Source organism: Aotus nancymaae, unplaced genomic scaffold (genome assembly GCF_030222135.1).
Source record: "Aotus nancymaae isolate 86718 unplaced genomic scaffold, 86718_ANA_hifiasm-v0.15.2.pri h1tg000012l, whole genome shotgun sequence".
Classification (NCBI taxonomy): Eukaryota; Metazoa; Chordata; class Mammalia; order Primates; family Aotidae; genus Aotus; species Aotus nancymaae.
The window spans coordinates 39,950,196-40,052,531 of record NW_026988423.1 but is presented as its reverse complement, the minus strand read 5'-3'; the positions used below and the strand labels follow the sequence as shown (position 1 = coordinate 40,052,531).

Here is a 102,336-nt window from a genome sequence, read left to right as displayed (position 1 = left end):
TGGCTTGCTGTAAACTCTAAGAAGGGAGAGTCACCTTGATTCCACCTAAATTCTGCACATAAAAGCTGGTGTCTGCCTTGGATTCACAAGACAGGGCCAGACTTTGGTTTGAAGATGTACAGAAAACTCAGAAGATATTTTCTGCACCATCAGAGATCAACGTAGACATCTTTTTTTTTTTTTTTTTGAGACGGAGTTTCGCTCTTGTTACCCAGGCTGGAGTGCAATGGCGCGATCTCGGCTCACCGCAACCTCCGCCTCCTGGGTTCAGGCAATTCTCCTGCCTCAGCCTCCTGAGGAGCTGGGATTACAGGCACACGCCACCATGCCCAGCTAATTTTTTGTATCTTTAGTAGAGACGGGGTTTCACCATGTTGACCAGGATGGTCTCAATCTCTTGACCTCGTGATCCACCCGCCTCGGCCTCCCAAAGTGCTGGGATTACAGGCTTGAGCCACCGCGCCCGGCCAACGTAGACATCTTAAGCTTTGTTTTTAGAGTGGAGCCCTTTGCGATTTCCAGATCTTGTTTGCAGAGTCCTGCTACAGCTGTGTGAGAAGCTTCTGGTGTCGACAGAATCCTTTGGTAGAATCTGTTAAACAAGCACCTGAGCAGTGGGAGGTTAGGGCCGCAAAATATCCAGAGCCGTAATCACAACTATGCCTCCTCGTCAACTGTGTTACTGGAGTAGAGTATTTGTTCCTTTTCTCTCACCCCAGAGTTAGCTCATCAGGGACAAGGACTATCACATCTGAACCCAGGGTCTACAGTTCACCAGGGCAGTTTCATTTATTATATGTAGTCCACAAAGTCATCCTGAGTCTCCTGCCTGGCTCGCTCTGGGGGGCATCAGCCCAGGATCAGCGAAGACACTCTCACCAGCATTTGTGAGTGTTTGAGACATTTAAGGATGTCCTGTGCAGGCTGGGGACGGGCTTATAACAAAATCTAATTCCGCTCCCATTTCAGAGGAAGAACACTGACTCATCCAGGGTTTCTCTCCTCACAGAAACATTCTTTTTGGTTTGTACTAGGATGGAAGTTGCTCTGGTTCTTTGGCAAAAAATGAATAGATCTGGATGCTCAAACTGGTTAATCAGTAAATTGCTTCCTTTTTTAAAAAATTTATTTTACTTTAGGTGCAGACTGTATCTGGCATTTCTCCCCATGTCATCCCTCCCCACCCCCTGCTGTCTCTCCCCTCCCCCTCCCCTACTGCCTCCATGTGTGGTGCTCCTCTCCCTGAGTCCACATGTTCTTGTTGTTCAACACCCACAAATTGCCTCCCTTTCATGTGGCCATTAGAAAAACAGATGAAGCTGTCATGCCCCAACCATCTAGAAACTTGCAGTCGAGAGCACGTGAATACATGGTTGAATTTGGCATCCTGTGATTAGTACAAGGATGAGAGGTGCACAGGGAACTTACACTTCATTTGGGTCATTTTCCTTTTATTTCCTTTATTGTTACATGAGTTTTATGCTACCTTCTGAAGGGCTATTCATGAAGTTGTTATTCTTTATATTGCTTTTACATAGCAGCATAGAGATCAGAAGCCTAGAGTCCACTCTCTGCCCCAACTCTGCCCAGATTCACCCTATGCTGAGCCTTGTCCCAGCCTGACCCCACACTGGAATCTCTGACAGAACTGCTTAAAGGAGGTCAGAGTTTGGAGTCGCTGCCCCTACTGCCTCTCCAGAGCTGGTGCTCACAATTTTCTGAAACCCAGAAGCAGATAAATGGAAAAAAAACTACATACTTTGGAACTTAAAATCCTTTTTTTTTTTTTAAAATTAAAGCTGGTGTTTCTAGGCATCCCATCCAGCAACCTGTTCTCCATTCCTGCATTTTTAGTAGTTTCTTCACAAGTCTCAATAAAATACAACACAAAAGTTAAAATCCGGCCGGGTGCAGTGGCTCACGCCTGTAATCCCAGCACTTTGGGAGGCCGAGGCGGGTAGATCACGAGGTCAAGAGATCGAGACCATCCTGGTCAACATGGTGAAACCCCGTCTCTACTAAAAATACAAAAAAAAATTAGCTGGGCACGGTGGCGCGTGCCTGTAATCCCAGCTACTCGGGAGGCTGAGGCAGGAGAATTGCCTGAACCCAGGAGGCGGAGGTTGCAGTGAGCCGAGATCGCGCCATTGCACTCCAGCCTGGGTAACAAGAGCGAAACTCCGTCTCAAAAAAAAAAAAAAAAAAAAAAAGTTAAAATCCCTCTGAACTGCACTTAACACTTCCTTTCTATATTTCTACCATCTATTTATATTGAGCTATTATTCTATATACTTTCTTTTTAAAATTAATAATAGGGAAACAGAAGAAGAAATAGAAATGCTGGACCATGTACTTAAATCCTGAATATTATGGAACTCTTAGTACCAATGTCCCAGTGTGTTAAAAAAACAAAAACTTATATGAGGTTCCTAGTGCAGTGCTCTGTGACACACCCCTGAGCAGCGGTGCTCGGCGACACGCCCCTGAGCAGCGGTGCTCGGCGACACGCCCCTGAGCAGCGCTGCTCGGCGACACGCCCCTGAGCAGCGCTGCTCGGCGACACGCCCCTGAGCAGCGCTGCTCGGCGACACGCCCCTGAGCAGCGGTGGTCTGTGACACGCCCCTGAGCAGCGGTGCACGGTGACACGCCCCTGAGCATTGGTGCTCGGTGACACGCCCCTGAGCACATAGTGTATTCTGCATAAACATTGCGTTAATTCATGAGCACATGTTTTCCAAATGCATATTTACTCAGACATTGCCACCATCTCCAGGCTCTGTAATCTTTCAAGGGGTTGCAAAGAATGTTGTGTTTTACAATGGCGATTGGTGGTTCTTTCTTTGGATGCAAAGGATTTGTGTTGTGATAAGGATGTTGGAGAAAGGGACTCTGTGTGCTGTCCCTGTTTTCTCTAGCTGAGTGCTACTATAATGGCTCTAGAAGGAGCAGCATCTGCATTAACAGGTAACTTGTTAAAATAAGCTAATTCATGGACCCTTTCCAAACCTGCAGCATTATGTTACTTACAGTGAGGCCTGAAATACCAAAACATTTATATGCACATTGAAGCTTGAGAGGCATTGCTTAGTTACATGATTCTCTGCCCAGTATTCTAATAGGATTACCTGACCATTTTAAAGAGAAACCATCATCTGTGCTCCTTCCACATATTCTATCTGTTCTTTTGTGTGGAAACATCTCTGTTTTTAAATTAAGTGCCTCATGTGATTCTACAGTGAGACCAGGGTCAAGTATGCAGGCTTCCATATACTTTAATAAAACGTGAGTTCACCTTTTGTTCCAAATGAACGTCACAGGGCCTGCTCTGCTTGGGTTTGGTAAGGGTAAGTTGGTGTGGCCCATATTTCCATTGCAGAAGCAAAAATTGCTGGCATGCCATCCTTTTTTCTCAGTCATATAATGGTTTAGAGAATACTACTGTGTTAAAAATTTTATTAGATAATCCCAGTTATCACATAAGTCAAAACTTGTTTTGTTTTTTTTTTTAGACAGAGTCTTGCTCTGTTGCCCAGGCTGGAGTGCAGTGGCATGATCTTGACTCACTGCAACCTCCACCTCCCGGGTTCAGGCAATTCTTCTGCCTCAGCTTCCTGAGTAGCTGGGATTACAGGCACGTGCCACCATGCCCAGCTAATTTTTGTATTTTTAGTAGAGACAGGGTTTCACCATGTTGGTCAGACTGGTTTCAAACTCCTCACCTCGTGATCCACCTGCCTCAGCCTCCTAAAGTGCTGGGACTACAGATGTGAGCCACCGTGCCCCACAAAAACTAGTTTTTTTTTAAACTCATTTCACCTGTAGTCAAATTGAGAACATGATCACTTGGTAAATATGTGTTTTGTAAGGGACTCTTAACATTCAGATATGTAGCCATAGAATTCTCTGGAGGAGGGGGAATATTTAAACCCCAGTCAGCAAAATTTGTATAGGGATGTGATGTTAGAAAACGGCAGAAACCTGATCTTCCTGGGTGAGGATAACCTTAATAACACCATTCCTAATATTCCTTAGAGTTTTATTTTCTCTTTGTAGAATGTTTCTTGGGAGATTTTGCTTTGCATGAATTAATTTTAGTTTCTTCAAGAATTGCAAGTTTGCTGGTCTAGAAAACAAAATTGTTAAGATGTTTTCTCTTGGCATAACCGTCTTTTCTTGAGCTGGTTTGTGTTTTCACTCTAGATTAGTAGTAATTCTAGGCATTCAGTGGCATAAACTATTACTGCCCATATCTTAATATTCAATTTTCATCACTTACTGATTTTTTGAGATGGAGTCTTGCGCTGTCTCCCAGGCTGGAGTGTATTGGCATGCCCTCGGCTCACCGCAACCTCCGCCTCCTGGGTTCAAGCAATTCTCCAGCTGGCCTTATTTGCTCAGGGCAGTAGAAACCTGTGAACAGGGGGTAGTGTGCTAGTTTGAGGCCTAGGCTGAAAAGATTTTGAATACTTCTGTTTTTCTTCCAGAAGGCTGCTACCTCCATGAAAAAAAGCCCATGTTAGCCAGATGGAAGATAAGATAGTATAGGGAGGAGAAGCAAGTTGCCCCTGTGTCGGCCCCAGGTGCAGAAGCTCACCCCCATAAGCACAGCTCTCGTCAATAAGCAGCTGATGATACAAGTCTGAAGGAACTCAGCTGAGACCAGAAGAATGGTCCCACTGAGCCCAGCCTAAGTGACTAACCATCTCAATTATAATGAATTTTACCTCTTTCTTCTTAGTTTGACTACTAGAAAATTTGGAATTCACACATGGCTCACATTTTATTTCAGAGGGTTGCCTTTTAAAAAAAATCTGAGGCTGCCAGCCAGGCACGATGATGGCTCATTCCTGTAATCCCAACACTTTGGGAAGCCTAGGCGGGTGGATCACCTGAGGTCAGGAGTTTGAGACCAGCTTGGCCAACATGGCAAAACCCTGTCTCTACTAAAAATACAAAAATTAGCCGAGCATGGTGATGGGTATCTGTAATCCCAGCTACTCAGGAGGCTGAAGTAGGAGAATCACTTGAGCCCGAGAGGCAGAGGTTGGGGTAAGCTGAGATTGTGCCACTGCACTTGAGCCTGGGAGACAGTGAGACTCTGTCTCAAAAAAAAAAAAAAAAATTTCAGGCTGCCTGCCCAAAGGACCAGATTCAGTAAGGTTATAAAATCTGGAATTTAAAAAATTATTTTTATATTATTTTCAGGTGTGAATAGCTATATATTATTTATAAATGCATACGACCTTATACACAAGGTTAAATGCAAATACTCTCTGGGGTGTGCCTGGCTCAGCTTAGGGAGGAAACCCTGCCTTAAAAGGCTGCAGCTGGCCGGGCGCGGTGGCTCAAGCCTGTAATCCCAGCACTTTGGGAGGCCGAGGCGGGTGGATCAAGAGGTCGAGAGATCGAGACCATCCTGGTCAACATTGTGAAACCCCGTCTCTATTAATACAAAAAAATTAGCTGGGCACGGTGGCGCGTGCCTGTAATCCCAGCTACTCAGGAGGCTGAGGCAGGAGAATTGCCTGAACCCAGGAGGCGGAGGTTGCGGTGAGCCGAGATCGCGCCATTGCACTCCAGCCTGGGTAACAAGAGCGAGACTCCGTCTCAAAAAAAAAAAAAAAAAAAAAAAAAGGCTGCAGCTTAGGTTTCACTCTATCTTGATTCAGGCCAGCACCTGAGCACATCTGTCACTCAGGGCCTGAGGGGGGTGGGGTGTTAAACGTTATCCAATCAGGGACTCTGGGCTGGGAAAGGTCCAATCAGGCAGCCAGCTGGAGCGGACCAGACGGCTTCCGGGATTGGCGGGGTGTTTGTCTCGCAGCCGCTGGAGCTCGTTGTGTGTCCTCCGTTTTCCGTGTCCTCTGCTCCTCTAGAGGCCCAGCCTCTGTGGGGCTGCGTTACCTCCAAGTATTGGGAGATTCACAGCTAAGATGCCAGGAAGCCTAGCAATGGTGAGAGTGCCTGTCCGACATCCCGAGACGGGGAGGGGCTGCTTGGAACCGGTCGAAAGTGGCTGTGGCTGGACTGGGGCCTCCCCGCAGCTGGCTCCGAAATCCGCGCGGATGTTCTTGGCGCAGCTCGGCCCTCGGTCCCCTTCGGCCGTAGGATGGCGGCCGGGCTGGCGGCCGGGCCCCCGGGCGTGCTGTCTCCTCCCTGCGCGGTGACTGCGCCCTGGCCTGCAGTCCTCGCTGGGCGGCTCTGCACCCGCAGCCATTGGGCAGGGACCACGGGAGGGTTGTTGGGAGAATCCCGACTCGGGGTGCTGGGTTCTGAATGAGAAGAGCTTTCCTCCGCTGGCTTCCCGGTCCCTCTTTTTTCCTATGAAAATTTATGAAAGTTACCACAAAAATATTGAATAATCAAACAGTGATTCAAGAATTGTGGTTTGTAGTTTTTGGTCCATAGAAGGAACTTGAAGGAAACACTTTTATAAGGTATATGATAAAACCAAATTCAGTAATTGTTTATCGAGGAATGTAGTTTCTTAATTTGTACGATCAAGGCGGAAATTTCCTGTTCATTTAATCAGAGGTTAATTGGCAGTTTATAGTTGGTTACGCCTGAATTTTATTTTTCACAGCATAGTAATTTACAAAAGATGCATTCAAGTTAGGTTTTTTTAAACTAGACACCCTGGGAGTGGAGCGAACTCAGTCTAGTTGCCTGCCACTTAATTATTTTCACACTTTATGGGGTACTGATTTTCCCCTGCATTTTTCACGTATGTCTCAATCAGGGTCTCGAGACTACTCCCCATTCCCCATTCCTTATTCCTCCAGCCTAACTCTGGCTTACAGTAAAATACGAAATTTCCAGTTCCTTCTGACATTCCCAAATGCCAACTTGCCCTCCTTAATTCATAGTCAACTATTTGTCCTTTAGTGTACATTTGAAACACTGTATTTTAATTCATTTTTTGATAAAGCAGGGGATGGCATTTTAAAAAACGTTAACTGTTTGTAAATATTTCCCATGAGAAGAAAACAAAGAATTATCCCCTGACACTGTATTGTAAAACATATCTGCACCTCTTTTTTTTTTTTTTTTTTAATCTTCTCTAGGCACAGAGATCTTATCAGAATATTTTTGGTTCAAGGTTTCCCTTTGGAGACATAAGATAATGTGTCCTCGGCCACCTTTCAGTTTTTGTCCTGGTCCCGGGTTTCAGTACTTTCTGGGGATAAATCAAGATATCCACTGTGGCTGTGTATGCTGGAATGTCTAGTGAATGTCAGCTCCTGGCCTGGAATGGAACTCTGGGTATCTGGGAATTGGATACATAGGACAGCCTGAGGCTGGAGGGTAGGCTCTCCAGGGAGCAGGTGGATGCCCTGGGGCTGAGAGGAATCTCCTGGTGTACTCTTCCTTTGGAAAGCTAACCCTTTGAGAACTTAAGATCGTCTCCAAACCAACCTAGCTTCCATTTCTGGAGATATATTGCTGGTCAACCAATCAGATGCTGGTATTGAGAGAACACTGAAATAATTTCTGCCCTCTGGATTCTCTAAGAATTGTGAAAATAGCATCCCAAAAGACAAATCAAACCTGACCCCAGTGAGATGGTTCAAGAACTTGCAAACTGAAATCCACCTGGGGCAGAGAGGGTGGTCACTGAGCACTTAAGTGAACAGGATGGGGTGAGAGAATCTTTCTCTCTCAAGTGATTGGGTGGCCTGACTTGACAAGTGAGTCAGACACATCTTTTTTTTTTTTTTTTTTTTTTTTTTTGAGAATGGAGTCTTGCTCCCTTGCCCAGGCCGGAGTGCAGTGGTGCGATCTCAGCTCACTGCAACCTCCGTCTCCCAGGTTCAAGCGATTCTCCTGCCTCAGCCTCCTGAGTAGCTGGGATTACAGGTGCGTGCCACCATGCCCAGCTAATTTTTGCATTTTTAGTAGATACAGGGTTTTTCCATATTGGCCAGGCTGGTCTCAAACTCCTGACCTCGTGATCTGCCCTCCTCCGCCTCCCAAAGTGCTGGTATTACAGTGCCAGGATGACACATCTGTTTTTTAATCAGCACTGCCACTCCCTGGGATTGTCACCTTGAAAAGAATTATTCACTTACTTTGACTTCAGTTTTTTAACTGTAACTTGCTTATTAGTAGGACTAAAAGGTAAGAGGATAATTATAATGAGCATAAAAGAGGTGGGTTTTGGAAGAAAATTAATATCTGATCATATATGCAATTTGTTAAGTATTCTCATTTACCTCATTCCTTCCCAGACTGAGTTTAGGAGTTTTCTCGGGTGTATTTCTTATGGCTGGGTGATGTCCAACAGCATTCCAAGGCTTAGCTTTCAGAATGCTACCAAGGAAGAGAATAGGGAAAATTCTGTCTTCCATTATGGCTGTAGAAAATGAATACATTTCCAGCCAAGTGCCGTGGCTCATGCCTGTAATCCCAGCACTGTGGGAAGCCAAGGTGGGGGGATCACCTGAGGTCAGGAGTTCTGGACCAGCCTGGCCAAAATGGTGAAACCCCATCTCTACTAAAAATACAAAAATTAGCCAGGCGTGGTGGCAGGCGCCTGTGATCTCAGCTACTCAGGAGGCTGAGGCAGAGAATTATTTGAACCCTGGAGGCGGAGCTTGCCTACATTTTTTGAGATGAAACTGGTATGTCCTGTAAGTGTTTCCATATGACTATTTGTTTACTACATAATTTTTAATGGAAATAACATTTATCATCTTAAAGAAATACATACATACTTTTGTATTTCTCATTGAGCTATGTAATGTAAGTGCTTTAACTTTTCTTTCCCTTATATAAACACTGTGTTTGAGGAATTTTGTGGAATTTTTCAGTTTCAAAAAGCAAGTGAACAACTCTGACATGGAAATTAAAGCTTGTGCCAATGACGCCCAAGCTAAGGCTAATATTGAGCCTGCAAAGGGAAGGGAGGTTACTAAAGGCCCAGTTAGTTACTTACACGAAGCCTTCCCTACGAATGTCCCAGCCTGCTCAGCCCAGCCATGGAAGAAACTTTATACTGAGAAAAGCCACAGAGCCCTGGAAAACTGGGGACAAACAGGTGAATTCAGTAAACGTTAAGATGGAAGAAGATTGGGAGGATCCTACTCAGGATGAAGTTGTTATTGTTTTGAGGCAGTTTCTAGACTTTGTAAAATAAAACAAAATGAGGTTTATGTTATAAAAAAATTCCAAGAGTATTGACACAGAAGGAAATACCAACTGTAAGATCTTTAAGGATTACAAGTTTTAGGCAGACAAAGGCTTTTTTTCTTTTTCTTTTTTTGGGAGAAGCAAAAAAGATTAGAAGGTCAGAGGGGAATGGCAAATGAGGGGTATAAAAATCAGATTTTTATTTTTTATTTTTTTATTTTTTTATTTTTATTTTTATTTTTTGAGACGGAGTCTCGCTCTTGTTACCCAGGCTGGAGTGCAATGGCGCGATCTCGGCTCACCGCAACCTCCGCCTCCTGGGTTCAGGCAATTCTCCTGCCTCAGCCTCCTGAGTAGCTGGGATTACAGGCACGTGCCACCGTGCCCAGCTAATTTTTTTGTATTAATAGAGACGGGGTTTCACAATGTTGACCAGGATGGTCTCGATCTCTCGACCTCGTGATCCACCCGCCTCGGCCTCCCAAAGTGCTGTGATTACAGGCTTGAGCCACCACGCCCGGCCTATTTTTTATTTTTAATTCATTATTTTGAGACCAAGTCTCACTGCCACCACTGCCTCCTGGGGTCAAGTGATTCTCATGCCTCAGCCTCCCAAGAGGGTGTAATTGGAGCCGCCCCCCACCATACCTGGCTAATTTTTGTATTTTTAGTAGAAACAGAGTTTTCTCTAAACTCCTGACTCAGGGGATTTGCCCTCCTCAGCATCCCAAAGTGCTGGGATTGCAGGTGTGAGCCACTGAGCTCAGCCAAAATCAGATTTTAGATTAGAAATGTTTTATCCTGAAGTCAGTCAGTTTTGAGGAGAAATGTAAAACAGGGTTGTGTGTTGGCTCAGACTGAGAGTAGCTCAAAGTTCAGGAGCCTGTGGGAAGGAGATAAACTTAAGTACATTTTGATTAATAAGAATTTTATTTGACCACAGAAGAAGAATTCAGCTAATTTTTTAATTAAAAAAAAGTGTGCAGAGACAGTGTCTGGTTATGTGATAGGTAAGAAAAGAGAGTACCATCTAAGTCATAATAGGAAGGGTGTTTTTTTCTATAAACTGTTTCTGGAGAACACAAAGAATGGAGAATATTATTAATCACGCTGTTTACCAGGATTATCTATGTGCTTCATCTTTTCACACCGCTTTTCTTTGTCCTTTACATTTCTTTTTTTTTTTTGAGACAGTCTTGCTCTGTCACCCAGACTGGAGTGCAGTGGCATGATCTTGGCTCACTACAACTTCCACCTCCTGGGTTCAAGCAATTCTCCCACCTCAGCCTCCTGAGTAGCCGGGATTACAGGCATGCGCCACCATGCCCAGCTAATTTTTATATTTTTAGTAGAGATGGGGTTTTGCCATGTTGGCCAGGCTGGTCTCAAACTCCTGACCTCAGGTGATCCACCTGCCTTGACCTCTGAAAGTGCTGGGTTTACAGGCGTGAGCCACCGTGCCCAGCCTACATTTCTTCCAGTTGAGTTTTTCTGGGTTGTGTCTTTTATAATAAATGGGTAAACATAACTACAATATTTTGCTGAGTTCTGTGATCCATCAAATTACTGAACTTGAGGGAGTTTATGGGAGTCCTGATTGTTTAAACAGTAGCCCCAAAACGTAGATGAGTCCATGGCATTTGTGTCTGCCATCTGCAGTGAGGATGGTGTTATGGGATGAGCCTTGAATTAGGGTCTGTGCTGACTCTGAGCGGGGTCAGAATTTGAATTTTAGACAGTGTGTTTGTTTTGGAGAATTGTTTGGTGTTCAGCAAACTTGACAGATTTGGTGCCAGAAGAAAGACATCTCAGAGGCCTGGCCTGGAATGGAACTCTGGGTGTCTGGGAATGGGAGGCTCTGCTCTGGGGTACACAGGCTGTCACACTGCTCATTGTCCTGGGATTCCAGGTCTCCTCCCACGGTGAGGGAGGACTGGAAACTTAGAGGGAAGGAGCTCTGATAACAGACCCCCTTTTCCCACCGCTGCCACTCAGGATTCCCATGCACTCACAGACGTACCCACTAGACATTGATGTGTCCACACCCCTCCCAGGAATAGGCACCACCCTCAGGAATTTCACCACCGCATTTTTTATTCTAGTGTTTCCTGCCAAAAACCCACACAAGTGTCTACAAGTCTCCTGACATATTCCTATTCCCAGACACCAAGTCTGCAGCAGCAACCTGTTTTCTCCACCAACTGAGGGTTCTGGACCACCTGTTCATAATCTCATCTGCCTGCATGGACACAGAAGTCAGTCAGTGTACAGCCCCACCAGAGCCCCTATCTACAGCACAAATCAGTTTTGTCTCTTACATTGCACTTTCCCCCACCCATGAGGTTATTTCCTTTCAAATTTTTTATTTTGGGGTCGGGGTGCTCATGCAGGTTTGTTAGGCAGGTGAAATTGTGTCACGGGGGTTTGGCCTGCAGATTGTTTTGTTGCTGAGGTACTAAGCATAGCACCAAACAGGTATTTATTTAATCCTTTCTGTCTTTTCACCCTTCACCCTAAACTAGGCCTCAGTGATTCTTGTTCCACTTTTTGTGTCCATGTGTTGTTATTTAGCTTTTTTTTTTTTTTTTAGAGACGGGGTCTTGCTATGTTGCCCAGGCTGGAGTGCAGTGGCTATTCACAGGCGAGATCACACTACTGATAAGCACGTGAGTTTTTTGACCTGCTCTGTTTCTGACCTGGGCCGGTTCGCCCCTCCTTAGGCAACCTGGTGGTCCCCCGCTCCCGGGAGGTCACCATATTGATGCCGAACTTAGTGCAGACACCCGATCGGCATAGCGCACTACAGCCCAGAACTCCTGGGCTCAAGCGATCCTCCAGCCTCAACCTCCTGAATAGCTGGGACTACAGGCATGCGCCACCATGGCCCGGCTTATTTAGCTCTTACTTAGAAATAGTAACACACATTTGGTGTTTCTATTGGTTTTCTACAGGTGAAGGTCTCCAGCTCTATCCATGTTGCAAAGAACACAGTCTTCTTTTTTATGGCCACATAGTATTCCATGATGTTTATAGTACCAATTTTGTTTCTATTAAATCTTCTATTTTATTTATTTTTGGAGAGAGGGTCTCACCCTATTACCCAGGCTGAAGTGTGTTCGTGTGATCTTGGCTCACTGCAGCCTAACGCCCCTGGCTCAAGCAATCCTCCTACCTCATCACCTCCAAGTAGCTGGGACTCCAGGCTTGTACCATTATCCCTGGAAATTTTTTCCTTTGTGTTTTTTTTTGTAGAGATGTGCTTTTTTTGCCACATTGCCCAGGCTGGTTTTGCACTTTTGAACTCAGGCAATCCACATGCTCCATGCTACCAAACTGTTAGAATGACAGGCATGAGCCACTGTGCCCTACCATACCGTATTTTCTTTATTCAGTCTACCATTGATAGATATTTAGTGTTATTCTATGTCTTTGCTATTATAAATAGTGCTGCTAATGCATGTGCATTTTTCTCTATAATAGAATAATTTCTATTTCTTCAGGCATATATTCAATTATGAGGTTGCTGAATCAAATGGTAATTCTGTTTTTAGTTCTGTGAGGAATCACCACACTGCTTTTCACAGCGGTTGAAGTAGTTTACACTCCCACGGGCAGTGTGTAAGCACTGGTTCCCTTTTCTCTGCGACTTTGCCAGCCTCTGTTACTGACTTTTTAGCATAGCCATTGTGACTGGTGTGAGATGGTATCTCATTGTAGTTTTTCTCTGCATTTCTCTAATGATTAGTGAGGGGCCATTTTTTTCATATGCTTGTTAGCCACACGTATGTCTTTTGAAAAGCATCTGTTCATGTTTTTTGCCTACTTTATGATAAGGTTTTTGTTTTCTTCTGATAAATTTGTTTAAGTTTCTTATGGATGTTGGATATTATTAGACTTTTGCCGTAAGCATAGTTTGCAAATATTTTCCTGTAGGTTGTCTACTCTATTGATAATTTTCATTGCTGTGAAATAGCTCTTTGGTTTTATTAGGTCACATTTGTCAATTTATGCTTTCGTTGTAATTGTTTTTGCTATCTTCATCATAGAATCTTTGCCAGTTTTTATGTCTAAAATGGTATTTTCTCAGTTATTTTTCAGGTTGATTTTTTTTTTATAATTTTAAGTTCTACACTTAAGTCTTTAATTTGGAGTTGATTCATATATATCATGTACGGAAGGCAGCCAGTTTTAATCTTACACATAGTGCTAGCTAGCTAGTTACTCCAGCACCATTTATTAAATAGGGAGTTCTTCCCACACTGCTCTCATGAGCGTTGTTGAAGAGCAGATGGTTGCAGGTGTGTGGCATTATTTCTGGGCTCTCTGTTCTGTTGCATTGTTCTAGGAGTGTTTTCCCCCCACTACCAGGCTGCTTTGGTTACTGTAGCCTTGTAGAATAGTTTCAAGTCGGGTAATGTAATGTCCAGCTTTGCTCTTTTTGCTTAGATTTGCCTTGTCTATTTTGGCTCTTTGTTGGTTTCATGTGAATTTTGAAATAGTTTTTTTAGTTCTGTTAAGAATGTTTTTGTTAATTTGGTAAGAATGACATTAGATCTGTAAATTTCTTTGTGCAGTATGAACATTTAAATGATACTGCTCTTTTCTACCCATGAGCATAAAGTAATTTTTAATTTATTTGTGTCACATCTGACTTATTTAAGCAATGTTTTGTAATTCTTGTTGTAGAGATCTTTTACCTCCCTGGTTAGCTGTGTTCCTGGATGTTTTATTCTTTTTGCAGCAATCGTGAATGGGATTGTGTTTCTGATTTGTTTTTCAGCTTGGATGTTGTTGATGTACAGGGCTCCTACTAATTTTTGTACATTTATTATGTATCCTGAAATTTTGCTTCAGTTTTTCAGTTTAAAGAGCTTTTCTGTGGAGACTATAGGGTTTTCTAGATACAAAATCATGTTGTCTGCAAACAAGGATAGTTTGACCTTTTCTCTTTCTATTGAGTGCCTTTTATTTTTGTGTCTTGCCTGATTGCTCTGGTGAGGACTACAGATTCCATGTGGAAAAGGAGTGGTGAGAGAAGGCATCCTTGCCTTGTGTCAGTTTTCATGGAGGAATGCTTCTAGTTTGTGTCCATTCAGTTTGTTGGTTGTGGGTTTGTCACAGATAACATTATTTTGAAGTATGTACCTTCAATGTCTAGGTTGTTGAAGATTTTTAACATAAAAGATGTTAAATTTATTTTTTTGAAAGCTGCTTCATCTATTAAGGTAATCTTGGCCAGGTGTGGTGGCTTATGCCTGTAATTCCAGCACTTTGGGAGGCCAAGGCAGGCCAGTCACCTGAAATTGGGAGCTTGAGACCAGCCTGACCAACATGGAGAAACCTGTTTCTACAAAAAATACAAAATTAGCCGGGCATGGTGGCGTATGACTATAATTTTAGTGACTTGTGAGGCTGAGGCAGGAGCCAAGATTGCTCCACTGTGCTCCAGCCTAGGCGACAAGAGCGAAACTCCATCTCAAAAAAAAAAAAAAGGTAATTTTATGATTTTTTCTTTATTTTTGTTCATGTAATGAATCACATTTATTAATTTGTGTATGTTGAACCAACCTCATATCCCAGAGTAAAAGTCTACTTGATCATAAATGATTAGCTTTTTGATGTGCTGCTGAATTTAATTTGCCAGTATTTTGTTGAAGATTTTTGCATCAATGTACTCAAGGTTATTGGCCTAAAATTTTATTTTTTTGTTATATCTATGTCAGGTTTTGGTGTCTGAATGATGCTGTTCTTACCTAATGAGTTGAAAGAGAGTTTTTTTTTTTTTTTTTTTTTTTTTTTATAAGACGGGGTTTCACCATGTTGGTCAGGCTGGTCTTGAACCTCCGACCTCAGGTGATCCACCCACCTTGGCCTCCAAAGTGCTTGGATTACAGGCGTGAGCCACCACGCCTGGCTGAGAGTGTCTTTTTCTCAATTTTTTGGAATAGTTTTAGAAAGAATGGTAGCAGCTCTGTTTTTTTTTTTTTGTTTTTTTTTTATTCATCTTGTAGAATTCAGCTGTGAATCTCTGTGGTCCTAGTCCTGCTAGGCTATTTACTGCTAATTCAGTTCTGGAGATTGTTATTGGTCTATTCAGAGATTCAATTTCTTTTTGGTTCAGTCCTGGGAGGATGTATTATTTCAGAAATTTACTATTTCTTTTAAATTTTCTGGTTTGTGTGAATAAAAATGTTTATAGTAGACTTCAACAGTTATTTATATTTTTCTGGGGTCAGTGGTGATGTTGCTTTTGTCATTTATAATTGTGTTTATTTGAATATTCTTCATTAATCTAGCTAGTGGTTTACTTAGCTCTTTAATTTTTTTCATAGATTTAACTCCTGCGTCTCTTGATCTGTTGCTTAGTTTTCTTTTTTAAATTGCATTTTAGGTTTTGGGGTACATGTGAGGGACATGCAAGATTGTTGCATAGGTACACATGTGGCACTGTGATTTGCTTCCTTCCTGCCCATCACCTATAACTGGTATTTCTCTCCATGCTATCTCTCTCCAACTCCCCACCCCTCACTGTCCCTCCCCTATTTCCCCCCAACAGACCCCAGTGTATGATGCTCCCCTCCCTGTGTCCATGTGTTCTCCTTGTTTAGCACCCACCTATGAGTGAGAACATGTGGTGTTTGATTTTCTGTTCTTGTGTCGGCTTGCTGAGAATGATGGTTTCCAGGTTCATCCATGTCCCTACAAAGGACACAAACTCATCATTTTTATGGCTGCATAGTATTCCATGGTGTATATGTGCCACATTTTCCCTGTCCAGTCTATCATCGATGGGCATTTGGGTTGGTTCCAGGTCTTTGCTATTATAAACAGTGCTGCAATGAACATTCGTGTGCATGTGTCCTTACAGTAGAACGATTTATAATCCTTTGGATATATACCCAGTAATGGGATTGCTGGGTCAAATGGAATTTCTATTTCTAGGTCTTTGAGGAATCGCCACACTGTCTTCCACAATGGTTGAACTAATTTACACTTCCACCAACAGTGTAAAAGTGTTCCTATTTCTCCACATCCTCTCCAGCATGTGTCTCCAGATTTTTTAATGATCACCATTCTAACTTGTGTGAGATGATATCTTAATGTAATTTTGATTTGCATTTTTCTAATGACCAGTGATGATGAGCATTTTTTCAAATGTTTGCTGGTCTCATGTATATCTTCTTTTGTAAAGTGTCTGTTCATATCTTTCACCCACTTTTGAATGGGCTTGTTTGTTTTTTTTTCTTGTAAATCTGTTTTAGTTCTTTGTAAATTCTGGATATCAGCCCTTCGTCAGATGGGTAGATTCCAAAAATTTTTTCCCATTCTGTTGGTTGCCAGTTCATCTAATGAGTGTTTCTTTTGCTGTGCAGAAGCTGTGGAGTTTGATTAGGTCCCATTTGTCTATTTTGGCTTTTGTTGCCAATGCTTTTGGTGTTTTGGTCATGCAGTCCTTGCCTATGCCTATGTCCTGAATGGTTTTGCCTAGATTTTCTTCTAGGGTTTTTATGGTATTAGGTCTTATGTTTAAGACTTTAATCCATCTGGAGTTAATTTTAGTGTAAGGTGTCAGGAAGGGGTCCAGTTTCTGCTTTCTGCACATGGCTAGCCAGTTTTCCCAACAGCATTTATTAAACAGGGAATCCTTTCCCCATTGCTTGCTTTTGTCAGGTTTGTCAAAGACCAGATGGTTGTAGGTGTGTGGTGTTGCCTCCGAGGCCTCTGTTCTGTTCCATTGGTCTATATCTCTATTTTGGTAGCAGTACCATTCTGTTTTGATTACTGTAGCCTTGTAGCATAGTTTGAAGTCAGGTAGTGTGATGCCTCCAGCTTTGTTCTTTTTGCTTAGAATTGACTTGGCTATGTGGGCTCTCTTTTGGTTCCATGTGAAGCTTAAGGTGGTTTTTTCCAGTTCTGTGAAGAAGGTCATTGACAGCTTGATGGGGATAGCATTGAATTTGTAAATTACTTTGGGCAGTATGGCCATTTTCATGATAATGATTCTTTCTAACCATGAGCATGCAATGTTTCTCCATCTGTTTGTGTCCTGTCTTCTTTCACTGAGTGGTGGTTTGTGGTTCTCCTTGAAAAGGTCCTTTACATTCTTTGTGAGTTGTATTCCTAGGTATTTTATTCTCTTTGTAGCAATTGTGAATGCCAGTTCATTCTTGATTTGGCTCTCTTTAAGTCTGTTATTGGTATATAGGAATGCCTGTGATTTTTGCACATTGATTTTGTATCCTGAGACTTTGCTGAAGTTGCTTATCAGTTTAAGGAGATTTTAGGCTGAGATGATGGGGTCTTGTAAATATACAATCATGTCATCAGCGAATAGAGACAATTTGACTTCCTCCTTTCCTAATTGAATACCCTTTATTTCTATTTCTTGCCTGATTGCTCTGGCTAGAACTTCCAATACTATATTGAATAGGAGTGGTGAGAGAGGGCATCCTTGTCTAGTGCCAGATTTCAAAGGGAATGCTTCCAGTTTTTGCCCATTCAGTATAATATTGGCTGTTGGTTTGTCATAAATAGCTTTTATTATTTTGAGATATGTTCTATCAATACCTAGTTTGTTAAGGGTTTTTAGCATAAAGGGCTGTTGAATTTTGTCAAAGGCCTTCTCTGCATCTATTGAGATAATCGTGGTTTTTATCTTTGATTCTGTTCATGTGGTGAATTACGTTTATAGACTTGTGTATGTTGAACCAGCCTTGCATCCCTGGGATGAAGCCTACTTGATCATGGTGGATAAGCTTTTTGATGTGCTGTTGCATTCGGTTTGCCAGTATTTTATTGAAGATTTTTGCATCTATGTTCATCATGGATATTGGCCTGAAGTTTTCTTTTCTTGTTGAGTTTCTCTCGGGTTTTGGTATCAGGATGATGTTGGTCTCATAAAATGATTTGGGAAGGATTCCCTCTTTTTGAATTGTTTGGAATAGTTTCAGAAGGAATGATACCAGCTCCTCTTTGTATGTCTGGTAGAATTTGACTGTGAACCCCTCTGGACCTGGGCTTTTTTTGGTTGGTAGGCTATTAATTGCTGCCTCAACTTCAGCCCTTGTTATTGGTTTATTCAGGGTTTACTTCTTCCTGGTTTAGGCTTGGGAGGATACAAGTGTCCAGGAATTTATCTGTTTCTTCCAGGTTAACTAGTTTATGTGCATAGAGTTGTTTGTAATAATCTCTGATGATGGTTTGTATTTCTGTTGAATCTGTGGTGATATCCCCTTTATCATTTTTTATTGCATCTATTTGATTATTCTCTCTTTTTTATTAATCTGGCTAGTGGTCTGTTTCGTTGATCTTTTCAAATAAACAGCTCCTGTATTTATTGATTTTTTTAAAGGGTTTTTTTGTATCTCTATCTTTCAATTCTGCTCTGATCTTAGTTATTTATTGTCTTCTGCTAGGTTTTGAGTTTTTTTTTAATCTTGCTCCTCTAGCTCTTTCAATTTTGACGATAGGGTGTCAATTTTAGATCTTTCCTTGCTTCTTATGTGGGCATTTATTGCTATATATTTTCCTCTAGACACTGCTTTAAATGTGTCCCAGAGATTCTGGTACGTTGTGTCTTCGTTCTTGTTGGTTTTGAACAACATCTTTATTTCTGCCTTCATTTCATTGTTTATCCAGTCAACATTCAAGAGCCAGTTGTTCAGTTTCCATGAAGCTGTGCGATTCTGAGTTAGTTTCTGAATTCTGAGTTCTAACTTGATTGCACTGTGGTCTGAGAGACTGTTTGTTATGATTTCCGTTCTTTTGCATTTGCTGAGGAGTGATTTACTTCCAATTATGTGGTCAATTTTAGAGTAGGTGTGATGTGGTGCTGAGAAGAATGTATATTCTGTGGATTTGGGGTGGAGAGTTCTCTAATGTCTATAAGGTTTGCTTGGTCCAGGTCTGAGTTCAAGTCCTGGATATTCTTGTTAATTTTCTGTCTTGATCTGTCTAATATTGACAGTGGTGTATTAAAGTCTCCCACAATTATTGTGTGGGAGTCTAAGTCTCTTTGTAAGTAATTAAGAACTTGCTTTATGTATCTGGATGCTCCTGTATTGGGTGCATATATATTTATGATCGTTAGCTCTTTTTGTTGCATTGATCCTTTTACCATTATGTAATGTCCTTCTTTGTCTCTTTTGATGTTTGTTGTTTTAAAGGCTATTTTATCAGAGATGAGAATTGCAACTCCTGCTTTTTTTTGCTTTCCATTTTCTTGGTAAATCTTTCCATCCCTTTATTTTCAGCCTTTGTGTATCCTTGCATATGAGATAGGTATCCTGGATACAGCACACTGATGGGTTTTGGCTTTTTATCCAATTTGCCAGTCTGTGTCTTTTGATTGGGGTGTTTAGCCCATTTACATTTAGGGTTAATATTGTCATGTGTGAATTTGATCCTGCCATTTTGATGCTAGCTGGCTGTTTTGCCCATTAGTTGATGCAGTTTCTTCATTTTGTCAATGCTGTTTACCATTTGGTATGTTTTTCAAGTGGCAGCTACTGGTTGTTCCTTTTTATGTTTAGTGCTTCTTTCAGGAGCTCTTGTAAAGCAGGCCTGGTGGTGATGAAATCTCTGAGTAATTGTTTGTTCATAAAGGATTTTATTTCTCCTTCACTCATGCAGCTTAGTTTGGCTGGAAATGAAATTCTAGATTGAAAGTCCTTTACTTTAAGGGTGTTGAATATTGGGCCCCACTCTCTTCTGGCTTGTAGGGATTCTGCTGAGAGATCTGTTGTGAGTCTGGTGGGCTTCCCTTTGTGAGTAACCTGACCTTTCTCTCTGGCTGCCCTTAGTATTTTCTCCTTCATTTCAACCCTGCTGAATCTGATGATTATGGTCCTTGGGGTTGCTCTTCTTGAGGAATGTCTTTGTGGTGTTCTCTGTATTTCCTGTACTTGAATATTGGCCTGCCTTGCTAGGTTGGGGAAGTTTTCCTGGATAATATCCTGAAGAGTATTTTCCAGCTTGGATTCATTCTCTCCGTCACATTCAGGTACACCTATCAAACGTAGATTAGGTCTTTTCACCTAATCCCGTATTTCTTGAAGACTTCATTCATTCCTTTTTACTCTTTTTTCTCTAATCTTGCCTTCTTGTTTTATTTCATAGAGTTGATCTTCGACCCTGATATCCTTTCTTCTGCTTGGTCAATTCGGTTGTTGAAACTTGTGTATGCTTCGTGAAGTTCTCGTATTGTGTTTTTCAGCTCCATCAATTCACTTATATTCCTCTCTAAGCTGTTTATTCTTGTTAGCATTTCATCAGACCTTTTTTCAAGGTTCTCAGTTTCTTTGCATTGGGTTAGAACATGTTCTTTTAGCTTAGCGAAGTTTCTTATTACCCACCTTCTGAAGCCTGTTTCTGTCAATTCATCAGATTCATTCTCCATCCAGCCTTGTTCCGTTACTGGTGAGGAGTTGTGATCCCTTGGAGGAGGAGAGGCGTTCTCGTTTTGGGTGTTTTCATACTTTTTGCGCTGGTTTCTTCCCATCTTTGTCGATTTATCTACCTGTCGTCTTTGTAGTTGTTGAGTTTCAGATTGGGTCTCTGAGTGGACATCCAGTTTGTTGATGATGAAGTTATTTCTGTTTCTTAGTTTTCCTTCTAACAGTCAGGCCCCTCTGCTGTAGGACTGCTTGAGGTCCCTTCCAGGCCCTGCTTGCCTGGGGATAACCTGCAGTGGCTGCAGAATGGTAAGGGTTGCTGCCAGTTTCTTCTTCTGCTATCTTTGTCCCAGAAGGATACCTGCCAGATGTCAGTCTGAGCTATCCTTTATGAGGTGGCTCTTTGGATATACAGGGGTCAGGGAGCTGCTTGAGGAGACAGTCTGTTCTTTATAGGAGCTCAGGTGCTGAGCTGTGAGCTCCGTTGTTCCATTCAGAGCTGCTGGGCAGGTACATTTGAGTCTGCTGCAGCAGAACCCATAAAAACCTTTCTTTTTTTTTTTTGCCCAGGTGCTCTGTCCCAGGGAGTTAGGGCTTTATAAGTTTCTGTCATGCTGCTGCCTTTTTTCAGGGCTGCCTTGCCCTGTGAGGAGGCAGCGTAGTCACAGTCTGCCTGCAGAGGCTTTGCTGAGCTGCTGAGGGCTCCACCCAGCTGCCATTTAAACTTCTTTGCAGTCCTGTTTATATGAGTATAGTTAGAACTGCCTTGGCAATGGCAGCCCACCTCTGTAATGGCAGACTCTCTGTGTAATGGTGCACTGCCTCGGCAGTGGCGGGCTGCCTCAGCAATGGTGGACTACCTCCGTAGTGGTGGACTGCCTCGGTAATGGTGGACGCCCCTCACCTGCAGAGCTGGACTGTCCTGGGTTCAGCTGTGCTTGCTGTGAAACTCTTAGTCTAGAGTGTGTCAGATTGCTGTTTTTTGTGGGGATGGGACCGGCCGAGCCTTATCACCTGGCTTCCTGCCTCAGACTCCTTTTTTTTTTTTTTTTTTCCCAGTTGAATGGGCAACTCTGTCTCCCAGGCGTCCCAGTAAGCAGTTGAAACAGCGCCTGGATTTGTATGATTTCTTGTGCGTAGACCCACTGCACCAGCTGAAACAGCTGCTGGAGACTCATGGCACTTTTTTACCAGGGAATCTGTTGGCCTGGCTCCCTGTTTCAGTCCCCTTTTTTTCAGTTGAATGGATGACTCTATCTCTCAGGTGTTCCAGTCAGCTGTTGAAAAGGCGCCCAGATCTGTGTGATTTCCTGAGCGGGCACCCCCTGTGCTGGCTGAAACAGCCGTGCTGGAGATTTGTGGCACTTTTTTGCTCAGAAATCTCCTGGCCTGGCTCCCTGTTTCAGTCCCCTTTTCATCAGTTGAATGGGTGACTCTGTCTCCCAGGAGCTCCAACCACCAGCTAAAATGGCACCCGGACCCATGTATTTTGTGTCAAGACCCACTGTGCTGGCAACCCGTGGGACTCCTCTGCCTGGGAATCTCCTGGTCTGTGGGCAATAAAAATCCATCTGGAAATGCAGCATTCACTCACCCTCTGCACTTTCGCTGGGAGCTGCAATCCTGAGCTGCTCCTAATCCGCCATCTTGGATCCTCCCTTGGTTGCGTAGTTTTTATGTCTGAATCTCCTTCAGTTCAGATCTAATTTGTTACTTCATTTATTTATTTATTTATTGCCTTTTGCTAGCTTAGATGTTTGTTTCCTCTTGCTTCTCTCTTTATTTCATTCATGAATAAGGTTTTTAAATTGATGTCTAACTTTTTGATGTGAGCAGTTAATGCTATAAATTCTTAACACTGCCTTACCTGTTTTGCAGAGATTCTGGTATGTTGTACTTTGTTCTCATTTGTTTCAAAGAACTTTTTTATTTCTGCCTAAATTTTATTATATACCCAAAAGTTATTCAGGTGGAAGTTTAATTTCCATGTATTTGTCTGGTTTCAAGTGGTTTTCCTTGTATTGAATTTATTTTTACCAAGCCGTGGTCTGTGCATGTGGTTGGTGTAATTTTGGAGTTTGCTGAGGATTGTTTTATTTCTGATTGTGTGGTCACTTTTAGAGTATGGGCCACATGGTGCTGAGAAGAATGTATATTATGTTATTTTTAGATGGAGAGTTCTGTAGATGTCTAATAGGACTCTTTGGTCAAGTATTGAGTTAGGTCCCAGTATCTTTGTTAATATGCTGCCTCAATAATGTGCCTAATAGTGTCTGTGGGGTGCTGTAGTCTCCCACTATTATTGTGTCTGACTCTAAGTCTCTTCGTAAACCTCTAAGAATTTGCCTTATTCATGTGCACCTATGAAAACTCATTAAGCCAAACAGAAAAGTTAAGCTGGGAACTGGGTCACACAACCTGCCTTCCTCCTTTGGTTCGATTGATGAAAAGAGTCAAAATCTGTAAAATATTTTAAGAGATTTTTTCTGAGCTAAATATGAGTGACCATGGCCCATGACACAGCCCTCAGGAGGTCCTGAGATCATGTGCCCAAGATGGTCGGGGTACAGCTTGGTTTTATATATTTTAGGGAGGCATGAGAGATCAATCAAATTTAAGAAATACATTGGTTTGGTTCCAAAAGGTGGGACAACTCAAAGCGCAGCTTCCAGGCTATACGTAAATTTATACATTTTCCAGTTGACAATTGGTTGAGTCTCTCTGAAGACCTGGGATCAATAGAAAGAAAATGTTTAGGTTAAGATAAAGGACTGTGGAGACCACGTTTTATTGTGCAGAAGAAGCTCTCAGCAGATTTCAGAGAGAGCAGGTTGTAAAATGTTTATTGGACTTAAGAAAGGTGCCTGGCTCTTAATTGATTATCTCTTGAATCTGGAATGTAAGAAAAAAAAAAAAAGGGGGAAGGGGATTGTCTATGGAAAGTAAATTTTTCCTACAAGAGACTTTGCAGGGCAATTTCAAGATAGGGCAAGAAAATACATTTCAATGTTAAATATTTTGATGTTTTTCTTTCCTTGTCTCATAATGTTATGTCAGAGTCATGATATATATAGGGTCAAATGAAACCCATCTGATGAAAATTTATGGTTTGTAGGGCATGACCCCCTAAACCCCTGTAGTATTGGGATGCGAGGTTAAAATAATTCACCAAGACAAAAGTATGCCAAATTGCAGGGTCTTTATTGCCGGCGACCGCGGAGGACTCACGTCTCTCTAACCCGCGGCCACGAGGGGAGAGTGTCAAGGCTTTTTATACCCGAAAGACCACCTTGGGAGTGGGGTTGAGGAGCGGGGAGGGGGATCAACGGGCCACAGTCATTCCGAGGGCTGGTGGATTCTGTAAATCATCTCCTGGGCAGGGACGGGGGTGGGGGCCTCCGGACATTCCGAGGGCTCCGGGGCTTATTGTCACTTAAATTGCTACATAAATGATTCACAAAAGTCAAGACAAACATTAGTTTGGGTACCGACAAAAGTCAAGACAAACATTAGTTTACATATTGGGTACCGACAAAAGTCAAGATAAACGTTAGTTTACACATGGTTTGGGTACCGGTGGAAATTACAGATCTTAGTTCACAGGGGCCAAGATGAGATTAGCTTGGGCTGCGCATTCCGATAAGCAAAGGCCGGCAATTCTATCAGTTACTGATGAGAAAGGTAAACAACAGCAAAGGCCAGCAATTCTGTCAGTTACTGATGAGAAAAGTAAACAACTTCACCTGGTGGACATTATCCAGAGCAGACTAGCAGTCTTATTTACAGAAACCAAGTCAGCAGTTATTGCAAAGAGAATGGGGCAGTTATTACAACTCATTTTTGGAGATTCATCTTTGTCATATAAAATGGCATTGCTCAGGTTCTGGCTCCAGGCCAGCTATAGCACACCCCTTAGATAGAAATTTGGGCAAGATTAAAAAAAAAAATCAGAGCTTATTCCTCAGTTCCTAAATAACATGGCTACAAGAAGAAAAGCTATATACCTCCCCCATATTTTTCCCAAAAGAAAATTTCTAGTGAGCTGCAAGATCTTACCCTAAGACATTTCTGTTAAAATTGTACCATGGCAACGCAAACTGATAGCTTATCTTTACAGATGCAGTCACCCCCCTTCCTACCAGACATAACTACATATCTGATTGTTCCTCTGCCTCATTTTGTCTATGTTATCTTCTGTTAAAACAAATTTCAAATTCATGCCAGACAATGCCATGAATGACTATTTTTTCCTATCCCCCTCTTAAATAACAATTGTGTACTTCTTAGTATTTCATCCCTTCTGCTTTAAATTTGGAGACCTCAAAATTATCTTGGGAGAAAGACATAGATCTGTCTTCTGGGCACATATCCATATCTTTGGTAAATAAACCTCCTTAAATGATTGAGACATATTTGTCATTTTTCTTGAATGACATACCCATCATTTTTTTTTATAACATCTTTCTTCTGCTTTTTCTTCTATAAACATTCTTTTAAGTGCATACAGTGTGCAAAATTAAGATGTTCAAGAGCTCAAAAACATGTCCAGAGACCTGGCTGTTGTAGGAGAAAATATAAATTAGAAGTAAGAGGCTTTATTCTACTACATGAGAATAAGGGAGGGTATTTTGTTAATTTCTTTTTCCTTAAAGCATTTAAGTTATATGTGGATATTTTTCTTGGTGTTTGAAAAATACGTAAATCTTATTAACAGCTAAATAAACTTTTTGTCATGGTTTTTGTCATTGTTTTTCACTGCTTTGTTTTCAGTTTGGCAGAGGTTTACTTTTTTTTTCATTTAATCTGTGTATTTTAGGGTAGACACAGCTTTGTTTAGATTAAAGCTCCTTTTAAGAACACACAAAAGTTGAGCACAAATATAGGATTAAATTTAGCAATACAGAATGATAAGGACTAAAAGAAACCGAGTAAGCTCCTTTGACAGAAAACAGATTATTGAAGGTAATTATTTAATACTTGCAGGCTAAAGTACTTACATTGCAAAAGCACAGTTCAGCTTATGAACTGAACAGTGGAGTCAGTAGTTGTGCTTTGGTTTCTATTTATTACCTCAGGACAGTTAGCATAGTTGTCTGTAGTGTTTGTAGACAAACTGCATTCATATAAATTGAACAGTATTTTCTACACTAGTGTGAGTATAAGACAGTATTTACTTTGAATGAATTCCTTAGTCATTTGAATATTTTTATATTCATACTTTTGGAATATAAAGTGTTTTAATTGAAGGTTGCAGACAATTTTTAAAAATCCTATGCACATTATAAATAGTACATTAAAATTATGTATACTTAGGTATTTATACCTAATATTAGAAAAATACTACCAAATTAGATATTAGTATGACATGCTTACTGAGTTATCCAATAGAGATAATTATAGGTAAGCATAGCTTCAGTATCTTTCATTTCACTAAATTGCAATGCTGCTATTAAAGGAAAAATGACAAGAAGAATGTGGCCACCCAAAAACCATGGTAGCTCTTCAATTAGCCATGATGCAAGCTCAAATATATTCCACTATATAAATAAAGTCATATTCCAATTCTTCATTAAAATGTTCTGGTCGGGGTAGGCTAAGAGGGTGGATCATTTGCAGTCAGGAGTTCAAGACCAGCCTGGCCAACATGGTGAAACCCTATCTCTACTGAAAATACAAAAATAAGCCAGGTGTGATGGCATATGTCTGTAATCCCAGCCACTTGTTAGGCTGAAGCACAAGAATCACATGAACTCAGGAGGCAGAGGTTTCAGTGAGCCAAGATTATGCCACTGCACTCCAGCCTGGGTGACAGAGTGAGACTGCCTCAAAAAAAAAAAAAATGTTCTGGTGAGAATTGTCAGATGTATTCCAGTGTACATCTCCCATTCAATGGCTAGGAGATGAAAGAGCAACAGAGATAGAAGATAAACCTTACTAAATTCTGCTGAGAATATGCCCCCTTTCTTCATAACGCTCATGTTTCTCATGCTGAGAGTAGTGGTGCACTTTGGCTGTTTAAAAAAACATTCCTTTAGGGGAATATTTTCTAACTGGCTCGATCAATCTTATATCTAATCTGAGTTTTTAAAAGATGCTTTTAACATGTTTTCTCTCAATATTTCTGAGCATGAGAGCTGTTTTTCTCTGGAATGCTTTGGGTGTCTGTTAGAGGCCCCAGGACTATCCCATGGTGTCTGTGAATGAGGTGGGCTGTCACAGTGAGAACGCTTGGAGCTATCTCTATCTGGACTCATGCTGAAAATCCAGCAGTATTTTTTCTTTGTCTCCATTATAAATAGAAACTGAGGCTAAAACAATGCTCCTATTCCCATTATTGTGAAGGTGCAACTCTACCCAGGAGCCTGCAGGCTCTCCCGCAGCTCAGGCCTCACTCTCTGTGTGGCACTGGAGTGCTGCTGTGGCAACTGGGGTTCACGTAAGATGTGGTCTGCCAGCTGTGAGCCCTGTGCTGTGGGCTGTGTCTCAAGGGAAGATGGTAAAAGTCAAGAGAGGACACTAACCGCCGGTCCAGCTGGAATGCTGCAGCCTAGCGCTCAGGGTGTATAGAGCCATTGCTTTAAAATGTAAATAGGCCTACAGATAGCACCCTGTTCAACCATTTCTGTAGGAGAGGGAGAACCTACCTTCAGCAGGCACCTGGCTTCAAGTTGCAAAATTACCTCTTGTCAAGAAGATGTGAAAAGTTTATTTTGTCATTGATTATAACCAATTAGCTTACACGGATGGTCTCCCCAATTACCAGGTGAATTTAGGATGAACTATGTATGACATGGGGCTGTAAATTTTTCTACTTGTGGACTAATTATGGTGACCATCTTTCTGTCTTTGCAATCTCTTAGACTGACTGAGGCATGTCACATACTGGGTTAATTGTGTAATACAGCAGTTTTCTTTCTGTTCTATCATTGTGGAGTTACTCTGGGGCTGGAGAACGTTGTTCTTTTAATTATATTTTCCAATCACCGTCTAGAATTACCACACATAGTACAAATGTATAAGGTGCCAACCCAGCTTTAATCTAGAGGGGCCTTTCCCTTTCAGGCTTCCAGTCAACTCAGGATTGTGCTACAAAGTGCATGCTCTCTTCTAAATATGCAGGCAGAATTGTGTCTCTGCCTGTTTGCTATCTATAGTCCTCTGTAGTCACATTTAGAGAGGCTAGACCTCATTTCTAAATGCTTTACAGAACAGCAATCGACCATTTTACCTTTCAATAAACTCTTGTATCTTTAGACCAGAAACTGATTCAGAGACTTTGGGGCCCAAAAACCCAATCAGAGTAACATGTGCATTGAGTAGACATGCACACATGAGAATGTTCACTTTCCCCTTCCTCCTCTTCTTAAAATGCCCACAAAGGTGCACATGACACCTGCTGCTCCTCTACCCATCCAGGCCGTAAATTTGCAGCCTCAAACTCTGAATCTAGGTATTGAGATTTGGGAGAAAAATGCAGCAGAAAACATTTATTTGAGACTTGCAAATTATTTTAGTTATAAGGCTCAAAGAGACATTAAAATGAGACCACAATTTTGTCTTTCTTCCTTCTTTGAGCTATGTGTTTATTTCTTGAGACTGCTTGCTATTTATACAAGTAGCTAGAAATTAAACTAATAATAGCACTCTGGACACTATAGCCCACACCCTATAGCTTGACAATGTATATCCAATTAGTAATCAATGTTATTTTTTGTAAATAAGAGTTTCTGACAAACAGCCTTGTATCAGCCCACTCTCTATCCTTCTCTTTTTGCCTTTACAAATACATTTGTAATTGCTGCTAATTAAAGTGTAGATTTTAGGCAACTTGAATCTTTGCTCCCAGGTTACAATCCTAAAACTTGCTCCAAATGAACTGTCTACTTATATTCATGTTGCTTCAGCTCTTTCCTTTTAGGTGGACATATTACTGAGAATGTGCTAGAGCAGTCTCTATGAGGGGATGTCTCCTTCTGTTGTACCCCACTTGCTGTAACACTCAAGAATGCAGAGCCAGGTTCATTCAATCTAGAATCTGCACAGAAGGTCTGGCCTCTGCCTGAGATTTACAAAGCAGGACCAGATTTTGGATTGACAATGTACAGAAAACCAACAGGAGGCATTTTCTGCATTGTGAGATGTCAATATAGACATTTTAATATCCCCCCTTTGATAATGTGGCTCTTTGAGCTTTTCATATCTTGTTGAGCGACCTGCTGCAGTAATGTAAGATGCTCCAGGTGGAAATAGACTCTGATGGCAGAATTGGTAAGTGTAAACAAGCATCTTAGGAGTGACAGATCAAGGTCCCAAAGTATCCAGAGCCATGACCACAACTACATCTACCCATATAATATGATGCTGGAATATTCTTTTCCTTCCTCTTACAGAAAGGTGATCCAGGTTCTGGAGCTCCACTAGGACAGTTTGATTTTCTATTTAGAATCAGCCTGAGTCTTTCCTGCTTGGCTTATCCTTAAGCAATCAGCCCAGGGTCACTGGGAACCCTCTCACAATCACCTAGGCATCTCAGAGAGACTTGAGGATGTCTAGGGATGAACTGTGTCAGGCTGACAAGAGTGGTTAATTCTGGTTCTGTCTCAATGTAAGAGAAATGAGTCATCCTGTGTTTGTTTTTCCCCTCATACAAGAGACGTCTTTGGTTGGTATCCAGATGAGAATTTCTTCAGTTTCCTGGTACTTGGGTGAAAAATGAGGAGGAAGTCTGCAGATTCAAAGGATAAACTAATTGCTTCCATTTCATGTGGCCATTAGAAAAAGAGATGAAACAGTCATGGTCCCTACCATTTAGGAGCGATTAGTCTAGACTAGCAACTGAATTATATGGTTCAATTAAGCATCATATAGTTGGCACAATGAATAGCTGTGGACAAAAAGTGTATTTATTTGGACAACTTTATATTTTTGTAACTTCTGAGGTCATCATTTGAATAGACATATATGGACATAACAGTTGTTATTAATGTTTGTATTTTGTATACTTTGCTAAGAATACATATTTATCTTCTAATAAAATTACCCTAGAGATTTGTTTAAAGTGCTGATTAGTGTATTGACAGGGCAGTGGCTAAAGATCAAAATTTCACAAACTGTGGGATTTAGTTTTCTTTTAGGTAAGCTTAGGAAAAACAGAACTGGAAATACCCCAGAGGCATAGAGAGCAGAATTCTACAAAGGGTCTACTCCCTGTCCCAGCCCTGTTCGAATTCACCCTTTTTGGAGGCCATATTTAGGTCTGGCCCCAACCTGGAGTCTTGCCTAACTGATTAGAAGAGATGAGAGTACTGGGTAGTGAATCCTGCAGCCTTTCTAGAGCTGGTGCTCACAATATTCAGAAACCTAAAAGCAGATACATGGAAAAAAATAAAGTATGTATTTTACAGTCTTACTTTTTAATTATTTTATTAGAACCAGTGCTTGCAGAGACATTCCATTTAGCAGCCTGTTTTTCTTTTTTTCTTTTTTTGAGACAGAGTCTCGCTCTATGGCCAGGCTGGAGTGCAGTGGGGCGATCTCAGCTCACTGCAACTTCCGTTTTCTGGTTTTAAGTAATTCTCTTGCCTCAGCCTCCCGAGTAGCTGGGACTACAGGCACTCACCACCACACCCGGCTAATTTTTTGACTTTTAGTAGAGACGGGATTTCACCATGTTGGCCAGGATGGTCTCGATCTCTTGATCTTGTGATCCGCCCGCCTCGGCCTCCCAAAGTGCTGGGATTACAGGTGTGAGCCGCAGCACCTGGCCTAGCAATCTGTTTTCTATACCTGCAGCTGCAGTAGTTGCTCCACAAATCACAAAAGAGTAAATATAAACACAAAAAAGTAAATATAAACACAATAAAAATTTCTCTAAGCGACATTAAAGTTTTTCTTGCTGTATCCCTCTCATCTTTCTTCCTATAGTTAGCTTTTATTCTATACATTTTTTAAAAAAAAATCAATGATAGAGAAACAAAAGAAAAATTCTGGGCCTTTTTTCTAAATTCTGGCAATTATTATTTTTTAATTTTACTTTAAGTTCTGGGGTACATGTGCAGAACATGCAGGTTTGTTACATAGGTATACATGTGCCATGGTGGTTTGCTGCATCCATCACCCCATCATCTACATTACGTATTTATGCTAATGTTATCCCTCCCCAATCCCCCACCCCCTGCTATCCCTACCCTAGCAGACCTACCCTCTGACAGGCTCCTGTGTGTGATGTTCCCCTCCCTGTGTCCTCATTGTTAAACTTCCACTTATGAGTGAGAACATGCAGTGTTTGGTTTTCTGTTCTTGTGTTAGTTTGCTGAGAATGATGGTTTCCAGCTTCATTCATGTCCCTGCAAAGGACATGAACTCATCGTTTTTATGGCTGTGTAGTATTCCATGGTGTATATGTGCCACATTTTCTTTATCCAGTCTATTACTGATGGGCTTTTGGGTTGGTTCCAAGTCTTTGTTATTGTAAGCAGTGCTGCAATAAACATATGTGTGCATGTGTCTTTATAATAGATTTATAATTCTTTGGGTATGTACCCAGTAATGGGATTGCTGGGTCAACTGGTATTTGTAGTTCTAGATCCTTGAGGAATCGCCACACTGTCTTCCACAATGGTTGAACTAATTTAGACTTCCACCAACAGTGTAAAAGTGTTCCTATTTCTCCACATCCTCTCCAGTGTCTTTTGTCTCCAGATTTTTTAATGATCGCCATTCTCACTGGCATGAGATAGTATCTCATTGTGGTTTTGATTTGCATTTCTCTAATAACCTCTCAGTGATGATGAGTTTTTTTCATATGTTTATTGGCTGCATAAATGTCTCCTTTTGAGAAGTGTCTGTTCATATCCTTCACCTACTTTTTGATGAGGTTTTTGTTTTTTTTCCTGTAAATTTGTTTAAGTTCTTTGTAGATTCTGGATATTAGTCCTTGGTCAGATGGGTAATTAAAAGTTTTCTGCCATTCTGTAGGCTTCCTGTTCTCTCTGATGACAGTTTCTTTTGCTGTGCAGAAGCTCTTAAGTTTAATTAGTTCCCATTTGTCTATTTTGGCTTTTGTTGCCATTGCTTATGGTGTTTTAGTCATGAAGTCCTTCCTTACACATGCATATGTCCTGAATGGTATTTCCTAGGTTTTCTTCTAAGGTTTTTATGGTTTTAGATCTTACATTTAAATCTTTAACTCATCTTGAGTTAATTTTTGTATAAGGTGTAAGAAAGGGATCAAGTTTCAGCTTTCTGCATACGGCTGGCCAGTTTTCCCAACACCATTTATTAAATAGGGAATATTTTCCCCATTGCTTTTTGTTTTTGTCAGGTTTGTCAAAGATCTGATGGTTGTAGGTGTGGTGTTATTTCTGATGCTTCTGTTCTGTTCCATTCATCTATATGTCTGTTTTGGTACCAGTACCATGCTGTTTTGGTTACTGTAGCCTTCTAGTATAGTTTGAAGTCAGGTAGTGTGATGCCTTCAGCTTTTTTTTTTTAAGATAGAGTTTCACTCTTGTTACCCAGGCTGGAGTGCAATGGCACGATCTCAGCTCACCGCAACCTCCGCCTCCTGGGTTCAGGCAATTCTCCTGCCTCAGCCTCCTGAGTAGCTGGGATTACAGGCACGCACCACTGTGCCCAGCTAATTTTTTGTATTTTTAGTAGATACAGGGTTTCACCATGTTGACCAGGATGGTCTCGATCTCTTGATCCACCCACCTCGGCCTCCCAAAGTTCTGGGATTACAGGCGTGAGCCACTGCGCCCGGCGCTTTTTTTTTTTTTTTCTTAGAATTGTCTTGGATATGCAGGCTCTTTTTTTATTCCATGTGAAATTTAAGGTGGGTTTTCCAGTTCTGTGAACAAAGTCAATGGTAGCTTGATAGGGATAGCATTGAATCTATAGATTACTTTGGGCAGTATGGCCATTTTCATGATACCGATTTTTCCTAACCATTAGCATAAAATGTTTTTCCATTGGTTTGTGTCCTCTCTTATTTCCTTGAGCAGTGGTGTGTAGTTCTCCTTGAAGAGTTCCTTCATATCCCTTGTAAGTTGTATTTCTATGTATTTCATTCTCTTTGTAGCAATTGTGAATGGGAGTTCACTCATGATTTGGCTCTCTGTTTGTCTTTTATTGGTGTATAGGAATGCTTGTGATTTTTGCACATTGATTGTGAATCCCGAGACTTTGCTGAAGTTGCTTATCAGCTTAAGGAGATTTTGGGCTGAGACGATGGGGTTTCCTAAATATACAGTTATGTCATCTGCAAATAGACAGTTTGACTTCCTCTTTATCTACTTGAATACCCTTTCTTTCTTTCTCTTGCCTGACTGCCCTGGCCAGAACTTCCAATACTATGTTGAATATGAGTGGTGAGAGAGGGCATCCTTGTCTTGTGCCAGTTTTCAAAGGGAATGCTTCCAGTTTTTGCCTATTTAGTATGATACTGGCTGTGGGTTTGTCATGAATAGCTTTTATTATTTTGAGATACGATACCTAGTTTATTGAGAGTATTTTTTAGCATGAAGCGCTGTTGAATTTTGTCAAAGGCCTTCTTTGCATCTATTGAGATAATCATGTGATTTTTGTCGTTGGCTCTTTTTATGTCATGATTTGCACTTATTGATTTACATATGGTGAACCAGTCTTGCATCCCAGGGATGAAGCCGACTTGATCATGATGGATAAGCTTTTTGTGCTGTGCCAATATTTTATTGAGAATTAGTGTTCCTCAGGGACATTGGCCTGAAATTTTCTTTTTTAGTTGTGTCTCTGCCAGGTTTTGGTATCAGAATGATGTTGGCCTTATAAAATGAGTTGTGGAGGATTCCCTGTTTTTCTATTGTTTGGGAGAGTTTCAGAAGGAGTGGTACCAGCTACTCTTTGTATCTCTGGTAGCATTCAGCTGTAAAACTATCTGGTCCTGGACTTTTCTTGGTTGGTAGGCTACTAATTGCTGCTTCAATTTCAGAAGTTGTTATTGGTCTATTCAGGGACTAGACTTCTTCCTGATTTAGTCTTGGGAGGGTGTAAGTGTCCAGGAGTTTATTCATTTCTTTTAGATTTTCTGTTTTATTTGTGTAGAGGTGTTCATGTGTTCTTTGATGGTAGTTTGTATTTCTATGGGATCAGTGGTGATATCACCTTTATCATTTTTTATTGCATCTATTTGATTCTTCTCTCTTTTCTTCTTTATTATTCTGGCTAGAGGTCTATCTGTTTTGTTGATCTTTTTTTAAAAAAAAACAGCTCCTGGATTCATTGATTTTTTTTTTTTTTTTGAAGGGTTTTTTGTGTCTCTCTCTCCTTCAGTTCTGCTCTGATCTTAGTTATTTCTTGTCTTTTGCTGGCTGTTGAATTTGTTTGTTCTTGCTTCTCTAGTTCTTTTAATTGTGATTTTAGGGTATCAATTTTAGATCTTTCCTGCTTTCTCTTTTGGGCATTTGGTGCTATAAATTTCCCTCTACACACTGTTTTAAATGTGTCCCAGAGATTTTGGTACATTGAGTCTTTGTTCTCATTGGTTTCAAAGAACATCTTTATTTCCACCTTGATTTCATTCTTTATCCAGTAGTCATTCAGGAGCAGGTTGTTCAGTTTCCCAGTAGTTGTGTGGTTTTGAGTGAGTTTCTTCTTTTCTTTTCTTTTTTTTTTTTTTTTTTGAGTTGAATCACCAATGGCTGAAGGTTTAATTAATCTTGTTTACACAATGAAAGTTCCATAGAAACTTCTAGAAAGTGGGTTTTGGAGCACTTCTAAATTGGTGAGCACGTCCATGTGCTGGGAGGATGGTGTATTGAGGGAGTTTCTTAATCCTCAGTTCTAATTTGATCACACTGTGGTCTGAGAGACTGTTTGTTATGATTTCTGTTCCTTTGCATTTGCCAAGGAGTGTTTTACTTCCAATTATGTGATTAATTTTAGAGTAAGAGCGATGTGGTGCTGAGAAGAATATATTTTCTGTGGATTTGGGGTGGAGAGTTCTGTAGAAGTCTATTAAGTCTGATTGATCCAGATCTCAGTTCAAGTCCTGGATATCCTTGTTAATTTTCTCTCTTGTTTATCTGTCTAATATTGACAGGGGGGTCTTTAAGTCTCCCATTATTATTGTGTGGGAGACTAAATGTCTTTGTAGGTCTCTAAGAACTTGCTTTATGTACCTGCGTGCTCCTGTATTGGGTGCGTATATATTCAGGATTGTTAGCTCTTCTTGTTGCATTGATCCCTTTACCATTATTTAATGCCCTTCATTGTCTCTTTTCATCTTTGTTGGTTTAAAGTCTGTTCTATCAGAGACTAGGATTGCAACCCCTGCTTTTTTTTTTGCTTTCCATTTGCTTGGTAAATCTTCCTCCATCTTTTTATTTTGAGCCTGTGTGTCTTTATGCATGAGATGGGTCTCTGAATACAGCACACCAGTGGGTCTTGACTCTTTATCCAATTTGCCAGTCTGTGTCTTTTGATTGGGGCATTTAGCCCATTTACATTTAAGGTTAATATTGTTATGTGTGAATTTGATCCTGCCTTTATGATGCTAGCTGGTTATTTTGCCTATTAGTTGATGCAGTTTCTTCATAGCATTGATAGTCTTTAAAATTTGGTATGTTTTTGCATGGAAAGGTTGTTCCTTTCCATGTTTAGTGCTTCCTTCAGGAGGTCTTGTAAGGCAGCCAAAATCTCTCAGCAGTTGCTTGCCCTTAAAGATTTTCTCCTTCGCTTTTGAAGCTTAGTTTGGCTGGATATGCAATTCTGGGTTGAAAATTCTTTTCTTTAAGAATTCTTTAAGAATGTTAAATATTGGCCCCCACTCTCTTCTGGCTTGTAGGTTTCTGCAAGAGATCCGCTGTTAGTCTGATGGGCTTCCCTTTGTGGATCTACCCTTTCTCTCTGGCTGCCGTTAGCATTTTTTTCTTCATTTCAACCTTGGTGAGTCTGACAATTATGTGTCTTGGGGTTGTTCTTCTCAAGGAGTATCATTGTGGTGTTCTCTGTATTTCCTTAATTTGAATGTTGGCTTGCCTTGCTAGGTTGGGGAATTTCTCCTGATTAATATCCTGAAGTGTTTTCCAGCTTGGATTCATTCTCCTCTTCACTCTCAGGTACACTGATCAAACATCTGGTCTTTTCACATAATCCCATATTTCTTGGAGGCTTTGTTCATTTCTTTTACTTTTTTATCTAATCTTGTCTTCTCACTTTATTTCATTGAGTTGATTTTAATCTCTGATGTCTTTTCTTCTGCTTGATTGATTTGGCTATTGAAACTTGTGTATGCTTCATGAAGTTCTCATGCTGTGTTTTTCAGCTCCATCAGTCATTTATGTTCTTCTCTAAACTGGTTAGTCTAGCTAATATTTCAGCTAACTTTTTTCAAGGTTCTTAGCTTCCTTGCATTGGGTTAGAACATGCTCCTTAGCTCAGAGAAGCTTGTTATTACCCACCTTCTGAAGCCTGCTTCTGTCAGTTTGTCAAACTCATTCTCCATCCAGTTTTGTTCTCTCACTGGTGAGGAGTTGCGATCTCTTGGAGGAGAAGAGGTGTTCTGGTTTTTGGAATTTTCAGCCTTTTTGCAGTGGTTTATTTTCATCTTCATAGATTTATCTACTTTTGATCTTTAAGGTTGGTCACCTTTGGATGGAGTTTCTGAGTGGATGTTCTTTTTGTTGGTGTTGAAACTATTTTTCATGTTCATTTTCCTTCTAACCATCAGACCCTCTGCTGCAGGTCTGCTAGAGGTCCACTCTAGACCCTGCTTACCTGGGAATTACCAGTGGAGACTGCAGAACAGCAAAGATTGCTGCCTGTTCCTTCCTCTTGTAGCTTCGTCCCAGAGGGGTTCTCACCAGATACCAGCCAGAGCACTCCTATGTAAGTTGTCTGTCAGCCACTATTGGGAGGTGTCTCCCAGTCAGGATACATGGGGGTCAGGGAGTCACTTGAGGAGGCAGTCTGTCCCTTATCAGAGCTCAAACACTGTGCTGGGAGATCCACTGCTCTTTGCAGAGCTGCCAGATGGGGACGTTTAGGTCTGCTGAAGCTGTACCCACAACTGCCCCTTTCCCAGGTTCTCTGTCCCACGAAGGTAAAGGCTCTATTTATAAGTCCCTAATGGGCTGCCGCCTTTTTTTGGAGATGCCCTGCCTAGCAAGAACATCTAGTGAGACAGTCTGCCTGCAGCTGTTGAGCTGTGTTGGACTCCACCCAGTTTGAACTTCCTGGCAGCTTTGTTTATGCTGAGGTTGAAACCACCTACTCAAGCCTCAGCAATGGCGGATGCCCTTTACCTCACTGAGCTCAAACATCCCAGGTCAAGCTCGGAATGCTGTGCTGGCTGTGAGAATTTCAAGTCCATGGGTCTTAGCTTGCTGGTCTCCATGGGGTGGGACCCACTGAGCCAGACCACTTGGCTCTCTGGCTTTAGCCCCCTTTCCAGGGGAGTGAACAGTTCTGTCTCACTGGCATTCCAGGTGCCACGGGGGTGTGAAAAACTGCTGTGGCTAGCTAGTTTCCACCCAAATGGCTGCTTGGTTTTGTGCAGGGCCCTGGTGTCTGTGTTGGTAACAGATTCAATCTCCTGCTCTGCGGTTGTGAAGACAGTGGGCAAAGCACAGTATCTGGACAGGTGTACAGGGAACCACCCCAATGGCTTCCCTTGGCTAGAAGAGGGAGTTCCTGGCTCCTTGCACTTCACGGGTGATGCAACGCCCCACCGTGCTTCAGCTCACCCTTCTTGGGCTCTACTCACTGTTCAACCACTCCCAATGAGATGAACCAGGTACCTCAGTTGGGAATATGGAAATCACCTGCCTTCTGCATCAGTCTTACTGGGAGCTGCACACCGGAGCTATTCCTGTTCAGCCATAATCCTGGGAATTATTAAACAATACCCACTTCTGCAGTGTTATGAGGATTAAATCACGTGATGTGTTATTCCCAGCAAAGTGCTCTGTAACATTCTTTTCAGCATGTGCTACCTGCCTAGGAAACATGGCATTAGAACATGTGAAAATGTTGTTTTGCTTTTCTTTTTTTTTTGAGACTTGAGTGTCTCTCTTGTTGCCCAGGCTGGAGTGCAATGGCACAATCTTGACTAACTGTAACCTCTGCCTCCTGGGTTGAAGCGATTCTCCTGCCTCAGCCTCCCAAGTAGCTGGAATTACAGGCATCTGCCACCATGCTCAGCTAAGTTTTGTATTTTTATTAGAGACAGGGTTTCGCACATTGGCCAGGCTGGTCCTGAACTCCTGACCTTAGGTGGTCCACCTGCTTTTGCCTCCGAAAGTGCCTGGCCTGTTTTTCAAATGCAGATTTATTCAGACATAGCTGCCTTCTGTTTGTTCTGTAAACTTAAAAGAACCAGCAAAAAATATGAAAATCGGTTGTCTTCATTTGTCCTAGGAGTATTTGTATTGTGACAAGAGTGCTGAGTGTAGGGGACTCTGCTCTGTCTGGTTTCTCTAACTAATGCTAATAATGAGCCCAAGGGGAGCAACTCAGCTTTGACAGGAGACTTGTTTAAAACACCCATTCATGGACCCTTTCCAAACCTGCAGAATCACATTACATAGGGTGGGGCCAAAATCACCAAGTGATTGATAAACTTATTCAAGCTTGAAAGGCAATGCTTAGTTAAGTGGTTATTAGCCCAGGCTTCTAATTAGGATTACATGACCAATTTGCGGTAATCTTTTTACTTGTGCCCTTTCCACATGTTGTGTTTTTTATTCTGGATGGAAGAATCCATGTTGTTTTAATTAAGTTTCTCATGTGATTCTCAGTTGAGGACAGAGTCAAGTATGGTGGATTCAAGATACACTCATGAGAGTTAAATGGTGTTTTTGTTGTTTTTAACTGTTTTCATGCTTTGTTGCCACCGCTGGAATGCAGTGGTATGATCTTGGCTCACTTCAGCCTTCACCTCCTGGGTTCAAGTGATTCTCCTGCCTCAGCCTTTTGAGTGCCTGGGACTACAGGTATTTGCCAACACACCCAGCTAATTTTTTTTTTTTTTTTGTATTTTTCTAGAGATGGGTTTTTGCCATGTTGGCCAGAATGGTTTTGAACTCCTGGCCTCAAGTAGTCCACCAACTTCTGCCTCCCAAAGTGCTGGGATTACAGGCATGAGCCACCGTGCCTGGCCTTAGAGTTAAGCTTTACCTTTTCACTAAGGGTGGGCACAGGGCTGGTTTTATTTGGGTTTGGTAGGGATAGGGCAGTATGGCCCATATTTCCATTACTGCAGCAGAAATTGCTGGTGTCTGTGGCAGGGAAGGACACCTGAGGATAGGAAAGGAGAAATTTATATTTTTATCTCCATAGAACAGCTTATTGTTCCTGAATCTCTTCTGTTATAAAGGACAGAAATGAGTGGACTTTTTCTACAGGTCTTGGTCCTTTGGCCAAGTGTGAGTGTGGTGGTAGCAGGTAGACAGGTGGTGCTGACACTTTTAAAGGCATAATTTCAAGATGCAAGTGTAATTTGCCCAGAAAATCTCATCTGAGAAGAAATCCCAGAGAAGGAGGAGAAAGAGGAACAAGATGGTCTTTTTTTTTTTTAGTTTAACATGTTCCGGCTCCAGAGCCGTGTCCGCTCTGCCTCCTGGAAGGCCATGTGTTTAGTACTTGCGAACCTTCACTTCTCTGATTGTGTTGTTTCTGACCAAGGAGTATGTTTTAACTACTTTTAAAAATTCTTCTGATAGTCAAGCGTCTCTGAAAAAATTGTTTTCTACATACCAGAGCCTTCTCTGCATTCTCTACATCATGGCTTCTTATAGGCCATGCAGAATTCTCACCATGAATTTATAATCTGCAGCTTTAAAAATACTCCATGTGTGGCTGTTGAACATGGGCAGGTGTGAATACTCAAGATTCTAAGAATAATCTTGAAGTTTCATCTGTGTTCTCCATTAGCTGTATGCAGAACAGGATTAATAAAATGCTTTTTTAAACAGAATGGCACACATTACCCAGAAAGTACTAAAAATAATTAGGAGATATTTGCTCTTTGGGGTGCTGAAGAAAAATCACTATTAAAAATTACAGAACATAAGAGTTATCTGTATCTTGAAATTTACATAAAACTGATTTTTTTCTGGCGAAACAGGAACACTTTTACACTGTTGGTGGGAGTGTAAATTAGTTCAACCATTGTGGAAGACAGTGTGGCAATTCCTCAAGGACCTAGAAATAGAAATTCCATTTGACCCAGCAATCCCATTACTGGGTATATATCCAAAGGATTATAAATCATTCTACTGTAAGGACACATGCACACGAATGTTCATTGCAGCAGTGTTTACAATAGCAAAGACCTGGAACCAACTCAAATGCCCATCGATAATAGACTGGACAGGGAAAGTGTGGCACATATACACCATGGAATATTATGCAGCTGTCAAAAACGATGAGTTCATGTCCTTTGTAGGGACATGGATGAACCTGGAAACCATCATTCTCAGCAAACTGACACAAGAACAGAAAATCAAACACCGCATGTTCTCACTCACAGGCAGATGTTGAACAATGAGAACACATGGACACAGGGAGGGGAGCATCACACACTGGGGTCTGTTGGGGGGAACTAGGGGAGGGACAGTGGGGGGTGGGGAGCTGGGGAGAGATAGCATGGGGAGAAATGCCAGATGTAGGTGATGGGGAGGAAGGCAGCAAATCACGCTGCCATGTCTGTACCTATGCAACAATGTTGCATGTTCTCCACATGTACCCCAAAACCTAAAATGCCAAAAAAAAACCTGATTTTTTTAATCATTACAATCAAACTGTAATTTCCTTTTGGGAGCAGTATCACAGCAGTGAAGCTCTGTTTTTTGTGTGCATCAGCACATCATAAAAATTTGTCCTAGTGCATTTGATGTTAATGATATGCTTGGTTGAAGAGCTCTCTGACAGATTTCTTTACTGTAGAGTTACTTATTTTTCTCTTCATTATTAAGCATCTTTATGCTGCTCATGTGCATAAAGCATCAGATTTAATCTGACAGCTGCCTTTCTATCTTACGTTTTGTTTGCATATATCTGCCTTTGGAAAATCAAGGCTCTCATCTTTGTTTACAGGCCAGAACAACTGGGAAAATGGCAGGCTCTTCCACTTAACTGAATGTTTGAAAAAATATTCTTGGGCCAAAAACATTGACATTACTGGTGAGCCTGTTAGAAATTTAGATATCAGACTGTATTCCAGATTGTCTGAAGAAATAATCTGCATTAACAATCTCAAGTTTTTGTACACATTAAAACTAGAGAGGTACCTTTTAACTCAGTATGCCTTTTCCATGTGGAAGATACATACAACTCATTATGCAGGATGCACATGTAACACTCCGGAGTGGACGCATTTGCGTTCATGTGTACTGTATACACACAGATTCTGTGGCTGTTATGCCACTTTCTTTTCTCAGGATAAGAAGTATATTAGAAAATATTTCTGTGTTAAAAATTATTTTGTGAATGATTTCAGTCACTCCTATAAGTCAGAATCAGTTTTCTTTACTGTCTTATTTTACATTGAGTCAAATTTAAAATTTTGCCCATTGCTGCTACTTGGTTAATGTGTGTGTGTGTGTGTGTGTGTGTGTGTGTGTGTGTGTGTGTGTGTGTGTTTCAGGGACCACTGACGTTTAGGGATGTGAAAATAGAATTCTCTCTGGAGGAGTGGCAATGCCTGGACACTGCACAGCGGAATTTATATAGAGATGTGATGTTAGAGAACTACAGAAACCTGGTCTTCCTGGGTGAGGATAACTTCAATACACAATTCCTAATATACCCTAAAGGTTTCATTTCTTTTTTTTTCTTTTTCTTTTTCTGTAGAATGTTTTTTGGTAATTTATGCTTTGCATAAATGAATTTCAGATACTTGTTTTCAAAAAAAATTTGAGATTTGTAGCAAAGAATTTCTTTAAGATGTTTCATCTTGACCTGAATTTTCCACATTTCTGAGCTGATCTGTATCCTTCACTCTAGAGTAGTAGTGATTCCAGAAATTTGTTGGCACAAAATATTGTTGCCCACACCTTAAAATCTAACTTCCCACAGCAGCTTCTTTTTTTTATTCAATAGTACTGGGTAGTGAAATTAAGAACCTACAAATTTCAAATATTTTCTAGATATTTAGAAATTTCTGTTATATATTAGCATTTTGGGATTAATTTACTAGAATATTCCATAACCTCTTTACTGAGCACATTACTGGATTGGTAATTGGAGAATATGAGCAAGAGTCATGCTATTTATTTTTAATAAAACAGGTATTGCTGTTTTTAAGCCAGACCTGATCACCTGGCTGGAGCAAGGAAAAGAGCCCTGGAATATGAAGAGTCATGAGATGGTAGCCAAACCCCCAGGTAGGTGAGTGAATACACAGATGGCACGGGTGAGAGGTCAAAGGCCAAGGAGAAGGCCACTCCCTTAGATGTAATTTGGGAAGCTGTGTTCCAAAGGAAACCATTTCTGGGAAGCCTGAGTTTTTTATTTTGCTCTCGCATAGGATATCTTCTGTCTTATGTTTTTAAATTCTTTAAGGATTCTACTTTCCCTTCAGTGATCCTTTTTTAAGTTCACAGTGAGGGCCAGTGTCCTCTTCATGGCATATTAAAGACTGCACAATCTGACTCTTTTTTTTTTTATTGTTTTTAGGGACATGCAAATATCTGCATAATTTTGAGAAACTGTGTTAAACTATATTTTAAGTTTTCTTTTGGCATCGTATTGAAACGTGTGAGTAGTGGCTTCTGTTCCATTGTGGGTTTTTTGGTTCATTTTTCTGCATATTCCCTTCTGCTTTTATTAGTATAGTTTTGAAATATAGTTTGAAATTATGATGTCCCTCTACTTTGTTCTTTTTCCTCAAGATTGCTTTGGCTATTCAACTATTATAGTTTAATGTAAATCTTAGAATTGTATTTTCTATCACTTTTACAAAAGTGCCACTGGAATTTTGATAAGGAGTTTATTGAATCTATAGATTACTTTGGATAACATGGCACTTTAACAAAACTTATTTTTAAATCCATATAAATATAATATTTTAAAATATATTTGTGTCATGTCTAATTTTTTTCACTGATATCTTACATTGTAAAAATTTTTTATCTCTGGTTAAATTTGTTCTCAGAAGTTTATTATTGTAAAGATTGTTTTCTTTCTCTATCTTATCAGATAGTTTGTTTTAAGTATATGGAACCATAATTTATACTTGTATGTTAATTTTAATGTTTGGTAATTTACTGAGTATATTTATCAGTTTGACAGGTTTTAATATACTGTTTATTTTATTTCATATTTTATTTTTTGAGATGAAATCTCACTCTGTCACCCAGGCTGGAGTGCAGTGGCATGGTCTCGACTCACTGCAACCTCCGCCTCCCAGGTGTAAGCGATTCTCCCGCCTCAGCCTTCTGAGTTGCTGGGATCACAGGAACATGCTACCACACTCGACTAATTTTTGTTTTTTCAGTAGAGATGATGTTTCACTCTGGTGGCCAGGCTGGTCTCAAACTCCTGAACTTGTGATTATATATTTAAAATATCAAAATCATCTATAGTTTAAATGTTTCTTGAAAATTTCTCATTAGAATCTCCTATTTATGGTTATACTGCATTTCCTCTGAAATTCTGCCATACAGTGTATGACAACCATTCAAAACACCTGTCTTCCATGAGTACACATTCAAATATTGCAGTTATCTAGGCAAATTCTTTCTTAATGTTACACCAATATTGCAAACCAGATTTTATGAGTAAACATGTCCTTATTATTGTTTTGTAGTTCTATATTAGTGTAGGTCCCTTAACACTGTTTATTGTAATTTTTTTTTTTTTACTTACATGTTACAATTTAAGACATTTTGTAATTGTTTGTACTTAAAAGTCAATGTGGGGTTTAATTAAGAGATAAATCAGGCAGATGTCTATCAAAATCAGATTATATATGTGTGTTTATTTATAAATATGACCCCTATTTTGGTTACATCTTGCTTATATTCGTTCTTAGCTGATTTTCAATGGTTATTTTAAGTGAGTAATCATGGAAATAGTCTTCTTTTCACCATGTGTTTTATAATGAATATATAGCTCCTTTGTGTGAGAGAAACACTTTTGTGATTTCAGAGTAATTTTTTTTTCTTTCTTGGAGGCAGAGTCTTGCTCTGTTGCCCAGGCTGGAGTACAGTGGTGTGGCCTTGGTTCACTACAACCTCTGCCTTTTGGGCTCAAGCAGTTCTCCTGCCTCAGCCTCCTGAGTGGCTAGGGTTACAGGCATTCACCACCACACCTGCCTATTTTTTTGTATTTTTAGTACAAATGGGGTTTCACTATGTTGCCCAGGGTGGTCTCAAACTCCTGAGCTCAGGCAATCTGTCCACCTCATCTTCCCAAAGTGCTAGGATTACAGGCGTGAGCCACTGCATCTGGCCTAAAGGTGATTTTTGAAAAGATTTGTGATTCTGTATTTTTTTCAGTTTTTAAAAAAATGTTGTGAAAACTCATAAAATTTACCATCTTAAATCTATTCAAGTGTACATTTTAGAGCCAGGCATGGTGGTGGCTTCCATCTGTAATCTCAGGATTTTGGAAGATCAAGACAGGAGGATTCCTTGTATACAAAAGTTTGAGACCAGCCTGGGAAACATAAGGAGATTCCCTCTCTACTTTTTTTTTTTTTTTTAAATAGCCAGGCATGGTCTTGTGCACCGATAGTCTCAGCTTTTTGGGAGATTTAGAGGGGAGAATTACTTGAGCCTAAGAGTTTGAGGCTACACTGAGTGATAATTGTGCCACTGTACTCCAGCTCAGGTGACAGAGTGAGGCCCTATCTCCAAAACTTCATTTCAGGCATGTTAAGTATATTCACATTGTTATGCAAAAGACTTTAAGAAATTTTACATCTTGTGAAACTAAAATTTAAGTAACAACTGCTCATTTTACCTTCTCTTTATCCCTTGACAAACACCCTTCCACTTTGGTTTTTATGAGTGTGACTACTTAAGATAGCTCATAAGTGGAATCATACCATCTCGATTATTTCAGGTGACATACTATTCTCAAAGTTTATCTTAAAATATCACAAGATTTTCTATTTTAAGACTGAATAAATTCTGTTGTGTGTTTGTTACCTTTTTTAATGTGTTTGTAAGTCAAGGGACATCTAAGTTGCTTCAGCCTTCTGGCTTTTGTAAATACTGGTACAGTAAACATGGATGTTCAAATATGTCTTTCACGTCCTAGGTTGTACAATTAGGATATAGATTGATAAATAGGATTGCTGTAGTTAATGATAGTTTTATTTTATTTTTGTGACAGTCTCTTTCTGTCACCCAGGCTGGAGTGCTATGGTACAATACCAGCTCACTGCAACTTCTGCCTCCCTGGTTCAAAGGATTCCAGTGCCTCAGCCTTCTGAGTAACTGGAATTACAGGCTGTCACCATCATAACTGGCTAAGTTTTATATTTTTAGTTGAGGCGAGGTTTCACCATTTTGGCCAGGTTGGTCTCAAAGTCTTGGTCTCAAGTGATCTGCCGACCTTGGCCTCCAAAAGTGTTGGAATTACAGATGTGAGCCACTACACCCAACCCATAATTTTATTTACAATTACTTGAGAAATCTTTATAAAATTTTAAAATAATGGCTGCATTCTTGTTTTCCACCAGCAGGCAACATGGGGATTATTTTTATTGCATAATCAACAGATTAGGTATTTTTAAAAAATTGATAATGGCCATTCTGATTGGTATGAGGTGATTTTTTTACTGTAATTATTATGCATTTCTCTACAAATAGTATGTTAGTGTTCATTTTTAATGAACATTTACTTCAATTATTTGTTCATTTCTAAATCAAGTTATTCAACTTTATTCTTTCTTTCTTTCTTTCCTTAGACAGAATCTCACTCTGTCACCCAGGCTGGAGTGCAGTGGCATGATCTCAGCTCACTGTAACCTCCACCTCCTGGGTTCAAGTGATTCTCATGCCTCAGTCTCCCGAGTAGCTGGGATTACAGGCATGTACCACCATGCCTAGCTAATTTCTGTATTTTTAGTAGAGACAGGGTTTCAACATGTTGACCAGGCTGGTCTCGAACTACTGACCTCATGATCCACCCACCTCGGGGTCCGCCCACCTCGGGGTCCCAAAGTGTTGGGATTACAGGTGTGAGCCACTACGCTGGCCTTTGTTTTTAAGAGTTGTTTATGTATTCTGAATACAACTCTTATCACATGTGATTTGCAAATATTTTCACTCATTTTCTAGGAGACATTGTCACTCTATTGAATGTGATTAATGTGCAGAGATTTTGAAGTATAATACAGTTCAATTTTTCTGTTCTTTGTTGCTCATGCATTTAATGTCACATCTAAGAAAATAATGCCATGACCAATGTCATGTATTTTTCTTATATTCATTTCTAAGAAATTATTTTTATGTCTAAGTATTTTTTAAAAAAAATATTTTTTGTATGTGGTTCAAGAATATTATCCAACTTAATTTGTCGGTGTTGATATCCAGTTTTCAACATTACTTTTGAAGAAATTATCTTTTCTCTATTGTGTGCTCATGGCAACTTTGTGGAAGATCATTTGACCATGTACAGAAGGGTTCATTTCTGGGTTTTCCTGTTCTTTCATCTGTTTGTTTGTGTCAATACCACTTTGTTTTTATTATTGTACCTTTTATTGTGTTTTCAAATCAGAAAATATAATGCATCATTTTTCTTTTTAATGAATGTTTTGCTATAGTTTATAATGAAATTAAAAAATTTTAACAATATTTCTGTAAAAAAATTGTTCCATTAGAATTTGTTTAGAGATGATATTGAATTTGTTTACCACAGTATGTTGTATTGACATCTGAAAATTTAATTTTCTTTTATTTTTTTTTTTTGAGATGGAGTTTTGCTCTTGTGGTCCAGGGTGAAGTGCAATGGCATAATCTTGGCTCACTGCAACCTCCATCTCCTGGGTTCAAGCAATTCTCCTGCCTCAGCCTCCTGAGTAGCTGGAATTACAGGCACGCACCACCATGCCTGGCTAATTTTGTATTTTTAGTACAGACAGCGTTTCTTTATGTTGGTCAGGGTGGTTTTGAACTCCTGACCTCAGGTGATCCACCCACCTCACTCTCCCAAGGTGCTGGGATTACAGGCATGACCCACTGCACTGGTCAAAAATTAAATTTTTTGACCCTTGACCAAGAATATGTTGAAGAGTGTGTTTCATTTTCATATATTTTTAGATTTTCTAGTTCTACTTTTGCTTTTAATTCCTAGATTTATTCAGTTTTGACCAGAAAACACAGTATATGATTTTGATGTTCTTAAATTTATTGTTGTTTGGAGACAGGATCTTACTCTGTCATCCAGGCTGAAGTGCAGTGGCATAATTTTGGCTCACTGCAGTCTCATCCTCCTGGGCCCAAGTGATCCTTCCACTCAGCCTCCTGAGTACCTATGACTACGGACAGGCAGTACCACGTCCTACTAATTTTTTGATTATTTGTAGGTACAGGACCTCACTTTGTTGCCCAGGCTGGTCTCACATTTTGGCCCAGTGATCCTCCCACATTAATCTCCCAAAGTGTTGGGATTAAGGCATGAGCCACTGCACCTAGCTGGTATTCTTAAATTTAATAAGGCTTGGTATGATTGATAACAGAATACACTAGATATAGATAAGAATATTTTGTAGGCTGGGCACAGTGGCTCACATCTGTAATCCTAGCACTTTGGGAGGCCGAGGCTGGTGAATTGCCTGAGCTCAGGAGTTCGTGACCAGTCTGGAGAACATGGTGAAACCCTGTCTCTACTAAAAAAAAAAACAATAAAAAAAAAATAAATTAACTGGGTGTGGTGGTGTGTGCCTATAGTACCAGCTACTCGGGAGGCTGAGGTGGGAGAATTGCTAGAACCTGGGAGGCAGAGATTGCAATGAACCAAGATCATGCCACTGGACTCCAGCCTGGGTGATGGAGTAAGACTCTGTCTCTAAACAAACAAACAAACAAACAAACAAACAAACAAAATTTTGTATTCTCTTGCTTTTGACTGGAAAGTTGTACACATATCTGTTAAGCCTAGTTGGTCTGTAATGTGGTTTGGATGTCCACGTTCTCCAGACCTCATGCTGCGATGTAATCCTGTGTTGGATGTGGGACCTGATAGGGAGGTGTTTGGGTCATGGGGGCAAATTTTTCATGAATGGCTTGGGACCATCCTTCCCTTGGTAATCAAAAAGTTTACACTGAATTCAAATGAAAGCTAGTTCATTGAAAGAACCTAGGTTCTTCACCTCACACTTGCTCTGTCTCTTACCATGTGACATGTGCAGTTACTCTTTGCCTTCCACCATGATTGTAAGCTTCCTGAGGCTCTCACCAGAAGCAGTTGCTGACATACACTTCTTGTACAGTCTACCAAACTGAGCCAAATAAACCTTTCTTCTTTAAAAATTATCCTCTTGGCCGGGCTTGGTGGCTCACTCCTGTAATCCAAGCACTTTGGAGGCCAAGGCGAGTGGATCACTCACCTTCAAGACCAGCCTGACCAACATGGTGAAACCCCATCTTTATTAAAAAAAAAAAGAAAGAAAGAAAAAAAAATTATCACATATTCCTCTATGTGCAAAATCATACTGTCAATAATGTTGTCTAAGTTTTCTGTTTCCTTAATGATTTTTTTATGTGAACTTTCTATTATTGAAAATGAGGTCTTGATTTCTACAATTATTATGTTGCTATGTATTTCTTAACTTTTGTCAATATTTGTTTTACACATTTTGGAGCCCTAATGTACATACATATGCATATAGATAGACAAATATAACAGTTATAGGTTCTTGATAAATTCGCCCAGTTTAGTATTATGTAATATCATTTTTGTGTCATGCTAGTATTTGACTTAAAGCATGTTTAATGTAATTATGACTTTCTCACCCAATTGTGGTTACTATTTGCATAGAATATAGGTATTTTCCATTCTGATACTTTCAGCCTATGTGACTCAATGCTAATATGAGTTTTTTGTTTTGTTTTGTTTTGTTTTTGAGATGCAGTCTTGCTTGCTCTGTCACCGAGGCTGGCTCACTGCAACCTGTATCCTGGGTTCAAGCAATTCTCCTGCCTCAGTTTCCCAAGTAGCTGGGATTACAGGCTTGTACCACTACACCTGGCTAACTTTTGCATTTTAGTTTTTTTAGTAGAGATAGGATTTTACCACTTGGCTGGTCTCAGCCTCCCAAAGTGCTGGGATTTTAAGTGTGAGCCACTGTGCCATCCCTAAAATGAGTCTCTTGAAGGCAGCATATTGTAAGCTGTTTTTCTCAAGCCACTCAGGGATTTTCTTCTTTCATTCATTCATTTAGATAGAGTTATACTGTCAGTCAGGGTGGTTTGCAATGACGTGATCATGGCTCACTGCAGCCTTAAACTCCCAAACTCAGATGATCCTTTTATTTCAACCTCTCAAGTAGCTACAAGTAAGTACCATCATACCCAACTAGTTCTTTTTGTATTTTTTGTAGTGATAAGGTTTTGTCACGTTGCCCAGCCTTGCCTTAAACTTCTGGGATCAAGTCATAAGCCCCACTTGTCCTCCCAAAGTCATACAATTACATTTCTTTCTATTAAGTAGTTTAATTTACATTTAAAATGATTGTTTAAATAAATGAAGTTACTTTTACTAGTTTGTTATTGTTTTATATGCTTCCTGTAGATGATGTTTTCTCATTTTCTGTTTTAATGCCTAAATTTTTATTTAAAAATTTTTTTTATATATTCTGTAAATACTGTCCTTATAATCATCTTGAAAAAAAAGATTACATAAAATATCTTTGTTTAAAACCATATATTTTAATTTCATAATGACTTCAATTAAATACAAAAACTGCATGTTTATACTTTTCAGTTAGTCATATTAAAATACTTTATATTTATTAATATTAAATATATTACATCATTTTTTGTTTGAGACAGAGTTTCACTGTGTTGCCCAGGCTGGAGTGTAATGGTGTGATCATGGTTCACTGTAATTTCTGCCTCCCAGGTTCAAATGATTCTAGGGTTTCAGCCTCCCAAGTAGCTGGGATTAAAGGCACACACCATAATGGCCAGCTAATTTTTGTATTTTTGGTAGAGACAAGGTTTTGCCACATTGGCCAGGCTAGTCTCAAACTTCTGGCCTCAAGCAATTCACCTGCCTCAGCCTCCCAAAGTGCTGGGATTACAGGCATAAGCCACTATGCCTGGCCTAATTTTTTATATTCTATAGAAGAAGTTTAAGGGTTTTAGGCACCATCATTATTATAGTAAAGAATGTGTGTCTATATATTTACATTTAATAAAAAGCTTTATATTTATAAATGTTTAATGATGTCAATTATTTTATTTTTCATAATGGACTCATTTTAGCATTTTTAAAATATGCAGTGTCTTACTGTGTTGCTCAGGCTGATTTTCAACTCCTGCTTTGAAGTGATCTGACTGCCTAGGCCTCCTAAAGCTGTAGAATTACAGGCATGAGCCACTGTGCCTGACCATCATGTAACATTTTTTGTAGAAGTGTTCTAGTGGTGATATACATCTTCACCTTTTATCTTGGAAAGTCTTTATTTTTTTCTTGTTTTTAAAGTTAAATAATTTTGAAACAAGTATTATTGGTTAGAGTGTTTTTTATTACATCAAAATTTGGGAAGTTCTCATTTTTGTCTTCAAGAAAGTTCTGGATTACTTTTCTTTTTTTAAACATTTTTCTAAGGTTTCTTTTATGAATATTTTGATGTACTTGATGGTGTCCAATAAGTTTTACATTTCATGTTTAAATTGTCTAGCTTTGTGTTAGATATTATTTTAGGGTATGCCACCTCACACCAGTCAATTGTATTTTGATGTTTATAATTGTGTATGACAATATTTATCTCTGTACAATTTAAGACAGTCTGGAGTAAAGTCAAATATAAGTCAGCCAAATATCTACTGCCAATATAATTATCTGTTTGCCTCTATGAATATTATCCTTGTATTTTTTATAACTTGTATATTTGTGGTGTTGGTTTGTTGTGAATGGTTTAGTCTTGTCTAGGTGAGAAGTCAAAAAAATTCTCCTAATTTCACCACCTATTTGTGAATCTATATTTTTATTTGAGAGAAAAACTTTTGGATTTGAAGATAATTTAAAAAGTATCATAACTCTTGCTTTTCTAGGTATTATTTTTACCTGTCAAAAACACATAACAAAATTTACAATCAAGCATTTTTAAATATTCAATTTAGTCATCTTAATTATATTGATGTTATGCAACATATTCCTAAGATGTTTTTATCTTGCAAAGCTAAATCTCAGTACACATTAAACAGCTACCATTTTTTTCCATTTCATGGCAGTTTTCAAACACTATTCTGTTTTCTGATTCTAAGAGTGTAACTGCTTTATATATCTTATATAATCTTGTCTGTGGTTGGCTCATTTTATTTTGTACAATGTTATTGAGATTGATCTTTGTTATAATATTTTCTGCTTTTTGAAAACTGAGTGATATTTTAAAATATATTTATTGAATGATATGGTGACAGAAATTTGCATTGCTTTTACCTATTGGCTTTCACTAACAATGCTGCAATAATTATGAGTATAAAAATGACTATATGATCATATATTGGAAAGTTTAAATTACACTATATTCTATTTTATTAGTCTACTTCTGAACATTTGTACTCATACCAAGTAGTTTTAATTCTGTAGCTCTGTAATATGTTTTGAAATCAGGAACTGTTAGGCCTCCAACATTGTTCCTTTTTTTGAAGTTTGTTGGATACTTCATTGTCTCTTGAGATTTTATATACCTTTGGGGTTGCTGTTTCTATTTCTTCAAAAATGCAATGAGAATTTTGGAAAACATTAAATCTGTAGATTAAATTGAGCAGTATGGGTATCTTTATATTGGGGAACAGAAAGAGCTTTGTTGGGTAAATGTCACAGACTTTTCCTTCTCTGTGGCTTTTTGCATTGTGCAAACCTGGGGCACTGCACACACTCAATTATTAATTTTCCACAGATATATTTTGGTCAGTATGTTTTTGTTGTGTTTATATGTCTATGAAGGAATTAGAACCTGTGGTATTTTGCTATGCCATCTTGCTTATGTGGTTTGCATGATTTTATAGTTTAGATTGGTAAGGTATATTCATCTTAGTCTAACACGTAGTATTTCTTTCAGCTATGTGTTCTCATTTCACCCAAAACTGTTGGCTAGAGCAGAACATAAAAGGTTCTTTCCGAAAAGTGACACTGAGCAGATATGGAAAATGTGGACATAAGAATTTACAATTAAGAAAACGCTGTAAAAGTGTGGATGAGTTTAAGTCTCACCAACAAGGTTATAATGGACTTATCCAATGTTTCAAACAAAATATATTCAAACAAAATATTTCTATGTAATAAATATGTAAAAGTCATTCATAAATTTTCAAATTCAAATAGACACAAGATAAGTCATACTGAAAATAAACATTTCAAATGTAAAGAAGGAAAACCATTTTGCATGCTTTCACGCCTAACTAAACATAAAAAAGTTCATACCAGAGAGAATTTCTACAAATGTGAAGAATGTAGAAAAACCTTTAACTGGTCCAAAAACCTCTCTAAACACAAGAAAATTCATACTGGAGAAAAACCCTACAAATGTAAAGAATGTGGAAAAGCCTTTCACAAATCCTCAATCCTTACTAAACATAAGAGAATTCATACTAGGGAAAAACCCTATATATGTGCACGTTGTGGCAAAGCCTTTAAACAATCCTCATACCTTACAAGACATAACATAATTCATACTGAAGAGAAACCCTATAAATGTGAACAATGTGGCAAGGTCTTTAAGCAGTCCTCAACCCTTACTAAACATCAGATAATTTATACTGGAAAGGAACCATACAAATGTGAGGAATGTGGCAAAGCTTTTAACATGTCTTTACAACTTACTGAACGTAAGAAAGCTTATACTGGAGAGAAACCCTACAAATGTAAAGAATGTGGCAAAGCCTTTAACCAGTTTTCAACCCTTACTACACATAAGATAATTCATACTGGAGAGAAACCCTACAAATGTGAAGAATGTGGCAGAGCTTTTAACTTGTCTGCAAAGCTTACTGAACATAAGTTAATTCATACTGGAGAAAAGTCCTACATATGTAAAGAATGTGGAAAAGCCTTTCACTGGTCCTCAATCCTTAGTACACATAAGAAAATTCATACTGGAGAGAAACCCTACACATGTGAAGAATGTGGAAAAGCCTTTAACCAGTCCTTACACCTTAAGAGACATAAGATAACTCATATTAAAGAGAAACCCTACAAATGTGAACAATGTGGCAAGGTCTTTAAGAAGTCTTCAACCCTTACTGCACATAAGATAATTCATACTGGAGAGAAACCTTACAAATGTGAGGAATATTGGCAAGGGTCCTAACCAAGTCTCAAACCTTACTAAACATATGAAGATTCATACTAGAGAGAAACCCAACAAATGTGAAGAATGTGGCAAATCTTCTGACCAGTTCTCACAAGTTGCTATACATAAGATAGTTCATACTTGAATGAAACCCTACAAATGTGAACAATGTGGCAGATCTTTTAACCAGTTCTCACAACTTTACTACACATAAAATTCAAATTGAAGAGAAAACCTACAAATATGAAGAATGGGGCAAAGTTTTAATTAATCTTTTACACTACACATAAGAGAATTCATACTAGAGAGAAAACATACAAATGTAATGCATTTAGCAAAGCTCTTTAAATCCTCAAATCATAATAAATGTAAGAGAATTCATAGTGGAGAGAAAACCTACAAATATAAAGAATGTGGCAAATCTTTTACCAGTTCTCAAACCTTACTACAAATAAGAAAAAAACTGGAAAGAAACCCTATAAATGTAGAGAATGTGGGAAAGCTTTAAACCTATACTCAACCCTTACTACACATAAGAGAAGTCATACTGGAGAGAAAACCTACAAATGTGTCAAAGCTTTTAATAAAGTCTCAACACTTACTATACATAAGAGAATTTATACTGGAGCAAAACCTTGGAAGTTAGAAGAACATGGCAAAAGTTATTATCAATCCTTAAAACCTACACAGAAGAAAATTCATATAGGTGATAAACCCTACAAATGTGAAAAATTTGGTAGATCCTTTAACCAGTCTTCAACCCTGTGTACACGTAATATTCATACTGGAGAAAAACTCCACAAATATGAAGAATGTGGCAATGCTTTTATCCAATTCTCAAACCTTACTAAACATAAGAAAATGCCGTAAACTCTGCAAACCAGAAAGATGTGACAGTGATTTTAACAACACCTTCAAACTTTTATAAACATAAAAGAAATCATGCTGGTGAGAAATTCCAAAAATGTGAAGAATGTGACAAAGCTTTAAATGGTTGTCACACTAGATTGTAGATAAGATAGCCCATACTGGAGGAAACTCACAGAAGTGTGAAAAATATGGCAAAACTTTAATTCTTACACCTTGTTTCATAGGAAGGCATTTATAGTGCAGAAAAGTTGTACAAATAAAAAGAATGTGGAAAAACTATTAATATTTACTTGCATCTTAATATTAGAGAGTACTTAATAAAAGCATTATAAATGCAATTACTGTCAAAATCTCAGTGTAATTTTTAAAAATTGTACTTTAGATTTTGGGGTACATGTGCACATCATGCAAAATTGTTGCATAGGTACATTCTTGGCAAGGTGGTTTGCTGTCACTATCACCCCATCACCTATACCTGACATTTCTCCCCATGTTATCCCTCTCCCACCTTCCCTCCCAATATCCTTCCCATAGCACCCCCAAGGACCCCAGTGTGTAATGCTCCCATCTCTGTGTCCAAGTGTTTTCATTTTTCAACACACACCTATGAGTGAGAACATGCGGTGTTTTTCTGTTCTTGCGTCAGTTTGCCGAGAATGATGGCTTCCAGGTTCATCCATGTCCCTAAAAAGGACAGGAACTCATTGTTTTTTATGGCTGCATAGTATTCCATGGTGTATATGTGCCACATTTTCTTTGTCCAGTCTATCATTGATGGGCATTTGGGTTGTTTCCAGGTCTTTGCCATTGTAAACAGTGCCACAATGAACATATGCATGCTTGTGTCTTTATAATAGAATGATTTATAGTCCTTTGGGTATATACCCAGTAATGGGATTGCTTGGTCCAATGGAATTTCTATTTCTAGATCCTTGAGGAATTGCCACACTGTCTTCCACAATGGTTGAACTAATTTACACTCTCACCAACATTTCCCATTCTGTTGGTTGCTGGTTCGCTCTAATGATTGTTTCTTTTGCTATACAGAAGCTCTGGAGTTTAATTAGATCCCATCTGTCTATTTTGGCTTTTGTTGCCATTGCTTTTGGTGTTTTGGTCATGAAGTCCTTGCCTATGCCTATGTCCTGAATGGTTTTGCTGGTTTTCTTTTAGAGTTTTTATGGTGTTAAGTCTTATGTTTAAGTCCTTAATCCATCTGGAGTTAATTTTAATGTAAGGTGTCAGGAAGGGGTCCAGTTTCTGCTTTCTGCACATTGCTCACCAATTTTCCCAACACTATTTATTAAACAGGGGATCCTTTCCCCATTGCTTGTTTTTGTCAGGCTTGTCAAAGATCAAATGGTTGAAGATGTTTGGTGTTGCTCCAGAGGCCTCTGTTCTGTTCCATTGGTCTATGTCTGTGTTTTGATACCAGTACCATGCTGTATTGATTACTGTTGCCGTGTAGTATAGCCTGAAGTCTGGCAGTGTGATCTTAGAATTTTGACTACCCACCTGAATAGACTTTTAAAATAGGCTTTTATTTGCTTTTTTAAATCTAAGTAAACAAAGATATCATCTGCAAGAATAACTACTTTTGGGTTTTATTCATTACAAATATTAACATTTTTTATCTGGCTTAAGTTATTTCTACTTTATGTACCATTTTGTACATTCACACACACACATATAATGTATCCATTATTCAAATTTTGTTTTTATTAAAAATCAATGTTAAAATAATTTTCTGTTAGAAGGGTTTTTGTGGTACTCAAGCATGTTATCTCTGGAGACAAAGTTGTCTGTGTTTTAATATTTGCTCTGCTTTGTGAGCAAGTGGTTTCTTTCGGTGGTTCTGTTTCTTACACTGTAAAATGAGAATATCTGTCAAGTTACTGTGAGAATTAAATTTATTAATGCATAAATTGTGTTACAGTTAGTGCTCAGTACAAACTAGCTATTATTAATGGAATATATATATGCAGGATTAAATTATACATGCTTTAATACAAAAATAATTTCATGAGTTTTTAAACCAATAGATGAATATATATTTAAATTATTTTTAATACACAATGGAATACTATTCAGTCTTAGAGTATATCCCATCATTTGAAACACTATAGATAAATGTTGAAGACACTATGCTAGTTGGAATATACCTGATGCAGAAAGACAAATACTGCATAATATAACTGATATGAAGAATCTAATAAAGTTTAACTCAAAAAAGTAGAAAGTGGTAAAATAGTTAACAGAGGTTGGGTGCATTAGGAAGGAAATAGGGAGTTTTTTTTTTTTATCAAAGGTGCAAAGTTCCAAATAGGGTAAATAGGTTTTGAGATCTGTTGCACAGCAGGGTGACTATAGTGAACAATCATGCATTGTATGTTTCAAAATAACTAAATTTCAAATATCTCACCACAAAAAAATAGGTAAGCAATAGTTAGTCTATATTCTATACATATACTAAAACATCACATTGTACCCCATAAATATATACAACTCTGATTTGCCAAAAATATACTACTAATACTTATTTTTAAAAGAGAGAAACAGCCAGGTGCGGTTGCTCTCTCACATTGCCTCACTTTGGGAGGCTGAGGCAGGCAAATCACTTGAGGTCAGGAGTTTGAGACCAGCTTGACCAACATGGCAAAGCCCTATCTCTAAAAAATTAGCTGGGTGTGGTGGTATGCCCCTGACATCCCAGCTACTCAGAAGGCTGAAGCACAGGAATCACTTGAACCCAGGAAGTAGAGGCTGCAATAAGCCAAGATTACACCAGTGCACTCCAGCCTGGGTGACAGAATGAGACTCCATCTCAATAAATAAACTTAAGAAAAATTGGGCCAGAGACAAAAGTGTTTATTCATCTTAAAATTTCAGGAAACATATACCTACATATTTTTATTTCAAATGGCTTGCTCCTTTTGTGACATAGGCAAGTAAACTTACTTAATATGAATAGTCTGAATTTAACACTCAGAAATAAAATATCTTGATTTTTAATATCATAATACATTTTAAGAAGCAGACTCTAAGGCAACTGTTTAGGATAAAAGTCTAAATGTCTAATTAAATACTTTCACTTGTTAAACATTATTTGAATGTATATTTTTAAGCTACACTTAAATGCATCAAATGAACATAATTATTTGGCAATAAGAAATTTATTAAACAAGTAGATGAGAAAACAATTTTCCCTTCTCTAATTTTAAAACGGATAAACATTCAACATTTAACTGCTTACTCATCTAGTTAGTGTTACTGGAGTGCTATAAGAGCAGTACTCAATGAGAACTCTTTCCATATTTCTACACACGCAATATGTGACTACGTGGAATTTGCCAAGGATAGTATTAAAAACATTCAACTACTGTAACAGCCCCAGACTAATTAGAATGAACACAGGCAACAAACTACTGCTGGTGGCCACCTTGTTTTCAGGTGTAACAAAGATCATGATCTAACAGAATCAAATAAGATCTAATAAATTTGTGTATACTCGCTATGTGCTGGGCACTCCTGTCACCTTTAGTGGTATTCATTGCTTTAATTTTTTATATTTTAATATTAAAAGCTAGTATAAGCCAATTACTGTATAAAAAATTTGTAGTCTGCATGCATATCATGAGCCGCTGAGTGGTCTACATTTTCTGAAAGTTTCAAAAACACTATTAGAATACTGGAAATATATCTATGTTCATAGAAAGGTCATTTCTAGAAATTAGAAATGTCATGCTCACTCTACTTCCTGCCTTCCTGTTTCACACATAGTGGCACAAGGAAGGCCAGAAGTGCTACAGCTTGATTGCAAACACACCAGTGCACTTCTAGGGAGAATGTGTGTGTGCGCATATTAACTTAAAATGTATGGCATGTTTTGTTGAAGTTCATACTCTCCTGTATGGCAAATAATAAAGACAAATCAGAATACCCTCTGGCCCATTATTTTTTCACCAGAATAGGTTGATGGAATGGTTGCAGCACACTATGTGCTGCACACTATTTCATTATTTTTGGGCTATGACCACATGGCTTTTTTGCTTTTAAGAAAGGTATTTTCCTAATTCAGAAACATGATTTTTACAGCTTCACATTTTCAAAAATGGTTTGTTTAAAATGATTAAACAACTTACCATTTTTCCTCACAAGAATAACAAATTAACTCTATAGTGTAGAGTTAATAAATGAAAAATTAAGGCCGGGTGCGGTGGCTCAAGCCTGTAATCCCAGCACTTTGGGAGGCCGAGGCGGGTGGATCACGAGGTCAAGAGATCGAGACCATCCTGGTCAACATTGTGAAACCTCGTCTCTACTAATACAAAAAAATTAGCTGGGCATGGTGGCGCGTGCCTGTAATCCCAGCTATTCAGGAGGCTGAGGCAGGAGAATTGCCTGAACCCAGGAGGCGGAGGTTGCAGTGAGCCGAGATCGCGCCATTGCACTCCAGCCTGGGTAACGAGAGCGAAACTCTGTCTCAAAAAAATAAAAATAAAAATAAAAAAATAAATGAAAAATTAAAATGTAGTCATTTGTTTTTGCTGCACAGTTGGGGATAAAACACCTCTTGGGTTATAAGCCAAGTTCTTTCAGAGATGTTAACTTATGGAATGTGGGGAGACCTGGTATAAAAATAATCACTTTCACTAGTAGTTTTAACTATTAACCAAGAATTGGAGAAATTTAACATTATACCACAAAACATTTTATTTTTATTTTAGATTCAGAGGGTGTATGTGTAGGTTTGTAATATAAGCAGACTGCAAGATTTTGAGGTTTGGGAATTTAAGCATTCCATTGCCCAAGTAGTGTACATCATACCTGATAAGTAGTTTTTAAACGTTTGTCTCCCTTTTTTCTTCTGTTTAGAATTCCCAGTGTTTTATTTCCATGTTCACCCAATGTTTAGCAACCACATGTGAAAACGTGGTACTGGTTTTTCTATTCTGTTAATTTGCTTACAATACAGGCCTTCTGCTGCATCCATGTTGCTGCAAAGGACATTACTTTTTTCTTTTCTGGCTGCACAGTATTGCATGGTGTGTAAGTACATTATTTATTATGTCCAATCTAAGATTCATGCGTACATGGTTGGTTATTGTGAATAATGCTGCAACGAACATGTGAGTGCAGGTGTCTTTTTGGTAAAATAATTTCCTGTGGGCATATGCCCAGTAATAGGGCTAATGGGTCAAATGGAAATTCTATTTTTAGTTAAACAATCTACAAATTGTGTTCCACAGGGGCTGAATTTGTTTGGATTTCCACCAACAGTGTATAATGATTCCCTTTTCTCCACAACTTCAACATATGTTATTAAACAGTCAATTTAACTGGTTTGAGATGGTATCACAATGTCATTTTGATTTTCCTCTCTTGAGGATCAGGGATGTTGATAAACATTTTTGTATGTTTATTAGCAGCTTTTATGTCTTCCTTTGAGAAGTGTCTATATCATTTGTCTTTTTTGGTACATTATAGATTCTGTATATTAATCTTTTTTGTATGCAGTTTGCACATCTTTTTCCATACTGTAGGTTGTCTGTTTACTTTGCCAATAGTTTCTTTTGCTGTGCAGCTCTTTAGGTGTCAATTTTCATTTCTGTTTACATTCACTTTTCAGGTGTTAGTCCATTTTTTTCCTGAGGCCAGTGTCTAGGAGAGTACTTTCTAGGTGTGCATCTACATTTTTTTATAGCATAAAGTTTCACGGTTAAGTCTTTTCAAAAAAATTTTAAGCTCCAGGATATATGTACAGGACATACAGGTTTGTTACACAGAAAATGGTTTACCGCACCTATCAACCCATCACCTAGGTAATAAGCCCCAAATGCATTAGCTATTTGTCCTGATACTCTCCCTACCCTGAAACAGGTTTTGGTGTGTGTTGTTTCCCGGTTGTCTTTAATCTATCTTGAGGTATGTATAATTTTTCTTCCCAGGTTCAAGTGATTCTCCTGTGTCAGCCTCTCAAGTAGTTGGAACTACAGGTACATGCCTCCACACCTGGCTATTTTTTTTTTTTTTTTTTTAAGTAGAGACGGGTGTGATTTCACCATGTTGGCCAGAAAGGCCTCTATCTCTTGACCTTGTGATCCGCCCACCTTGGCCTCCCAAAGTGCTGGGATTACAGGGGTGAGCCACCGCACCTGGCCAATATATTTTTTATGTGGTGAGAGGAAGGGGTTCGATTTTCATCTTGTGCATATAACTAACCAGTTTTCCCAGTATCTTTATTGAATAGAGTTTATTTCCCTTTTATTTGTTGACTTTGTCAAAAAATAAGTTCATTGTAGAAGTGTAGCTTTATTTGAAGGCTCTCTTTTCTGTTCCATTGGTCTGTGTGTGTATATGTGTACCAGAACCATGTTATATTAGTTACTGTAGGTTGTAGCACAACTTCAAGTCAGGTAATGTGAGCGTTTCCAGGTTATTCTTTTTGTTTAAAGTTGCCTTTGCTACTTTTCCACATAAATCTTAAAATAGTTTTCTCCTATTTACAATTGCATTAATAGTTGATAAAAATAGCATTTATTCTGTAGGTTGCTTTAGGCAGCATGGACATTTTAGATATATGGATTCTCGAAATCCATGAGCATGGAATGCTTTTCCACTTATGTGTTGTTTCTGATTTCCTTCACAGTGCTTTGGAGTTCTTTTTATAAAGAGAGTTTACCTCCTTATTTCTGGAAGTATTTTTGTTTGTGGCTATTTTAAGTAGAAATGTGCTGCAAATTTGTGAATGTTTATTTTGTGTCCTTTGAATTTGCTGAAGTCACTTTTCAGACGTAGGAGTCTTTTAGTGAAATCTTTTGAAAGATATTTTTTTCTTGAAGACTTGTGAAATGTGTTGGTGAAATCTCCCAGGTAGACAATTATATCATTAGTAGAGATAATTTGACTTTCTCTTTTTGCATCTGGATGCCTTTTGTCTTGTTGAATTGCTCTGGCTAGAACTTCCAGAACTATGTTGATTATGAGTGTTTAGAGTGGATTTTGTTTTCTTTGAGATGTAGCTTTGCTCTTGTTGCTCAGGCTGGAATGCAATGGTGCTATCTTGGCTCACTGCAACCTCTGCCTCCCAGGTTCAAGCAATTCTCCTGCCTTGGCTGCCCAAGTAGCCGGGATAACAGGTGTGTGCCACCACAACCAGCTAATTTTTTTGGTATTTTTAGTAGAGACAGGGTTTTGCTATGTTGGTCAGGTTGGTCTCAAACTCCTGGCCTCAAATGATCCACCCATCTTGGCCTCCTAAAGTCCTGGAACTACAGTCCTAGAGTGGATAATCTTGTCTAATTTCTATTCTTGTAAAGAATACATCCAGCTTTTGCCTGTTCAGTATGACATTGGCTAAGGATTTGCCCATAAATGGCTCTTATTATTGTGAGCTATATTTCTTCAATGCCTAGTTTCTTGAGAATATTTTTATGAACATTAAATTTTCTTGAATGCTTTTTCTGCATCTTGTGATAATCATGTGATTTAATGCTTTTAATTATCTTTACATTGTGAATCACACTTAATAAATTCTATATGACATCCTTGTATTTATGAAATAAAGCTCACATAATTGTGCCAAAATAACTTTTTGATTTGCTTATGAACTCAGCTTCCTAGTATTTTGTGGAAGATTTTTGTTTCAATGTCTACCAGGAATACTGGACTGTAGGTATTTTTCTTGTGTCTTAAGTAGTGTATCCAGGAGTTTATTTTCTCTCAACTTTGGTTTGCATGTATAATAGAAAATCACATCTAATCCCACATAAATACAAAATATCATCATAGTAGTCTCTGAGAATGTTTTGTATTAATGTGGGATTAGTTGTAATTTCATAACACTAACATTTAAATAGATGCAAAATTGATGAGGAACAGTGGATCAGGCCTGTAATTCCAGTACTTTTGGAGGCCAACACAGGCTGATCACTTGAGGTCAGGAGTTCGAGACCAGCCTGGAAAACATGGTGAAACCCCATCTCTAAAAAGTACAAAAATTAGCCTGGCTGGTGGCAGATACCTGTAATTCCAGCTACTTTGGATGGTGAGGCAGGAGAATCACTTGAACCCAGGAGGCCGAGGTTGTAGTGAGCTGAGATCACACCACTGCACTCCAGCATAGGCAACAGAGTGACACTCTGTCTCAAAAAAAAGCAGATGCAGAATAAATGTTTGACAAAATTTAACATAACCTCATGATAAATCTCTGAACAAAACAGGTATAGGACAAATGCACTTCAAGCCAATATACACCACATACAGCAAAAAAAGGCATGGCTAACATATTAAGCTAGGAAATACTTTAAGCTTTTACTTAAGTTTGTATTATTAAACATAGTACTAAATATCCATAATATGAAATGAAGATAGAAAATTTAGAGAATAAAACCAAAGGCATCCAGCTTGGAAAAAATGTTAGATTATCCCTGTTTGCAGAAGACATACTCTTAGGTATGGAAAAGCCTAAGATCTCACTAAGACTTCTAGAACTAACAGGTTTATTAAACTTGCAGAATATAAAATCAACACATGAGAATCAGTGGCATTTCGATACAGTAATAATTAACTATCTGAAAATGAAATAAAAAGCAATCCTGGCCAGGCACGGTGGTTCACACCTGTAATCCCAGAACTTTGAAAGCCTGAGGCAGGTGGGTCACAAGGTCAGGAGATGAAGACCAGCCTGGGCAACATGGTGAAACTGTCTCTCTACTAAAAATACAAAAATTAGCTGGGTGTGGTGGCACATGCCTGTAATCCCAGCTACTTGGGAGGCTGAGGCAGGAGAATCACTTGAACCCAGGAGGCAAAGTTGCAGTGAGTCAAGATCATGCCACTGGACTCTAGCCTGGTGACAGACTGAGACTCCGTGTAAAAAAAAAAAAAGAAAAAGAAAAAAGCAATCTCATCTACAATAATAACTATACTTTGCAATAAAGTTAACCAAAAAGTTAAAACACATTACACTATAAAGAACCTTAAATTAAGAAATTAAATATACAAATAAAAAAATTGTACACTCATTCATGAATTGGCATTAATATTGTTAAATATCTGTATTACACAAAATAATCTACAGATATAACACAACCTTTATCAAAATACCAGTGACATACTTAAAATTTTAAAAATATATATCTAAAATGTATATAGTACCCCATAAAAGATCCTGTATGGACAAAGCAGTCAAGCAGTGGGTAAAAAAAAAAGCTGAAGTTATTACCCTACCTGATTTGAAATACACTACAAAGCTACAGTAACCAAAACATTATGATAATTGCATAAAAACAGACACATATGCCAATAGAGTAGTAAAGAGAAAACAGATATCCATGTATTTACAGTTAACTCATTTTAAATATAGGTGATACTTTCTTAGGGAAAGGACAGTATCTTCAGTAAATGGTGTTGAGAAAATTATAGCCACAAGCACAGCAATGAAATGAGAACCTCCTCATTTCACACCGTATCTAAAAATCCACTAGGAATAGTTTCGATACTTAAATGTAAGAGTAGAATCTCTGAAACTACTATTTAAAATATAAAGGCCCCATAACATCAGTCTAGGCAGTAACTTTTGATTTAACCTCAACATCCCAGGGAATCAAAGGAAAACTAAATGTCATATTACTTCAAATTATTAATAAAAACTGCTGCAAAAAATCTGATACAACAGGACAAGAAAACTAAAAAATGGGACAAATTATTTTCAAACCATACATGTGATAAGACGTTCATATAAAGAAAAGAGAAAGAAACTTGGCCAGGAGTGGTGGCTCATGCTGTAATCCCAGCACTTTGGGAGGCCAAGAGTTCAAGACCAGCCTGGCCAACATGGTGAAACCCCTCTACTGAAAATACAAAAATTAGCCGGGCATGGTTGCAATGCCTGTAATTCCAGGTACTTGGGAGGCTGAGGGAGAATTGCTTGAATCCAGGAGGCAGAGGCTGCAGTGAGCCAAGATCACACCACTGCACTCCAGTCTGGACAAGAGAGTGAGACTGTCTCAAAATGTGCATGTGTAACTCAAATGACATTACAATAAAAAAACAACTATTAAAAATGAGTAAAAGGTTTATTTTATTTTTGAGATGGAGTCTTGCTCTGTTACCCAGGCTAGAGTGCAGTGGTGCAATATCAGCTCACTGTAACAGTGAGAAAGCTGTAGCCATAACAGAAAAAAAAGGGCTGTGATTGTTGGAATATATATAAAAAGAGAAACAAAACTGAAAATAATTAGAAAATAAAATAACCAGATTCCTCTTTAAATTCAGCAGGACTGAGCTTTGCCATCTGGAAATAATGTACTCTCCAGATGAAGAATCAATGTTACTGTTTTACCACTGATATATTTCATTTCTGACTTGAAGTTACAAACTAACCTGAGGAAGAACAGTTATGTCTTACAATGGAACATCTGTTACATAGCAAGCACTGTCATGTTTGTCTGCTATGTTTAAATATAAAAGTAACCGCATGACTTATGATGCCTCCCTAGTACTTACCTGACTCAACAAACTGGTGCAATAAATAAATTGAATTATGTCAATTATGAAAAGTGAAATAAACAATAACTTTTAAAAAGTAGGGTTACATAGGGTTCTCCAATTAAAAACACGAGAGAATGTTTTAACCAAATAAAACTTAATACACTAATAGTAAAATTACATCTAAAAATTACTTTTTGTACACTACTAAATTTTATAAAAATCACTGTTATAATCCCTGACCAACTCACATAACACTTCATAAACTGTTTAAAAGAAATTGTAGCCGGGTGCGGTGGCTCACACCTGTAATCCCAGCACTTTGGGAGGCCGAGGCGGGTGGGTCACGAGGTCAAGAGATCAAGACCATCCTGGTCAACATGGTGAAACCCCGTCTCTACTAAAAATACAAAAAAAATTAGCTGGGCATGGTGGCACGTGCCTGTAATCCCAGCTACTCAGGAGGCTGAGGCAGGAGAATTGCCTGAACGCAGGAGGTGGAGGTTGCGTTGAGCCGCGATCGTGCCATTGCACTCCAGCCTGGGTAACAAGAGCGAAACTCTGTTTCAAAAGAATAAATAAATGAAAGAAATTCCAAGAATAAAGAAATACATGGCTATACCAAGAGTACCAGGCAAGTAAAAATGGAATATTTGCATGGGGAGATTCTGAACATAATATTTTACACTAATGAATTCAATACAAAGCAGACAGTATAGATTTGTTTTTAGCATTTGAGGTTTTTTGTTTTCTAGTAAATTAGTCACCTTATTTAAATTTTTTTTTGTTCTAATATTGTTCTTTTCTTCTGAAAATAGGTACAGATACACAAGTACACTTTACAATTTTACTACAGCTAAGGGTTATCTTTCAAGCAATATATATGTATATTTACCTCTCTGTAAATCAAAACTAAAAGTCCTTATATATTTGCAGGCAGAGAGGCCACATGTTAAAAGAAAAATAAATAACAATTGTTTTTAAGTATTCAGGACTCAGAAATGTATTTTATACTTTTATAATTTTTATTATGACCCTAAAGATAATCCTGTAGGCAGTAACAATTTATACATTTAAAAATGACTAAAAGTATAACAGTTCGTAATACAAAGGATAAATGCTAGTAATGGATATTTCATTTACCCTGATGTAATTATTGCATATTATTGCATATTGCCTGTATCAAAACATGCCATATATGGCATAATGTAAAAACACACTATGTACTTATGAAAAATAAGAATATATTTAAACAAAAAAATAAAAAAGGTAAAACCTATGAGAATAATATTCTTTAACTTATTTGCAGTTTAAAGCCACTGGCAGAAAAGATTATTAAAGATGTTAGTCCACTATGTAACCAAATAGTATATTGCTATCATCACCTTTTATCTACACCATTAAGGTGGGATAGGTGAACGTTTGTGGCATAATTCTTCATTGAATGCACAATAGTCTTAAAGTTAAAATATGTTTAAAAATCAAAGTTCATACATAATCTAAAATTCTGCAATGTACTGCATTTATTATAGAAAAGTAAAATTAGCAAAATGATATACTAATTAATTTATAAAAATTAAGAATTTTTTCACTATTAATGCAGAATATTACTCTGAACACCTACCTCATGCATCACTCAATATTATCAGTTAACCACAAGAGTAGATTTCATCATGCGTCTTTCATTTTAATGTTCTTACTCTTCCACAGAAAAGGTAATAAATAATGCCCACCTAAAAAAAAAACTCTCATATCTTTGATATAGCAACAGTTGACCACATTCTTTCACATGTGAATAGAAATGAAAACACAAATTTGAGGGTTGAATTACATCATTATTCACTTTTCAAAAAACCTGTAATTTCTTTGAAATAAAAGTGTACTTTGAATGTAAATACACCTCTGCAAAAAAATTTTTCACTTCTATTAATCTACCAACTTTCATTTTGGATAATTTTCTGTACTCAGCACTCTAACTTTGTGTAATTTCTGAAGTGTCAGTATCTTAGATATCTGTACTGTGAATTCTCCGATATTTACATAAACTGAATTTTGCATCTTTTTTTCATATTTATTGTATTTGCAAAAAAAAAAAAAAATTCATATAATCCCTCTAGTGTTTTCTAAGCTGTAGTTCTTGAAAAAAAAATTTTCAAAATTCATTACAGTCATAGGATTTTTCTCAAATATAAATTTCCTGGTACTGAACAAAGTTTGAACCGCTGCTTTAGGGTGTTTCTCTAGTACACAATGTGTACAATAAGATCTGTGATACAAGTAAAGGTACTACAAACCTCTATTTTTAATGTTTCTCTTCAAAATAAATAGTCTGCTTCACTTTACAGGCTTGTATTTTCTGAAAGATCTTTTATCAGTAATTGCATTGATAATGCTTTTATTAAGTACCAACTCTGATGTTAAGATGTGAGCAATATTAATGACTTTTCCACATTCTTTGTATTTATACAATTTTTCTCAAGTTTAAATACTTTCCTGTGCAATAAGCTAAGAGAATTAAATGTTTGCCACATTCATCACACTTCTAGTAGTCTTCTCCAGTATGAATTATCTTACCTACAATCAAGTGTGACAACCACTTAAAGGCTTTGTCACAGTCTTTACATTTCTAGGATTTCTCAACAGTATGATTTCTTTTATGTCTAGAAAAGTTTGAGGTGTTGTCAAAAGCACTGTCACGTCTTTTAGGTTTGTAGTGTTTCTCTCCAGTATGAATTTTCTTATGACGAGTAAGGTTTGAGGATCTGTTAAAAGCTTTGCCACATTCTTCACATTTGTAGGGTCTTTCTCCAGTATGAATTCTCTTATGTTTAGTAAGAGTTGAGGACCAGTTAAAAGCTGTGCCACAGTCATCACATTTGTAGGGTTTCTCTCCAGTATGTACTCTCTTATGTTCAGTAAGGGTTGAGAATGCCCTAAAGGCACTGCCACATTCTTCACATTTGTAAGGTTTTGCTCCAGTATGAATTATCTTATGTTTAGTAAGGGTTGAGAATACACTAAAGGCTTTGCCACATTCGTCACATTTGTATGGTTTCTCCTGAGTATAAATCCTCTTATGTTTAGTAAGAGTTGTGGACCGTTTAAAGGCTTTACCACATTCTTCACATTTGTATGGTTTCTCTCCAGTATGAACTATCTTATGTCTAGTAAGTGTTGAAGACTGGTTAAAAGCTTTGCCACATTCTTCACATTTGTATGGTTTCTCTCCAGTATGAATTCTTTTATGTTTTGTAAGAGTTGAGGACCAGTTAAAGGCTTTACCACATTCATTGCATTTGTAGGGTTTCTCTCCAGTATGAATAATCTTATGTTTCGTAAGGGTTGAGAACAGACTAAAGTCTTTGCCACATTCATCACATTTGTAGGGTTTCGTTTCTGTATGAATTATCTTATGTTTAGTAAGGACTGAAAATACACTAAAGACTTTATCACATTCTTCACATTTGTAAGGTTTCTCTTCAGTATGAATTTTTTTATGTTTAGTAAGAGTTAAGAACCGGTTAAAAGCTCTGCCACATTCTTCACATTTGTAGGGATTCACTTCAGTATGAATTATCTTATGTTTAATAAGATTTGAGGACTGGTTAAAGGTTTTGTCACTGGTCTTACATTTATAGAAATTCACTCTAGTAGCAATTTTTTTATGCTGAATTAGTTGTGAAGGTATGCGACATGATTTGCCACATTCTTTACAACATTTGAAAGGTTTCTTTCCAGTATGTCTTCTCTTACGTCTACTTGAATTTGGGAATTTATGAAAGAATTTCACGTACTTATCACATTGAAATATTTTGCTCTGGGAAGTTGTCAAACTTTGGTTAAGTCCATTATTACCTCTTTTGTGCACCTTATGCTCATCCACATTTTTGTAGCCTTTTCTTAATTGTAAATTCTCATGTCCACATTTTCCATAACTTCTCAGTATTACTTTTTGTAAGGACTCTTTTATGCTCTGCTTTGGCCAAAGGTCTTGAGAACACACAACTGAAAGAAACAAAAATTACAATTACTCCACTTACTAGACTCAGATGAATAATCTTTACAAATCTAACCTATAAAAATATACAAACTACATGAGCAAGATGGCATAGCAAAATACCACAGTCCCTAATTCCTTCACAGACATATCAATGTAATAAAAACATTGACAAAGATACATTTGTGGAAAATTTATAAGTGAGTTAAGTGTATGTGGTGCTCCAGGTGAACACAATGCAAAAGGCCACATAGAAGGAAAAGAGCTACATAGAAGGGAAAGAAAAGTCTGTGGCATTTACCCAACACAGCACTTCCTGCTCCCCAATATCATATAGTGCCTTTGGAAGTAAACTGCCAACTCTTCTTTTTGAAAAGACAAAAAAAAAAAAAAAAAAAAAATAGTGGCACACACATATTTATTTCTGATTTCTAGGGGCCTTTACAGACACTAGTTTCTGTCTCTCATGACATAAAATGCTAAAAGAAATGGTGATATACTATGGAAAGACAGACAGTTTGAGTCAGCTGATACCAAAGATAACTGTTGCGGCAGCAGAGAAATTGCAGTACCACAGATGGGGAACAGGTGTAGCAAGTGATAACTGACTACTAAGAAGAAACATGAACCAACTCCTTTAACTAAAAAACCCAAAAATTTTCAGAAAAGACACACTTTAAGAACATGTTTGAGACACTAACAAAATCTCTAGCTAAGACAGTTGGTTTCAGACTATGCCAAGACAAAGCTACATCATAAAGACTGTGATGGGTAGCTTGCTTTTAATATCTAAATCTCAATAAAAAATTTTATAATGCAAGGCCAGACATGGTGGCTCATACCTGTAATCCTAGCACTTTGGGAGGCCAAGGTGGGTGGATCACTTGAGGTCAGGAGTTCGAGACCAGCCTGGCCAACATGGTGAAACCCCATCTTTAAAAAAAATAATAATAATGCATACTAAATATTAGGGCAACATGGCCTCATCAAAAAATTTTAAAATTTTCTGAAAGAACTATTAAATAATGAAGCTGTAAAATTGTAAAAATTTAAAATAAATTGAATAATGAGTTAAATAGGAACACAGACAACTATTGAAAATCAGAAAAATGAGGATAACACAAGTATTAAAAATGTCAAAAACAGGAATTGTGAAGGTAAAATTACAAAAAAATAGCTAAAAAGGTTTAAAAGGAAAAAATTATGTAAAATTGAAGATGCTCTACAAGCAAACTAGGATACATACGAAGATATTCATAACACACATACATAAGCACGATTTCAACAGTCACAGACAAGAAGAGAATCTTGGGAGCTGTAAGATGAAAGTGACGTGTCATCTACAAGCATAGTCTTATGAGAAAACCAGTAAATATATGAAGAAAATTTTGCAGGCCAGAAAAAAACTGTGTGATATAGTCAAAGTCCTAAAAATAAATAAAATAAAATAAAATAAAAATATCTGTCAAGTGAGAATAATATCAGCAAAACTTTCCTACCAGATAAAAAGGAAAAGATCTTCCAAAATAACCAAATCCTGAAAAAGTATATTGGCACTGCATATGCCCTACATATCAAAGATGACGAAAGGAGTTATTTCCACTGAAAATTACATGATGCAAGAAAACAACACATAATCATATGAAAATACATAACTTTCTGGGAAAGATAAGCACATACCATAACGGTGCAGTAAACATTTTTAATTATTTTCTAAAATTTGCATGATGAAAGCATAGAAATTATTATAAACAACTATTAATGGATATATAACATAAAAAGATGTAATTAGTACCATCAATAACAATGTTGAGGGCACATGAAATGAGGAAAAAACTTTGTATGTGGCCAGGCACGGTGGCTCACACCTGTAATGCCAGCATTTCGGGAGGCTTAGGCAGGCAGATCACGAGGTCAGCGTTCGAGACCAGCCTGGCCAACATGGTGAAACCCTGGCTCTACCAAAAAACTATAAAAATTAGCTGGGCATGGTGGCACACACCTGTAGTCCCAGCTATTCAGGAGGCTGAGGCAGAAGAATCACCTGAACCCGGGAGGCAGAGTTTGTCCTGAGCCAAGATCACCCCACTGTACTCTAGCCTGGGCTAACAGAGCAAGATTCGGTCTTAAAAAAATAAACTTTATATCCAACTGAAGTTAATTTTCTTAACCAATTTAAACTATATTGTTGCATCTTGTAAAGGTTTTATGTCATCCCTAAGGTATCCCTAAAGTATCCCCAAAAAATATACACAAGAAAGAAAAGCATATTGATACAAAAACCGAAAAGACACAAAGACAATGAGGGACAAAGGTACAAAAATCCAAACAACACTAGTAAGACTTTCTCCTTCAGAAAATTATTTGGGGGAAAAAAAAAAAAAAAAAATATATATATATATATATATATAATTAACTTTCCAATCAGGAGACACATATTCAATAAAGGGATGTATTTTTAAAAACTGAAAAGATCCAACTTGCCTTTCTACAAGAATCAGCAGAGATCTAATAATAAAAAAGGACTGAAAGTGGCAAGATGGAAGTAGACGTTCCAAGCAAATAATAACAGAGCAATAGAGGTCAAAATAATATTACACAAGCCACATCCTAAGTAAAAAACTGTCATATTTTTATAAAATGTTCTTTAAATCAAAACTCCAAAGAGACAAATAAGGACATTAAACAATAATAAGTTCATGGGAACCTATGACAAATTTCTGTGTGTGTGTGTGTGTCACATCAGGGTTCCAAACATATAAAGCAAATATCAACAGAATTGAAGAAACACATAGAGAGTAATATAATTATAGTAGAATATTTTAATGCCCACTTTCTACAAGACTAAAATAAGGCAGAATATTAGTAAGGAAACAGTATAAAACAATATTCCTAACAGAACTAACACAGAACTCTATTTTCTCATACATACCCTATCAACAGCTCATACAACTTTCTTCTTGATAAACCACCAATTAAGTCAAAAAAGTCTTAAAAAGTGTTTTAGAACAGAAATTTTGTGGATTACTTTCCACAAAATGGAATGAGACTATGAAACAATAATACAAAACAAGTTTACAAATATATAGAAATTAAACCACTCTTTAGCATGCTCTTGTTCAAAAGTTGCAATTAATATTGTGAAGATGTCTATACTGCTCAATATCATCTACAAGATTTAATGTAATGTTTTTCCAATTTCTCATTGCATTTCTGAAGACATAAAAACAGCAACCCCTATTATCTCTTGAGATTCCCGACAATACAGTACCTAACAATCTTCAAAAAAAGTATTTGGAAGCATTTAAAATCAAAACACATGTTCTGACTTTAAATGCCTCCAAAATTACAAAGCTAATGAATTAAAACAATTTGCTACAAATATAAAGGTAAAAAAAGTAGACTAATAAAATAGAATGCAGCACATATATATATACTTTGCATATATGGTCATCTGAAGAGTCATTTCATACCCATAATTATTACAGCATTGCAACTGAAAAACAACAGGTAAAACCAATGCAAATTTCTGTCACCAAATCATTCAGTAGATATGATTAAAATATAAAAATACTTGGCCAGGTACTGTGGCTCATGCCTGTAATCCCAGCACTTTGGGAGGCCAAGGAGAGTGGATCACATGAGGTCAGGAGTTCAAGACCAACATGATGAAACCCCGACTCTACTAAAAATACAAAAATTAGCCAAGCATAGTGGCTCTCGCCTATAAACCCAGCAACTCAAAAGGCTGAGGCAGTACAATAACTTGAACTCCGGGGTGCAGAGGTTGCAGTGACCGAGATTATGCCACTATACTCCAACCTGGGTGAAAGACAATCTGTCTCAAAAAAACAAAACAAAAAAACTGGCAACTGGACTGTCACTCAGTTTTCAAAAAGCAGAAAATATTTTAACAACTACAAAGATAAATCATGATGACATTATACAAAATAAAATGAGCCAGCCACAAAAAGACAAGAGATTATATGAGATTTTGAAGCAGTTACACTCCTAGGGAAAAAAAAAAAAAGTGGTGTTTGAAAAGCACCATGAAAGGGGAAAAATGGGTAGCTGTTTAATATGTGTTGAGATTTAGCTTTGCAAGATGAAAACATTCTCGTAAAATGTTGCATAATGTAATTATTATGACTAAACAATATTTATTGCAAATTGTGTGTGTGTGTGTGTGTGTGTGTGTTGTAAATTTTGAGACAGAGTCTTGCTCTTTCACCCAGGCTGGAGTGCAGTGGTACCACCTCAGCTCACTGCAACCTCTGCATCCTGGGCTAAAGCAATTCTCATGTCTCAGCCCCCAGAGAAGCTAGGATCACAGGCATGCACCACTACAACTGGCTAATGTTTTGTATTTTTAGTAGAGACAGAGTTTCACCATGTTGGCCAGGCTGGTCTCCAACTCTGGACCTCATGTGATCCACCTGCCTTGACCTCCCAAAGTCCTGGGATTACAGGCGTGAGCCACCACGCCCGGCCTGTTATTTTTGACAAGTAAAATTAAGCAGTAATACTAAAAGGAAAACAGTTATAAAAGTTTTCAAATTATCTTTAAATCCAAAAGCATTTCTCTCACACAAAAATATAGATTCACCAATAAACAGATGTAGAAATTAGAAAAACTTTATGCCTACTCACTTAGAATTAAAACAAACCTACACAACAAACATACAAGTCATTAAAACATATGGCAATATTTATACAGGAAAACAAACAGAGAGATAATACTGGAAACAGACATATGGCTGATTTATATTTCATTTTTCTCCACACTGTCTTAAATTGCAGAGTTAAATATTTTAATACACAATTATAATATAGACTAAAAAATTACAATACAATTAACTGGTGTGACATGGCATACCCTAAAATATGTAACACAAAAATATAACGTTGCAAAACAAAATTAAAACATGGGAGTAGAAAACTTACTGGATATAATCAAGTACATCAATATATTCATGAAGGGAATCTTAGAAGAAGAATAAATGAAAAAAGTAATACAGAAGTTATGTGAAGATAAAAAAGGCTGCTAGTTTCTCAAATTTTGATGTAATAAAAAATATTCTGGTCTGGCGTGGTGGCTCACACCTGTAATCCCAGCACTTTGGGACACCAAGGTGGGCAGATCACTTGAGGTCAGGAGTTCAAAACCAGCCTGGCCAACATGGTGAAACCCTGTCTCTACTAAAAATACAAAAATTAGCCAGGCATGGTGGTGCATACCTGTAAGGAGGCTGAGGCAGAAGAATCGCTTAAACTCAGGAGGTGGAGGTCTCAGTGAGTGGAGATCATGCCAGTGTACTCCCATCTGGGTGACAGAGCAAGACTCTATCTCAAAAAAACTATATATATATATATATATTCCTAACCAATTATATTTGATTTGAAATTATTTTACTTTAAAAACGAGATAAAAATATTTTCCAATATAGTAGTTGAAGGTGTCCAGCACAACCAGTACAGTCCTACAAAAAAAATGCTACGTGATGTCCATGCACAGTAGATTGTGCCTGTAATTCTACAGCCTTAAGAGGCCAAGGGAGTCAGATCACTTGAGACCAGAAATTCAAGATTAGCCTGAGCAACACAGTGAGACTCTACATATGAAAAAAAAAAGTCCGGATGCAGTGGCTCACACCTGTAATTCCAGTACTTTGGGAGGCCAAGGCAGGTGGATCTTGAGGTCAGATCGAGACCATCGTGGCTAACATGGTGAAACCCTGTCTCTACTAAAAATACAAAAAATTAGCCAGGCTTGGTAGCATGTGCCTGTAGTCCCAGCTACTCAGGAGGCTGAGGCAGAAGAATCGCTTGAACCCAGGAGGCGGAGGTTGCAGTGAGCCAAGATCGCACCACTGCACTTGGGTGAAAAAGCGAGATTGTCTCACAAAAAAAAAAAAAAAAGAAAAAAAATTCTGAAATGAGTCTATTATTTTAAAAGAAAAAAAAATGCTGGACAGCATCATAAAATCATCGCTATTAAATATATTAAGTATAAAGCTCTCTATTCAATGTAAATATACAAATACACATAGAATTCTTTATTATCATCGTGATGGTGTAAAAAACCCTTCATGATTTATGGAATATGAAAAACAAAATATAAAACCTGCATAAATCTATTAATAGATACATAACATTATTATAATAATTATTTTGAGATGGAGTTTTGCTCTTGTTGCCCAGGTTGGAGTGCAAGGTGGGATCTAGGCTCACCACAAACTCTGCCTCCCGGGTTCAAGCAATTCTCCTGCCTCAGCCACCTGAGTAGCTGGGATTACCGGCATGCACTACCATACCCAGCTAATTTTGCATTTTTAGTAGAGATGGGGTTTCTCCATGTTGGTCAGGCTGGTCTTGATCTCCCAACTTCAGGTGATCCACCCGCCTTGGCCTCCCAAAGTGCTGGGATTACAGGCATGAGCCACCATGCCTGGCCAAAATAATATAATTTTTAATATCAATAGCAAACTGGAAAATACTGAAGTATAGCTTTTGTATTCAATTTGTTATTATGACATTAAAATATATTTTTTCACTTTAAGATGTGGTATGTTATCTCCATTTTTCAAGATGATTACAAAGATGATATTTATAGAAAGTATGCAAAACATAATAAAATTAAACCATGTCACTAAAAAATTAAAACAAAAATTAGGGTAGTAGAGCAGGAAATGAGGAAAACATATCTACAGGGAAAATGTGGAACATATACACCATGGAATATTATGCATCCATAAAAAACGATGAGTTTGTATCCTTTTTAGGGACATGGATGAACCTGGAAACCATCATTCTCAGCAAACTAACACAAGAACAGAAAATCAAACACTGCATGTTCTCACTCATAGGTGGGTGTTGAATAATGAGAACACATGGTCACAGGGAGGGGAACATCACACACTGGGGTCCCTTGGGGGGAAATAGGGGAAGGACAGCGGGGAGTGGGGAGATGGGGAGAGATAGCATGGGGAGAAATGCCAGATATAGGTGATGGGGAGGAAGGCAGCAAACCACACTGCCATGTGTGTACCTATGCAACAATCCTGCATGTTCTTCACATGTACCCCAAAACCTAAAATGCAATAAAAAAAAAAGAAACATATAAAACAGTAACAATAAAAAGTAATAGTAACTTCATTTAAGTAATTTTTACAAATTAGTTAAACTACTTGATTAAAAAAATGTAATCGCAGGACTTTGGGAGGCCAACATGGACTTATCATTTGAACCCAGGAGTTTGAGACAAGCCTGGGTAACATGGCAAAGCCCTGTCTCTACAAATAATACAAAGAAATAATAGCCAGGTGCAGTGGCTTACACCTGTAATCCCAGCACTTTGGGAGGCCGAGCAGGCGGATCACTTGAGGTCAGGAGTTCAACAGGCAGCCTGGCCAACTCACTGAAATCCCATCTCTAATAAAAATATAAAAATTAGCCAGATGCAGTGGTGCATGCCTGTAATCCCAGCTACTTAGGAGGCTGAGACAGGAGAATCACTTGAACCTGGGAGGCAGAGGTTGCAGTAAGCCCATATCACACCACTGCACTCCAGCCTGGGCGACAGAGCAAGACTCCATCTCAGGAAAAACAAAAACAAACTGGGCATGATGGTACATACTTGTAATGGTGGGCTGAAATGACAGAATCATCTGAAATGATAGATGAAAATGATAGTTATCTGAGTTTGGAAGGTTGAGGCTGAAGTGAGCCATGATCACATTACTGCAAACCAGTGTGGTTGACAGAATGAGACCCTGTCTTGAAAATAAATACACAAAATAATTATAAAAAGCAAAAGAAACAGAATGCCAGAGTGGCTTAAGAAAAAGGCATGAAATATGCTGCCTACAACAGACTCATTTTAGCATTGAGTCAAATAGGCTGAAAGTAACAGACTGAAAAAAATCCATATTCCATGAAAATAGTAACCACAATTGGGTGAGGTAGTCATAATCATATTATCACAATATGCTTTAAGTCAAGTATTAGCAGCCAGGCGCAGTGGCTTATGCCTGTAATCCCAGCACTTTGGGAGGCCAAGGCAGGCACATCACCTGAGGTCAGGAGTTTGAGACCAGCCTGGCCAACACAGTTAAACCCCATCTCTACAAAAGTACAAATATTAGCCAGGCATGATGGCAGGTGCCTGTAATCACAGCTACTCAGGAGGTTGAGGTGGAATAATCACTTGAACCTGGGAGGCAAAGGTTGCAGTGAGCCAAGATAATGCCATTGCACTCCAACCTGGGCAAGAGAGTGAGACTTTGTCTGGGGCAGGGCAGGGGGAGGTATTAGCATAAGACAAAGATTGATATTATATAATGGTAAATAGGCCAAATTTCCAGGAATCCTGAACTATTATATCTATCTGTTTATCTGTCTGTCTGTCTGTCTGCGTATATATATCATGGCTTCAATATGTATAATTACCAACAAAAGTAAAGCAGGAAATACATAGCAACATAATAATTGTAGACATCAAGACCTCATTTTCAATAATAGAAAAGTCAAATAAATTAATAAGAAAAAAAAAAAAAACACTGAACACCAGGTGTGGTAGCTCATGCCCATAATCTCAGCACTTTGGGAGGTCGAGGTGGGTGGATCACCTGAGGTCAGGAATTTGAGACCAGCCTGACCAACATGGCGAAACTCTGTCTCTACTAAAAATACAAAAATTAGTTGGGCGTGGTGGTGAGCACCTGTAATCTCAACTACTCAGGAGGCTGAGGCAGGAGAATCGCTTGAACCTGGGGGGCAGAGAGGCTGCAGTGATCTGAGATCATGTCATTGCACTCCAGCCTGGGTGACAGAGCATGACACCATCGCGCAAAAAAAAAAAAAAAAAAGAAAAAGAAAAAGAAGAAAACTTAGACATTATAGACTGTATTAATTATTTTGCATATAAAAGAATACCTGATAGGGGATAATTTATAAAGTAAAAGACAGGACAAATGTGAGGTGAAGGAGCCAGGTTCTTTTAATGAATCAGGTTTCATTAGAACTAATAAAGTGTAAGCTTTTTGATTACCAAGAGGATGGTGCCAAGCCATTCATGAGGAATTTTCCCCCATGACCCAAACACCTCCTATCAGTTTCCACATTGAACAATGAGAATTACATTGCAGCATGCAGTTTGGAGAACATGGACATTCAAACCATATTATAGATCAACTAGGCTTAACAGACAAATAGAAAACTTTCCAGTCAAAAGCAAGAGATTACCCAATATTTTTATTTACACCTGGTTTATCTGTTAGGACACATATCAACTCATTAAATTTAAGGATACCAGCTGGGTGCAGTGGCTCATGCCTGTAATCCCAAAACTTTGGGAGATGAAGGGAAAAGGCTCATGTGAGGCCAAAAGTTTGAGACCAACCGGGGCAACCTCGTGAGACCCTGTCCCTACAAATAATACAAAAAATTAACCAGACATGGTAGTGCATGTCTGTAGTCCCAACTACTGAAAACCCTGAGGTAACAGGATCACTTGAGCCAAGATGGCAGAGGCTACAGCCAGTGAAAACCATGCCACCACACTCCAGCTGGGACGACAGACTAAGATCCTGTCTCAAAACAACAACAACAACAAGTACTGAGAGGACCAAAATTATACACTGTATATTTTCTGACCAAAATGAATGAAACTAGGAACTAAAACCAAAAGCAAAACTGGCAAATCTTAAAATATATGAAAATCAAACACATTCTTCAACATATTTCTGCTCAGGGGTCAAAACATTAAATTTTTAAAAAATGTCAGCTGGGCCCAGTGGCTCACATCTGTAATCCCCAGCACTTTAGGAGGTCGAGGTGGGTGGATCATCTGAGGTCAGGAGTTTGAGACCAGCCTGGCCAACATGGTGAAACCCAGTCTCTACTAAAAGAATACAAAAATCAGCCAGGCGTGGTAGTGTGAACCTGTAATCCCAATTAAGTGGGAGGCTGAGGCAGGAGAATCACTTCAACCTGAGAGGCAGAGGTTGCAGTGAGTCGAAATCACACCACTGCACTCCAGCCTGAACATACAAATTCAACATAATTTCTACAAAAATCCCAATAGCACAGATTTTACAGAAATATTGTTAAATTTTGATTATGAACTATAGTCAAACATCCATGAGAGAGAACAAACAGGCATTATGCTTTCTGATTTCAAAACATACTAAAAGATACAACAAAAACAGCATGGTACTGACACAAAAACAGATAAACAGATGAAAGAACAGAACAGAGAACTCAGAAGTGAATCCTTCTGTATATGATCAAATGATCTTCCACAAAGTTGTCGTGAGCACAATAGAGAAAAGATGTTCTTTTCAAAAAATAACATTGAAAACTGGGTATCATCACTGATAAAGTTGGATTATTTCCTTGAACCATATATAAAAAATATTTTAAAATAAGATATTTAGAAAATTGCCCAGGCGCAGTGCTCACACCTGTAATCCTAGGACTTTGGGAGGCCAAGGCAGGCGGATCATGAAGTCTGGAGTTCGAGACCAGCCTGGCCAACATGGTGAAACCCTGTCTCTACTAAAAATACAAAAATTAGCCAGGATGGTCGTGCATGCCTGTAATCCTAGCTACTCAGGAGGCTGAGGCAGAAGAATTGCTTAAACCCAGGAAGGGGAGGTTGCAGTGAGCCGAGCTCATGCCACTGCACTCCAACCAGGGCAACAAAGCAAGACTCCATCTGAGGAAAAAAAAAAAAAAAAAAGGTACTTAGAAATAAAAAAAAAACAAAAATCAAACCATAAAACAAATCTCTTAGAAAAAAATATAGAGGAAAGACATGGCATTGGTCCTGGCACCATTTTCTTAGATATGACATTAAATGTATAAGCAACAAAGAATAAATACATTTATGCTATATTTCAAAATGTTTACACATCAAAGAAAACACTGACTAATGCAACAATGCCTCTTACTAAACGGGCAAAATCATTTGCAAATCACATGTGATGGGAGTTAATATTCAGAATATATAAACAATTCTTCAAAAGGAAAAATAAAGTTGAATAACTTGATTTAGAAATGGACAAATAATTGAATGAAATTTTCATCAAAGAAGATATACAGGCCAGGCACGGTGACTTGTAATCTCAGCACTTTGGGAGTCCGAGGTGGGAGGATTATTTAAGGTCAATAGCTCGAGACCAGACTGGCTAATATGGTAAAACCTCATCTCTACTAAAAACACAAAATTCAGCCAGGTGTGGTGGTGTGCACCTGTTAATTACAGCTACTCGGAAGGCTGAGGCAGGAGAATCACTTGAACTCAGGAAGGCTGGAGGTTGCAATGAGTTGCATGCTGAGATCATGCCACTGCACTTCAGCCTGATCAACAGACTCCATTTCAAAAAAAAAAAAACACCACAAATGGGAAAAAAACATTTGAAAAGACACACAAAATTACTAATTTGTAGAGAAATGCATAAAAATCACAAGAAAAAAATCATCTCACATCCATCAGAATGACCACTATACATTTCTTTTTTTTTTTTTGAGATGGAGTTTCGCTCTTGTTACCCAGGCTGGAGTGCAATGGCGCAATCTCGGCTCACCGCAACCTCCGCCTCCTGGGTTCAGGCAATTCTCCTGCCTCAGTCTCCCGAGTAGCTGGGATTACAGGCACACACCACCATGCCCAGCTAATTTTTGTATTTTTAGTAGAGACGGGGTTTCACCGTGTTGACCAGGATGGTCTCGATCTCTTAACCTCGTGATCCACCCGCCTCGGCCTCCCAAAGTGCTGGGATTACAGGCGTGAGCCACCGCGCCCGGCCCCACTATACATTTTTAAAAACATCAAATTTGTTATCATTTTTATTGGAAAATAAAACACATGTTGATTGTTGCTGAAAAAACCAAATGCAGCCATTATTGTAAAATGTTATAAATGTTCCTCAAATAATTAAAAATGAAATAATCATTAAATACAACAATCCCATTTATAAACCTGTATCCAAAATATGCAACACAGGACCTGAAAGACATATTTGAACATTCATGCTTATTGTGCCACTTTTTCCAAAACCCAGAAGGCTGAAGCAACCCAGATGTTCCTTGAAGACATCAAAAAACGTAACATACAATGGAATATTATTCAGCCTTAAAAAATAAAATCTTGTCACATTTTAAAGTAAGCTTTGAGAATATTATGCTGCCTGAAATAAGCTAGTGACAAAATGATGGATATTATATGATTCCACTTCAATGAGATATCTTAAGTAGTCACACTCATAAAAACACAAAGTGGAAGGGTGTTTGTCAAGGGCTAAAGAGAGGGTAAAATGAGCAGTTGTTACTTAACCGGTATTGACTGCCAGTTTTACAAAATGTAAAATTTCTGGAAGTTTTTAGCACAATAATGTGAATATGCATGTCTGAAATGCACAGGGTTTTTTTTTTTTTTTTTTTTTTTTTTTTGAAACAGGGTCTCCCTCTGTCATCCAAAGTGGAGTACACGATATTGGCTCAATTCAACCTCAAACTCGAAGGCTCAAGTTATCCTCCCATATTAAACTCTCAAGTAGCTGGGACCACAGGTGCACACCACCATGCCTGGCTATCATTAAAAATTATTTGTAGAGAGGGTGTCTTCATATGCTGCCCATGGCGGTCTCAAACATTTGGGCTCAAGTGATCTTCTGTCTTGACCTTTAAAAATCCTGTAATTACAGATGTAAGCCCCCACCATGCTTGGCCCTGAAATGTACACTTAAATAGATTTAAGATGGCAAATTTTATGTTATGTGTTTTTACAAGAAGAAAAGCAAAGAATAAAAAAACAACAACAAAAAAACACAATTACAAATCTTTCCAAAAATTACCTTCAAATAAAAAAAGTGTTTCTCTTACACGAAGAAAATATATATTCATTGTTAAACACATGGTGAAAAGACTATTTCCATAACTACTCACTTTGATAAAACAAGCATTAAAAATCAGTTAGGAAAGAATATATACAAAATAAGCCATAAATAAAATTGAGGTTATATTTATAGACAATAACACACAAATTATATATCTATATGATTGTGACAGACATATGACTATCTCTTAATTAAACCTCACAATGTCTTAAAGTGTACAAACAGAATTGCAAATTGCCTAAAATAATATGGAAGTAAAACCAAAAAACACAATAACCTGATGTTAAGAAACCTACAATAAAATAACACTAATATGGAATACCAAAACAATAAAAGAAAATGTTTATCCATAAAATCTGGTGTGCAACATTGATGTACCATTAAATAGAATTTGTAGGCCAGGAGCGGTGGCTCACACCTGTAACCCAACACTTTGAGAGGCCAAGGTGGGTGGATCATGAGGTCAAGAATTCGGGACCAGCCTCACCAACATGGTGAAACCCCGTCTCTACTAAAAATACAAAAATTAGCTGGGCATGGTGGCACATGCCTATAATCCCAGTCACTCAGTAGGCTGAAGCAGGAGAACTGCACTTGAACCTGGGAGGTGGAGGTTGCAGTGAGCCCAGATTGCACCACTGCACTCCAGCCTGGGCAACAGAGCAAGACTGTCTCAAAAACAAACAAAAAAAGGCAATCTGTCTGGATTGTCTGGTAGAGAACTTTTGGCCTCGTTCCCCAGTCATGCGGAAAAGGCCTAATTCCCAATAAATGAGGCCCTTCCTCCCCCGCAGGGAGGGTCCCTTATCTCACTCTATCCTGGCCCGGCCCGAGGCCAGCAACCTTTCCGCCCAACAACCCCCTGAGCCAATCACCATCTGCCCCCGTAGCCTCCCGTCCCACAAGCTCCCGCCCGGCAGGTTTTCTGCCCAGCAACCAACCCAGCCAATCGCTAGATCAGCTCTCCTGCCGCTTTTTCTGCCCAGCAACCAACCTGGCCAATCGCTACCTGCCAGATCAGCCTTCCTACCGCCCCAGGCCCTCAGTCCCTATAAAACCAACCGAACGCGCTCGATTCCTCCCTTCCTGCTTGAGTCGCCCGGAGATCCCAATAAAGCCGGTACTGGTCACCACGCGTCCTGCCTCGTGCCTATCGAGTGCCTGCCTCCGTGGGTCGGGGTCCCACAGCTGGGGTCGCACAAGTGGTGCCGAAACCCGGGAGCGCGGGCTGCCGGCCTGGCCGCAGCCCCCTCCTCCGGCGACCCTTTTGGATTTGACATCTCTACACTCCGAATAAGGTAAGTTCATTTTTTTCTTCTTACCTTTCCTTCCACGTGGTGTGCACAGTAGTCCCTCCCAACTCTCCGGACCCCTCGCCTAGCGTCGGCTGACCCGAGGAAGGTCCTCCGTTCCGGCTCCAGGAGCCCTCCCGGGAATTGCCAGACAGGGGACGCCCTCTCTGACTATTCCCTCCGTTAATTCTCTGGGTATCTGCAGTGCTAGGGGGACACCTCTTCCTGCATCTGCCCAGCCATTGGCAGGGAACCACTGCTGCGCACGCCATGGGGAACGCGGAGTCCAAAATACCCCCTAACACCCCTCTTGGGTGTTTATTGCGAAACTTCTCCAAATTGGGATACTCGCAAACCTTGAGGCGAAAGAAACTTATTTTCTTGTCTCAAGCGGCATGGCCTCAGTACCAGCTCGATAACCAGTCACATTGGCCCCCGACTGGCACTTTCGATTTCAACATCCTTCGTGACCTTGACAATTTCTGCCGCCGTACAGGCAAAGATCGTGAGGTGCCTTATGTACTGGCTTTTTGGGATCTCCGTACCCACCCGGACCTTTGTTCCACTTGCTCTACTCATCAGGTTCTTTTAGTTCAAGTCCCTCGCAACACCTCCTCCACTATCTCCATTACCTCTCCCCCGCCTTACTCAACACAGGAAGAGCTGCCTGAACATCTGTCTCCTCCCCCCGCGCTTCCTGCCTCAGAGGCCTCACCTCGCCCTTCCCCCACTCCCTCCGCGCCTCCTCCTTTGGAGACTGCACCCTTAAGATGGTGGCAGCTTTTTATTAACTCTTTCTCCTGCTTTCTATTAACTCCGCTTTCTATTAACTCTACTTTTTCCCGCTTTCTATTTACTTTGCTTTCTCCCACTTTCTACTTTTAACCCTACCATCTCCAGCTTTCTACTTTAACTCTATTTTTCTCCTTTCTTCCTAATTCTGGTGTGAGTGAGTGAGTTTATGTGTAGCCCCATGGCCTAACAGCTACAGGGGCTTGTGTGGGCCTCAACCCACAGTTCCACAGGGACGTGGCCGGGAAGGCATCAGACTGGTCTCCCATCTGGGGGGGCACCCACCCTTTGTCCGTCAGTCTTTTATGTAGTGTTGTCTTTATTGTAGCCTCTAATTTTGCCATGTGGCAGACAGTCCTAGCCCTGTCTCTTTTTGCTCTCCTCCTTATTATCATCGTTGCATTAATCATTGTAGCTTGTAGGTTCTCTCAGCCACCCGCTCCGGGAAAGGAACTCTTCTGCCCGTGTTGGGTGTAGTATTGTTCCTATCCCTTCCTCGCCTCCGACTGACCCACAAAAGTCAACTATGGGGAACCAGAAGTCCCGCTTAGACCCCAAGTCATCATTAGGATGCCTAGCCCAAAACCTACCCAAACTAGGGCTTTCCATACAGAAAAGAAAAAAATGCCTTCTTTACCATTCCTCTACACTCTTAAGTCTTACTTTCTCTTTAAAAATCCTTCAGTCAGCTTTTGTCTGACTTCTCTACTCAACTCGGCTACTTTGTTTCCTCTTCCATCCCGTTCCCCCTCCGCAGCCCATTCCTGTCCTAAGCTAATGGATACATTTGTTACACCTTGGGAGGGCCTGTCTAACCTTTCTCTCTCTAGCCCAGACCTTGTCTTTTTGTAAATAGGAGTTCAATAGTGACAGCAGAGGGGTAACGAAAAGTGGCCTATGCAGCCTATGCAGTAGCTACAGATTCAGCCACTCTCAAGGCACGTCGCCTCCCCAGTGGACCTACCGAATAAGGCCACCTTAACTAACCAACTCAAGCCCTTGAGATGAAAGTGACTGTTAATAATGGTGCTGGTAATGAAAGTGGTGATGATGAAGGTATGATGAAGGTATAATGAAGGTGATGAAGGTGACGGTAGTGTGTTGTAGGTGATAATGGAGGCGATGGTGGTAATGGTAAAAGTGGTGGTGATCATAATGAAGGTTATGGTAATGGTAATGATGGTAATGGTAGTAATGATAAAGATTGTAGTAATGACAGTAGTAATAATAAGGGTAATAATAAAGGTGCAACAATCCCCCCTGGTTCCTCCATCTCCTGATTCCAACCTAGCCTCTCCCGTTAGTGCACACACCGGCTTGCGCAGTGCTCCTAGCGATGAAGCCTCCCTCCTTTGCCCCCTCCGCGAGGTGGCCGGAGCAGAGGGTATTGTCTGAGTGCACGTTCCCTTCTCCCTCTCTGATCTGTCAGCCATTAAAAAACGCCTAGGATCTTTCTCCACCAATCCTACTGCTTACACCAAAGAATTCCACTACCTTACTCAGGCATATGATTTAACCTGGCATGACACATTTGTAATCCTATCCTCCACCCTTACCCTAGACGAGCGTGACCGGATTTTTACAACAGCCCGGGAATATGCTAATCAGATACATCTGACTAACAACCAGATGCCAGTAGGCGCGGCAGCGGTCCCCGAGGCCGACCCTAACTGGGATTATCAGGACGGTCAGGATGGCCGCCGCCGTCAAGACCAAATGCTACAGTGCCTCCTGGCGGGCATGCAAAGTGCAGCCCAAAAGGTAGTCAATTATGATAGGTTAAGGGAAATAACCCAGGGACCCGATGAAAACCCAGCCGCCTTTCTTGACCGCTTGACTAATGCTATGATCCTCCATACCTGGCTGGATCCGGCCTCCTTAGCAGGAGCTACAGTCCTAGCCACCCACTTTATCTCCCAGTCAGCGGCTGATATAAGGAGGAAGCTTAAAAAAGCTGAGGAAGGCCCCCAGACTCCCATACGAGACCTGGTAAACATGGCATTTAAGGTCTTTAATGGCTGAGAGGATAAGGCTGAGGCCACCCGACAGGCCCACTTATGGCAGAAGGTAGGCCTCCAAGCCTGAGCTCTTGTAGCAGCCCTGAGGCCGGCAATCTACCAAACATCTGGTGAGGGAGGTCCATCGAAACCTGTCCGAAATACTTTAAGGGCCCCGCCTGGGTCCTGCTATAGATGTGATCAAGAGAGACATTGGGCCCGGCAGTGCCCCTGTCCTCGTCCACCTCCTGGACCTTGCCCAAACTGCAAACAGACTGGACATTGGAAGGTTGATTGCCCATCCTGGACCAAAGGCCCACTCCCCGCACCTCTATGTGAGGAGCAGGCTGGTCCGTGGGAAACAATCCCTCCCCTTGAATTACTTGGCCTTCTGGATGACTGATGCAGCCTGGACTCGAGGACCCCCATCACCCTTGCCAAGCCCAGGGTAACACTGCAGGTAGCGCGTAAGTCCATTTCTTTTAGTGGACACGGGGGCTGCCTACTCTGTATTGCCTTCCTACTCAGGGCCTAGTACACCTTCCCAGGTCACGGTCATGGGAATCGAGGGAAGGCCTTTCTGTCCTAACCAAACTCCTCCCCTAGCCTGTGTCCTCGAGGGACATCCCTTCTCTCACTCCTTTTTAATCATACCCTCATGCTCAGTTCCCTTGCTAGGACAAGATATTCTCCAGGCTGTGGGGGCCACTCTTCAACTTACTAATCTCAAATACACGAAGTCAAACCCCTCACATACACACCTCCTACTGTCTCTCCTAACTGAGACTATGCCCTGTCTTAACCCTTTGCTTCAACCCCCTGTCCCTCCCAATATAGTCAATGCCACCCAAATCTCAAGCTCTGATGCTGCCCAAAGAGGTTGCAGTCATCCACTGCCGAGGGCACCAAGCTCAGCAGGATGCCGTTTCTCGGGGCAATGCAAGGGCAAATGCAGTAGCAAAGGCTCTAACTAGTACCAGGCCAGCTCCCGCTCCAGTTCTGTTCCTTACCGCAGCTACATCACCAATGTACTCACCATCAGGAAGACAGGACCTTATATAAAAGGGTAAAACCGAGTCTAACCAGGGCTGGATCTTCCTAAATAATATCGCCCTCCCATGGGAACAGGCTCCTACAATTATTGCCGAAATCCACCAATCCTTACATATAGGGCCCAAGGCATTGTACCACTTTATATAACCCCTCTTTTATTCACCAGGCCTACAACAGACAATTGAGCAGGTACACAAAACATGTGTCACTTGCTCTAAGGTCTCGTCTCAGGGAAGCCTAAAGCCACAGTTTCCCACCCACCAAATTCATGGCAACCTGCCGGCTCAGGATTGGCAAATTGATTTCACCCATATGCCCACTCACAAAAAACTTCGCTACCTCCTAACCTTTGTAGATACCTTTTCAGGTTGGATTGAAGCTTTCCCTACCTCTCGTGAAACAGCAGACACAGTGGCCTCCATTCTTATTCAAGAGATCATCCCCTGCTTCGGCCTACCTGCCACCATCCAGTCAGACAACGGTCCAGCATTCATAGCCCAGGTAGTCCAGCTGGTCGTCAAGTCTCTCAACATCTCCTGGAAACTACACATCCCCTACCACCCTCAGTCATCGGGTAAGGTCGAACGGGCCCACGGGATTCTCAAAGACCATTTGGCCAAACTGACCATTGAGGTAAAACTTTCTTGGCCTACTCTCCAACCTCTTGCTCTAGCCTGGATCCGAGCCACCCCACAGGAACCAACAGGACTTAGCCCCTTTGAGCTGCTGTACGGTCGCCCTTTTCTGCTCTCAACCCCACCACCTCCTGACGCTGCTCCTTTAGAAGGATACCTCCCCTATTTCACCCTTCTCCGAAGCCTTCTTCGTGAGCACGCCAACGTCTCTCTTCCTCATCCCACACAATCTTCTGAAAACCCCCCAGCAATTTCCCCCGGAGACTCGGTTCTCATTAAAAATCTCACCCCAAAACCTCTCACTCCAAGGTGGGAAGGCCCGTACACGGTCATCCTCACCACCCCTTCTGCCATTAAAATAGCTGAGGTCTCGTCCTGGATTCACCTTTCGCGGGTTAAAAAGGCTCTCCATGGCACCCCTCCCAGCTGGAGGGCCACCCCTACTGGCCCTCTATCTCTTAAACTTACCAAAACCTAACTCTCTCATCAAGTAATTAATTATGTTAATCTGTTCTCATTTACCTTTCAAGTTGTCCAGGACCAGCTTAATTCCCTTGCAGAAGTCACTTACAGAACTGCCGAGGTCTGGACCTGCTCACGGCCGAAAAAGGAGGCCTGTGCCTCGCCCTACCAACCGGTCGGGCACTGTCAGGGACAAAATCACAACTCTCCAGGAGGACTAGGCCAAACGACGGAAGGCTCTTCAGGATAACCCTCTGTGGAGCAGACTTAATGGACTTTTCCCCTACCTCCTTCCTCTTCTTGGACCCGTTCTCGGCCTCTGCCTAATTCTGTTTTTTTCTTACCCTGTCTCTTCCAGTTTCTTCAAAAGCAGTTCCAAGAGCTCACTAGAGCTTACTAGAGTCACCATCCATCAAGTGATGCTCCAACCGATGCCTAACCTCCATTGGCCGGAATACCGTTATACCCCTTCTCCAGACGGCCTAAACTCCTACCCTCTCCCTTTCGCCGCCCCAAAGTCAGCAGGAAGTAGCCAGAAAGACTGCCGCCGCCCTTTTTCCTCTTTAAGGAGTTGGGAATGTCTGGTAGAGAACTTTTGGCCTCGTTCCCCAGTCATGCGGAAAAGGCCTAATTCCCAATAAAGGAGGCCCTTCCTCCCCCGCAGGGAGGGTCCCTTATCTCACTCTATCCTGGCCCGGCCCGAGGCCAGCAACCTTTCCGCCCAACAACCCCCCAAGCCAATCACCATCCGCCCCCGTAGCCTCCCGTCCCACAAGCTCCCGCCCGGCAGGTTTTCTGCCCAGCAACCAACCCAGCCAATCGCTAGATCAGCTCTCCTGCCGCTTTTTCTGCCCAGCAACCAACCTGGCCAATCGCTACCTGCCAGATCAGCCTTCCTACCACCCCAGGCCCTCAGTCCCTATAAAACCGACCGAACAATGCAAGCGTGCGCGATTCCTCCCTTCCTGCTTGAGTCGCCCAGAGATCCCAATAAAGCCGGTACTGGTCACCACGCGTCCTGCCTCGTGCCTATCGAGCGCCTGCCTCCGTGGGTCAGGGTCCCACAGCTGGGGTCGCACATAGATGACTGCAATATTTGACTGTAACTGTGTACTCATGGAAGGCAAGTATTTGAATCATTGGCATGCACTGTGTGGCAGTAAAATTTCAGCAAAATGTCGTATAATCAAAAACAGAAAATTCTAATGAGAATTTAAAACAAACGAGTTCATTTTTATGTTTTAAATATATGCTATTCTTACATAAAATAAAACTGCTGTAATCCAATGTTGGAAGCAAAGAATAGCCTTACTTTGCTAAATAAAGAAAATATGTATTATATATATATTTTGTAGAATATGGTTAGAGCCTCTGATATGTAAAATAAACATTTGGAATAAATTACATTACTATTTAGATACAGGCTGAAGAAAGTGTGTGAAAATTCTGCAATTTCTTTTTTCCTGCAGCAAACCTAAATTTATAAATAACTATTTTAGTAAATATGGAGTACCTACTAATTACATAATTTACTTCAGGCATCTCATGAAAATTCTAGCATATTGTCTTAAATGTCTGAATCTAAAATTACAGATAAGACCAGGTGTGGTGGCTTACACCTATAATCACAGCACTTTGAGAGGCAGAGGCAGGTGGATCACCTAAGGTGAAGAGTTTGAGATAAGCCTGACCAACATGGTAAAACCTTATCTCTTCTAAGTATACAAAATTAGCTGGGTGTGGTGGCGCATGCCTGTAATTGCAGCTATTTGGGAGGCTGAGGCAGGAGAATCACTTAAACCCAGGAAGCGGCTGCAGTGAGCTGAGATCATGCCATTGCACCCCAGCCTGGGACACAAGAGCAAAAAATTTCATCTCAAAGAAAAAGAAATATAAAATAAAATTACAGAAAAATTTGAACTAGCAAATAGAAAGGAAAACTATACAGGGAGAGTGACACCAGTAAGATGTAAAAATAAAAGGTGCCCTATTTGCTTATCCCCTCAGAACAAGAAAATTTGTCAGCCATCCCTGGCAAAAATGCCTCTGAGAGAATCAGGCATCATGGCTCACACCATAATGACAGCTACATGGCACATTCAGGTTGGAGAACTGCTTGAGGCAGGAATTTTAAGACCATCCTGGATTATGCAGCAACACCCCACCTCCAAAATAAGTGCCTTTAAAGAATCTTTGAGATCAAGGGAGGGAGTTATGAAACTCTGCTAAAGCCCAAGATTGAGAAGTGTTCTCTTCAGAAAGCAGACCCTTGGTCAGGTGGCACACTATAGGACCCCTGTTCTTTAGCAGCACACCAGAGAATGGCCCACCTAACTTGGTCTCACTGAGAATTTTGAAATTACTCTATAACCATCCCAAACTCCTCCCAGCTATAGTCTGGGAGAGGTCCTGCACGTTCAGAGGCCTGGAGGAAGATACTCATCTATAGCCATGCAGGAGGCCTGCAGACCTTGGCTTTACTGTAGTCCCTGAAGCAGTTCAAAGACTCAGTTCCAGCTCCCTGAGCTACAGTTAATGGCCAGTTCTGCCTACATAGAAACCCACACAGTGACCTGGGAAAATCCTGTCTGGTGCTCAGTGAAAGCCAGACTCATCCACATGCTGATATAAGGCCCATCATATGCAGACTGAACTGCAAAAACCTGTCCTGGTGTCTGCCCTACAAAGCAAAGATTCAGTCTGTCCAGAAATATAATGGGAATTACAACTACCCAAGCTTCTTCTAACGAGCCAACTAAAGGTGGACCCTAGTGCAGACCCAGCATCCTTGTGAGCACTACACCCTTCTCCACTACAAACCCAGGGGGCATCCCATCACCCTGGGGGTGCAACATAAAAATATCTTTACCTCCTGAAACCAGGTTATAAAAACTTGAAGAGGTGTTTGTTTCTTCAAATCTATAGACATCAATGCAAAACTATATTGTGCCATTGTCAACTGCTTCTATTTTAACTAGCAATGGATGCGTATATTAGAAGAATTAGTGGAAGGAAGGAAGGAAGGAAGCAAGCCAGCCATTGAAATTGAGGACAAATAAGTAAAAAGTTGCTGTAGTAGATCATATGATGTTACCTTTTAAAAACCACAACTAGCCAGGTACGGTGGCTCATGCCTCTAATCCCAGCACTTTGTCAGGCCAAGGTGGGTGGATCATGAGGTCAAGAGCTCGAGACCATCCTGGCCTACATGGTGAAACCCTGTCTCTACTAAAAATACAAAAATTATCTGGGCATGGTGGCATGTGACTGTAAATCCAGCTACTCGGGAGGCTGAGGCAGGAGAATCGCTTGACCCAGGGAGTCGGAGGTTGTAGTAAGCTGAGATAGCACCATTGCACCCCAGCCTGGGCAACAGAGTGAGACTCCATGTCAAAACAACAACAACAACAACAGAAACAAAACAAAACAAAATAAAAAAAAACACAACCAGTACATGAAAATCTGTTTAATAAATACATTCAGTAAATTAGCAAAATTTAAAATCAACATACAAGTGTATGTTATAGTTTCATACACTTAAACTGACAAAATAGAGAAAGAAAACAATCTTATTTACAATAGTATTAAATCATAAATTTCTGAGAAGAAATTTAAGCAGGTAAAAAAAATTTTTTTTTTTTTTTGAGACGGTTTTGCTCTGTTGCTCAGGCTGGAGTGCAGGGAGGTGATCTTAGCTCATTGCAACCTCCACCTCTGGGGTTCAAGTGATTGTCCTGCCTCAGAATCCCAAGTAGCTGGGATTACAGGTACACATCACCACACTCAGCTTATTTTTTGTATATTTAGTAGAGACAGTGTTTCGCCATGTTGGCAAGGCTGGTCTCGAACTCCTGACCTCAAGTGATCCACCCACCTCAGCCTCTAAACATGCTGAGATTACAGGTGTGAACAGCCACACCCAGCCTAAAAAAATCTTTACAATAAAAGATATATCAGTGAAAAAAATTAGAGAAGACACTAATAAACTTAAAAATATTTTATGTATATGGATTCAAAGAATAAATGTTAAAATGCTGTATTATCCAAAGTGATCTACAGATTGAATAAACTCCCTATCAAAACTGCAATGGTATTTTTTTCACAGTAATGGAAAATACATTCCTAAAATTTACATTGAATCACAATAAACTTTGAATAGCCAAAGCAATCTTGAGGAACAAGAACAAAGTACGACCTCACACATTATAACCTCAAACTATATTTCAAGACTATAGTAATAAAAACATGATTGAATGTATAGAAAAAGGAACAAAAAAACCCAAAGTAATAGAAACCACTACTCTCACATATTTCAGAAGTGATGCAAAAAGAGAACTTGAAAAACAGTTTAACAGAGTTTCTCGAAATTATGCAGATATCTGTGTGTCCCCCGAAACAATGGAAAAACAGTCAGATTGTGCAGTCTCTTACACGCCATGAAGAGGACTTTGGTCAGCTCTTACTATAAACTTGAAGAAAGATCACTGAAGAGAAAGTAGAATCCTTAGAGAATGTAAAAGCATAAAACAGAGGCCGGGCATGGTGGCTCATGCCTGTAATCCTAGCACTTTGGGAGGCCGAAGCGGGCGGATCACTAGGTCAGGAGTTTGAGACCAACCTGACCAACATGGTGAAACCCTGTCTCTACTAAAAAGACAAAAATTAGCTGGGCGTGGTGACATGTGCCTGTAATCCCAGCTACTCAGGAGGCTGAGGCAGGAGAATTGCTTGAACCTGGGAGACGCAGGTTGCAGTGAGTCGAGATCTCACCATTAAACTCCAGCCTGGGTGACAGAGAGAGACTCTGTCTAAGGGAAAAAAAAAAAAAAAGCATAAGACAGAAGATGCCCCTATATGACAGCTAAAGAAAAAAAACCCAAATCACATTTTAAGAACTGGCTTTCTCCTTGACCCTTAGTTGACCTTTAGACTTGTCATCTGTTGTATTCACTGTCTCACCTACCTGGGGGTTTGGCTACCATCGCATGTCTCTTCATATTCCAGGGCTCTTTTCCTTGCTCCAGACAAGTGATCAAGTCTGGCTTACAGACAGCAATACCTGTTTTATTAAAAATGAGTAACATGAATCTTGCTCATATTCTCCAATTACCAACCTAGTAATGTGCTCAGTAAAGAGGATGTAATAAAATATTCTAGTAAATTAATCCCAAAATATTTAATTGATATCATAAATTTCTAAATATTTAGAAAATATTTTAAATTTGTATGTTCTTAATTTCACTACTCAGTACTACTGAATCAAAAATTGGTGGTGGCAATTAGATTTTAAGGTGTGGGCAACAGTATTTTATGCCACTAAATTTTTGGAATTACCACTAATCTAGAGTGAAGGATACAGATTAGCTCAGAAATGTGGCAAGTTCAGGTCAAGATGAAATATCTTGAAGAAATTCATTTTTTTTTTTTTTGAGATGGAGTCTTGCTCTGTCACCCAAGCTGGAGTGCAATGGCACGATCTCATTTCACTGCAACCTCCACCTCCCAGGTTCAAGCCATTCTCCTGCCTCAGCCTCCTGAGTAGCTGGGATTACAGGCATGTGAGATCACACCCAGCTAATTCTTGTATTTTTAGTAGACATGGGTGTCACCAGATGGTCAGTCTAGTCTCAAGTCATTGCACCTGGACAGAAAAATTCATTTCTAAATGAACAAATCCCCAGGATTTTCTTGAAAACAGGGATCTAACACTTATTTATGCAAAGCATAAATTTCCAAAAACCATTCTACAGAAAAGATAAATGAAACCTTTAGGGTATATTGTAAATTATGTATTGAAGTTATCCTCACCCAGGAAGAGCAGGTTTCTGTAGTTCTCTAACATCACATGCCTATATAAATTCTGCTGTGCAGTGTCCAGGCATTGCCATTCCTCCAGAGAGAATTCTATGGCCACATCCCTAAATGTCAGTGGTCCCTGAAAAACACACACACACACAAACATATTTACCAACTTGCCCTGGACAGAATTTTTAATTTGACTCAAGGTGAAATGGGAAAGTAAACAGAACTTTTCTTTCTTTTTTTTTTTTTTTACTTATAGGAGCAACTAAAATTATCCAATAAAATAATTTTCAAAACAAATATTCTCAAATGTATTCTCTAACTCTGAGAAAATACAGTGGCATAAGACCCACAATAGCAGTTTACATATGATACTTTTCTAGATAGTTAAGTATAAAATTAATGACATCAATACAAATGTACATTTGTGAGTGCCATATTTACATCATACAGAATGAGTTGTGTGTATTTTTCATATAGAAAAGAAATGTTGTGTTACAAGCCAGCTTTAAAATTTTAATGTGTACAATAATAAACTGGAGATCTTGTTATGCAGATTTTCTTTCCAGAAGATCTATAATAAGTCTGAGTTTCTGAATTTTTAACAAGCTCACCAGTAATAACAATGTTTTCGGCTCAAGAAGAATATTTTGTCAAACACCCAGTAAGTGGAAGAGCCTGTGTTTTTCCCAGCTTTTCTGACCTATGAACAAAGATGAGAGCCTTTATTTTCCAAAGACAAATATATACAAAAGAAACCTAAGAAAGAAGGGCACCTTCCAGATTAAATGTGATGGTTTATGCACATCAGCTGCATAAAGATACTTAATAATGAAGAGAAAAATAATTAATTCTATAGTAAGAAAAAAAATGTGCCAGAGAATTATTTAACCAAGTGAATCATTAACATCAACTGAACTAAGACAAATATGTGTGATGTGCTGAGGCACACAGAAAAACACAGGAGTTCAAGATCAGCCTGACCAACATGGCCAAACCCAGTCTCTACTAAAAAAAAAAAAAAAAAAATACAAAAATTAGCAGGGTATAGTGGTACATGACAGATTTCGATTCTGACACAGTAATAGTGGGAGACAACATCACCCCACAGACACTATTAGATTATTGAGGCAGCAAATTAAGATATTAGACCTAAATTTGATACTTGATCAAATAATCCTAATAGAAATCTACAGAACTCTCCTTCTAGAAGCAACATAAACGGCCAGGCATGGTGGCTCACACCGGTAATCCCAACACTTTGGGAGGCCGAGTCAGGTCAATTCAAGACCAACCTGGCCCACATGGTGAAACCATGTCAACTCTACTAAAATTACAAAAATTAGCCAAGTATGGTGGCGGACACTTGTGATCCCAGCCACTCAGGAGGCTGAGGTACAAAAATCGCTTGAACCCACAAGGCAGAGGTTGCAGTGAGTCATACAATTACATGGAACTTAAACCTGCAGTTGAATGACATTTGGGTAAATGGAATTCAGACAGGAATCAAGAAGTTTCTTAAAACAAATGAGAACAAAAACAAGTAAGAACATATCAGAATCCCTACAACATAGCTGAGGCAGTATTAAGAGGGAAATTTATGCCATTAAATGCTCACATCAAGAAGTTAGAAGGATCTCAATTTAATAACCTAATATCATAAATAAAAGAATGAGGCTGGGCACAGTGGCTCATGCCTGTAATTGCAGCACGTTGGGAGGCCAAGGTGGGCAGATCACCTGAGGTGACAAGTTCAAGACCAGCCTGGCCAACATGGTGAAACCCCATCTCTACTAAAAATACAAAAATTAGCCAGGCAGGGTGGCATATGCCTATGATCCCAGCTACTCGGGAGGCTGAGGCTGTAGAATCACCTGGATCCAGGAGGTGGAGGTTGCAATAAGCCAAGATTGTGCCAACGCACTCTAGCCTAGGCAACAAGAGCAAAACTCTGTCTCCAAAAAAAAAAAAGAATGAGAGAAACAAGAGCAAATCAACCCTTAAACTATCAGAAGACAAGAAATAACTGAAATCAGATGTGAACTTAAGGAGATTCAGACATAAAAAAAACTATATAAAATATTAAGAAATTCAGAGGCAGGATGTGGTGGCTCACACCTGTAACCCCAGCGCTTAGGGAGGACAAGCCAGGTGGATCACTTGAGGTCAGGAGTTCAAGACCAGCCTGGCCAACATGGTGAAACCCTGTCTGTACTAAAAATAAAAATAAATAAAAAAAAATAAAGAAATTCAGAAGTTAAATCTTTGAAAAACTTAATAAAATAAACCAGTAGCTAGATTAATGAAGAAAGAAGATTCACAAAAATACAACTAGAAATGACAAAATAGACATTACCAATGAACCTACAAAAAGACAAATAACTTGAAATCTACCAGGAACACTTCTATGAAAACAAACTAGAAACTCTAGAAAAAATGAAAATTTATGGACAAATGCATCCCCCTAAGACTGAACAAAAAAGGAATTGAATTCCTGAATAGACCAATAACAAGTTCCAAAACTGAATTAGTAATAAATAGCCTACCAAACAAAAAAAAGTCCTGGACAAGACAGATTCACTGCTAAATGCTACCAGATGTATAAAAAGAGCTGATACCATTCCTACAAAAACTATTCCAAAAAAATTGAGAAGAAACTCCTCCCCAACTCATTATATAAGAACAATATTATTCGGATACCAAAACCTGCCAGAGATATAATAAAAAATAGAAAACTTCATACAGGCCAATATCCTTGATGAATATTGATGAAAAAATTCTCAAAAAATACTGGAAAACCAAATTCAGTAGCACAACAAAAAGCTAGTTCACTATAATCAAGTAGGCTTTATTTTAAAATGCAAGGTTGGTTCAACATACACACATCAATAAATGTTATTCACCACATAAACAAAACTAAACACAAAACCCACAAGATTATCAATAGATGCAGAAAAAGCTTTTGATAAAATTTAACCTACTCCATGTAAAAAAACTTTCAACAAACTAGGCATTAAAGGTACATTCCTCAAAGTAATGAGTTATTTACGACAAACCCACAGTCAACATACTGAATGGACACAAGCTGGGAGAATTTCTCCTTGAAAACTGGCAAAAGACAAGGCTGCCTTCTCTCACCACTCCAATTTAACATAGAATTCTAAGTCCTGGCCAGAGCAGTCAGGCAAAAAACAAACAAAAAACAAACAAACAAAAATGCATCCAAACAGGTAGATAGGAAGTTAAACTACCCGTTTCCAGATGACATGATTCTATACCTAGACAACCCTATATTTTCTATAGAAAAGCACTTTAAAATGACAACTTAAGAAAAGTTTCAGAACACAAAATAAATGTCTAAAAATCAGTAGCATTCCTGGTATTTCAAAAACGTCCAAGCCAAATGAAAACCAATCCCATTCACAATTCCCACAAAAAAATAATAAATCTAGGAATACAGCTAACCAGGGAAGTGAAAGGTCTATATTACAAGAATTACAAAACACTGCTTAAAGAAGTCTAAGATGACACAAATGGAAGATCAGTGAATGCTCATGGATAGAAAAGATCAGTATCATTAAAATGGCCATACCGCCCACAGAAATTTACAGATTTAATGTTATTTTATCAAATTACCAAAAAGATTCTTAACCAAAAAAAAATAAATAAAATTATTTTAAAATTCATATGAAACAAACAAAAAAAAGTCTTGAAGAGCCAAGGCAATCCTAAGCAAAAAGAATAAAGCTGGAGGCATTACATTACCTGACTTCAAACTATACTACTGGGCTACAGTTACCGAAGCAGCATGGTACTGGTACAAAAAACAGGCTCATAAACCAATGCAACATGACAGAGATCCCAGAAATTATGCCACACACCTATAACCATGTGATCTTCTGCAAAGCTGACAAGAGGAATGTAGGAAGAATTCCCTCTTTAATAAATGGTGCTGGAATAACTAGATAGCACTATGTAGAAGACTGAAACTGGACCTTTTCCTTACACTATATACAAAAATTAACTCAAGATAAATTAAAGACTTAAATGTGAAACTCAAAATTATACAAAAAACCTGGAAGATAATCTAGGAAATACCATTCTAGACACAGGAACTATTAAAGATTCCATAAAAGCAATTGCAACAAAAGCAAAAATGGACAAATGGGACCTAATTAAACTAAAGAGCTTTTTCACATCAAAGAAAACTGTCAACAGAGTAAAAAGACAATCTACAGAATAATAGAAAATATTTGTAGGCCGGGTGCGGTGGCTCACACCTATAATTCCAGCACTTTGGGAGGCAGAGACGGGTGGATCACGAGGTCAAGAGATCGAGACCATCCTGATCAACATAGTGAAACTCCATCTCTACTAAAAATACAAAAATTAGCTGGGCATGGTGGCGCATACCTGTAGTCCCAGCTACTCAGGAGGCTGAGGTAGGAGAATTCCTTGAACCCAGGAGGCAGAGGTTGCGGTGAGCCAAGATCGCGCCACTGCACTCCAGCCTGGGTAACGAGTGAAACGCCGTCTCAAAAAAAAAAAAAAAAAGGAAAATATTTGTAAATTATGCTTCTGCCAAATGTCTAATATCCAAAATCGATATAGAACTTAAGCAAGTTTACAAAAAAGCCTCATTAAACAGGGAAAAAGGCATGAACAGATATTCAAGAGAAGACATATATGTGGCTAACAAGCATATTAAAAAATGCTCATTCTTAATAATTAGAGAAATGTAAAGAAAAATCACAATGAGATACAATCTCACACTAGTCAGAATGGCTATTACTAAAAAGTAAAAAAAAAGAAAAGAAAAAAAAGGATTATTTATGGCTGGATGTCGTGGCTCATGCCTGTAATCCCAGCACTTTGGGAGACCGAGGTGGGCAGATCACCTGAGGTCAGGAGTTTAAGACCAGCCTGGCCAACATGGTGAAACCCTGTGTCTACTAAAAATACAAAAAATTAGCTGGGTGTGGTGGCAGTCACCTGTAATCCCAGCTAGTTTGGAGGCTGAGGCAGAAGAATCACTTGAACCCGGGAGGTGAAGGTTGCAGTGAGTCGAGATCATGCCATTATACTCCAGCCCGGGTGACAGAGCAAAACTCTGCCTCAAAAAGAAAAAAATACTTATACACTGTTAGTGGGGGTAAAAATTAGTTCAACCATTGTGAAAAGCAGTGGAACAATTTCTCAAAGAACTAAAAACAAAATTACCATTTGATTCAGCAACATGAATGCCCCAAAAAATGCCCTACATGCCCAAAAAAATCATAAATTATTCTATTATAAAGACATGCACATGCATGTTCATTGCAGCACTATTCACAATAGTACTTGTGAGCAAAGAAAGACATGGAATCAACCTAAATGTCTATCAATAGTAGACTGGAGGCCAGGCATAGTGGCTCATGCCTGTAATCCCAGCACTTTGGGAGGCCAAGGAGAGTGGATCACCTGAGGTCAGGAGTTTGAGACCAGCCCGACCAATATGGTGAAATCCCATCTCTACTAAAAATACAAAAAAATTAGCCGGGCATGGTGGTGCACACTGGTAATCCCAGTTATTCAGGAGGCTGAGACAGAAGAATCGCTTGAACCTGGGAGGTGGAGGTTGCAGTGAGCTGAGATTGTGCCATTGCACTCCAGCCTGCGCGACAGAGCAAGACTCTGTCTCCAAACAACAACAACAACAAAATAGTGGACTGGATAAAGAAAACATTATGGCCGGGTGAGGTAGCTCACACCTGTAATCCTAGCACTTTGGGAGGCCAAGGAGGGCAGATCATGTGAGATCAGGAGTTCCAGACCAGCCTGGCCAACATGGTAAAACCCTGTCACTACTAAAAAACACACAAAAAAATTAGCTGGGCGTGGTGGTGCATGCCTATAATACCAGCTACTTGGGAGGCTGAGGCAGGAGAATCGCTCGAACCTGGGAGGCAGAGGCAGCAGTGAGCCCATATCGTGCTACTGCACTCTAGTCTGGGCAACAGAGCAAGACCGTCTCACAAAAAAAGAAAAGAAAAGAAAAAGAAAAAAGAAAAGAAAACATATGGTCAGGTGCAGTGGCTCACACCTGTAAACCCAGCACATCAGGAAGCCAAGGCAGTTGGATTGCCTGAGCTCAGGAGTTTGAAACTAGTCTGGGACATCATGGCAAAACTCTGCATCTACAAAAAATACAAAAAGAAAAATTAGCTAAGTGTGGTGGTAAATGCCTATGGTTCCAGCTACTGTGGGGGCTAAGGTAGGAGGATTGCTTAAGCCCAGGATGTTGAGGTTGCAGTCAGCCAAGATCACGCCACTATACTCCAGCCTGAGCAATAGAATAATATCCTGGCTCCAAAATAAAGCAAGTATTTTTAATAAAAACACAGTATGATATATAAACATCATGAAATACTGTGTGGCCCTAAAAAAAGAACAAGATTATGCCCTCTGCAGTAACATGGCTGGAGCTGGAGACCATCGTCTTTAGCAAACTAATGCAGAAATGAAAAACCAAATACATATTCTCATTTATAAGTAAGTGCTAAATAATAAGAACACACAGCACTCTAGGAGGCAGAGTTGGGCAGATCAGTTGAGGTCAGGAGTTTGAGACCAGCCTGGTTAATATGGTGAAACCCTGTCGCTATTAAAAAAAAAAAACAAATTAGCAAAGCATGGTGGTGAGTGCCTGTAATCCCAGCTATTCAGGAGGCTGAGGCAGGAGAATCACTTGAACCTGGCAGGCAGAGGTTGCAATGAGATCATGCCACTGCACTGTAGCCTGAGTGACAGAGCAAGACTCCATCTGAAAAAAAAAAAAAGGCTTGGCATGGTGGCTCATGCCAGTAATCCCAGCACTTTGGGAGGCCGAGGCAGGCGAATCACTAGGTCAGGAGTTCGAGACCAGCCTGGCCAACATGGTGAAACCTTATCTCTACTAAAAACACAAAAAATGAACTGGGCATGGGGGTAGGTTCCTGTAATCCCAGCTACTCGGGAGGCTGAGGCAGAAGAATCACTTGAACCGGGAGTGGGAGGTTGCAGTGAGCTGAGATCATGCCACTGCACTCCAGCCTGGGTGACAGTGCCAAGACTCCATCTCAAAAACAAAACACACAGGGACACAAAGCGGAGAACAACAGGCATGGAGGCCTAGTTGAGTGTGGAGGGTAAAAGGACAAAGAGGATCAGAAAAGGCACCTATTTGGTACTATGCTTACTACCTCAGTGACAAAATAATCTACACACCAAAGCCTCATGACACAATTTTCCCTATGTAACAAATCTGCTAGTGTACCACAAACCAAACATAAAAGTTAAAAGGAAAAAAAATCCATGAGTGGAGAATAGTGCAATGTAGGTGGAAGGACTTGTTTGTGCTACAGATCGTGGCCCAGGTGGGGCTGCACTCTGATTTGTGTCCATGAAGGCAGATGAGATTATGAACAGGTGGGGCAGAACACTCAATTGGTGGAGGAAGCAGGTTGCTGCTGCAGATTCAGCATTCGAAGGTGGGGATATGCCAAGAGATGTGTACACGCTTTCGTGGATTTTTGGCAAAAAATAGTAGGATGAAATGCTGTGGTGAAATTCCTGAGGGTGGTGGCCTATCCTGGCAGGGGTGTGGACACATCAATGTCTAGTGGGTATGTCTGTGAGTGGGCGGGAATCCTGCGGTGGCAGTGGTGGATAAAAGGGATCCGCTATCACAGCTTATTCCCTCTAAGTTTTCAGTCCTCCCTCACCGTGGGAGGAGACCCGGAATCACAGGACAATGGGCAGTGTGAGAGCCTGTGTACCACAGAGCAGAGCCTCCCATTCCCAGACACCCAGAGTTCCATTCCAGGCCAGGCCTCTGTGATAGCTTTCCTCTGGCCCCAAATCTGTAGAGAATACTGAACACCAAGCAAATCTGTAACACCAACTAACTGCCTCACATTTGAATTCTAAAACCACCCAGAGTCACCACAGACTCTGATTCAGGGCTCAGTCCCACAACACTGTCCTCAGTGCAGATGCCAGTTACAAATTCCATGGGCCCATCAATGCTTTGGGGCTACTGTTTAAAAATTTGGGACTCCTAGTGGCCAGGCTCAGCGGCTCACGCCTGTAATCACAGCACTTTGGGAGGCCGAGGCAGGCAGACCACGAGGTCAAGAGATGGAGACCATCCTAGCCACCATGGTGAAAGTCCGTCTCTACTAAAAATACAAAAATTAGCTGGGCGTGATGGTGCGTGCCTGTAGTCCCAGCTACTCAGGAGGCTGAGGCAGGAGAATCACTTGAACCCAGGAGGCAGAGGTTGCAGTGAGCTGAGACACAGTGCCACTGCACTCCAGTCTGGCAACAGAGTGAGACTTTGTCTCAAAAAAAAAAAAAAAAAAAAAATTTTAGATTCCCATAACCTCCCTCAAGTTCAATAATTTGATAGAGCTAACTCACAGAATTCAGCCAACACTGGAGTTATGTTTACCAGTTTATTATAAAAGACACAACCCAAGGAAACTCAAATAGAAGAAATGTATAGGACAAAGAAAAGAGGTGAGGAAAGATGAATTACATAGATAATCCTGGTAAATAGGTGTGATTAATAAAATTCTCCATCCTTTGTGTTCTCCAGAAATAGGTAATGGAAAGAAACCCCCTTCCATTATGACTTAGATGGTGCTCTATTTTCTTACCCATCACATAACTGAACACAGACTCCATATTTCCTTTTCTCTTAAAAAACAAAACAAAACAAAAAAACAGCTGAATTGGTCTCAGTAATTAAGAGAAAATACTTCTTAATCAAACTTTACTTGTGTATCTTTTTCCCACAGGCTCAGAACTCTGCGCTACCCTCAGTCTGAGCCAACACACACCGTTTTATGTCCCAGCTAAGAACACACTGACTTCACAGTAAAACATTCTGATATAAAATCTAATTTTCCCACCTTCTATTTGCCATCCCCTCTCACCTTCTTCCAAATCTTGTCTGCCTTAACTTTGCAGTCCTTAAAGATCTTATAGTTGGTACTTTGCCTGTTGCAATACTCTTTTGGAATTCAAATTTTTTTTTTTTTTACATA

General features: G+C 39.5%; 2 protein-coding genes and 1 pseudogene across 2 annotated transcripts; 1 reads left to right on the top strand and 2 right to left on the bottom strand.

The window, feature by feature from the left end:
- The first annotated feature begins 5,813 nt into the window (after positions 1-5,813).
- Positions 5,814-53,382, top strand: LOC105714960 (zinc finger protein 138-like). Its single transcript, XM_012449137.3, is given in 5 exon segments — positions 5,814-5,955; positions 41,150-41,276; positions 41,793-41,888; positions 51,749-51,945; positions 51,947-53,382. Coding segments are annotated over 5 exon segments (1,491 nt in total). The 5' UTR covers positions 5,814-5,934; the 3' UTR covers positions 52,997-53,382.
- On the bottom strand, positions 25,963-40,890 carry LOC110568642 (BCL2/adenovirus E1B 19 kDa protein-interacting protein 3-like; annotated as a pseudogene).
- Positions 48,894-93,720, bottom strand: LOC105714959 (zinc finger protein 273). Its single transcript, XM_012449135.3, has 3 exons — positions 93,275-93,720; positions 92,430-92,525; positions 48,894-68,344 (listed from the first exon to the last, which is right to left on the bottom strand). Exons 1-3 carry the CDS (start codon positions 93,426-93,428, stop codon positions 66,966-66,968), a joined length of 1,629 nt encoding a protein of 542 aa, XP_012304558.2. The 5' UTR covers positions 93,429-93,720; the 3' UTR covers positions 48,894-66,965.
- Positions 93,721-102,336: the final 8,616 nt, after the last annotated feature.

Coding starts and splice junctions, on each gene's coding strand:
- LOC105714959 (XM_012449135.3), bottom strand. CDS start 93,428: ATGTTTGTGTGTGTGTGTGTTTTTCAGGGACCACTGACATTTAGGGAT. Junction 92,526..93,274: donor CAGAAACCTGCTCTTCCTGG/GTGAGGATAACT, acceptor TTAATAAAACAG/GTATTGCTGTCTGTAAGCCA. Junction 68,345..92,429: donor GATGGTAGCCAAACCCCCAG/GTAGGTGAGACA, acceptor TGTTTCTTTCAG/TTGTGTGTTCTCAAGACCTT.